We start from the raw sequence: 144,179 nt of genomic DNA, 5'->3' as shown, positions 1-144,179 counted from the left end.
GACTTTTCCCTATAATCTAACGATCTTGCTCGACCCGACTTTTGGAAAAGTCGGGTTTCACGAAACGAAACGCAACCCTAAAAAACCAAAAGTCGCTCAACTCTACTGAGAACCATCAGCAATGCCATATATTTTGATGGCTGCATTTTTAAGATGATGGACTTGAAATCTTCAAGTTGGATGAAATCGTGTTCACAGTTTATTGTTTTACCTTTGAAAAGATTGGATTTTGCACATGAAAGATTAGTGAAAAGAAAATATAGTAAAAGCTGGGAATAATAAAACAATGCAGATTAATTCCCTGACAGTGTGCGGAAACCAAAGACAATTTTAACCATTAGAAACACGTGGTCAACAAAATCTCTGCGTTTCTCAATATACAATCCATTCATCTCCTTCTACTCTTTAATCTCAGACCACTCCTTTCTCTTCAGTAAGTCAGTCAAGTTCTCTTGCTCATGGCTGTATCCTACAATAGATATTCATGCGAATTTAGGCCAAAATCTTTTCACAGGCTGTTCTCTGTGTTCACATGGCAAACACATCTGATAAAGTGAACCTATAATTGGCTGTGATGGCCGCAAATCCCCACACAGGTTCAAATCCTGTTCACAGTGCAGTGTTTTACTTGGTCAAAACTTTGGACCTTCTCGAAAAGAGTAAAATAATATATACAGTATATTATTAAAATGGGACAAGACATATGAAAATGGGACAACTAAATATATTTGAGTTGAAATCTGTCTCAAGAATGAAATTAACAAGTATGAAAACTTAAAGAAATATTACTAGATGTTTCCCATGATATTGATGACATCATTTGCAGATAATAGAAATCTATGTATTGATAGCTGGAAATCCTCTACACCAAATTTCTTTCAGCAATAAAATGTCAATTAAAGTATTTAAACTGGTTCCAAAAAGACAACTGAGAACCATTAGCAATGCCATATATTTTGATGGCTGCATTTTTGAGACGATGGACTTGAAATCTTCATGTTGGATGAAATCGTGTTCACAGTTTATTGTTTTACCTTTGAAAAGATTGGATTTTGCACATGAAAGATTAGTGAAAAGAAAATATAGTAAAAGCTGGGAATAATAAAACAATGCAGATTAATTCCCTGACAGTGTGCGGAAACCAAAGACAATTTTAACCATGAGAAATACGTGGTCAACAAAATCTCTGCGTTTCTCAATATACAATCCATTCATCTCCTTCTACTCTTTAATCTCAGACAAGATTAATTCCCTGGCAGTGCGCGGTGTCCAACCACAATTTTAAGCTTGAGAAACATGTGGTCAACAAAATCACTGCGTTTCTTAATATACAATCCATTTATCTCCTTCTAATCTTTGATCTCAGTCCACTTATTTCTCTTCAGTAAGTCAGTCTAGTTTTCATGCTCATGGCTGTGTAGTTCAGTAGAGATTCAGGTGAACTTAGACCAAAATCTTCTCACAGGCTCTTCCTCTGTGCTCACATGGCAAAAACATCTGATAGATTATTCAACAGTTGGCTGTGATGGCCGAGTGGTTAAGGCGTTGGACTCGAAATCCAATGGGGTATCCCCGCACAGGTTCAAATCCTGTTCACAGCGCAGCGTTTTACTTGGTCAAAACTTTGGACCTTCTCGAAAACAGTAAAATAATATATACAGTATATTATTAAAACGGGCCAAGTGATATGAAAATGGGACAACTCCAACATGTTTGACTCAAAATCTGCCTCAAGAATGAAATTAAGCAGTATGAAAACTTCAAGAAATATTACTCCATGTTTCCCATGATATTGATGACATCATTTGCAGATAATAGAAATCTATGTATTGGTTGCTGGAAATCCTCTACACCAAATTTCTTTCAGCAATAAAAAGTCAATGAAAGTATTTAAACTGGTTCCAAAAAGACAACTGAGAACCATCAGCAATGCCATATATTTTGATGGCTGCATTTTTAAGACGATGGACTTGAAATCTTCATGTTGGATGAAATCGTGTTCAGTGTATTGTATTAGTTTTGAAAAGATTGGATTTTGCTTATGAAAGATTAGTGAAAAGAAAATATAGTAAAAGCTGGGAATAATAAAAAAATGCAGATTAATTCCCTGGCAGTGCGCGGTGTCCAACCACAATTTTAAGCATGAGAAACATGTGGTCAACAAAATCACTGCGTTTCTTAATATACAATCCATTTATCTCCTTCTACTCTTTGATGTCAGACCACTTCTTTCTCTTCAGTAAGTCAGTCTAGTCTTCATGCTCATGGCTGTGTAGTTCAGTAGAGATTCAGGTGAACTTAGACCAAAATCTTCTCACAGGCTCTCCCTCTGTGCTCACATGGCAAAAACATCTGATAGTTTATTCAACAGTTGGCTGTGATGGCTGAGTGGTTAAGGCGTTGGTCTTGAAATCCAATGGGGTATACCCGCACAGGTTCAAATCTTGTTCACAGCGCAGTGTTTTACTTGATCAAAACTTTGGACCTTCTCGAAAAGAGTAAAATAATATATACAGTATATTATTAAAACGGGCCAAGTGATATGAAAATGGGACAACTCCAACATGTTTGACTCAAAATCTGCCTCAAGAATGAAATTAAGCAGTATGAAAACTTCAAGAAATATTACTCCATGTTTCCCATGATATTGATGACATCATTTGCAGATAATAGAAATCTATGTATTGGTTGCTGGAAATCCTCTACACCAAATTTCTTTCAGCAATAAAAAGTCAATGAAAGTATTTAAACTGGTTCCAAAAAGACAACTGAGAACCATCAGCAATGCCATATATTTTGATGGCTGCATTTTTAAGACGATGGACTTGAAATCTTCATGTTGGATGAAATCGTGTTCAGTGTATTGTATTAGTTTTGAAAAGATTGGATTTTGCTTATGAAAGATTAGTGAAAAGAAAATATAGTAAAAGTTGGGAATAATAAAAAAATGCAGATTAATTCCCTGGCAGTGCGCGGTGTCCAACCACAATTTTAAGCATGAGAAACATGTGGTCAACAAAATCACTGCGTTTCTTAATATACAATCCATTTATCTCCTTCTACTCTTTGATGTCAGACCACTTCTTTCTCTTCAGTAAGTCAGTCTAGTCTTCATGCTCATGGCTGTGTAGTTCAGTAGAGATTCAGGTGAACTTAGACCAAAATCTTCTCACAGGCTCTCCCTCTGTGCTCTCATGGCAAAAACATCTGATAGATTATTCAACAGTTGGCTGTGATGGCTGAGTGGTTAAGGCGTTGGTCTTGAAATCCAATGGGGTATCCCCGCACAGGTTCAAATCCTGTTCACAGCGCAGTGTTTTACTTAGTCAAAACTTTGGACCTTCTCGAAAAGAGTAAAATAATATATACAGTATATTATTAAAACGGGCCAAGTGATATGAAAATGGGACAACTCCAACATGTTTGACTCAAAATCTGCCTCAAGAATGAAATTAAGCAGTATGAAAACTTAAAGAAATATTACTCGATGCTTCCCATGATATTGATGACATCATTTGCAGATAATATAAATCTATGTATTGGTTGCTGGAAATCCTCTACACCAAATTTCTTTCAGCAATAAAAAGTCAATGAAAGTATTTAAACTGGTTCCAAAAAGACAACTGAGAACCATCAGCAATGCCATATATTTTGATGGCTGCATTTTTAAGACGATGGACTTGAAATCTTCATGTTGGATGAAATCGTGTTCACAGTTTATTGTTTTACCTTTGAAAAGATTGGATTTTGCACATGAAAGATTAGTGAAAAGAAAATATTGTAAAAGCTGGCAATAATAAAACAATGCAGATTAATTCCCTGACAGTGTGCGGAAACCAAAGACAATTTTAACCATGAGAACCACGTGGTCAACAAAATCTCTGCGTTTCTCAATATACAATCCATTCATCTCCTTCTACTCTTTAATCTCAGACCAATCCTTTCTCTTCAGTAAGTCAGTCAAGTTCTCTTGCTCATGGCTGTATCCTACAATAGATATTCTTGCGAATTTAGGCCAAAATCTTTTCACAGGCTGTTCTCTGTGTTCACATGGCAAACACATCAGATAAAGTGAGCCTATAATTGGCTGTGATGGCCGCAAATCCCCACACAGGTTCAAATCCTGTTCACAGTGCAGTGTTTTACTTGGTCAAAACTTTGGACCTTCTCGAAAAGAGTAAAATAATATATACAGTATATTATTAAAATGGGCCAAGACATATGAAAATGGGACAACTAAATATATTTGAGTCGAAATCTGTCTCAAGAATGAAATTAACAAGTATGAAAACTTAAAGAAATATTACTAGATGTTTCCCATGATATTGATGACATCATTTGCAGATAATAGAAATCTATGTATTGATAGCTGGAAATTCTCTACACCAAATTTCTTTCAGCAATAAAATGTCAATGAAAGTATTTAAACTGGTTCCAAAAAGACAACTGAGAACCATCAGCAATGCCATATATTTTGATGGCTGCATTTTTAAGACGATGGACTTGAAATCTTCATGTTGGATGAAATCATGTTCAGTGTATTGTATTAGTTTTGAAAAGATTGGATTTTGCTTATGAAAGATTAGTGAAAAGAAAATATAGTAAAAGTTGGGAATAATAAAAAAATGCAGATTAATTCCCTGGCAGTGCGCGGTGTCCAACCACAATTTTAAGCATGAGAAACATGTGGTCAATAGCGTTGAGCGACTTTTGCTTTTTTAGGGTCGCGTTTCGTTTCGTGAAACCTGACTTTTCCAAAAGTCGGGTCGAGCAAGATCGTCCGATTATAGGGAAAAGTCTGGGTCGTCCCGAAACACGAAACCCAATGTAAGTCAATGGGGAATAAAAGTCGGCAGTGAGAGGAGGACAGGAAACACACCTACAGTGCCCATTTGAATTCCAAAAGCATCAATTCTTCTTACTTAAGCTTGTCAACCTTAATTAACTTCATAATACAAGTTACGCACTGAAAAATGGGGGTTATTTGGCTAAATTTGTGGGGGGGGAGGGCTGGCTGCAGGTTTTCATGTGCCCTGGGCGAAAGAGCGCCCCTTTAACACATACCACAACTCATCATGCTCCGATACGGCAGAGAAATAGCGGTATAGTACAATGAAAAATACCTCACTTTTTACATCTCATGACGAGGCCCATCTGTTTCTCCATACAAAATCATTGGTCCCATATAATGTTTGAAACAGTATATGATGAGCTCCACATAATGCTACAGTATATGTTGGTCCCCATGGATGAAGCTCCACTGTCTTATGGGCCCAAATAATGCTCCAAACATAATGGGCCCCATTTCTACTGCTCTAGTGTATAATGGGCCCTGTAAATGCTGCTCCAGTGTCTGATGTCCACCTTTGGAATGTTCCAGTGTATGGTGGGCCCCATCTATCATTCTCCAGAGTATAGTGCTCCCCAAAAATTGCTGTCCCAACATAGAAAACAATCAAATAAGTCTCCTCGCTAGGGAATCCCTGTACTTGTCTGGACAGGTGTTGTAGCTTGCTTAACAGCTCGCCAGCCATTCTCATGCCCAGTATGGATTGCACGTGATTGCACAAAGGTTAGAAAGGGTACCGTATCACTGGATAACATGTATGGATAGCGTACACATTCAAAATATATGTCTATACAGCATGAGGCAGGCTCAGACGGTGTTAGGCCCAGTATGGATTGCACGTCATTGCACAAAGGTTAGAAGGGGTACCGTATCCCCGGATAACATGTATGGATAGCGTACACATTCAAAATATATGTCTATACAGCATGAGGCAAGCTCAGACGGTGTTAGGCCCAGTATGGATTGCACATCATTGCACAAAGGTTAGAAGGGGTACCGTATCCCCGGATAACATGTATGGATAGCGTACACATTCAAAATATATGTCTATACAGCATGAGGCAGGCTCAGATGGTGTTAGGCCCAGTATGGATTGCACGTCATTGCACAAAGGTTAGAAGGGGTACCGTATCCCCGGATAACATGTATGGATAGCGTACACATTCAAAATATATGTCTATACAGCATGAGGCAGGCTCAGATGGTGTTAGGCCCAGTATGGATTGCACGTCATTGCACAAAGGTTAGAAGGGGTACCGTATCCCCGGATAACATGTATGGATAGCGTACACATTCAAAATATATGTCTATACAGCATGAGGCAGGCTCAGACGGTGTTAGGCCCAGTATGGATTGCACATCATTGCACAAAGGTTAGAAGGGGTACCGTATCCCCGGATAACATGTATGGATAGTGTACACATTCAAAATATATGTCTATACAGCATGAGGCAGGCTCAGACGGTGTTAGGCCCAGTATGGATTGCACGTCATTGCACAAAGGTTAGAAGGGGTACCGTATCCCCGGATAACATGTATGGATAGCATACACATTCAAAATATATGTCTATACAGCATGAGGCAGGCTCAGACGGTGTTAGGCCCAGTATGGATTGCACGTCATTGCACAAAGGTTAGAAGGGGTACCGTATCCCCGGATAACATGTATGGATAGCGTACACATTCAAAATATATGTCTATACAGCATGAGGCAGGCTCAGACGGTGTTAGGCCCAGTATGGATTGCACGTCATTGCACAAAGGTTAGAAAGGGTACCGTATCCCTGGATAACATGTATGGATAGCGTACACATTCAAAATATATGTCTATACAGCATGAGGCAGGCTCAGACGGTGTTAGGCCCAGTATGGATTGCACGTCATTGCACAAAGGTTAGAAGGGGTACCGTATCCCCGGATAACATGTATGGATAGCGTACACATTCAAAATATATGTCTATACAGCATGAGGCAGGCTCAGACGGTGTTAGGCCCAGTATGGATTGCACGTCATTGCACAAAGGTTAGAAGGGGTACCGTATCCCCGGATAACATGTATGGATAGCGTACACATTCAAAATATATGTCTATACAGCATGAGGCAGGCTCAGACGGTGTTAGGCCCAGTATGGATTGCACGTCATTGCACAAAGGTTAGAAGGGGTACCGTATCCCCGGATAACATGTATGGATAGCGTACACATTCAAAATATATGTCTATACAGCATGAGGCAGGCTCAGACGGTGTTAGGCCCAGTATGGATTGCACGTCATTTGCACAAAGGTTAGAAAGGGTACCGTATCCCCGGATAACATGTATGGATAGCGTACACATTCAAAATATATGTCTCAGGAGGCAGGCTCAGACGGTGTCAGGCACAGTATGGATTTGATGGCCCAGAGTACACAGCGGAGGAGCAGGGAGAGGTAAAGATTGCAAATGCTGGGGCACTGGCCAAGCAAAGGGGGCCCACTCGTGGGCGTCGGTACTGGCACTGTGCCCCTCATAGTACAGCGGTGTGTCTGACGGCGGGTGTGCACCACCACCGTCAGAGACACTTGATTGCACTATGAGGGACCCTGTGCCAGTGCCCGCGCCCAAGAGTCGGCCTACCCACCTGTCCAGGGCAACGGCACTCGCACGGTGTCGTGCGCTAGGTGGTGACCCCGGCCATGGGGGGAGGCAGCACAGTTAGGGAGTTTTAGAAAGTGGCATATGTTGATGTTGGACATTCAACTGATGCAAAAGGCGAAATAGGTGAAGTCCCAGGAAGAGGTGGACCAAAGCAAGCCATTTTTCTGTCACCCTATGTGTCATCAGGGGAAGGTGGGACAAAATCCTTGGAAACCCATGCATGGTTCATTTTAATGAAGGTTAGATCATCCGCATTTTGGGTTGACAGACGGGTCCTTTTTTCTGTCAGGATTGATCCAGCTGCACTGAAGACTCTTTCCGATAGCACACTTGCAGCTGGGCAAGCGAGCTCCTGTAAGGCATATTGGGCCAATTCAGGCCAGGTGTCCAGTTTAGCGGCCCAATAGTCAAAGGGGAATGACCTGTGTGGGAGAACATCGATATGGGAGGAAAAGTAGTTTGTAACCATAGTTGACAACTGCTGTCTCCTGTCACTTTCCATCGATGCAGTATTACCAGTTGTGTGAGCGGTATTTGAAAAATCAGTCCACAACATTGTCATGAAACCCCTGTCTCCAATGCCACTTCTGCTGTGTGCACCATGAACACCTCTGCCAAGCTGCCCCCGGCCCATACGGCTCGTGTGAGAACCATCACCGCTGCTGTGTGCTGGGAATGCCTCAAGCAACCGATTTACCAGAGTTGCTTGTTTATTAGCCAATATTAGGTCAAGGTTCTCCTGTGGCATGATGTTTTGTAATTTGCCTTTATAGCGTGGATCCAGGATGCTGGCCAACCAGTAGTCGTCATCGTTCATCATTTTGGCAATGCGGGGGTCCCTTTTTAGGATCCGCAAGGCATAATCTGACATGTGGGCCAATGTTCCCGGGGTCAATGATGCACTGCGAGTGCTGGGTGGAGGAGCACTTTCTGGCAAATCCACATCCCTCCAGTCACGCACAAACCCTGTACCAGACCTTGCCACGCCAACATTTTCACTTGCCCCACGAGATGCATCCTCCTCCCCTAAGTAATCATCCCCATCATCCTCCTCCTCCTCCTCCTCTTCTTCCTCCACCTCGTCCAGGAGAGGTCCCTGAGCAGACAATGGCTGAATGTCATCAAGGATTCCCTCCTCCACTTCCTCCTCATCAACATTGGCTGCAGACGCCTGCTCCTTAAGGTGCGTCAAAGTTTGCATGAGCAGACGCATAAGTGGGATGCTCATGCTTAGGATGGCGTCGTCTGCGCTTACCAGCCGTGTGCATTCCTCAAAACACTGAAGGACTTTACAAAGGTCTTTCAGCTTCGACCACTGCACGCCTTTCAACTCCATGTCTGCTCTCAAAGTGCCTGGCCGTGTATCCTCCCACAAATGCATTATGGCCTGCCTCTGCTCGCACAGCCGCTCCACCATGTGCAGGGTGGAGTTCCACCTTGTTGCAATGTCGATAATGAGGCGGTGGTTGGGAAGGTGGAGCAATCGCTGCAGCTTCTGCATACGAACGGAGTGTACAGGCGACTGGCGGATGTGCGCGCACAGTCTTCGCACCTTCTGGAGCAGGGCTGTTAACTCCGGATAATTTTTGAGGAAGCACTGCACCACCAGGTTCAAGGTGTGAGCCAAGCAAGGTATGTGGCTGAGTTTTGAAAGGGCTATGGCTGCCACAAAATTATGGCCGTTATCACTAACTACCTTGCCTGCCTCAAGATGTACACTGCCCAGCCATGACTCAGTTTGTCGCTTCAAGTACTCGGCCAGCACCTCGGCGGTGTGTCTGTCGCCCAAACACATCATCTGCAACACAGTCTGCTGACGCTTTCCACTAGCTGCTCGATAGGGGGACACATCGTGTGCAACAGTGGCAGCTGCAGATGGAGTGCTCGTACGACTGCGCTCTGTGGACGAGCTGTCACTTCTGGAGGAGGAGGAGGAGGGTCGAACGCCTACAGCCAACTGTTTCCTATACCGTGGTCTAGGCAGCACTGTCCCACCACCGCTGTCCCCTGTGGACCCTGCATCCACCACATTAACCCAGTGCGCAGTGATGGACACGTAATGGCCCTGGCCATGCCGACTGGACCATGCATCAGTTGTGAGGTGCACCTTTCCGCTCACTGACTGCTTGAGTGCATGGACAATGCGGTCTTTCACATGATGGTGGAGGGCTGGGATGGCTTTGCGAGAGAAGAAGTGGCGACTGGGTAGGTTATAGCGTGGTACTGCATAGGCCATGAGTTCGCGGAAAGCTGTGCTTTCCACCAACCGAAAGGGCATCATCTCAAACGAGATTAGTTTGGCAATGTGGGCGTTCAAACCCAGTGTATGCGGATGAGAGACTGAGTACTTTCTTGACCTCCTCATAGTGTCTGGGAGGGTGAGCTGGACTTGAGAGCTGCATATGGTGGAAGTAGCGGTGGACAGGGCGGACTGAGAGAGGGTTGATGATGGTGATGGAGTTGGTGTTCTTTCTGATGGCCTAGAATCAGTCTTTCGTTGATATAACAGTGGGATTCCCTGACTGCTGTGGCCTTGCAACGACACCTCAACATTTGCTGCTGTGCTAACCGGTGGGCTTACAGTGGGGGAAACAATGTAGCGTTGCTGACTACCTTCGTTGTGATCAGTTGCACATGTGGCACTTGAGGTTTGGTGTTGTGTCCACGCTTGCAAGTGCATGCTGGTTAAATGTCTAAGCATGCAACTGGTATTCAAATTTTTCAGATTTTTCCCTCGGCTAAAGGTCTTTGAGCACTTCTTACAGATAACCTTGGCCTGATCATGAGGATTTTGGTCAAAAAAGTGCCACACTGCACTCTTCCTACTTTGGCAGACATTTTGTGGCCTAGCACGCTGTGATCTTTTGACCCTCTGGACAAGCTGTCCAGCAACTCTTTTGATGTTTGGAACCTGTCTTTGGAGTGCTCCGTGCCTGCCAGATAACAGCTGTTGCGATGTCGATGTCTGCTGTGGATGCTCCTCATCTGAGCTATTGGAAGCAGCACCCTCTTCCCCCAATGGATGCCAATCTGGGTCAACAACTGGGTCATCCATCACCTCCTCTTCTATGTCATGTGCACCTTTCTCTGTGTCACCGTGTATGGTGGTATAGTGTGCGGGAAGGGGCACCTGAGTCTCATCAGGGTCAAAATCTGGCTCTGTACACTGCGAAGACAATGTAGTGCTCTGAGTGAATGTACCAGCAGAATCATCCATCAGCGGCTGTGCATCAGTGCACTCCATGTCAGATTCATCTTGGCCTGGGTAATTCACCATTTGACTTGATAATCCAGGCATGGTATGTGAAAACAGCTCCATGGAGTAATCAGTAGTATGGCCTGCGTCATCCTTCAATCTTGGTTGGGGTGAAGGACACAAGGAAAGGTGTGGTTCATGAACATGAGCCTCCAATGACAACTCAGTGCTTTTACTTTTTACAACTGAAGAAGTGGAGGCGATAGAGCTGGAGGCTGAGTCAGCAATGTAAGACAAAACTTTTTCCTGATGCTCTGCCTTTAAAAGCGGTTTGCCAACTCCTAGAAAATTAAGCGTTCGAGGCCTTATGTAGCCAGACGATGACGCAGGGTCAGCACCTCCTGCATTCGGTCCTATTTTGCTCTTGCCACTACCATCAGATCCACCACCAACACCATCATTACCAGCTGCCAACCCCCGCCCAATTCCACGGCCTCTTCCACCAGCCTTCCTCATTTTTGGTAGAAATGTAGACAAAATCCAACAAACTATATAGTAATGTAAAACAAGGTACAAGGTGTCTATAGGACAGGGGAGTTTTAGAATTTCTGCACACACTTGTGGACAGTGGACACTTGTGGATTGTGTGCGGCCCACTGATATCTGAGCGCTATGTGACACGCTCGATGGCACAGCTGCCTGTGACCAAAGTGACGAGAGGATAATGGAGATTTTGAATCTCTGCGTACACTTGTGGACAGTGGACACTTGTGGATTGTGTGCGGCCCACTGATATCTGAGCGCTATGTGACACGCTCGATGGCACAGCTGCCTGTGACCAAAGTGACGAGAGGATAATGGAGATTTTGAATCTCTGCGTACACTTGTGGACAGTGGACACTTGTGGATTGTGTGCGGCCCACTGATATCTGAGCGCTATGTGACACGCTCGATGGCACAGCTGCCTGTGACCAAAGTGACGAGAGGATAATGGAGATTTTGAATCTCTGCGTACACTTTTGGACACTGGACACTTGTGGATTGTGTGCGGCCCACTGATATCTGAGCGCTATGTGACACGCTCGATGGCACAGCTGCCTGTGACCAAAGTGACGAGAGGATAATGGAGATTTTGAATCTCTGCGTACACTTGTGGACAGTGGACACTTGTGGATTGTGTGCGGCCCACTGATATCTGAGCGCTATGTGACACGCTCGATGGCACAGCTGCCTGTGACCAAAGTGACGAGAGGATAATGGAGATTTTGAATCTCTGCGTACACTTTTGGACACTGGACACTTGTGGATTGTGTGCGGCCCACTGATATCTGAGCGCTATGTGACACGCTCGATGGCACAGCTGCCTGTGACCAAAGTGACGAGAGGATAATGGAGATTTTGAATCTCTGCGTACACTTGTGGACAGTGGACACTTGTGAATTGTGTGCGGCCCACTGATATCTGAGCGCTATGTGACACGCTCGATGGCACACCTGCCTGTGACCAAAGTGACGAGAGGATAATGGAGATTTTGAATCTCTGCATACACTTTTGGACACTGGACACTTGTGGATTGTGTGCGGCCCACTGATATCTGAGCGCTATGTGACACGCTCGATGGCACAGCTGCCTGTGACCAAAGTGACGAGAGGATAATGGAGATTTTGAATCTCTGCGTACACTTGTGGACAGTGGACACTTGTGGATTGTGTGCGGCCCACTGATATCTGAGCGCTATGTGACACGCTCGATGGCACAGCTGCCTGTGACCAAAGTGACGAGAGGATAATGGAGATTTTGAATCTCTGCATACACTTTTGGACACTGGACACTTGTGGATTGTGTGCGGCCCACTGATATCTGAGTGCTATGTGACACGCTCGATGGCACAGCTGCCTGTGACCAAAGTGATGAGAGGATAATGGAGATTTTGAATCTCTGCGTACACTTTTGGACACTGGACACTTGTGGATTGTGTGTGGCCCACTGATATCTGAGCGCTATGTGACACGCTCGATGGCACAGCTGCCTGTGATCAAAGTGACGAGAGAATAATGGAGATTTTGAATCTCTGCGTACACTTTTGGACAGTGGACACATGTGGATTGTGTGCGGCCCACTGATATCTGAGCGCTACGTGACACGCTCGATGGCACAGCTGCCTGTGACCAAAGTGACAAGAGGATAATGGAGATTTTGAATCTCTGCGTACACTTTTGGACACTGGACACTTGTGGATTGTGTGCGGCCCACTGATATCTGAGCGCTATGTGACACGCTCGATGGCACAGCTGCCTGTGACCAAAGTGACGAGAGGATAATGGAGATTTTGAATCTCTGCGTACACTTTTGGACACTGGACACTTGTGGATTGTGTGCGGCCCACTGATATCTGAGCGCTATGTGACACGCTCGATGGCACAGCTGCCTGTGACCAAAGTGACGAGAGGATAATGGAGATTTTGAATCTCTGCGTACACTTTTGGACACTGGACACTTGTGGATTGTGTGCGGCCCACTGATATCTGAGCGCTATGTGACACGCTCGATGGCACAGCTGCCTGTGACCAAAGTGACGAGAGGATAATGGAGATTTTGAATCTCTGCATACACTTTTGGACACTGGACACTTGTGGATTGTGTGCGGCCCACTGATATCTGAGCGCTATGTGACACGCTCGATGGCACAGCTGCCTGTGACCAAAGTGACGAGAGGATAATGGAGATTTTGAATCTCTGCGTACACTTTTGGACACTGGACACTTGTGGATTGTGTGCGGCCCACTGATATCTGAGCGCTATGTGACACGCTCGATGGCACAGCTGCCTGTGACCAAAGTGACGAGAGGATAAGGGAGATTGGATTGCTTTTAAAAAAGCAGTTTGCGTAGCAGTGGGTAAACAGCAATGCCAGCGTGTCAGGAAGCCTTAAAAGGCAGCCCAACAACCAACACCACTGATACACCACAATATAGCCTCCCCTTGCACTGCACACACATTGACTTGTGTGTTGTGCAGGCCAAATCGCTAGCAGCAGAAGCAGTTTTTTTGTCTTCTTCCCTGCCTAACGCTCTCCCTACAGAATCAGCAGCAACCTCTCCCTATACTAAGATCGGCAGAAGTAAGATAGCGGTCGGCGTGCACGCCATTTTATACCCCCTGTGACGCCCACCAAAGCAAGCCAATCACTTGCATGCCCTTCTGAAAGATGGTGGTGACCCGTTCCTATGTCATCACGTTGCCCACAGTGTCCGTGGATCCTGATTGGCTGAAAAAGAGCGCAAAACAAACTTTTGAAACGCGACTTTGGTGCGTAAGTCGCCGACCTCGTGGCCGACCTAATCCTAGGGTCGTGTCTCGTTTCATGAAACCCGACTTTGCCAAAAGTCGGCGACTTTTGAATTTTTTCGACCCGTTTCGCTCAACTCTAGTGGTCAACAAAATCACTGCGTTTCTTAATATACAATCCATTTATCTCCTTCTACTCTTTGATCTCAGACCACTTCTTTCTCTTCAGTAAGTCAGTCTAGTCTTCATGCTCATGGCTGTGTAGTTCAGTAGAGATTCAGGTGAACTTAGACCAAAATCTTCTCACAGGCTCTCCCTCTGTGCTCACATGGCAAAAACATCTGATAAATTCATCAACAGTTGGCTGTGATGGCAGAGTGGTTAAGGCGTTGGAAGCGAAATCCAATGGGGTATCCCTGCATAGGTTCAAATCCTCTTCACAGCGCAGTGTTTTACTTGGTCAAAACTTTGGACCTTCTCGAAAAGAGTAAAATGATATATACAGTATATTATTAAAACGGGCAAAGTGATATGAAAATGAGACAACTTCAACATGTTTGACTCAAAATCTGCCTCAAGAATGAAATAAAGCAGTATGAAAACTTTAAGAAATATTAATCGATGTTTCCCATGATATTGATGACATCATTTGCAGATAATAGAAATCTATGTTTTGATAACTGGAAATCCTCTACACCAAATTTCTTTCAGCAATAAAAAGTCAATGAAAGTATTTAAACTGGTTCCAAAAAGACAACTGAGAACCATCAGCAATGTCATATATTTTGATGGCTGCATTTTTAAGACGATGGACTTGAAATCTTCATGTTGGATGAAATCGTGTTCACAGTTTATTGTTTTACCTTTGAAAAGATTGGATTTTGCACATGAAAGATTAGTGAAAAGAAAATATAGTAAAAGCTGGGAATAATAAAACAATGCAGATTAATTCCCTGACAGTGTGCGGAAACCAAAGACAATTTTAACCATGAGAAACATGTGGTCAACAAAATCTCTGCATTTCTCAATATACAATCCATTCATCTCCTTCTACTCTTTAATCTCAGACCACTCCTTTCTCTTCAGTAAGTCAGTCAAGTTCTCTTGCTCATGGCTGTATCCTACAATAGATATTCTTGCGAATTTAGGCCAAAATCTTTTCACAGGCTGTTCTCTGTGTTCACATGGCAAACACATCTGATAAAGTGAGCCTATAATTGGCTGTGATGGCCGCAAATCCCCACACAGGTTCAAATCCTGTTCACAGTGCAGTGTTTTACTTGGTCAAAACTTTGGACCATCTCGAAAAGAGTAAAATAATATATACAGTATATTATTAAAACGGGCCAAGTGATATGAAAATGGGACAGCTCCAACATGTTTGACTCAAAATCTGCCTCAAGAATGAAATTAAGCAGTATGAAAACTTCAAGAAATATTACTCGATGTTTCCCATGATATTGATGACATCATTTGCAGATAATAGAAATCTATGTATTGGTTGCTGGAAATCCTCTACACCAAATTTCTTTCAGCAATAAAAAGTCAATGAAAGTATTTAAACTGGTTCCAAAAAGACAACTGAGGACCATCAGCAATGCCATATATTTTGATGGCTGCATCTTTAAGACGATGGACTTGAAATCTTCATGTTGGATGAAATCGTGTTCACAGTTTATTGTTTTACATTTGAAAAGATTGGATTTTGCACATGAAAGATTAGTGAAAAGAAAATATAGTAAAAGCTAGGAATAATAAAACAATGCAGATTAATTCCCTGACAGTGTGCGGAAACCAAAGACAATTTTAACCATGAGAAACATGTGGTCAACAAAATCTCTGCGTTTCTCAATATACAATCCATTCATCTCCTTCTACTCTTTGATCTCAGACCACTCCTTTCTCTTCAGTAAGTCAGTCAAGTTCATTTGCTCATGGCTGTATCCAACAATAGATATTCATGCGAACTTAGGCCAAAATCTTTTCACATGCTCTTCTCTGTGGTCACATGGCAAACACATCTGTTAAAGTGAGCCTATAATTGGCTGTGATGGCCATAAATCCCCACACAGGTTCAAAACCTGTTCACAGTGTAGTGTTTTACTTGGTCAAAACTTTGGACCTTCTCGAAAAGAGTAAAATAATATATACAGTATGTTATTAAAATGGGCCAAGACATTTGAAAATGGGACAACTAAATATGTTTGAGTCAAAATCTGTCTCAAGAATGAAATTAACAAGTATGAAAACTTAAAGAAATATTACTAGATGTTTCCCATGATATTGATGACATCATTTGCAGATAATAGAAATCTATGTATTGATAGCTGGAAATCCTCTACACCAAATTTCTTTCAGCAATAAAATGTCAATTAAAGTATTTAAACTGGTTCCAAAAAGACAACTGAGAACCATCAGCAATGCCATATATTTTGATGGCTGCATTTTTAAGACGATGGACTTGAAATCTTCATGTTGGATGAAATCGTGTTCACAGTTTCTTGTTTTACCTTTGAAAAGATTGGATTTTGCACATGAAAGATTAGTGAAAAGAAAATATAGTAAAAGCTGGGGGCGTGGCCTGGATCTCACACAGGGAGGACGTGTCTTATGGCAGCTCCCGCTTCCAGCCACAAAACTACCTTATTTGGCCCGGATGAAAGTGGCTAAAACTAATTTTAGTGTGCCCCGGGCTTGGAGAAGAAGGTGAGGGGTGGTAGGGAGAAGAGAGGGGCTGCTGCTCTCCGCCGTGACACCGGAGCGCAGAGCGGCCTCGTGGAGGGTGCTGCAGCGCTGGAGAGAGATGGGCGCCATCTTTACATCCCCCTGAGCACAAGGCCTGGAAACCGGACCGCAGGAGGCCCTCGATAGAGGCGTGAGACCGCGAACAAGGAGCGGTCTCGCCCGTTAGAGCAAACGGCGGTGAGAGGGAACCCCAGGTGATCTGTCTCTGGGGCCTGCGGGGAGCACTATCGTTACGTGCGGTGGAGGAGGGTGCTGGCTCTGGGCCAGACGAGGTGTTGACGGCCCCCTATTTTTACTGAGACATTTCCCAGGGTCTGAGTTGTTTTTGGATCGGGGGATATCGCTCTCCCCACATAGAGGTGCTGCTGTCTACAGATTTATGCGACATTGGTGAGGAGGACATTGTGTCTTTTCTACAGTGCCGTGGTGGGGATTTGACGTTACCCTGTCCCTACCGGCTCCAGCAGATCCCCACGGATGTTTCCATATATTAACCCCTCACCCTCCAAGTTGCATGGGGCTATTTTCATATAGAAAAATGCACTACTAGACTTTTCTGGACGCACGGGTGGTAAATTAAAGGCGCGCTTTAATTAAGCAAAATGGTCAAAACTAACAAAGAGCGTGCAAAACCGTTGGCTGCACAGGCGTATAGAAGCAAACAGGGTGAAATGGATAAATTTTTGAAAAATAAATCTGCTTCGTCTAAGCCTAATGCTAAAAGGCTCCCTGCAGAGGTTGTGGAGGAGGAGCATGTCGAGGACTCAGACTCCAGTGATGATGCTTCAGGCAGCGATGTCACTCAATCAGATTCTGGGAAACTTTCTAGATCGTTTTTTAAAAAATTATTAGCACAAGCTATAAAACCATTAGTTAATGAGATATCTGGCATGAGAGCGGATTTGCTACACATTGGTAATAGAGTGGAGTCTTTGGAGTCCTCTCAGTCCTCTATCATTAGCCACTCCAATGCCATGAGAGAGCATCTGGACTACCACAGAACACAGCTTAACAACTCTTTTCTGGCTCTCGAGGATCAGGAAAATTGGAGTCGCAGGAAGAACATACGGATAAAAGGCTTGCCTGAAAGTGTTTCCACAGAAATATTAGAAAAATCTACGAAGGAGATCTTTGCCCTCTTAATCCCACAAGAAACATGTGATCGAATTATAATAGAGAGGGTGCATAGATCACTTAGACCAAAGCCGAAGCCAATGGAACCTCCGAGGGATGTGATTTGCGGCCTATTGAGCTATTTGGATACCAATGCTATTTTGTCTGCCTCAAGAGACATTAAAAATCTTTCTTATGAGGGATCTGCTATTCATCTTTATCAGGACGTTGCACCGTCAACCCTTGCAAAAAAAAGAGTCCTAAGGCCCCTCCTGGAGGTGTTACGCTCACGTAAAATCTTATATAAATGGCTGTTTCCGTTTGGTATATCTATACAAGGAGATGGTAGGCAAATAATGGTTCGGACCCCTGAAGATTTACCCAAAATATGGGATGCTTTTGGCATTGCCCCTATGGATATTCCTTCCTGGCTACCTCTGGACATGGATCATCGCACACCTCCCCCTGTCCATGCTTTTACTGGAGGGCAGGGTGACTGGGTCCTAGGAAAGAAACGCTCGACTCCTAAAAGAGGGAAATCTGGAACGGAAAAGGAGATACCCCCCTGAGCTTTCTTGTGCTTCTCTCGGTTGCATTTTTCCAATACTGGAGCCGGACCCCTCGGTCCATTCGGACATGTTCTATCTTATTTTAGCTTGCTAAGTTTGACATTTACTCATGTGTTGATATCATTCAATTGCCGTATAAGTTAACATGTGCCACTTGTGTGTCGGAAATGTTATTTCCTGCTCTGTTATGGGAGGTATGTTTGACCCCCTACCTCTGCTACAGGCAGGTAGTTGGTTCTTGTTATATTTCTCTTGTTTTATCTTAATAATTTTTAGGGTTTTTGTTATTTTTTTATCTCTTTGTTTTTTTTTAATTTCGGTGGTTTGATGACAGAGGAATCTTTGTTATTACTTCCTTTACCAAACTATGGGTGATAAGGTGAACTTCGCCACTATGACAGTGGCTTCGTATAATGTAAAGGGCTTGCGATCCCCAAGTAAGAGAAGCCAAGTAATTAATCTTTTGCATTCAAAGAAGTCTAGTATAGTTTTCCTGCAGGAGACACATTTTAAAAAAGGGAGAGTCCCAGATATGTCTAGATCTCGCTACCCGACCTGGTATCACAGTACGGGTGGTTCAGCGTCGGGTGGAGTGAGTATTGCTATAAAGAAAAATGTTCCCTTTATTTTGAGTGATTGTTTATCGGATTCAGAAGGCAGGTACATTATAATTAAGGGCTTTTTGGCCAACACTAAGATTACCCTGTGTAATTTATATGCCCCAAATAGGAACCAGATAGGTTGGCTGTGTAAAACAATGAATGTTCTAGAACTTTTTACTGAGGGTCTGTTGTTGGTGGGAGGGGATTTTAATGTATCTTTGAACCCAATTTTAGATACTTCAACGGGCAGGTCGGCTCTTTCTCAAAGGGCGCTGAGAAGATTACACCTTTCATTACAAAAATTGCATCTGATAGACCCTTGGAGAACACTTTTTCCTTCGGGCAGAGATTACACTTTTTATTCCCATCCGAATAATAGCTATCACAGAATTGATTACCTATTGATACAAACAGCTAATCTCCAATTAGTTAAAAAAGCTAATATAGATATCATCTCTCTCTCAGACCACGCTCCCATTTTCCTTGACATAGAGATAAAAACTCTACCACGGCCGGCTGGGTCATGGTCACTGAATGAGACACTGTTGGACTCGGATTCCCACATTGAAAAACTGACAAACACTCTTGACTTCTTTTTTCAAAATAATTTGCACTCAGGCCCGCCCTTGCCTATGGTATGGGAATCACATAAAGCAGTAATGAGAGGGGAATTTATAGCCCTAGGCTCCTATTTGAAAAAAGAGCGAACAAAAAAGGTTGTGTCTATTCTACATCAAATAAGCTCCTACGAGAGACTACATAAGAGATCTCAGGTAAATAAAACATTATCTGAACTGACAGATCTGAGAACCTCATTAAAAAACCTTTTAAACATTCAATCAGCAAAAATCTACATGAGAAGTAAGCAGAATTTTTATCTTCATGGCAATAAAAGTAGTAAGCTTATGACATCCCTACTTAAGAAACAAAAAGAAAAGACGTTTATTAGACAACTCAGAGCTTTGGATGGCTCTTCAATTCTCGGGACTGCAGATATTGCCAGGGAGTTTAAAACCTTTTATGAAAATTTATACAATTTAAATACACCGGATAGCATGCAGGAGCCAGTCACAGCCTTGGCAAAAATAAAAGAATTCTTGACCTCACTACATCTCCCTAAAATAACTCTTGAAGGCCAGTCCTTGCTGACTGCTCCAGTAAACCCCAAAGAAATTTTAGACACTCTTTCTACTATTCCGAACGGAAAGGCACCGGGTCCAGATGGTCTTCCCATTATCTATTATAAAAAGTTTATAAAAACACTGTTACCTCGCCTAGTGTCTTTGTTTAATTCCTATCTGGAACGCCAGCTCCCCCCTAGACAATCCTTAGAGGCATACATTACAGTCCTCCCTAAGGAGGGTAAAGACCCCAACCTGTGCGCTAGCTACAGACCAATATCACTGCTTAATGCAGATATTAAGATGTGGGCTAAAATATTAGCGGGCAGATTAAGCAATTTCTTACCTAAGCAAATTCATGCAGATCAAGAAGGTTTTGTAAGAGGCAGGGAAGGGAAGGACAATTCTACTAAAGTCATTCAGTCTATAATGTTTGCTAAGACTCGGGGTATACCTTTGATGCTTCTGTCGACGGATGCTGAGAAGGCTTTCGACAGAGTGAGCTGGAGGTTCATGGAACAAGTAATGCTTAGGTTTGGCTTCCCCCCCAATATATAACAGCGGTCCTCTCGCTTTATTCCCAACCGACGGCCAAAATCAGAGTTAACGGCACCCTGTCAGATAGTTTTGGGATTAATAACGGGACTAGACAGGGTTGTCCCTTGTCGCCATCTTTGTTCATTTTAGTTGTAGAAACTTTGATACAAAGCATCAGACAAGACCAACGTATAGAGGGGTTGTCGGTGGGTCGAAGGTCACTTAAAACTCTAGCTTTCGCAGATGATCTGCTTTTCCTTATCTCCAATCCATCCCGGGCATTCCCAATTATCCTTCAGGCCTTTCATCATTTTGGTCTCCTTTCTAATTTCAAAATTAATTTATCAAAATCTGAAGTGCTAAGCGTTGGTCTCCCTCACTCTCAGACCTCCACTATTCGTACGCAGATTCCATTTTCTTGGGCTACTAATTCTATTAGATATTTGGGAATAACGATAACTAGAGATCCCGCCAACCTATTCCACAATAATTACATTCCTTTAATTCAAAAGGTCAAAAGCCTGATGCAGAAGTATAGCCTACCCACTTTATCCTGGATGGGTCGTATTAATGTGTTTAAGGCATATATAATGCCTATTATACTATATACCATGAACATGGTTCCGATTCGGATTCCCCTGACATTTTTTGGAACATTAAAATCCCTTATTGGAAAATTTATTTGGAAATCTAAAAGGGCTAGGTTGCCATATAAGTTTCTTTCTCGCCCTATCTCTTCTGGAGGATTGGGGGTCCCAGACCTTTTTTTATACTATAAGGCTATTCATCTCAGTAGATGGTTAAAGGTGGTGTCCTGTGCTGGAAGGGAGGAGGGGGATAGTGTTGACTGGGCTTTATTGGGCCCGAGGGGTTTGCCGTATCTTTGGACTAAGGCTAAACCGCCGGCCTCTCTTAGGTTGGATGACGTAACTACAACTACATTGCGTATTAAAAGATTGGTAATGGGAGAGTTCCCGGAAGATACCTTCCCCTCAATATTGACACCGATCGGCTCAATTCCCTATTTGTTAGAGCTAGATTTTCAAGACCCATACAATTTATGGTCCAACATCCCTGGAGAAACGCTGAATAGTTTTTTATGGTAAAGGCATCTTGCGGGAGGGGTCTTGGCCACAGGGCGTGTCGACTCAACCAACAAATTTTCTCCAAAAACAAAACATCAGACGTACACTTTTACAGTTCAGACGGAGATTCCCGTCTAAATCTAATTGATCTTGGTTAGATATTATGGTTAAACTTCCATCCCCATGGCTAAAAATTATATCTCGCATTTACTCGCATCTCATCTCTCCGACTGTACATTCTAAACCCTCGTTTATACACTCTTGGGAAATGGAACTTAATACCACGTTTACAGAAGACCAAATATCTAAAATGCTGTCAAATGCCAGGGGTTTTTCTAGATGTGTACTTCTGCAGGAGAATTCTTATAAAATATTAACTAGGTGGCATTTAACTCCAGCTAAATTATTCCAGTTGGGCCTCGCGGATAATGATGAATGTTGGCGATGCCTCAATTCTAGAGGACATCATTCACATATATTCTGGGACTGCCCTAGATTGCGGGTGTTTTGGGAGGGAGTTGAACTAGTTCTCAGAAAATTAAAACTAATAAAGGTTGATCTTAGAGCCACGGAGGCTCTCCTTTCATGCCCGTCTAAAGATTTTTTACCAAAAAAACATGGGCTTCTTCCACTGATGTTGAGTGCGGCGAGACAGTTGATAGCTGTCCATTGGAAGGATGCAGCTCCTCCCACGTTAGGAGAATGGTATACCAAAATAAATCAGATCTCTCGCTTAGAGGAGCTGTCTAGCTGGGAAATTTATAATCATAAAGCTTATGTGTTGACTTGGGCCCCTTGGAATAGGTATTTAGAAGACAATCCTCTTTAAAGGCATTTTAGAGTTTCTCAAGTTTAACTGAATTAGACGGCTTCTGTTCTGGGGTTTTTAGCCTCACTGCCCCAAACTAGATAGCCCAATTGTAATGTAGTGCGATGTGTTATTTTCCAAAGTGCACCCATTTAATGATTGTGCTTCTGTTGTCGACCACATGATGTTGATGTTAATGTTGTTGATACTGTATATGTATGTGTACCCTTTTTCCCTTTCCCTTTCTTTTTCCCTTTTCTCCCCTACCTATTTTTCCCTCATTTTTTCCTTCCTTCTCGCCTGAAACCAACCCTTGCTTAACATTTCGCTAACTGTACCTGAGAATTGGTGTTGGTTTTAATGGTGATGTGTAAAATTCCAAAATAAAGAATTTACAAAAAAAGAAAACATAGTAAAAGCTGGGAAAAATAAAACAATGCAGATTAATTCCCTGACAGTGTGCGGAAACCAAAGACAATTTTAACCATTAGAAACACGTGTTCAACAAAATCTCTGCGTTTCTCAATATACAATCCATTCATCTCCTTCTACTCTTTAATCTCAGACCACTCCTTTCTCTTCAGTAAGTCAGTCAAGTTCTCTTGCTCATGGCTGTATCCTACAATAGATATTCATGCGAATTTAGGCCAAAATCTTTTCACAGGCTGTTCTCTGTGTTCACATGGCTAACACATCTGATAAAGTGAGCCTATAATTGGCTGTGATGGCCGCAAATCCCCACACAGGTTCAAATCCTGTTCACAGTGCAGTGTTTTACTTGGTCAAAACTTTGGACCTTCTCGAAAAGAGTAAAATAATATATACAGTATATTATTAAAACGGGCCAAGTGATATGAAAATGGGACAACTTAACATGTTTGACTCGAAATCTGCCTCAAGAATGAGATTTAGCAGTATGAAAACGCCAAGAAATATTACTCGATGTTTCCCATGATATTGATGACATCATTTGCAGATAATAGAAATCTATGTATTGGTTGCTGGAAATCCTCTACACCAAATTTCTTTCAGCAATAAAAAGTCAATGAAAGTATTTAAACTGGTTCCAAAAAGACAACTGAGAACCATCAGCAATGCCATATATTTTGATGGCTGCATTTTTAAGACGATGGACTTGAAATCTTCATGTTGGATGAAATCGTGTTCACAGTTTATTGTTTTACCTTTGAAAAGATTGGATTTTGCACATGAAAGATTAGTGAAAAGAAAATATAGTAGACGCTGGGAATAATAAAACAATGCAGATTAATTCCCTGACAGTGTGTGGAAACCAAAGACTATTTTAACCATGAGAAACATGTGGTCAACAAAATCTCTGCGTTTCTCAATATACAATCCATTCATCTCCTTCTACTCTTTGATCTCAGACCACTCCTTTCTCTTCAGTAAGTCAGTCAAGTTCTCTTGCTCATGGCTGTATCCTAAATAGATATTCATGCGAACTTAGGCCAAAATCTTCTCACAGGCTGTTCTCTGTGTTCACATGGCAAACACATCTGATAAAGTGAGCCTATAATTGGCTGTGATGGCCGCAAATCCCCACACAGGTTCAAATCCTGATCACAGTGCAATGTTTTACTTGGTCAAAACTTTGGACCTTCTCAAAAACAGTAAAATAATATATACAGTATATTATTAAAATGGGCCAAGACATATGAAAATGGGACAATTAAATATATTTGAGTCGAAATCTGTCTCAAGAATGAAATTAACAAGTATGAAAACTTAAAGAAATATTACTAGATGTTTCCCATGATATTGATGACATCATTTGCAGATAATAGAAATCTATGTATTGATAGCTGGAAATCCTCTACACCAAATTTCTTTCAGCAATAAAATGTCAATTAAAGTATTTAAACTGGTTCCAAAAAGACAACTGAGAACCATCAGCAATGCCATATATGTTGATGGCTGCATTTTTAAGACGATGGACTTGAAATCTTCATGTTGGATGAAATCATGTTCAGTTTATTGTATTAGTTTTGAAAAGATTGGATTTTGCTTATGAAAGATTAGTGAAAAGAAAATATAGTAAAAGTTGGGAATAATAAAATAATACAGATTAATTCCCTGGCAGTGCGCGGTGTCCAACCACAATTTTAAGCATGAGAAATATGTGGTCAACAAAATCACTGCGTTTCTTAATATACAATCCATTTATCTCCTTCTACTCTTTGATCTCAGACCACTTCTTTCTCTTCAGTAAGTCAGTCTAGTTTTCATGCTCATGGCTTTGTAGTTCAGTAGAGATTCAGGTGAACTTAGACCAAAATCTTCTCACAGGCTCTCCCTCTGTGCTCACATGGCAAAAACATCTGATAGATTATGCAACAGTTGGCTGTGATGGACGAGTGGTTAAGGTGTTGGACTTGAAATCAAATGGGTTTTCACCGCACAGGTTCAAATCCTGTTCACAGCGCAGTGTTTTACTTGGTCAAAACTTTGGACCTTCTCGAAAAGAGTAAAATAATATATACAGTATATTATTAAAACGGGCCAAGTGATATGAAAATGAGACAACTCCAACATGTTTGACTCAAAATCTGCCTCAAGAATGAAATTAAGCAGTATGAAAACTTCAAGAAATATTACTCGATGTTTCCCATGATATTGATGACATCATTTGCAGATAATAGAAATCTATGTATTGGTTGCTGGACATCCTCTACACCAAATTTCTTTCAGCAATAAAAAGTCAATGAAAGTTTTTAAACTGGTTCCAAAAAGACAACTGAGAACCATCAGCAATGCCATATATTTTGATGGCTGCATTTTTAAGACGATGGACTTGAAATCTTCATGTTGTATGAAATCGTGTTTACAGTTTATTGTTTTACCTTTGAAAAGATTGGATTTTGCACATGAAAGATTAGTGAAAAGAAAATATAGTAAAAGCTGGGAATAATAAAACAATGCAGATTAATTCTCTGACAGTGTGCGGAAACCAAAGACAATTTTAACCATGAGAAACACGTGGTCAACAAAATCTCTGCGTTTCTCAATATACAATCCATTCATCTCCTTCTACTCTTTAATCTCAGACCACTCCTTTCTCTTCAGTAAGTCAGTCAAGTGCTCTTGCTCATGGCTGTGTCCTACAATAGATATTCTTGCGAATTTAGGACAAAATCTTTTCACAGGATGTTCTCTGTGTTCACATGGCAAACACATCTGATAAAGTGAGCCTATAATTGGCTGTGATGGCCGCAAATCCTGACACAGATTCAAATCCTGTTCACAGTGCAGTGTTTTACTTGGTCAAAACTTTGGACCTTCTCGAAAAGAGTAAAATAATATATATAGTATATTATTAAAATGGGCCAAGACATATGAAAATGGGACAACTAAATATGTTTGAGTCGAAATCTGTCTCAAGATTAAAATTAACAAGTATGAAAACTTAAAAAAATATTACTAGATGTTTCCCATGATATTGATGACATCATTTGCAGATAATAGAAATCTATGTATTGATAGCTGGAAACACCAAATTTCTTTCAGCAATAAAATGTCAATTAAAGTATTTAAACTGGTTCCAAAAAGACAACTGAGAACCATTAGCAATGCCATATATTTTGATGGCTGCATTTTTAAGACGATGGACTTGAAATCTTCATGTTGGATGAAATCATGTTCAGTTTATTGTATTAGTTTTGAAAAGATTGGATTTTGCTTATGAAAGATTAGTGAAAAGAAAATATAGTAAAAGTTGGGAATAATAAAAAAATGCAGATTAATTCCCTGGCAGTGAGCGGTGTCCAACCACAATTTTAAGCATGAGAAACATGTGGTCAACAAAATCACTGCGTTTCTTAATATACAATCCATTTATCTCCTTCTACTCTTTGATCTCAGACCACTTCTTTCTCTTCAGTAAGTCAGTCTAGTTTTCATGCTCATGGCTGTGTAGTTCAGTAGAGATTCAGGTGAACTTAGACCAAAATCTTCTCACAGGCTTTCCCTCTGTGCTCACATGGCAAAAACATCTGATAGATTATTCAACAGTTGGCTGTGATGGCCGACTGGTTAAGGCGTTGGACTTGAAAACCAATGGGGTATCCCTGCACAGGTTCAAATCCTGTTCACAGCGCAGTGTTTTACTTGGTCAAAACTTTGGACCTTCTGGAAAAGAGTAAAATAATATATACAGTATATTATTAAAACGGGCCAAGTGATATGAAAATGGGACAACTTAACATGTTTGACTCGAAATCTGCCTCAAGAATGAGATTTAGCAGTATGAAAACTCCAAGAAATATTACTCGATGTTTCCCATGATATTGATGACATCATTTGCAGATAATAGAAATCTATGTATTGGTTGCTGGAAATCCTCTACACCAAATTTCTTTCAGCAATAAAAAGTCAATGAAAGTATTTAAACTGGTTCCAAAAAGACAACTGATAACCATCAGCAATGCCATTTATTTTGATGGCTGCATTTTTAAGACAATGGACTTGAAATCTTCATGTTGGATGAAATCGTGTTCACAGTTTATTGTTTTACCTTTGAAAAGATTGGATTTTGCACATGAAAGATTAGTGAAAAGAAAATATAGTAAAAGCTGGGAATAATAAAACAATACAGATTAATTCCCTGACAGTGTGCGGAAACCAAAGACAATTTTAACCATGAGAAACACGTGGTCAACAAAATCTCTGCATTTCTCAATATACAATCCACTCATCTCCTTCTACTCTTTAATCTCAGACCACTCCTTTCTATTCAGTAAGTCAGTCAAGTTCTCTTGCTCATGGCTGTATCCTACAATAGATATTCATGCGAATTTAGGCCAAAATCTTTTCACAGGCTGTTCTCTGTGTTCACATGGCAAACACATCTGATAAGGTGAGCCTATAATTGGCTGTGATGGCCGCAAATCCCCACACAGGTTCAAATCCTGTTCACAGTGCAGTGTTTTACTTGGTCAAAACTTTGGACCTTATCGAAAAGAGTAAAATAATATATACAGTATATTATTAAAATGGGCCAAGACATATGAAAATGGGACAATTAAATATATTTGAGTCGAAATCTGTCTCAAGAATGAAATTAACAAGTATGAAAACTTAAAGAAATATTACTAGATGTTTCCCATGATATTGATGACATCATTTGCAGATAATAGAAATCTATGTATTGATAGCTGGAAATCCTCTACACCAAATTTCTTTCAGCAATAAAATGTAAATTAAAGTATTTAAACTGGTTCCAAAAAGACAACTGAGAACCATCAGCAATGCCATATATTTTGATGGCTGCATTTTTAATACGATGGACTTGAAATCTTCATGTTGGATGAAATCATGTTCAGTTTATTGTATTAGTTTTGAAAAGATTGGATTTTGCTTATGAAAGATTAGTGAAAAGAAAATATAGTAAAAGTTGGGAATAATAAAAAAATGCAGATTAATTCCCTGGCAGTGCGCGGTGTCCAACCACAATTTTAAGCATGAGAAACATGTGGTCAACAAAATCACTGCGTTTCTTAATATACAATCCATTTATCTCCTTCTACTCTTTGATCTCAGACCACTTCTTTCTCTTCAGTAAGTCAGTCTAGTTTTCATGCTCATGGCTTTGTAGTTCAGTAGAGATTCAGGTGAACTTAGACCAAAATCTTCTCACAGGCTCTCCCTCTGTCCTCACATGGCAAAAACATCTAATGAGTTATTCAACAGTTGGCTGTGATGGTCGAGTGGTTAAGGCGTTCGACTCGAAATCCAATGGGGTATCACTGCACAGGTTCAAATCCTGTTCACAGCGTAGTGTTTTACTTGGTCAAAACTTTGGACCTTCTCGAAAAGAGTAAAATAATATATACAGTATATTATTAAAACGGGCCAAGTGATATGAAAATGGGACAACTTAACATGTTTGACTCGAAATCTGCCTCAAGAATGAGATTTAGCAGTATGAAAACTCCAAGAAATATTACTCGATGTTTCCCATGATATTGATGACATCATTTGCAGATAATAGAAATCCATGTATTGGTTGCTGGAAATCCTCTACACCAAATTTCTTTCAGCAATAAAAAGTCAATGAAAGTATTTAAACTGGTTCCAAAAAGACAACTGAGAACCATCAGCAATGCCATATATTTTGATGGCTGCATTTTTAAGACGATGGACTTGAAATCTTCGTGTTGGATGAAATCGTGTTCACAGTTTATTGTTTTACCTTTGCAAAGATTGGATTTTGCACATGAAAGATTAGTGAAAAGAAAATATAGTAGACGCTGGGAATAATAAAACAATGCAGATTAATTCCCTGACAGTGTGTGGAAACCAAAGACAATTTTAACCATGAGAAACATGTGGTCAACAAAATCTCTGCGTTTCTCAATATATAATCCATTCATCTCCTTCTACTCTTTGATCTCAGACCACTCCTTTCTCTTCAGTAAGTCAGTCAAGTTCTCTTGCTCATGGCTGTATCCTAAATAGATATTCATGCGAACTTAGGCCAAAATCTTCTCACAGGCTCTTCTCTGTGTTCACATGGCAAACACATCTGATAAAGTGAGCCTATAATAGGCTGTCATGGCTGCAAATCCACACACAGGTTCAAATCCTCATCACAGTGCAATGTTTTACTTGGTCAAAACTTTGGACCTTGTCGAAAAGAGTAAAATAATATATACAGTATATTATTAAAATGGGCCAAGACATATGAAAATGGGACAACTAAATATGTTTGAGTCGAAATCTGTCTCAAGAATGAAATTAACAAGTATGAAAACTTAAAGAAATATTACTAGATGTTTCCCATGATATTGATGACATCATTTGCAGATAATAGAAATCTATGTATTGATAGCTGGAAATCCTCTACACCAAATATCTTTCAGCAATAAAATGTCAATTAAAGTATTTAAACTGGTTCCAAAAAGACAACTGAGAACCATCAGCAATGCCATATATTTTGATGGCTGCATTTTTAAGACGATGGACTTGAAATCTTCATGTTGGATGAAATCATGTTCACTTTATTGTTTTACCTTTGAAAAGATTGGATTTTGCACATGAAAGATTAGTGAAAAGAAAATATAGTAAAAGCTGGGAATAATAAAACAATACAGATTAATTCCCTGACAGTGTGCGGAAACCAAAGACAATTTTAACCATGAGAAACACGTGGTCAACAAAATCTCTGCGTTTCTCAATATACAATCCACTCATCTCCTTCTACTCTTTAATCTCAGACCACTCCTTTCTATTCAGTAAGTCAGTCAAGTTCTCTTGCTCATGGCTGTATCCTACAATAGATATTCATGCGAATTTAGGCCAAAATCTTTTCACAGGCTGTTCTCTGTGTTCACATGGCAAACACATCTGATATGGTGAGCCTATAATTGGCTGTGATGGCCGCAAATCCCCACACAGGTTCAAATCCTGTTCACAGTGCAGTGTTTTACTTGTTCAAAACTTTGGACCTTCTCGAAAAGAGTAAAATAATATATACAGTATATTATTAAAATGGGCCAAGACATATGAAAATGGGACAATTAAATATATTTGAGTCGCAATCTGTCTCAAGAATGAAATTAACAAGTATGAAAACTTAAAGAAATATTACTAGATGTTTCCCATGATATTGATGACATCATTTGCAGATAATAGAAATCTATGTATTGATAGCTGGAAATCCTCTACACCAAATTTCTTTCAGCAATAAAATGTCAATTAAAGTATTTAAACTGGTTCCAAAAAGACAACTGAGAACCATCAGCAATGCCATATATTTTGATGGCTGCATTTTTAAGACGATGGACTTGAAATCTTCATGTTGGATGAAATCATGTTCAGTTTATTGTATTAGTTTTGAAAAGATTGGATTTTGCTTATGAAAGATTAGTGAAAAGAAAATATAGTAAAAGTAGGGAATAATAAAAAAAAGCATATTAATTCCCTGGCAGTGCGCGGTGTCCAACCACAATTTTAAGCATGAGAAACATGTGGTCAACAAAATCACTATTTTGATGGCTGCATTTTTAAGACCATGGACTTGAAATCTTCATGTTGGATGAAATCGTGTTCACAGTTTATTGTTTTACCTTTGAAAAGATTGGATTTTGCTCATGAAAGATTAGTGAAAAGAAAATATAGTAGACGCTGGGAATAATAAAACAATGCAGATTAATTCCCTGACAGTGTGTGGAAACCAAAGACAATTTTAACCATGAGAAACATGTGGTCAACAAAATCTCTGCATTTCTCAATATACAATCCATTCATCTCCTTCTACTCTTTGATCTCAGACCACTCGTTTCTCTTCAGTAAGTCAGTCAAGTTCTCTTGCTCATGGCTGTATCCTAAATAGATATTCATGCGAACTTAGGCCAAAATCTTCTCACAGGCTGTTCTCTGTGTTCACATGGCAAACACATCTGATAAAGTGAGCCTATAATTGGCTGTGATGGCCGCAAATCCCCACACATGTTCAAATCCTGATCACAGTGCAATGATTTACTTGGTCAAAACTTTGGACCTTCTCGAAAAGAGTAAAATAATATATACAGTATATTATTAAAATGGGCCAAGACATATGAAAATGGGACAACTAAATATGTTTGAGTCGAAATCTGTCTCAAGAATGAAATTAACAAGTATGAAAACTTAAAGAAATATTACTAGATGTTTCCCATGATATTGATGACATCATTTGCAGATAATAGAAATCTATGTATTGATAGCTGGAAATCCTCTACACCAAATATCTTTCAGCAATAAAATGTCAATTAAAGTATTTAAACTGGTTCCAAAAAGACAACTGAGAACCATCAGCAATGCCATATATTTTGATGGCTGCATTTTTAAGACGATGGACTTGAAATCTTCATGTTGGATGAAATCATGTTCAGTTTATTGTATTAGTTTTGAAAAGATTGGATTTTGCTTATCAAAGATTAGTGAAAAGAAAATATAGTAAAAGTTGGGAATAATAAAAAAAATGCAGATTAATTCCCTGGCAGTGCGCGGTGTCCAACCACAATTTTAACGATGAGAAACATGTGGTCAACAAAATCACTGCGTTTCTTATTATACAATCCATTTATCTCCTTCTACTCATTGATCTCAGACCACTTCTTTCTCTTCAGTAAGTCAGTCTAGTTTTCATGCTCATGGCTTTGTAGTTCAGTAGAGATTCAGGTGAACTTAGACCAAAATCTTCTCACAGGCTCTCCCTCTGTGCTCACATGGCAAAAACATCTGATAGATTATGCAACAGTTGGCTGTGATGGACGAGTGGTTAAGGTGTTGGACTTGAAATCCAATGGGGTATCCCCGCACAGGTTCAAATCCTGTTCACAGCTTAGTATTTTACTTGGTCAAAACTTTGGACCTTCTCTAAAAGAGTAAAATAATATATACAGTATATTATTAAAAAGGGCCAAGTGATATGAAAATGGGACAACTTAACATGTTTGACTCGAAATCTGCCTCAAGAATGAGATTTAGCAGTATGAAAACTCCAAGAAATATTACTCGATGTCTCCCATGATATTGATGACATCATTTGCAGATAATAGAAATCTATGTATTGGTTGCTGGAAATCCTCTACACCAAATTTCTTTCAGCAATAAAAAGTCAATGAAAGTATTTAAACTGGTTCCAAAAAGACAACTGAGAACCATCAGCAATGCCATATATTTTGATGGCTGCATTTTTAAGACGATGGACTTGAAATCTTCATGTTGGATGAAATCGTGTTCACAGTTTATTGTTTTACCTTTGAAAAGATTGGATTTTGCACATGAAAGATTAGTGAAAAGAAAATATAGTAAAAGCTGGGAATAATAAAACAATACAGATTAATTCCCTGACAGTGTGCGGAAACCAAAGACGATTTTAACCATGAGAAACACGTGGTCAACAAAATCTCTGCGTTTCTCAATATACAATCCACTCATCTCCTTCTACTTTTTAATCTCAGACCACTCCTTTCTATTCAGTAAGTCAGTCAAGTTCTCTTGCTCATGGCTGTATCCTACAATAGATATTCATGCGAATTTAGGCCAAAATCTTTTCACAGGCTGTTCTCTGTGTTCACATGGCAAACACATCTGATAAGGTGAGCCTATAATTGGCTGTGATGGTCGCAAATCCCCACACAGGTTCAAATCCTGTTCACAGTGCAGTGTTTTACTTGGTCAAAACTTTGGACCTTCTCGAAAAGAGTAAAATAATATATACAGTATATTATTAAAATGGGCCAAGACATATGAAAATGGGACAATTAAATATATTTGAGTCGAAATCTGTCTCAAGAATGAAATTAACAAGTATGAAAACTTAAAGAAATACTACTAGATGTTTCCCATGATATTGATGACATCATTTGCAGATAATAGAAATCTATGTATTGATAGCTGGAAATCCTCTACACCAAATTTCTTTCAGCAATAAAATGTCAATTAAAGTATTTAAACTGGTTCCAAAAAGACAACTGAGAACCATCAGCAATGCCATATATTTTGATGGCTGCATTTTTAAGACGATGGACTTGAATCTTGATGTTGGATGAAATCATGTTCAGTTTATTGTATCAGTTTTGAAAAGATTGCATTTTGCTTATGAAAGATTAGTGAAAAGAAAATATAGTAAAAGTTGGGAATAATAAAAAAAATGCAGATTAATTCCCTGGCAGTGCGCCGTGTCCAACCACAATTTTAAGCATGAGAAACATGTGGTCAACAAAATCACTATTTTGATGGCTGCATTTTTAAGACGATGGACTTGAAATCTTCATGTTGGATGAAATCGTGTTCACAGTTTATTGTTTTACCTTTGAAAAGATTGGATTTTGCACATGAAAGATTAGTGAAAAGAAAATATAGTAGACGCTGGGAATAATAAAACAATGCAGATTAATTCCCTGACAGTGTGTGGAAACCAAAGACAATTTTAACCATGAGAAACATGTGGTCAACAAAATCTCTGCGTTTCTCAATATACAATCCATTCATTCAATCCAATCCAATATACAATCCATTCTACTCTTTGATCTCAGACCACTCCTTTCTCTTCAGTAAGTCAGTCAAGTTCTCTTGCTCATGGCTGTATCCTAAATAGATATTCATGCGAACTTAGGCCAAAATCTTCTCACAGGCTGTTCTCTGTGTTCACATGGCAAACACATCTGATAAAGTGAGCCTATAATTGGCTGTGATGGCCGCAAATCCCCACACACGTTCAAATCCTGATCACAGTGCAATGTTTTACTTGGTCAAAACTTTGGACCTTCTCGAAAAGAGTAAAATAATATATACAGTATATTATTAAAATGGGCCAAGACATATGAAAATGGGACAACTAAATATGTTTGAGTCGAAATCTGTCTCAAGAATGAAATTAACAAGTATGAAAACTTAAAGAAATATTACTAGATGTTTCCCATGATATTGATGACATCATTTGCAGATAATAGAAATCTATGTATTGATAGCTGGAAATCCTCTACACCAAATATCTTTCAGCAATAAAATGTCAATTAAAGTATTTAAACTGGTTCCAAAAAGACAACTGAGAACCATCAGCAATGCCATATATTTTGATGGCTGCATTTTTAAGACGATGGACTTGAAATCTTCATGTTGGATGAAATAATGTTCAGTTTATTGTATTAGTTTTGAAAAGATTGGATTTTGCTTATGAAAGATTAGTGAAAAGAAAATGTAGTAAAAGTTGGGAATAATAAAAAAAATGCAGATTAATTCCCTGGCAGTGCACGGTGTCCAACCACAATTTTAAGCATGAGAAACATGTGGTCAACAAAATCACTGTGTTTCTTAATATACAATCCATTTATCTCCTTCTACTCTTTGATCTCAGACCACTTCTTTCTCTTCAGTAAGTCAGTCTGGTTTTCATGCTCATGGCTTTGTAGTTCAGTAGAGATTCAGGTGAACTTAGACCAAAATCTTCTCACAGGCTCTCCCTCTGTGCTCACATGGCAAAAACATCTGATAGATTATTCAACAGTTGGCTGTGATGGCCGAGTGGTTAAGGCGTTGGACTCGAAATCCAATGGGGTATCCCCGCACAGGTTCAAATCCTGTTCACAGCGCAGTGTTTTACTTGGTCAAAACTTTGGACCTTCTCGAAAAGAGTAAAATTATATATACAGTATATTATTAAAACGGGCCAAGTGATATGAAAATGGGACAACTAAATATGTTTGAGTCGAAATCTGTCTCAAGAATGAAATTAACAAGTATGAAAACTTAAAGAAATATTACTAGATGTTTCCCATGATATTGATGACATCATTTGCAGATAATAGAAATCTATGTATTGATAGCTGGAAATCCTCTACACCAAATATCTTTCAGCAATAAAATGTCAATTAAAGTATTTAAACTGGTTCCAAAAAGACAACTGAGAACCATCAGCAATGCCATATATTTTGATGGCTGCATTTTTAAGACGATGGACTTGAAATCTTCATGTTGGATGAAATCATGTTCAGTTTATTGTATTAGTTTTGAAAAGATTGGATTTTGCTTATCAAAGATTAGTGAAAAGAAAATATAGTAAAAGTTGGGAATAATAAAAAAAATGCAGATTAATTCCCTGGCAGTGCGCGGTGTCCAACCACAATTTTAACGATGAGAAACATGTGGTCAACAAAATCACTGCGTTTCTTATTATACAATCCATTTATCTCCTTCTACTCATTGATCTCAGACCACTTCTTTCTCTTCAGTAAGTCAGTCTAGTTTTCATGCTCATGGCTTTGTAGTTCAGTAGAGATTCAGGTGAACTTAGACCAAAATCTTCTCACAGGCTCTCCCTCTGTGCTCACATGGCAAAAACATCTGATAGATTATGCAACAGTTGGCTGTGATGGACGAGTGGTTAAGGTGTTGGACTTGAAATCCAATGGGGTATCCCCGCACAGGTTCAAATCCTGTTCACAGCTTAGTATTTTACTTGGTCAAAACTTTGGACCTTCTCTAAAAGAGTAAAATAATATATACAGTATATTATTAAAACGGGCCAAGTGATATGAAAATGGGACAACTTAACATGTTTTACTCGAAATCTGCCTCAAGAATGAGATTTAGCAGTATGAAAACTCCAAGAAATATTACTCGATGTCTCCCATGATATTGATGACATCATTTGCAGATAATAGAAATCTATGTATTGGTTGCTGGAAATCCTCTACACCAAATTTCTTTCAGCAATAAAAAGTCAATGAAAGTATTTAAACTGGTTCCAAAAAGACAACTGAGAACCATCAGCAATGCCATATATTTTGATGGCTGCATTTTTAAGACGATGGACTTGAAATCTTCATGTTGGATGAAATCGTGTTCACAGTTTATTGTTTTACCTTTGAAAAGATTGGATTTTGCACATGAAAGATTAGTGAAAAGAAAATATAGTAAAAGCTGGGAATAATAAAACAATACAGATTAATTCCCTGACAGTGTGCGGAAACCAAAGACGATTTTAACCATGAGAAACACGTGGTCAACAAAATCTCTGCGTTTCTCAATATACAATCCACTCATCTCCTTCTACTTTTTAATCTCAGACCACTCCTTTCTATTCAGTAAGTCAGTCAAGTTCTCTTGCTCATGGCTGTATCCTACAATAGATATTCATGCGAATTTAGGCCAAAATCTTTTCACAGGCTGTTCTCTGTGTTCACATGGCAAACACATCTGATAAGGTGAGCCTATAATTGGCTGTGATGGTCGCAAATCCCCACACAGGTTCAAATCCTGTTCACAGTGCAGTGTTTTACTTGGTCAAAACTTTGGACCTTCTCGAAAAGAGTAAAATAATATATACAGTATATTATTAAAATGGGCCAAGACATATGAAAATGGGACAATTAAATATATTTGAGTCGAAATCTGTCTCAAGAATGAAATTAACAAGTATGAAAACTTAAAGAAATACTACTAGATGTTTCCCATGATATTGATGACATCATTTGCAGATAATAGAAATCTATGTATTGATAGCTGGAAATCCTCTACACCAAATTTCTTTCAGCAATAAAATGTCAATTAAAGTATTTAAACTGGTTCCAAAAAGACAACTGAGAACCATCAGCAATGCCATATATTTTGATGGCTGCATTTTTAAGACGATGGACTTGAATCTTGATGTTGGATGAAATCATGTTCAGTTTATTGTATCAGTTTTGAAAAGATTGCATTTTGCTTATGAAAGATTAGTGAAAAGAAAATATAGTAAAAGTTGGGAATAATAAAAAAAATGCAGATTAATTCCCTGGCAGTGCGCCGTGTCCAACCACAATTTTAAGCATGAGAAACATGTGGTCAACAAAATCACTATTTTGATGGCTGCATTTTTAAGACGATGGACTTGAAATCTTCATGTTGGATGAAATCGTGTTCACAGTTTATTGTTTTACCTTTGAAAAGATTGGATTTTGCACATGAAAGATTAGTGAAAAGAAAATATAGTAGACGCTGGGAATAATAAAACAATGCAGATTAATTCCCTGACAGTGTGTGGAAACCAAAGACAATTTTAACCATGAGAAACATGTGGTCAACAAAATCTCTGCGTTTCTCAATATACAATCCATTCATTCAATCCAATCCAATATACAATCCATTCTACTCTTTGATCTCAGACCACTCCTTTCTCTTCAGTAAGTCAGTCAAGTTCTCTTGCTCATGGCTGTATCCTAAATAGATATTCATGCGAACTTAGGCCAAAATCTTCTCACAGGCTGTTCTCTGTGTTCACATGGCAAACACATCTGATAAAGTGAGCCTATAATTGGCTGTGATGGCCGCAAATCCCCACACACGTTCAAATCCTGATCACAGTGCAATGTTTTACTTGGTCAAAACTTTGGACCTTCTCGAAAAGAGTAAAATAATATATACAGTATATTATTAAAATGGGCCAAGACATATGAAAATGGGACAACTAAATATGTTTGAGTCGAAATCTGTCTCAAGAATGAAATTAACAAGTATGAAAACTTAAAGAAATATTACTAGATGTTTCCCATGATATTGATGACATCATTTGCAGATAATAGAAATCTATGTATTGATAGCTGGAAATCCTCTACACCAAATATCTTTCAGCAATAAAATGTCAATTAAAGTATTTAAACTGGTTCCAAAAAGACAACTGAGAACCATCAGCAATGCCATATATTTTGATGGCTGCATTTTTAAGACGATGGACTTGAAATCTTCATGTTGGATGAAATCATGTTCAGTTTATTGTATTAGTTTTGAAAAGATTGGATTTTGCTTATCAAAGATTAGTGAAAAGAAAATATAGTAAAAGTTGGGAATAATAAAAAAAATGCAGATTAATTCCCTGGCAGTGCGCGGTGTCCAACCACAATTTTAACGATGAGAAACATGTGGTCAACAAAATCACTGCGTTTCTTATTATACAATCCATTTATCTCCTTCTACTCATTGATCTCAGACCACTTCTTTCTCTTCAGTAAGTCAGTCTAGTTTTCATGCTCATGGCTTTGTAGTTCAGTAGAGATTCAGGTGAACTTAGACCAAAATCTTCTCACAGGCTCTCCCTCTGTGCTCACATGGCAAAAACATCTGATAGATTATGCAACAGTTGGCTGTGATGGACGAGTGGTTAAGGTGTTGGACTTGAAATCCAATGGGGTATCCCCGCACAGGTTCAAATCCTGTTCACAGCTTAGTATTTTACTTGGTCAAAACTTTGGACCTTCTCTAAAAGAGTAAAATAATATATACAGTATATTATTAAAACGGGCCAAGTGATATGAAAATGGGACAACTTAACATGTTTTACTCGAAATCTGCCTCAAGAATGAGATTTAGCAGTATGAAAACTCCAAGAAATATTACTCGATGTCTCCCATGATATTGATGACATCATTTGCAGATAATAGAAATCTATGTATTGGTTGCTGGAAATCCTCTACACCAAATTTCTTTCAGCAATAAAAAGTCAATGAAAGTATTTAAACTGGTTCCAAAAAGACAACTGAGAACCATCAGCAATGCCATATATTTTGATGGCTGCATTTTTAAGACGATGGACTTGAAATCTTCATGTTGGATGAAATCGTGTTCACAGTTTATTGTTTTACCTTTGAAAAGATTGGATTTTGCACATGAAAGATTAGTGAAAAGAAAATATAGTAAAAGCTGGGAATAATAAAACAATACAGATTAATTCCCTGACAGTGTGCGGAAACCAAAGACGATTTTAACCATGAGAAACACGTGGTCAACAAAATCTCTGCGTTTCTCAATATACAATCCACTCATCTCCTTCTACTTTTTAATCTCAGACCACTCCTTTCTATTCAGTAAGTCAGTCAAGTTCTCTTGCTCATGGCTGTATCCTACAATAGATATTCATGCGAATTTAGGCCAAAATCTTTTCACAGGCTGTTCTCTGTGTTCACATGGCAAACACATCTGATAAGGTGAGCCTATAATTGGCTGTGATGGTCGCAAATCCCCACACAGGTTCAAATCCTGTTCACAGTGCAGTGTTTTACTTGGTCAAAACTTTGGACCTTCTCGAAAAGAGTAAAATAATATATACAGTATATTATTAAAATGGGCCAAGACATATGAAAATGGGACAATTAAATATATTTGAGTCGAAATCTGTCTCAAGAATGAAATTAACAAGTATGAAAACTTAAAGAAATACTACTAGATGTTTCCCATGATATTGATGACATCATTTGCAGATAATAGAAATCTATGTATTGATAGCTGGAAATCCTCTACACCAAATTTCTTTCAGCAATAAAATGTCAATTAAAGTATTTAAACTGGTTCCAAAAAGACAACTGAGAACCATCAGCAATGCCATATATTTTGATGGCTGCATTTTTAAGACGATGGACTTGAATCTTGATGTTGGATGAAATCATGTTCAGTTTATTGTATCAGTTTTGAAAAGATTGCATTTTGCTTATGAAAGATTAGTGAAAAGAAAATATAGTAAAAGTTGGGAATAATAAAAAAAATGCAGATTAATTCCCTGGCAGTGCGCCGTGTCCAACCACAATTTTAAGCATGAGAAACATGTGGTCAACAAAATCACTATTTTGATGGCTGCATTTTTAAGACGATGGACTTGAAATCTTCATGTTGGATGAAATCGTGTTCACAGTTTATTGTTTTACCTTTGAAAAGATTGGATTTTGCACATGAAAGATTAGTGAAAAGAAAATATAGTAGACGCTGGGAATAATAAAACAATGCAGATTAATTCCCTGACAGTGTGTGGAAACCAAAGACAATTTTAACCATGAGAAACATGTGGTCAACAAAATCTCTGCGTTTCTCAATATACAATCCATTCATTCAATCCAATCCAATATACAATCCATTCTACTCTTTGATCTCAGACCACTCCTTTCTCTTCAGTAAGTCAGTCAAGTTCTCTTGCTCATGGCTGTATCCTAAATAGATATTCATGCGAACTTAGGCCAAAATCTTCTCACAGGCTGTTCTCTGTGTTCACATGGCAAACACATCTGATAAAGTGAGCCTATAATTGGCTGTGATGGCCGCAAATCCCCACACACGTTCAAATCCTGATCACAGTGCAATGTTTTACTTGGTCAAAACTTTGGACCTTCTCGAAAAGAGTAAAATAATATATACAGTATATTATTAAAATGGGCCAAGACATATGAAAATGGGACAACTAAATATGTTTGAGTCGAAATCTGTCTCAAGAATGAAATTAACAAGTATGAAAACTTAAAGAAATATTACTAGATGTTTCCCATGATATTGATGACATCATTTGCAGATAATAGAAATCTATGTATTGATAGCTGGAAATCCTCTACACCAAATATCTTTCAGCAATAAAATGTCAATTAAAGTATTTAAACTGGTTCCAAAAAGACAACTGAGAACCATCAGCAATGCCATATATTTTGATGGCTGCATTTTTAAGATGATGGACTTGAAATCTTCATGTTGGATGAAATAATGTTCAGTTTATTGTATTAGTTTTGAAAAGATTGGATTTTGCTTATGAAAGATTAGTGAAAAGAAAATGTAGTAAAAGTTGGGAATAATAAAAAAAATGCAGATTAATTCCCTGGCAGTGCACGGTGTCCAACCACAATTTTAAGCATGAGAAACATGTGGTCAACAAAATCACTGTGTTTCTTAATATACAATCCATTTATCTCCTTCTACTCTTTGATCTCAGACCACTTCTTTCTCTTCAGTAAGTCAGTCTGGTTTTCATGCTCATGGCTTTGTAGTTCAGTAGAGATTCAGGTGAACTTAGACCAAAATCTTCTCACAGGCTCTCCCTCTGTGCTCACATGGCAAAAACATCTGATAGATTATTCAACAGTTGGCTGTGATGGCCGAGTGGTTAAGGCGTTGGACTCGAAATCCAATGGGGTATCCCCGCACAGGTTCAAATCCTGTTCACAGCGCTGTGTTTTACTTGGTCAAAACTTTGGACCTTCTCGAAAAGAGTAAAATAATATATACAGTATATTATTAAAACGGGCCAAGTGATATGAAAAAGGGACAAATTAACATGTTTGACTTGAAATCTGCCTCAAGAATGAGATTTAGCAGTATGAAAACGCCAAGAAATATTACTCGATGTTTCCAATGATATTGATGACATCATTTGCAGATAATATAAATCTATGTATTGGTTGCTGGAAATCCTCTACACCAAATTTCTTTCAGCAATAAAAAGTCAATGAAAGTATTTAAACTGGTTCCAAAAAGACAACTGAGAACCATCAGCAATGCCATATATTTTGATGGCTGCATTTTTAAGACGATGGACTTGAAATCTTCATGTTGGATGAAATCGTGTTCACAGTTTATTGTTTTACCTTTGAAAAGATTGGATTTTGCACATGAAAGATTAGTGAAAAGAAAATATAGTAAAAGCTGGGAATAATAAAACAATACAGATTAATTCCCTGACAGTGTGCGGAAACCAAAGACGATTTTAACCATGAGAAACACGTGGTCAACAAAATCTCTGCGTTTCTCAATATACAATCCACTCATCTCCTTCTACTTTTTAATCTCAGACCACTCCTTTCTATTCAGTAAGTCAGTCAAGTTCTCTTGCTCATGGCTGTATCCTACAATAGATATTCATGCGAATTTAGGCCAAAATCTTTTCACAGGCTGTTCTCTGTGTTCACATGGCAAACACATCTGATAAGGTGAGCCTATAATTGGCTGTGATGGCCGCAAATCCCCACACAGGTTCAAATCCTGTTCACAGTGCAGTGTTTTACTTGGTCAAAACTTTGGACCTTCTCGAAAAGAGTAAAATAATATATACAGTATATTATTAAAATGGGCCAAGACATATGAAAATGGGACAATTAAATATATTTGAGTCGAAATCTGTCTCAAGAATGAAATTAACAAGTATGAAAACTTAAAGAAATACTACTAGATGTTTCCCATGATATTGATGACATCATTTGCAGATAATAGAAATCTATGTATTGATAGCTGGAAATCCTCTACACCAAATTTCTTTCAGCAATAAAATGTCAATTAAAGTATTTAAACTGGTTCCAAAAAGACAACTGAGAACCATCAGCAATGCCATATATTTTGATGGCTGCATTTTTAAGACGATGGACTTGAATCTTGATGTTGGATGAAATCATGTTCAGTTTATTGTATCAGTTTTGAAAAGATTGCATTTTGCTTATGAAAGATTAGTGAAAAGAAAATATAGTAAAAGTTGGGAATAATAAAAAAAATGCAGATTAATTCCCTGGCAGTGCGCCGTGTCCAACCACAATTTTAAGCATGAGAAACATGTGGTCAACAAAATCACTATTTTGATGGCTGCATTTTTAAGACGATGGACTTGAAATCTTCATGTTGGATGAAATCGTGTTCACAGTTTATTGTTTTACCTTTGAAAAGATTGGATTTTGCACATGAAAGATTAGTGAAAAGAAAATATAGTAGACGCTGGGAATAATAAAACAATGCAGATTAATTCCCTGACAGTGTGTGGAAACCAAAGACAATTTTAACCATGAGAAACATGTGGTCAACAAAATCTCTGCGTTTCTCAATATACAATCCATTCATTCAATCCAATCCAATATACAATCCATTCTACTCTTTGATCTCAGACCACTCCTTTCTCTTCAGTAAGTCAGTCAAGTTCTCTTGCTCATGGCTGTATCCTAAATAGATATTCATGCGAACTTAGGCCAAAATCTTCTCACAGGCTGTTCTCTGTGTTCACATGGCAAACACATCTGATAAAGTGAGCCTATAATTGGCTGTGATGGCCGCAAATCCCCACACACGTTCAAATCCTGATCACAGTGCAATGTTTTACTTGGTCAAAACTTTGGACCTTCTCGAAAAGAGTAAAATAATATATACAGTATATTATTAAAATGGGCCAAGACATATGAAAATGGGACAACTAAATATGTTTGAGTCGAAATCTGTCTCAAGAATGAAATTAACAAGTATGAAAACTTAAAGAAATATTACTAGATGTTTCCCATGATATTGATGACATCATTTGCAGATAATAGAAATCTATGTATTGATAGCTGGAAATCCTCTACACCAAATATCTTTCAGCAATAAAATGTCAATTAAAGTATTTAAACTGGTTCCAAAAAGACAACTGAGAACCATCAGCAATGCCATATATTTTGATGGCTGCATTTTTAAGATGATGGACTTGAAATCTTCATGTTGGATGAAATAATGTTCAGTTTATTGTATTAGTTTTGAAAAGATTGGATTTTGCTTATGAAAGATTAGTGAAAAGAAAATGTAGTAAAAGTTGGGAATAATAAAAAAAATGCAGATTAATTCCCTGGCAGTGCACGGTGTCCAACCACAATTTTAAGCATGAGAAACATGTGGTCAACAAAATCACTGTGTTTCTTAATATACAATCCATTTATCTCCTTCTACTCTTTGATCTCAGACCACTTCTTTCTCTTCAGTAAGTCAGTCTGGTTTTCATGCTCATGGCTTTGTAGTTCAGTAGAGATTCAGGTGAACTTAGACCAAAATCTTCTCACAGGCTCTCCCTCTGTGCTCACATGGCAAAAACATCTGATAGATTATTCAACAGTTGGCTGTGATGGCCGAGTGGTTAAGGCGTTGGACTCGAAATCCAATGGGGTATCCCCGCAAAGGTTCAAATCCTGTTCACAGCGCTGTGTTTTACTTGGTCAAAACTTTGGACCTTCTCGAAAAGAGTAAAATAATATATACAGTATATTATTAAAACGGGCCAAGTGATATGAAAAAGGGACAAATTAACATGTTTGACTTGAAATCTGCCTCAAGAATGAGATTTAGCAGTATGAAAACGCCAAGAAATATTACTCGATGTTTCCAATGATATTGATGACATCATTTGCAGATAATATAAATCTATGTATTGGTTGCTGGAAATCCTCTACACCAAATTTCTTTCAGCAATAAAAAGTCAATGAAAGTATTTAAACTGGTTCCAAAAAGACAACTGAGAACCATCAGCAATGCCATATATTTTGATGGCTGCATTTTTAAGACGATGGACTTGAAATCTTCATGTTGGATGAAATCGTGTTCACAGTTTATTGTTTTACCTTTGAAAAGATTGGATTTTGCACATGAAAGATTAGTGAAAAGAAAATATAGTAAAAGCTGGGAATAATAAAACAATACAGATTAATTCCCTGACAGTGTGCGGAAACCAAAGACGATTTTAACCATGAGAAACACGTGGTCAACAAAATCTCTGCGTTTCTCAATATACAATCCACTCATCTCCTTCTACTTTTTAATCTCAGACCACTCCTTTCTATTCAGTAAGTCAGTCAAGTTCTCTTGCTCATGGCTGTATCCTACAATAGATATTCATGCGAATTTAGGCCAAAATCTTTTCACAGGCTGTTCTCTGTGTTCACATGGCAAACACATCTGATAAGGTGAGCCTATAATTGGCTGTGATGGCCGCAAATCCCCACACAGGTTCAAATCCTGTTCACAGTGCAGTGTTTTACTTGGTCAAAACTTTGGACCTTCTCGAAAAGAGTAAAATAATATATACAGTATATTATTAAAATGGGCCAAGACATATGAAAATGGGACAATTAAATATATTTGAGTCGAAATCTGTCTCAAGAATGAAATTAACAAGTATGAAAACTTAAAGAAATATTACTAGATGTTTCCCATGATATTGATGACATCATTTGCAGATAATAGAAATCTATGTATTGATAGCTGGAAATCCTCTACACCAAATATCTTTCAGCAATAAAATGTCAATTAAAGTATTTAAACTGGTTCCAAAAAGACAACTGAGAACCATCAGCAATGCCATATATTTTGATGGCTGCATTTTTAAGACGATGGACTTGAAATCTTCATGTTGGATGAAATCATGTTCAGTTTATTGTATTAGTTTTGAAAAGATTGGATTTTGCTTATCAAAGATTAGTGAAAAGAAAATATAGTAAAAGTTGGGAATAATAAAAAAAATGCAGATTAATTCCCTGGCAGTGCGCGGTGTCCAACCACAATTTTAACGATGAGAAACATGTGGTCAACAAAATCACTGCGTTTCTTATTATACAATCCATTTATCTCCTTCTACTCATTGATCTCAGACCACTTCTTTCTCTTCAGTAAGTCAGTCTAGTTTTCATGCTCATGGCTTTGTAGTTCAGTAGAGATTCAGGTGAACTTAGACCAAAATCTTCTCACAGGCTCTCCCTCTGTGCTCACATGGCAAAAACATCTGATAGATTATGCAACAGTTGGCTGTGATGGACGAGTGGTTAAGGTGTTGGACTTGAAATCCAATGGGGTATCCCCGCACAGGTTCAAATCCTGTTCACAGCTTAGTATTTTACTTGGTCAAAACTTTGGACCTTCTCTAAAAGAGTAAAATAATATATACAGTATATTATTAAAACGGGCCAAGTGATATGAAAATGGGACAACTTAACATGTTTGACTCGAAATCTGCCTCAAGAATGAGATTTAGCAGTATGAAAACTCCAAGAAATATTACTCGATGTCTCCCATGATATTGATGACATCATTTGCAGATAATAGAAATCTATGTATTGGTTGCTGGAAATCCTCTACACCAAATTTCTTTCAGCAATAAAAAGTCAATGAAAGTATTTAAACTGGTTCCAAAAAGACAACTGAGAACCATCAGCAATGCCATATATTTTGATGGCTGCATTTTTAAGACGATGGACTTGAAATCTTCATGTTGGATGAAATCGTGTTCACAGTTTATTGTTTTACCTTTGAAAAGATTGGATTTTGCACATGAAAGATTAGTGAAAAGAAAATATAGTAAAAGCTGGGAATAATAAAACAATACAGATTAATTCCCTGACAGTGTGCGGAAACCAAAGACGATTTTAACCATGAGAAACACGTGGTCAACAAAATCTCTGCGTTTCTCAATATACAATCCACTCATCTCCTTCTACTTTTTAATCTCAGACCACTCCTTTCTATTCAGTAAGTCAGTCAAGTTCTCTTGCTCATGGCTGTATCCTACAATAGATATTCATGCGAATTTAGGCCAAAATCTTTTCACAGGCTGTTCTCTGTGTTCACATGGCAAACACATCTGATAAGGTGAGCCTATAATTGGCTGTGATGGTCGCAAATCCCCACACAGGTTCAAATCCTGTTCACAGTGCAGTGTTTTACTTGGTCAAAACTTTGGACCTTCTCGAAAAGAGTAAAATAATATATACAGTATATTATTAAAATGGGCCAAGACATATGAAAATGGGACAATTAAATATATTTGAGTCGAAATCTGTCTCAAGAATGAAATTAACAAGTATGAAAACTTAAAGAAATACTACTAGATGTTTCCCATGATATTGATGACATCATTTGCAGATAATAGAAATCTATGTATTGATAGCTGGAAATCCTCTACACCAAATTTCTTTCAGCAATAAAATGTCAATTAAAGTATTTAAACTGGTTCCAAAAAGACAACTGAGAACCATCAGCAATGCCATATATTTTGATGGCTGCATTTTTAAGACGATGGACTTGAATCTTGATGTTGGATGAAATCATGTTCAGTTTATTGTATCAGTTTTGAAAAGATTGCATTTTGCTTATGAAAGATTAGTGAAAAGAAAATATAGTAAAAGTTGGGAATAATAAAAAAAATGCAGATTAATTCCCTGGCAGTGCGCCGTGTCCAACCACAATTTTAAGCATGAGAAACATGTGGTCAACAAAATCACTATTTTGATGGCTGCATTTTTAAGACGATGGACTTGAAATCTTCATGTTGGATGAAATCGTGTTCACAGTTTATTGTTTTACCTTTGAAAAGATTGGATTTTGCACATGAAAGATTAGTGAAAAGAAAATATAGTAGACGCTGGGAATAATAAAACAATGCAGATTAATTCCCTGACAGTGTGTGGAAACCAAAGACAATTTTAACCATGAGAAACATGTGGTCAACAAAATCTCTGCGTTTCTCAATATACAATCCATTCATTCAATCCAATCCAATATACAATCCATTCTACTCTTTGATCTCAGACCACTCCTTTCTCTTCAGTAAGTCAGTCAAGTTCTCTTGCTCATGGCTGTATCCTAAATAGATATTCATGCGAACTTAGGCCAAAATCTTCTCACAGGCTGTTCTCTGTGTTCACATGGCAAACACATCTGATAAAGTGAGCCTATAATTGGCTGTGATGGCCGCAAATCCCCACACACGTTCAAATCCTGATCACAGTGCAATGTTTTACTTGGTCAAAACTTTGGACCTTCTCGAAAAGAGTAAAATAATATATACAGTATATTATTAAAATGGGCCAAGACATATGAAAATGGGACAACTAAATATGTTTGAGTCGAAATCTGTCTCAAGAATGAAATTAACAAGTATGAAAACTTAAAGAAATATTACTAGATGTTTCCCATGATATTGATGACATCATTTGCAGATAATAGAAATCTATGTATTGATAGCTGGAAATCCTCTACACCAAATATCTTTCAGCAATAAAATGTCAATTAAAGTATTTAAACTGGTTCCAAAAAGACAACTGAGAACCATCAGCAATGCCATATATTTTGATGGCTGCATTTTTAAGACGATGGACTTGAAATCTTCATGTTGGATGAAATAATGTTCAGTTTATTGTATTAGTTTTGAAAAGATTGGATTTTGCTTATGAAAGATTAGTGAAAAGAAAATGTAGTAAAAGTTGGGAATAATAAAAAAAATGCAGATTAATTCCCTGGCAGTGCACGGTGTCCAACCACAATTTTAAGCATGAGAAACATGTGGTCAACAAAATCACTGTGTTTCTTAATATACAATCCATTTATCTCCTTCTACTCTTTGATCTCAGACCACTTCTTTCTCTTCAGTAAGTCAGTCTAGTTTTCATGCTCATGGCTTTGTAGTTCAGTAGAGATTCAGGTGAACTTAGACCAAAATCTTCTCACAGGCTCTCCCTCTGTGCTCACATGGCAAAAACATCTGATAGATTATTCAACAGTTGGCTGTGATGGCCGAGTGGTTAAGGTGTTGGACTCGAAATCCAATGGGGTATCCCCGCACAGGTTCAAATCCTGTTCACAGCGCTGTGTTTTACTTGGTCAAAACTTTGGACCTTCTCGAAAAGAGTAAAATAATATATACAGTATATTATTAAAACGGGCCAAGTGATATGAAAAAGGGACAAATTAACATGTTTGACTTGAAATCTGCCTCAAGAATGAGATTTAGCAGTATGAAAACGCCAAGAAATATTACTCGATGTTTCCAATGATATTGATGACATCATTTGCAGATAATATAAATCTATGTATTGGTTGCTGGAAATCCTCTACACCAAATTTCTTTCAGCAATAAAAAGTCAATGAAAGTATTTAAACTGGTTCCAAAAAGACAACTGAGAACCATCAGCAATGCCATATATTTTGATGGCTGCATTTTTAAGACGATGGACTTGAAATCTTCATGTTGGATGAAATCGTGTTCACAGTTTATTGTTTTACCTTTGAAAAGATTGGATTTTGCACATGAAAGATTAGTGAAAAGAAAATATAGTAAAAGCTGGGAATAATAAAACAATACAGATTAATTCCCTGACAGTGTGCGGAAACCAAAGACGATTTTAACCATGAGAAACACGTGGTCAACAAAATCTCTGCGTTTCTCAATATACAATCCACTCATCTCCTTCTACTTTTTAATCTCAGACCACTCCTTTCTATTCAGTAAGTCAGTCAAGTTCTCTTGCTCATGGCTGTATCCTACAATAGATATTCATGCGAATTTAGGCCAAAATCTTTTCACAGGCTGTTCTCTGTGTTCACATGGCAAACACATCTGATAAGGTGAGCCTATAATTGGCTGTGATGGCCGCAAATCCCCACACAGGTTCAAATCCTGTTCACAGTGCAGTGTTTTACTTGGTCAAAACTTTGGACCTTCTCGAAAAGAGTAAAATAATATATACAGTATATTATTAAAATGGGCCAAGACATATGAAAATGGGACAATTAAATATATTTGAGTCGAAATCTGTCTCAAGAATGAAATTAACAAGTATGAAAACTTAAAGAAATATTACTAGATGTTTCCCATGATATTGATGACATCATTTGCAGATAATAGAAATCTATGTATTGATAGCTGGAAATCCTCTACACCAAATTTCTTTCAGCAATAAAATGTCAATTAAAGTATTTAAACTGGTTCCAAAAAGACAACTGAGAACCATCAGCAATGCCATATATTTTGATGGCTGCATTTTTAAGACGATGGACTTGAATCTTGATGTTGGATGAAATCATGTTCAGTTTATTGTATCAGTTTTGAAAAGATTGCATTTTGCTTATGAAAGATTAGTGAAAAGAAAATATAGTAAAAGGTGGGAATAATAAAAAAAATGCAGATTAATTCCCTGGCAGTGCGCGGTGTCCAACCACAATTTTAAGCATGAGAAACATGTGGTCAACAAAATCACTATTTTGATGGCTGCATTTTTAAGACGATGGACTTGAAATCTTCATGTTGGATGAAATCGTGTTCACAGTTTATTGTTTTACCTTTGAAAAGATTGGATTTTGCACATGAAAGATTAGTGAAAAGAAAATATAGTAGACGCTGGGAATAATAAAACAATGCAGATTAATTCCCTGACAGTGTGTGGAAACCAAAGACAATTTTAACCATGAGAAACATGTGGTCAACAAAATCTCTGCGTTTCTCAATATACAATCCATTCATTCAATCCAATCCAATATACAATCCATTCTACTCTTTGATCTCAGACCACTCCTTTCTCTTCAGTAAGTCAGTCAAGTTCTCTTGCTCATGGCTGTATCCTAAATAGATATTCATGCGAACTTAGGCCAAAATCTTCTCACAGGCTGTTCTCTGTGTTCACATGGCAAACACATCTGATAAAGTGAGCCTATAATTGGCTGTGATGGCCGCAAATCCCCACACACGTTCAAATCCTGATCACAGTGCAATGTTTTACTTGGTCAAAACTTTGGACCTTCTCGAAAAGAGTAAAATAATATATACAGTATATTATTAAAATGGGCCAAGACATATGAAAATGGGACAACTAAATATGTTTGAGTCGAAATCTGTCTCAAGAATGAAATTAACAAGTATGAAAACTTAAAGAAATATTACTAGATGTTTCCCATGATATTGATGACATCATTTGCAGATAATAGAAATCTATGTATTGATAGCTGGAAATCCTCTACACCAAATATCTTTCAGCAATAAAATGTCAATTAAAGTATTTAAACTGGTTCCAAAAAGACAACTGAGAACCATCAGCAATGCCATATATTTTGATGGCTGCATTTTTAAGACGATGGACTTGAAATCTTCATGTTGGATGAAATAATGTTCAGTTTATTGTATTAGTTTTGAAAAGATTGGATTTTGCTTATGAAAGATTAGTGAAAAGAAAATGTAGTAAAAGTTGGGAATAATAAAAAAAATGCAGATTAATTCCCTGGCAGTGCACGGTGTCCAACCACAATTTTAAGCATGAGAAACATGTGGTCAACAAAATCACTGTGTTTCTTAATATACAATCCATTTATCTCCTTCTACTCTTTGATCTCAGACCACTTCTTTCTCTTCAGTAAGTAAGTCTAGTTTTCATGCTCATGGCTTTGTAGTTCAGTAGAGATTCAGGTGAACTTAGACCAAAATCTTCTCACAGGCTCTCCCTCTGTGCTCACATGGCAAGAACATCTGATAGATTATTCAACAGTTGGCTGTGATGGCCGAGTGGTTAAGGCGTTGGACTCGAAATCCAATGGGGTATCCCCGCACAGGTTCAAATCCTGTTCACAGCGCTGTGTTTTACTTGGTCAAAACTTTGGACCTTCTCGAAAAGAGTAAAATAATATATACAGTATATTATTAAAACGGGCCAAGTGATATGAAAATGGGACAAATTAACATGTTTGACTCGAAATCTGCCTCAAGAATGAGATTTAGCAGTATGAAAACGCCAAGAAATATTACTCGATGTTTCCCATGATATTGATGAGATCATTTGCAGATAATAGAAATCTATGTATTGGTTGCTGGAAATCCTCTACACCAAATTTCTTTCAGCAATAAAAAGTCAATGAAAGTATTTAAACTGGTTCCAAAATGACAACTGAGAACCATCAGCAATGCCATATATTTTGATGGCTGCATTTTTAAGACGATGGACTTGAAATCTTCATGTTGGATGAAATCGTGTTCACAGTTTATTGTTTTACCTTTGAAAAGATAGGATTTTGCACATGAAAGATTAGTGAAAAGAAAATATAGTAAAAGCTGGGAATAATAAAACAATACAGATTAATTCCCTGACAGTGTGCGGAAACCAAAGACAATTTTAACCATGAGAAACACGTGGTCAACAAAATCTCTGCGTTTCTCAATATACAATCCATTCATCTCCTTCTACTCTTTAATCTCAGACCACTCCTTTCTATTCAGTAAGTCAGTCAAGTTCTCTTGCTCATGGCTGTATCCTACAATAGATATTCATGGGAATTTAGGCCAAAATCTTTTCACAGGCTGTTCTCTGTGTTCACATGGCAAACACATCTGATAAGGTGAGTCTATAATTGGCTGTGATGTCCGCAAATCCCCACTCAGGTTCAAATCCTGTTCACAGTGCAGTATTTTACTTGGTCAAAACTTTTTACCTTCTCGAAAAGAGTAAAATAATATATACAGTATATTATTAAAATGGGCCAAGACATATGAAAATGGGACAACTAAATATATTTGAGTCGAAATCTGTCTCAAGAATGAAATCAACAAGTATGAAAACTTAAAGAAATATTACTAGATGTTTCCCATGATATTGATGACATCATTTGCAGATAATAGAAATCTATGTATTGATAGCTGGAAATCCTCTACACCAAATTTCTTTCAGCAATAAAATGTCAATTAAAGTATTTAAACTGGTTCCAAAAAGACAACTGAGAACCATCAGCAATGCCATATATTTTGATGGCTGCATTTTTAAGACGATGGACTTGAAATCTTCATGTTGGATGAAATAATGTTCAGTTTATTGTATTAGTTTTGAAAATATTGGATTTTGCTTATGAAAGATTAGTGAAAAGAAAATATAGTAAAAGTTGGGAATAATAAAAAAAATGCAGATTAATTCCCTGGCAGTGCGCTTTGTCCAACCACAATTTTAAGCATGAGAAACATGTGGTCAACAAAATCACTGTGTTTCTTAATATACAATCCATTTATCTCCTTCTACTCTTTGATCTCAGACCACTTCTTTCTCTTCAGTAAGTCAGTCTAGTTTTCATGCTCATGGTTTTGTAGTTCAGTAGAGATTCAGGTGAACTTAGACCAAAATCTTCTCACAGGCTCTCCCTCTGTGCTCACATGGCAAAAACATCTGATAGATTATTCAACAGTTGGCTGTGATGGCCGAGTGGTTAAGGCGTTGGACTCGAAATCCAATGGGGTATCCCCGCACAGGTTCAAATCCTGTTCACAGCGCTGTGTTTTACTTGGTCAAAACTTTGGACCTTCTCGAAAAGAGTAAAATAATATATACAGTATATTATTAAAACGGGCCAAGTGATATGAAAATGGGACAAATTAACATGTTTGACTTGAAATCTGCCTCAAGAATGAGATTTAGCAGTATGAAAACGCCAAGAAATATTACTCGATGTTTCCAATGATATTGATGACATCATTTGCAGATAGTATAAATCTATGTATTGGTTGCTGGAAATCCTCTACACCAAATTTCTTTCAGCAATAAAAAGTCAATGAAAGTATTTAAACTGGTTCCAAAAAGACAACTGAGAACCATCAGCAATGCCATATATTTTGATGGCTGCATTTTTAAGACGATGGACTTGAAATCTTCATGTTGGATGAAATCGTGTTCACAGTTTATTGTTTTACCTTTGAAAAGATAGGATTTTGCACATGAAAGATTAGTGAAAAGAAAATATAGTAAAAGCTGGGAATAATAAAACAATACAGATTAATTCCCTGACAGTGTGCGGAAACCAAAGACAATTTTAACCATGAGAAACACGTGGTCAACAAAATCTCTGCGTTTCTCAATATACAATCCATTCATCTCCTTCTACTCTTTAATCTCAGACCACTCCTTTCTATTCAGTAAGTCAGTCAAGTTCTCTTGCTCATGGCTGTATCCTACAGTAGATATCGATGCGAATTTAGGCCAAAATCTTTTCACAGGCTGTTCTCTGTGTTCACATGGCAAACACATCTGATAATGTGAGCCTATAATTGGCTGTGATGGCCGCAAATCCCCACTCAGGTTCAAATCCTGTTCACAGTGCAATATTTTACTTGGTCAAAACTTTGGACCTTATCGAAAAGAGTAAAATAATATATACAGTATATTATTAAAATGGGCCAAGACATATGAAAATGGGACAACTAAATATATTTGTGTCGAAACCTGTCTCAAGAATGAAATCAACAAGTATGAAAACTTAAAGAAATATTACTAGATGTTTCCCATGATATTGATGACATCATTTGCAGATAATAGAAATCTATGTATTGATAGCTGGAAATCCTCTACACCAAATTTCTTTCAGCAATAAAATGTCAATTAAAGTATTTAAACTGGTTCCAAAAAGACAACTGAGAACCATCAGCAATGCCATATATTTTGATGGCTGCATTTTTAAGACGATGGACTTGAAATCTTCATGTTGGATGAAATCGTGTTCACAGTTTAATGTTTTACCTTTGAAAAGATAGGATTTTGCACATGAAAGATTAGTGAAAAGAAAATATAGTAAAAGCTGGGAATAATAAAACAATACAGATTAATTCCCTGACAGTGTGCGGAAACCAAAGACAATTTTAACCATGAGAAACACGTGGTCAACAAAATCTCTGCGTTTCTCAATATACAATCCATTCATCTCCTTCTACTCTTTGATCTCAGACCACTTCTTTCTCTTCAGTAAGTCAGTCTAGTTTTCATGCTCATGGCTTTGTAGTTCAGTAGAGATTCAGGTGAACTTAGACCAAAATCTTCTCACTGGCTCTCCCTCTTTGCTCACATGCAAAAACATCTGATAAATTATACAACAGATGGCTGTGATGGCCGAGTGGTTAAGGCGTTGGACTTGAAATCCAATGCACAGGTTCAAATCCTGTTCACAGCGCAGTGTTTTACTTGGTCAAAACTTTGGACCTTCTTGAAAAGAGTAAAATAATATATACAGTATATTATTAAAACGGGCCAAGTGATATGAAAATGGGACAACTTAACATGTTTGACTCGAAATCTGCCTCAAGAATGAGATTTATCAGTATGAAAACTCCAAGAAATATTACTCGATGTTTCCCATGATATTGATGACATCATTTGCAGATAATAGAAATCTATGTATTGGTTGCTGGAAATCCCCTACACCAAATTTTTTTCAGCAATAAAAAGTCAATGAAAGTCTTTAAACTGGTTCCAAAAAGACAACTGAGAACCATCAGCAATGCCATATATTTTGATGGCTGCATTTTTAAGACGATGGACTTGAAATCTTCATGTTGGATGAAATCGTGTTCACAGTTTATTGTTTTACCTTTGAAAAGATTGGATTTTGCAAATGAAAGATTAGTGAAAAGAAAATATAGTAGAAGCAGGGAATAATAAAACAATGCAGATTAATTCTCTGACAGTGTGCGGAAACCAAAGACAATTTTAACCATGAGAAACACGTGGTCAACAAAATCTCTGCGTTTCTCAATATACAATTCATTCATCTCCTTCTACTCTTTAATCTCAGACCACTACTTTCTCTTCAGTAAGTCAGTCAAGTTCTCTTGCTCATGGATGTATCCTACAATAGATATTCATGTGAATTTAGGCCAAAATGTTTTCACAGGCTGTTCTCTGTGTTCACATGGCAAACACATCTGATAAAGTGAGCCTATAATTGGCTGTGATGGCCGCAAATCCACACACAGGTTCAAATCCTGTTCACAGTGCAGTGTTTTACTTGGTCAAAACTTTGGACCTTCTCGAAAAGAGTAAAATAATATATACAGTATATTATTAAAATGGGCCAAGACATATGAAAATGGGACAACTAAATATATTTGAGTTGAAATCTGTCTCAAGAATGAAATTAACAAGTATGAAAACTTAAAGAAATATTACTAGATGTTTCCCATGATATTGATGACATCATTTGCAGATAATAGAAATCTATGTATTGATAGCTGGAAATCCTCTACACCAAATTTCTTTCAGCAATAAAATGTCAATTAAAGTATTTAAACTGGTTCCAAAAAGACAGCTGAGAACCATCAGCAATGCCATATATTTTGATGGCTGCATTTTTAAGACGATGGACTTGAAATCTTCATGTTGGATGAAATCATGTTCAGTTTATTGTATTAGTTTTGAAAAGATTGGATTTTGCTTATGAAAGATTAGTGAAAAGAAAATATAGTAAAAGTTGGGAATAATAAAAAAAATGCAGATTAATTCCCTGGCAGTGCGCGGTGTCCAACCAAAATTTTAAGCATGAGAAACATGTGGTCAACAAAATCACTGCGTTTCTTAATATACAATCCATTTATCTCCTTCTACTCTTTGATCTCAGACCACTTCTTTCTCTTCAGTAAGTCAGTCTAGTTTTCATGCTCATGGCTTTGTAGTTCAGTAGAGATTCAGGTGAACTTAGACCAAAATCTTCTCACAGGCTCTCCCTCTGTGCTCACATGGCAAAAACATCTGATAGATTATTCAACAGTTGGCTGTGATGGCCGAGTGGTTAAGGCGTTGGACTCGAAATCCAATGGGGTATCCCCGCACAGGTTCAAATCCTGTTCACAGTGCAGTGTTTTACTTGGTCAAAACTTTGGACCTTCTCGAAAAGAGTAAAATAATATATACAGTATATTATTAAAACGGGCCAAGTGATATGAAAATGGGACAACTCCAAATGTTTGACTCAAAATCTGCCTCAAGAATGAAATTAAGCAGTATGAAAACTTCAAGAAATATTACTCCATGTTTCCCATGATATTGATGACATCATTTGCAGATAATAGAAATCTATGTATTGGTTGCTGGAAATCCTCTACACCAAATTTCTTTCAGCAATAAAAAGACAATGAAAGTATTTAAACTGGATCCAAAAAGACAACTGGGAACCATCAGCAATGCCATATATTTTGATGGCTGCATTTTTAAGACGATGGACTTGAAATCTTCATGTTGGATGAAATCGTGTTCACAATTTCTTGTTTTACCTTTGAAATGATTGGATTTTGCACATGAAAGATTAGTGAAAAGAAAATATAGTAAAGGCTGGGAATAATAAAACAATACAGATTAATTCCCTGACAGTGTGCGGAAACCAAAGACAATTTTAACCATGAGAAACATGTTGTCAACAAAATCTCTGCGTTACCAATGATATTGGTGACATCATTTGCAGATAATAGAAATCTATGTATCGGTTGCTGGAAATCCTCTACACCAAATTTCTTTCAGCAATAAAAAGACAATGAAAGTATTTAAACTGGTTCCAAAAAACAACTGGGAACCATCAGCAATGCCATATATTTTGATGGCTGCATTTTTAAGATGATGGACTTGAAATCTTCATGTTGGATGAAATCGTGTTCACAGTTTATTGTTTTACCTTTGAAAAGATTGGATTTTGCACATGAAAGATTAGTGAAAAGAAAATATAGTAAAAGCTGGGAATAATAAAACAATACAGATTAATTCTCTGACAGTGTGCGGAAACCAAAGACAATTTTAACCATGAGAAACACGTGGTCAACAAAATCTCTGCGTTTCTCAATATACAATCCATTCATCTCCTTCTACTCTTTAATCTCAGACCACTCCTTTCTCTTCAGTAAGTCAGTCAAGTTCTCTTGCTCATGGCTGTATCCTACAATAGATATTCATGCGAATTTAGGCCAAAATCTTTTCACAGGCTGTTCTCTGTGTTCACATGGCAAACACATCTGATAAGGTTAGCCTATAATTGGCTGTGATGGCCGCAAATCCCCGCACAGGTTCAAATCCTGTTCACAGTGCAGTGTTTTACTTGGTCAAAACTTTTGACCTTCTCGAAAAGAGTAAAATAATATATACAGTATATTATTAAAATGGGCCAAGACATATGAAAATGGGACAACTAAATATATTTGAGTCGAAATCTGTCTCAAGAATGAAATTAACAAGTATGAAATCTTAAAGAAATATTACTAGATGTTTCCCATGATATTGATGACATCATTTGCAGATAATAGAAATCTATGTATTGATAGCTGGAAATCCTCTACACCAAATTTCTTTCAGCAATAAAATGTCAATTAAAGTATTTAAACTGGTTCCAAATAGACAACTGAGAACCATCAGCAATGCCATATATTTTGATGGCTGCATTTTTAAGACGATGGACTTGAAATCTTCATGTTGGATGAAATCATGTTCAGTTTATTGTATTAGTTTTGAAAAGATTGGATTTTGCTTATGAAAGATTATTGAAAGGAAAATATAGTAAAAGTTGGGAATAATAAAAAAATGCAGATTAATTCCCTGACAGTGCGCGGTGTCCAACCACAATTTTAAGCATGAGAAACATGTGGTCAACAAAATCACTGCGTTTCTTAATATACAATCCATTTATCTCCTTCTACTCTTTGATCTCAGACCACTTCTTTCTCTTCAGTAAGTCAGTCTACGTTTTCATGCTCATGGCTGTGTAGTTCAGTAGAGATTCAGGTGAACTTAGACCAAAATCTTCTCACTGGATCTCCCTCTGTGCGCACATGGCAAAAACATCTGATAGATTATTCAACAGTTGGCTGTGATGGCCTAGTGGTTAAGGTGTTCGTCTTGAAATCCAATGGGGTATCCCCGCAAAGGTTCAAATCCTGTTCACAGCGCAGTGTTTTACTTGGTCAAAACTTTGGACCTTCTCGAAAAGAGTAAAATAATATATACAGTATATTATTAAAATGGGCCAAGTGATATGAAAATGGGACAACTTAACATGTTTGACTCGAAATCTGCCTCAAGAATGATATTTAGCAGTATGAAAACTCCAAGAAATATTACTCGATGTTTCCCATGGTATTGATGACATCATTTGCAGATAATAGAAATCTATGTATTGGTTGCTGGAAATCCCCTACACCAAATTTCTTTCAGCAATAAAAAGTCAATGAAAGTATTTAAACTGGTTCCAAAAAGACAACTGAGAACCATCAGCAATGCCATATATTTTGATGGCTACATTTTTAAGACGATGGACTTGAAATCTACATGTTGGATGAAATCGTGTTCACAGTTTATTGTTTTACCTTTGAAAAGATTGGAATTTGCACATGAAAGATTAGTGAAAAGAAAATATAGTAAAAGCTGGGAATAATAAAACAATGCAGATTAATTCCCTGACAGTGTGCGGAAACCAAAGACAATTTTAACCATGAGAAACACGTGGTCAACAAAATCTCTGCGTTTCTCAATATACAATCCATTCATCTCCTTCTACTCTTTAATCTCAGACCACTCCTTTCTCTTCAGTAAGTCAGTCAAGTTCTCTTGCTCATGGCTGTATCATACAATAGATATTCATGCGAATTTAGGCCAAAATCTTTTCACAGGCTGTTCTCTGTGTTCACATGGCAAACACATCTGATAAGGTGAGCCTATAATTGGCTGTGATGGCCGCAAATCCCCACACAGGTTCAAATCCTGTTAACAGTGCAGTATTTTACTTGGTCAAAACTTTGGACCTTCTCGAAAAGAGTAAATTAATATATACAGTATATTATTAAAATGGTCCAAGACATATGAAAATGGGACAACTAAATATATTTGAGTCGAAATCTGTCTCAAGAATGAAATCAACAAGTATGAAAACTTAAAGAAATATTACTAGATGTTTCCCATGATATTGATTACATCATTTGCAGATAATAGAAATCTATGTATTGATAGCTGGAAATCCTCTACACCAGATTTCTTTCAGCAATAAAATGTCAATTAAATTATTTAAACTGGTTCCAAAAAGACAACTGAGAACCATCAGCAATGACATATATTTTGATGGCTGCATTTTTAAGACGATGGACTTGAAATCTTCATGTTGGATGAAATCATGTTCAGTTTATTGTATTAGTTTTGAAAATATTGGATTTTGCTTATGAAAGATTAGTGAAAAGAAAATATAGTAAAAGTTGGGAATAATAAAAAAAATGCAGATTAATTCCCTGGCAGTGCGCGGTGTCCAACCACAATTTTAAGCATGAGAAACATGTGGTCAACAAAATCACTGCGTTTCTTAATATACAATCCATTTATCTCCTTCTACTCTTTGATCTCAGACCACTTCTTTCTCTTCAGTAAGTCAGTCTAGTTTTCATGCTCATGGCTGTATCCTACAATAGATATTCATGCGAATTTAGGCCAAAATCTTTTCACAGGCTGTTCTCTGTGTTCACATGGCAAACACATATGATAAGGTGAGCCTATAATTGGCTGTGATGGCCGCAAATCCCCACACAGGTTCAAATCCTGTTCACAGTGCAGTATTTTACTTGGTCAAAACTTTTTACCTTCTCGAAAAGAGTAAAATAATATATACAGTATATTATTAAAATGGGCCAAGACATATGAAAATGGGACAACTAAATATATTTGAGTCGAAATCTGTCTCAAGAATGAAATCAACAAGTATGAAAACTTAAAGAAATATTACTAGATGTTTCCCATGATATTGATGACATCATTTGCAGATAATAGAAATCTATGTATTGAAAGCTGGAAATCCTCTACACCAAATTTCTTTCAGCAATAAAATGTCAATTAAAGTATTTAAACTGGTTCCAAAAAGACAACAGAGAACAATCAGCAATGCCATATATTTTGATGGCTGCATTTTTAAGACGATGGACTTGAAATCTTCATGTTGGATGAAATAATGTTCAGTTTATTGTATTAGTTTTGAAAAGATTGGATTTTGCTTATGAAAGATTAGTGAAAAGATAATATAGTAAAAGTTGGGAATAATAAAAAAATGCAGATTAATTCCCTGGCAGTGCGCGGTGTCCAACCACAATTTTAAGCATGAGAAACATGTGGTCAACAAAATCACTGCATTTCTTAATATACAATCCATTTATCTCCTTCTACTCTTTGATCTCAGACCACTTCTTTCTCTTCAGTAAGTCAGTCTAGTTTTCATGCTCATGGCTTTGTAGTTCAGTAGAGATTCAGGTGAACTTAGACCAAAATCTTCTCACAGGCTCTCCCTCTGTGCTCACATGGCAAAAACATCTGATAGATTATTCAACCGTTGGCAGTGATGGCAGAGTGGTTAAGGCGTTGGACTCGAAATCCAATGGGGTATCCCCACACAGGTTCATATCCTGCTCACTGCGCAGTGTTTTACTTGGTCAAAACTTTGGACCTTCTCGAAAAGAGTAAAATAATATATACAGTATATTATTAAAATGGGCAAAGTGATATGAAAATGGGACAACTCCAAATGTTTGACTCAAAATCTGCCTCAAGAATGAAATTAAGCAATATGAAAACTTCAAGAAATTACTCCATGTTTCCCATGATATTGATGACATCATTTGCAGATAAAAGAAATCTATGTATTGGTTGCTGGAAATCCTCTACACCAAGTTTCTTTCAGCAATAAAAAGTCAATGAAAGTATTTAAACTGGTTCCAAAAAGACAACTGAGAACCATCAGCAATGCCATATATTTTGATGGCTGCATTTTTAAGACGATGGACTTGAAATCTTCATGTTGGATGAAATCGTGTTCACAGTTTCTTGTTTTACCTTTGAAATGATTGGATTTTGCACATGAAAGATTAGTGAAAAGAAAATATAGTAAAGGCTGGGAATAATAAAACAATACAGATTAATTCCCTGACAGTGTGCGGAAACCAAAGACAATTTTAACCATGAGAAACATGTGGTCAACAAAATCTCTGCGTTACCAATGATATTGGTGACATCATTTGCAGATAATAGAAATCTATGTATCGGTTGCTGGAAATCCTCTACACCAAATTTCTTTCAGCAATAAAAAGACAATGAAAGTATTTAAACTGGTTCCAAAAAGACAACTGAGAACCATCAGCAATGCCATATATTTTGATGGCTGCATTTTTAAGACGATGGACTTGAAATCTTCATGTTGGATGAAATCGTGTTCACAGTTTATTGTTTTACCTTTGAAAAGATTGGATTTTGCACATGAAAGATTAGTGAAAAGAAAATATAGTAAAAGCTGGGAATAATAAAACAATACAGATTAATTCTCTGACAGTGTGCGGAAACCAAAGACAATTTTAACCATGAGAAACACGTGGTCAACAAAATCTCTGCGTTTCTCAATATACAATCCATTCATCTCCTTCTACTCTTTAATCTCAGACCACTCCTTTCTCTTCAGTAAGTCAGTCAAGTTCTCTTGCTCATGGCTGTATCCTACAATAGATATTCATGCGAATTTAGGACAAAATCTTTTCACAGGCTGTTCTCTGTGTTCACATGGCAAACACATCTGATAAGGTTAGCCTATAATTGGCTGTGATGGCCGCAAATCCCCACACAGGTTCAAATCCTGTTCACAGTGCAGTGTTTTACTTGGTCAAAACTTTTGACCTTCTCGAAAAGAGTAAAATAATATATACAGTATATTATTAAAATGGGCCAAGACATATGAAAATGGGACAACTAAATATATTTGAGTCGAAATCTGTCTCAAGAATGAAATTAACAAGTATGAAATCTTAAAGAAATATTACTAGATGTTTCCCATGATATTGATGACATCATTTGCAGATAATAGAAATCTATGTATTGATAGCTGGAAATCCTCTACACCAAATTTCTTTCAGCAATAAAATGTCAATTAAAGTATTTAAACTGGTTCCAAAAAGACAACTGAGAACCATCAGCAATGCCATATATTTTGATGGCTGCATTTTTAAGACGATGGACATGAAATCTTCATGTTGGATGAAATCATGTTCAGTTTATTGTATTAGTTTTGAAAAGATTGGATTTTGCTTATCAAAGATTAGTGAAAAGAAAATATAGTAAAAGTTGGGAATAATAAAAAAAATGCAGATTAATTCCCTGGCAGTGCACGGTGTCCAACCACAATTTTTACCATGAGAAACATGTGGTCATCAAAATCACTGTGTTTCTTAATATACAATCCATTTATCTCCTTCTACTCTTTGATCTCAGACCACTTCTTTCTCTTCAGTAAGTCAGTCTAGTTTTCATGCTCATGGCTTTGTAGTTCAGTAGAGATTCAGGTGAACTTAGACCAAAATCTTCTCACAGGCTCTCCCTCTGTGCTCACATGGCAAAAACATCTGATAGATTATTCAACAGTTGGCTGTGATGGCCGAGTGTTTAAGGTGTTGGACTTGAAATCCAATGGGGTATCCCCGCACAGGTTCAAATCCTGTTCACAGTGCACTGTTTTACTTGGTCAAAACTTTGGACCTTCTCGAAAAGAGTAAAATAATATATACAGTATATTATTAAAACGGGCCAAGTGATATGAAAATGGGACAACTTAACATGTTTGACTCAAAATCTGCCTCAAGAATGAGATTTAGCAGTATGAAAACTCCAAGAAATATTACTCGATGTTTCCCATGATATTGATGACATCATTTGCAGATAATAGAAATCTATGTATTGGTTGCTGGAAATCCTCTACACCAAATTTCTTTCAGCAATAAAAAGTCAATGAAAGTATTTAAACTGGTTCCAAAAAGACAACTGATAACCATCAGCAAAGCCATATATTTTGATGGCTGCATTTTTAAGACGATGGACTTGAAATCTTCATGTTGGATGAAATCGTGTTCACAGTTTATTGTTTTACCTTTGAAAAGATTGGATTTTGCACATGAAATATTAGTGAAAAGAAAATATATTAAAAGCTGGGAATAATAAAACAATACAGATTAATTCCCTGACAGTGTGCGGAAACCAAAGACAATTTTAACCATGAGAAACACGTGGTCAACAAAATCTCTGCGTTTCTCAATATACAATCCACTCATCTCCTTCTACTCTTTAATCTCAGACCACTCCTTTCTATTCAGTAAGTCAGTCAAGTTCTCTTGCTCATGGCTGTATCCTACAATAGATATTCATGCGAATTTAGGCCAAAATCTTTTCACAGGCTGTTCTCTGTGTTCACATGGCAAACACATCTGATAAGGTGAGCCTATAATTGGCTGTGATGGCCGCAAATCCCCACACAGGTTCAAATCCTGTTCACTGTGCAGTGTTTTACTTGGTCAAAACTTTGGACCTTCTCGAAAAGAGTAAAATAATATATACAGTATATTATTAAAATGGGCCAAGACATATGAAAATGGGACAATTAAATATATTTGAGTCGAAATCTGTCTCAAGAATGAAATTAACAAGTATGAAAACTTAAAGAAATATTACTAGATGTTTCCCATGATATTGATGACATCATTTGCAGATAATAGAAATCTATGTATTGATAGCTGGAAATCCTCTACACCAAATTTCTTTCAGCAATAAAATGTCAATTAAAGTATTTAAACTGGTTCCAAAAAGACAACTGAGAACCATCAGCAATGCCATATATTTTGATGGCTGCATTTTTAAGACAATGGACTTGAAATCTTGATGTTGGATGAAATCATGTTCAGTTATTGTATCAGTTTTGAAAAGATTGGATTTTGCTTATGAAAGAATAGTGAAAAGAAAATATAGTAAAAGTTGGGAATAATAAAAAAAATGCAGATTAATTCCCTGGCAGTGCGCGGTGTCCAACCACAATTTTAAGCATGAGAAACATGTGGTCAACAAAATCACTATCTTGATGACTGCATTTTTAAGACGATGGACTTGAAATCTTCATGTTGGATGAAATCGTGTTCACAGTTTATTGTTTTACCTTTGAAAAGATTGGATTTTGCACATGAAAGATTAGTGAAAAGAAAATATAGTAGACGCTGGGAATAATAAAACAATGCAGATTAATTCCCTGACAGTGTGTGGAAACCAAAGACAATTTTAACCATGAGAAACATGTGGTCAACAAAATCTCTGTGTTTCTCAATATACAATCCATTCATCTCCTTCTACTCTTTGATCTCAGACCACTCCTTTCTCTTCAGTAAGTCAGTCAAGTTCTCTTGCTCATGGCTGTATCCTAAATAGATATTCATGCGAACTAAAGGGGGTTTTACACTAAGCGAGATCGCTAGTGATATCGCTCAAGCGACACCGATATTGTGACGCGACAGTGATCACGCTAGCGATCTCGTTAAGTGTGAAAGGTAGCAGCGACCGGACCCCCCGTCGGCTATCGCTGATCGTGCTCGAATGTGCAGGTACATTTTTCCATCACTGACGTCCCGCTGTTCAGTAATTATCGTTGTGTTTGAAGCTTTAAAAACGATGAGCGACGTCAATAACGACGCATGGCTCAGCGACACAGGCGTGACTTACCGGCCACGCCTCCTCTTCCCTATTGGTCTTTACAGCGCTGACAATGTGCGAAATGTATCTGACAAAAAAGCTATAAAAGACAACGCTGGAACGCCTCAGGTATTTGAAAAAAACCAACGATGATGATTCTTCAAGAGGGTTGCTGAAGGACGAATAGCGAAATCTAACCAAAAATGCACTTTTGTCTCTAGGGAGAAAAATGCTGGTTTAGAAGCTAACCACGGCGCTCCAGAGATTTAAACTGTAACGCTATTACGTCCTCTTTAATGACGCCGCCGGCCAATGACAGCGCAGCGGTGACCACCAATCGGCGCATTGGGGGGCGTTGTAAATTAAACGCTGAAGCACGCCCACCGAGGTCTGAATCGTTTTTTGTTTAGTAATGTGAAAGGTACTCAACGAGCAACGAGGTCGCTATGCAGATCGCTGATCTCTCTAGAGTCGTTGACGAGAGTGGACTGTTTGAAAGCTATCTAGCGATCACGTAACGACACAACAGCGATCTATGCCTGGTCGGATCGCTATCGTTATCGCTGGTGCGTTGCTTAGTGTAAAAGGCCCTTTAGGCCAAAATCTTCTCACAGGCTGTTCTCTGTATTCACATGGCAAACACATCTGATAAAGTGAGCCTATAATTGGCTGTGATGGCCGCAAATCCCCACACAGGTTCAAATCCTGATCACAGTGCAATGTTTTACTTTGTCAAAACTTTGGACCTTCTCGGAAAGAGTAAAATAATATATACAGTATATTATTAAAATGGGCCAAGACATATGAAAATGGGACAACTAAATATGTTTGAGTCGAAATCTGTCTCAAGAATTAAATTAACAAGTATGAAAACTTAAAGAAATATTACTAGATGTTTCCCATGATATTGATGACATCATTTGCAGATAATAGAAATCTATGTATTGATAGCTGGAAATCCTCTACACCAAATATCTTTCAGCAATAAAATGTCAATTAAAGTATTTAAACTGGTTCCAAAAAGACAACTGAGAACCATCAGCAATGCCATATATTTTGATGGCTGCATTTTTAAGACGATGGACTTGAAATCTTCATGTTGGATGAAATCGTGTTCACAGTTTATTGTTTTACCTTTGAAAAGATTGGATTTTGCACATGAAAGATTAGTGAAAAGAAAATATAGTAAAAGCTGGGAATAATAAAACAATATAGATTAATTCCCTGACAGTGTGCGGAAACCAAAGACAATTTTAACCAGAAACACGTGGTCAACAAAATCTCTGCGTTTCTCAATATACAATCCATTCATCTCCTTCTACTCTTTAATCTCAGACCACTCCTTTCTATTCAGTAAGTCAGTCAAGTTCTCTTGCTCATGGCTGTACCCTACAATAGATATTCATGCGAATTTAGGCCAAAATCTTTTCACAGGCTGTTCTCTGTGTTCACATGGCAAACACATCTGATAAGGTGAGCCTATAATTGGCTGTGATGGCCGCAAATCCCCACACAGGTTCAAATCCTGTTCACAGTGCAGTATTTTACTTGGTCAAATCTTTGAACCTTCTCGAAAAGAGTAAAATAATATATACAGTATATTATTAAAATGGGCCAAGACATATGAAAATGGGACAACTAAATATATTTGAGTCGAAATCTGTCTCAAGAATGAAATTAACAAGTATGAAAGCTTAAAGAAATATTACTAGATGTTTCCCATGATATTGATTACATCATTTGCAGATAATAGAAATCTATGTATTGATAGCTGGAAATCCTCTACACCAAATTTCTTTCAGCAATAAAATGTCAATTAAAGTATTTAAACTTTAGCGAATCCTGCTTTGAGCAGGGGGTTGGACCAGATGGCCCAGGAGGTCCCTTCCAACTCTACGATTCTATGATTCTATGATTCTATGATTCTATGATTCTAAACTGGTTCCAAAAAGACAACTGAGAACCATCAGCAATGCCATATATTTTGATGGCTGCATTTTTAAGACGATGGACTTGAAATCTTCATGTTGGATGAAATCATGTTCAGTTTATTGTATTAGTTTTGAAAAGATTGGATTTTGCTTATGAAAGATTAGTGAAAAGAAAATATAGTAAAAGTTGGGAATAATAAAAAAAATGCAGATTAATTCCCTGGCAGTGCGCGGTGTCCAACCACAATTTTAAGCATGAGAAACATGTGGTCAACAAAATCACTATTTTGATGGCTGCATTTTTAAGACGATGGACTTGAAATCTTCATGTTGGATGAAATTGTGTTCACAGTTTATTGTTTTAGCTTTGAAAAGATTGGATTTTGCACATGAAAGATTAGTGAAAAGAAAATATAGTAGACGCTGGGAATAATAAAACAATGCAGATTAATTCCCTGACAGTGTGTGGAAACCAAAGACAATTTTAACCATGAGAAACATGTGGTCAACAAAATCTCTGCGTTTCTCAATATACAATCCATTCATCTCCTTCTACTCTTTGATCTCAGACCACTCCTTTCTCTTAAGTAAGTCAGTCAAGTTCTCTTGCTCATGGCTGTATCCTAAATAGATATTCATGCGAACTTAGGCCAAAATCTTCTCACAGGCTGTTCTCTGTGTTCACATGGCAAACACATCTGATAAAGTGAGCCTATAATTGGCTGTGATGGCTGCAAATCCCCACACAGGTTCAAATCCTCATCACAGTGCAATGTTTTACTTGGTCAAAACTTTGGACCTTCTCGAAAAGAGTAAAATAATATATACAGTATATTATTAAAATGGGCCAAGACATATGAAAATGCGACAACTAAATATGTTTGAGTCGAAATCTGTCTCAAGAATGAAATTAACAAGTATGAAAACTTAAAGAAATATTACTAGATGTTTCCCATGATATTGATGACATCATTTGCAGATAATAGAAATCTATGTATTGATAGCTGGAAATCCTCTACACCAAATATCTTTCAGCAATAAAATGTCAATTGAAGTATTTAAACTGGTTCCAAAAAGACAACTGAGAACCATCAGCAATGCCATATATTTTGATGGCTGCATTTTTAAGACGATGGACTTGAAATCTTCATGTTGGATGAAATCATGTTCAGTTTATTGTATTAGTTTTGAAAAGATTGGATTTTGCTTATCAAAGATTAGTGAAAAGAAAATATAGTAAAAGTTGGGAATAATAAAAAAAATGCAGATTAATTCCCTGGCAGTGCGCGGTGTCCAACCACAATTTTAAGCATGAGAAACATGTGGTCAACAAAATCACTGCGTTTCTTAATATACAATCCATTTATCTCCTTCTACTCTTTGATCTCAGACCACTTCTTTCTCTTCAGTAAGTCAGTCTAGTTTTCATGCTCATGGCTTTGTAGTTCAGTAGAGTTTCAGGTGAACTTAGACCAAAATCTTCTCACAGGCTCTCCCTCTGTGCTCACATGGCAAAAACATCTGATAGCTTATGCAACAGTTGGCTGTGATGGCCGAGTGGTTAAGGTGTTGGACTTGAAATCCAATGGGGTATCCCCGCAAAGGTTCAAATCCTGTTCACAGCACAGTGTTTTACTTGGTCAAAACTTTGGACCTTCTCGAAAAGAGTAAAATAATATATACAGTATATTATTAAAACGGGCCAAGTGATATGAAAATGGGACAACTTAACATGTTTGACTCGAAATCTGCCTCAAGAATGAGATTTAGCAGTATGAAAACTCCAAGAAATATTACTCCATGATATTGATGACATCATTTGCAGATAATAGAAATCTATGTATTGGTTGCTGGAATTCCTCTACACCAAATTTCTTTCAGCAATAAAAAGTCAATGAAAGTATTTAAACTGGTTCCAAAAAGACAACTGAGAACCATCAGCAATTCCATATATTTTGATGGCTGCATTTTTAAGACGATGGACTTGAAATCTTCATGTTGAATGAAATCGTGTTCACAGTTTATTGTTTTACCTTTGAAAAGATTGGATTTTGCACATGAAAGATTAGTGAAAAGAAAATATAGTAAAAGCTGGGAATAATAAAACAATACAGATTAATTCCCTGACAGTGTGCGGAAACCAAAGACAATTTTAACCATGAGAAACACGTGGTCAACAAAATCTCTGCGTTTCTCAATATACAATCCATTCATCTCCTTCTACTCTTTGATCTCAGACCACTCCTTTCTCTTCAGTAAGTCAGTCAAGTTCTCTTGCTCATGGCTGTATCCTAAATAGATATTCATGCGAACTTAGGCCAAAATCTTCTCACAGGCTGTTCTCTGTGTTCACATGGCAAACACATCTGATAAAGTGAGCCTATAATTGTCTGTGATGGCCGCAAATCCCCACACAGGTTCAAATCCTGATCACAGTGCAATGTTTTACTTGGTCAAAACTTTGGACCTTCTCGAAAAGAGTAAAATAATATATACAGTATATTATTAAAACGGGCCAAGTGATATGAAAATGGGACAACTTAACATGTTTGACTCGAAATCTGCCTCAAGAATGAGATTTAGCAGTATGAAAACGCCAAGAAATTTTACTCGATGTTTCCCATGATATTGACTACATCATTTGCAGATAATAGAAATCTATGTATTGGTTGCTGGAAATCCTCTACACCAAATTTCTTTCAGCAATAAAAAGTCAATGAAAGTATTTAAACTGGTTCCAAAAAGACAACTGAGAACCATCAGCAATGCCATATATTTTGATGGCTGCATTTTTAAGACGATGGACTTGAAATCTTCATGTTGGAAGAAATCGTGTTCACAGTTTATTGTTTTACCTTTGAAAAGATTGGATTTTGCACATGAAAGATTAGTGAAAAGAAAATATAGTAAAAGCTGGGAATAATAAAACAATACAGATTAATTCCCTGACAGTGTGCAGAAACCAAAGACAATTTTAACCATGAGAAACACGTGGTCAACAAAATCTCTGCGTTTCTCAATATACAATCCATTCATCTCCTTCTACTCTTTAATCTCAGACCACTCCTTTCTATTCAGTAAGTCAGCCAAGTTCTCTTGCTCATGGCTGTATCCTACAATATATATTCATGCGAATTTATGCCAAAATCTTTTCACAGGCTGTTCTCTGTGTTCACATGGCAAACACATCTGATAAGGTGAGCCTATAATTGGCTGTGATGGCCGCAAATCCCCACACAGGTTCAAATCCTGTTCACAGTGCAGTGTTTTACTTGTTCAAAACTTTGGACCTTCTCGAACAGAGTAAAATAATATATACAGTATATTATTAAAATGGGCCAAGACATATGAAAATGGGACAATTAAATTTATTTGAGTCGAAATCTGTCTCAAGAATGAAATTAACAAGTATGAAAACTTAAAGAAATATTACTAGATGTTTTCCATGATATTGATGACATCATTTGCAGATAATAGAAATCTATGTATTGATAGCTGGAAATCCTCTACACCAAATTTCTTTCAGCAATAAAATGTCAATTAAAGTATTTAAACTGGTTCCAAAAAGACAAATGAGAACCATCAGCAATGCCATATATTTTGATGGCTGCATTTTTAAGACGATGGACTTGAAATCTTCATGTTGGATGAAATCATGTTCAGTTTATTGTATTAGTTTTGAAAAGATTGGATTTTGCTTATGAAAGATTAGTGAAAAGAAAATATAGTAAAAGTTGGGAATAATAAAAAAAATGCAGATTAATTCCCTGGCAGTGCGCGGTGTCCAACCACAATTTTAAGCATGAGAAACATGTGGTCAACAAAATCACTATTTTGATGGCTGCATTTTTAAGACGATGGACTTGAAATCTTCATGTTGGATGAAATCGTGTTCACAGTTTATTGTTTTACCTTTGAAAAGATTGGATTTTGCACATGAAAGATTAGTGAAAAGAAAATATAGTAGACGCTGGGAATAATAAAACAATGCAGATTAATTCCCTGACAGTGTGTGGAAACCAAAGACAATTTTAACCATGAGAAACATGTGGTCAACAAAATCTCTGCGTTTCTCAATATACAATCCATTCATCTCCTTCTACTCTTTAATCTCAGACCACTCCTTTCTATTCAGTAAGTCAGTCAAGTTCTCTTGCTCATGGCTGTATCCTACAATAAATATTCATGCGAACTTAGGCCAAAATCTTCTCACAGGCTGTTGTATGTGTTCACATGGCAAACACATCTGATAAGGTGAGCCTATAATTGGCTGTGATGGCCGCAAATCCCCACACAGGTTCAAATCCTGTTCACAGTGCAGTATTTTACTTGGTCAAATCTTTGGACCTTCTCGAAAAAAGTAAAATAATATATACAGTATATTATTAAAATGGGCCAAGACATATGAAAATGGGACAACTAAATATATTTGAGTCGAAATCTGTCTCAAGAATGAAATTAACAAGTATGAAAGCTTAAAGAAATATTACTAGATGTTTCCCATGATATTGATTACATCATTTGCAGATAATAGAAATCTATGTATTAATAGCTGGAAATCCTCTACACCAAATTTCTTTCAGCAATAAAATGTCAATTAAAGTATTTAAACTGGTTCCAAAAAGACAACTGAGAACCATCAGCAATGCCATATATTTTGATGGCTGCATTTTTAAGACGATGGACTTGAAATCTTCATGTTGGATGAAATCATGTTCAGTTTATTGTATTAGTTTTGAAAAGATTGGATTTTGCTTATGAAAGATTAGTGAAAAGAAAATATAGTAAAAGTTGGGAATAATGAAAAAAATGCAGATTAATTCCCTGGCAGTGCGCGGTGTCCAACCACAATTTTAAGCATGAGAAACATGTGGTCAACAAAATCACTGCGTTTCTTAATATACAATCCATTTATCTCCTTCTACTCTTTGATCTCAGACCACTTCTTTCTCTTCAGTAAGTCAGTCTAGTTTTCATGCTCATGGCTTTGTAGTTCAGTAGAGATTCAGGTGAACTTAGACCAAAATCTTCTCACAGGCTCTCCCTCTGTGCTCACATGGCAAAAACATCTGATAGATTATTCAACAGTTGGCTGTGATGGCCAAGTGGTTAAGGCGTTGGACGCAAAATCCAATGGGGTATCCCCGCACAGGTTCAAATCCTGTTCACAGCGCAGTGTTTTACTTGGTCAAAACTTTGGACCTTCTCGAAAAGAGTAAAATAATATATACAGTATATTATTAAAACGGGCCAAGTGATATGAAAATGGGACAACTTAACATGTTTGAATCGAAATCTGCCTCAAGAATGAGATTTAGTAGTATGAAAACGCCAAGAAATATTACTCGATGTTTCCCATGATATTGATGACATCATTTGCAGATAATAGAAATCTATGTATTGGTTGCTGGAAATCCTCTACACCAAATTTCTTTCAGCAATAAAAAGTCAATGAAAGTATTTAAACTGGTTCCAAAAAGACAACTGAGAACCATCAGCAATGCCATATATTTTGATGGCTGCATTTTTAAGACGATGGACTTGAAATCTTCATGTTGGATGAAATCGTGTTCACAGTTTATTGTTTTACCTTTGAAAAGATTGGATTTTGCACATGAAAGATAAGTGAAAAGAAAATATAGTAAAAGCTGGGAATAATAAAACAATACAGATTAATTCCCTGACAGTGTGCGGAAACCAAAGACAATTTTAACCATGAGAAACATGTGGTCAACAAAATCTCTGCGTTTCTCAATATACAATCCATTCATCTCCTTCTACTCTTTAATATCAGACCACTCCTTTCTATTCAGTAAGTCAGTCAAGTTCTCTTGCTCATGGCTGTATCCTACAATAGATATTCATGTGAATTTAGGCCAAAATCTTTTCACAGGCTGTTCTCTGTGTTCACATGGCAAACACATCTGATAAGGTGAGCCTATAATTGGCTGTGAAGGCCGCAAATCCCCACACAGGTTCAAATCCTGTTCACAGTGCAGTATTTTACTTGGTCAAATCTTTGGACCTTCTCGAAAAGAGTAAAATAATATATACAGTATATTATTAAAATGGGCCAAGACATATGAAAATGGGACAACTAAATATATTTGAGTCGAAATCTGTCTCAAGAATGAAATTAACAAGTATGAAAGCTTAAAGAAATATTACTAGATGTTTCCCATGATATTGATTACATCATTTGCAGATAATAGAAATCTATGTATTGATAGCTGGAAATCCTCTACACCAAATTTCTTTCAGCAATAAAATGTCAATTAAAGTATTTAAACTGGTTCCAAAAAGACAACTGAGAACCATCAGCAATGCCATATATTTTGATGGCTGCATTTTTAAGACGATGGACTTGAAATATTCATGTTGGATGAAATCATGTTCAGTTTATTGTATTAGTCTTGAAAAGATTGGATTTTGCTTATGAAAGATTAGTGAAAAGAAAATATAGTAAAAGTTGGGAATAATAAAAAAAATGCAGATTAATTCCCTGGCAGTGCGCGGTGTCCAACCACAATTTTAAGCATGAGAAACATGTGGTCAACAAAATCACTGCGTTTCTTAATATACAATCCATTTATCTTCTTCTACTCTTTGATCTCAGACCACTTCTTTCTCTTCAGTAAGTCAGTCTAGTTTTCATGCTCATGGCTTTGTAGTTCAGTAGAGATTCAGGTGAACTTAGACCAAAATCTTCTCACAGGCTCTCCCTCTGTGCTCTCATGGTAAAAACATCTGATAGATTATTCAACAGTTGGCTGTGATGGCCGAGTGGTTAAGGCGTTGGACTCGAAATCCAATGGGGTATCCCCGCACAGGTTCAAATCCTGTTCACAGCGCAGTGTTTTACTTGGTCAAAACTTTGGACCTTCTCGAAAAGAGTAAAATAATATATACAGTATATTATTAAAACGGGCCAAGTGATATGAAAATGGGACAACTTAACATGTTTGAATCGAAATCTGCCTCAAGAATGAGATTTAGTAGTATGAAAACGCCAAGAAATATTACTCGATGTTTCCCATGATATTGATGACATCATTTGCAGATAATAGAAATCTATGTATTGGTTGCTGGAAATCCTCTACACCAAATTTCTTTCAGCAATAAAAAGTCAATGAAAGTATTTAAACTGGTTCCAAAAAGACAACTGAGAACCATCAGCAATGCCATATATTTTGATGGCTGCATTTTTAAGACGATGGACTTGAAATCTTCATGTTGGATGAAATCGTGTTCACAGTTTATTGTTTTACCTTTGAAAAGATTGGATTTTGCACATGAAAGATAAGTGAAAAGAAAATATAGTAAAAGCTGGGAATAATAAAACAATACAGATTAATTCCCTGACAGTGTGCGGAAACCAAAGACAATTTTAACCATGAGAAACATGTGGTCAACAAAATCTCTGCGTTTCTCAATATACAATCCATTCATCTCCTTCTACTCTTTAATATCAGACCACTCCTTTCTATTCAGTAAGTCAGTCAAGTTCTCTTGCTCATGGCTGTATCCTACAATAGATATTCATGTGAATTTAGGCCAAAATCTTTTCACAGGCTGTTCTCTGTGTTCACATGGCAAACACATCTGATAAGGTGAGCCTATAATTGGCTGTGAAGGCCGCAAATCCCCACACAGGTTCAAATCCTGTTCACAGTGCAGTATTTTACTTGGTCAAATCTTTGGACCTTCTCGAAAAGAGTAAAATAATATATACAGTATATTATTAAAATGGGCCAAGACATATGAAAATGGGACAACTAAATATATTTGAGTCGAAATCTGTCTCAAGAATGAAATTAACAAGTATGAAAGCTTAAAGAAATATTACTAGATGTTTCCCATGATATTGATTACATCATTTGCAGATAATAGAAATCTATGTATTGATAGCTGGAAATCCTCTACACCAAATTTCTTTCAGCAATAAAATGTCAATTAAAGTATTTAACCTGGTTCCAAAAAGACAACTGAGAACCATCAGCAATGCCATATATTTTGATGGCTGCATTTTTAAGACGATGGACTTGAAATATTCATGTTGGATGAAATCATGTTCAGTTTATTGTATTAGTCTTGAAAAGATTGGATTTTGCTTATGAAAGATTAGTGAAAAGAAAATATAGTAAAAGTTGGGAATAATAAAAAAAATGCAGATTAATTCCCTGGCAGTGCGCGGTGTCCAACCACAATTTTAAGCATGAGAAACATGTGGTCAACAAAATCACTGCGTTTCTTAATATACAATCCATTTATCTTCTTCTACTCTTTGATCTCAGACCACTTCTTTCTCTTCAGTAAGTCAGTCTAGTTTTCATGCTCATGGCTTTGTAGTTCAGTAGAGATTCAGGTGAACTTAGACCAAAATCTTCTCACAGGCTCTCCCTCTGTGCTCTCATGGTAAAAACATCTGATAGATTATTCAACAGTTGGCTGTGATGGCCGAGTGGTTAAGGCGTTGGACTCGAAATCCAATGGGGTATCCCTGCACAGGTTCAAATCCTGTTCACAGCGCAGTGTTTTACTTGGTCAAAACTTTGGACCTTCTCGAAAAGAGTAAAATAATATAAACAGTATATTATTAAAACGGGCCAAGTGATATGAAAATGGGACAACTTAACATGTTTGACTCGAAATCTGCCTCAAGAATGAGATTTAGCAGTATGAAAACGCCAAGAAATATTACTCGATGTTTCCCATGATATTGATGACATCATTTGCAGATAATAGAAATCTATGTATTGGTTGCTGGAAATCCTCTACACCAAATTTCTTTCAGCAATAAAAAGTCAATGAAAGTATTTAAACTGGTTCCAAAAAGACAACTGAGAACCATCAGCCATGCCATATATTTTGATGGCTGCATTTTTAAGACGATGGACTTGAAATCTTCATGTTGGATGAAATCGTGTTCACAGTTTATTGTTTTAACTTTGAAAAGATTGGATTTTGCACATGAAAGATTAGTGAAAAGAAAATATAGTAAAAGCTGGGAATAATAAAACAATACAGATTAATTCCCTGACAGTGTGTGGAAACCAAAGACAATTTTAACCATGAGAAACACGTGGTCAACAAAATCTCTGCGTTTCTCAATATACAATCCATTCATCTCCTTCTACTCTTTAATCTCAGACCACTCCTTTCTATTCAGTAAGTCAGTCAAGTTCTCTTGCTCATGGCTGTATCTTACAATAGATATTCATGCGAATTTAGGCCAAAATCTTTTCACAGGCTGTTCTCTGTGTTCACATGGCAAACACATCTGATAAGGTGAGCCTATAATTGGCTGTGATGGCCGCAAATCCCCACACAGGTTCAAATCCTGTTCACAGTGCAGTATTTTACTTGGTCAAATCTTTGGACCTTCTCGAAAAGAGTAAAATAATATATACAGTATATTATTAAAATGGGCCAAGACATATGAAAATGGGACAACTAAATATATTTGAGTCGAAATCTGTCTCAAGAATGAAATTAACAAGTATGAAAACTTAAAGAAATATTACTAGATGTTTCCCATGATATTGATGACATCATTTGCAGATAATAGAAATCTATGTATTGATAGCTGAAATCCTCTACACCAAATTTCTTTTCAGCAATAAAATGTCAATTAAAGTATTTAATCTGGTTCCAAAAAGACAGCTGAGAACCATCAGCAATGCCATATATTTTGATGGCTGCATTTTTAAGACGATGGACTTGAAATCTTTATGTTGGATGAAATCATGTTCAGTTTATTGTATTAGTTTTGAAAAGATTGGATTTTGCTTATGATAGATTAGTGAAAAGAAAATATAGTAAAAGTTGGGAATAATAAAAAAAATGCAGATTAATTCCCTGGCAGTGCGCGGTGTCCAACCACAATTTTAAGCATGAGAAACATGTGGTCAACAAAATCACTGCGTTTCTTAATATACAATCCATTTATCTCTTTCTACTCTTTGATCTCAGACCACTTCTTTCTCTTCAGTAAGTCAGTCTAGTTTTCATGCTCATGGCTGTATCCTACAATAGATATTCATGCGAATTTAGGCCAAAATCTTTTCACAGGCTGTTCTCTGTGTTCACATGGCAAACACATCTGATAAGGTGAGCCTATAATTGGCTGTCATGGCCGCAAATCCCCACACAGGTTCAAATCCTGTTCACAGTGCAGTATTTTACTTGGTCAAAACTTTGGACCTTCTCGAAAAGAGTAAAATAATATATACAGTATATTATTAAAATGGGCCAAGACATATGAAAATGGGACAACTAAATATATTTGAGTCGAAATCTGTCTCAAGAATGAAATCAACAAGTATGAAAACTTAAAGAAATATTACTAGATGTTTCCCATGATATTGATGACATCATTTGCAGATAATAGAAATCTATGTATTGGTTGCTGGAAATCCTCTACACCAAATTTCTTTCAGCAATAAAATGTCAATTAAAGTATTTAAACTGGTTCCAAAATGACAACTGAGAACCATCAGCAATGCCATATATTTTGATGGCTGCATTTTTAAGACGATGGACTTGAAATCTTCATGTTGGATGACATCATGTTCAGTTTATTGTATTAGTTTTGAAAAGATTGTATTTTGCTTATGAAAGATTAGTGAAAAGAAAATATAGTAAAAGTTGGGAATAATAAAAAAAATGCAGATTAATTCCCTGGCAGTGCGCGGTGTCCAACCACAATTTTAAGCATGAGAAACATGTGGTCAACAAAATCACTGCGTTTCTTAATATACAATCCATTTATCTCCTTCTACTCTTTGATCTCAGACCACTTCTTTCTCTTCAGTTAGTCAGTTTAGTTTTCATGCTCATGGCTTTGTAGTTCAGTAGAGATTCAGGTGAACTTAGACCAAAATCTTCTCACAGGCTCTCCCTCTGTGCTCACATGGCAAAAACATCTGATAGATTATGCAACAGTTGGCTGTGATGGCCGAGTGGTTAAGGTGTTGGACTTGAAATCCAATGGGGTATCCCCGCACAGGTTCAAATCCTGTTCACAGCGCAGAGTTTTACTTGGTCAAAACTTTGGACCTTCTCGAAAAGAGTAAAATAATATATACAGTATATTATTAAAACGGGCCAAGTGATATGAAAATGGGACAACTTAACATGTTTGACTCGAAATCTGCCTCAAGAATGAGTTTTAGCAGTATGAAAACTCCAAGAAATATTACTCGATGTTTCCCATGATATTGATGACATCATTTGCAGTTAATAGAAATCTATGTATTGGTTGCTGGAAATCCTCTACACCAAATTTCTTTCAGCAATAAAAAGTCAATGAAAGTATTTAAACTGGTTCCAAAAAGACAACTGAGAACCATCAGCAATGCCATATATTTTGATGGCTGCATTTTTAAGACGATGGACTTGAAATCTTCATGTTGGATGAAATCGTGTTCACAGTTTATTGTTTTACCTTTGAAAAGTTTGGATTTTGCACATGAAAGATTAGTGAAAAGAAAATATAGTAAAAGCTGGGAATCATAAAACAATACAGATTAATTCCCTGACAGTGTGCGGAAACCAAAGACAATTTTAACCATGAGAAACACGTGGTCAACAAAATCTCTGCGTTTCTCAATATACAATCCACACATCTCCTTCTACTCTTTAATCTCAGACCACTCCTTTCTATTCAGTAAGTCAGTTCAGTTCTCTTGCTCATGGCTGTATCCTACAATAGATATTCATGTGAATTTAGGCCATAATCTTTTCACAGGCTGTTCTCTGTGTTCACATGGCAAACACATCTGATAAGGTGAGCCTATAATTGGCTGTGATGGCCGCAAATCCCCACACAGGTTCAAATCCTGTTCACAGTGCAGTATTTTACTTGGTCAAATCTTTGGACCTTCTCGAAAAGAGTAAAATAATATATACAGTATATTATTAAAATGGGCCAAGACATGTGAATATGGGACAACTAAATATATTTGAGTCGAAATCTGTCTCAAGAATGAAATTAACAAGTATGAAAGCTTAAAGAAATATTACTAGATGTTTCCCATGATATTGATGACATCATTTGCAGATAATAGAAATCTATGTATTGATAGCTGGAAATCCTCTACACCAAATTTCTTTCAGCAATAAAATGTCAATTAAAGTATTTAAACTGGTTCCAAAAAGACAACTGAGAACCATCAGCAATGCCACATATTTTGATGGCTGCATTTTTAAGACGATGGACTTGAAATCTTCATGTTGGATGAAATCATGTTCAGTTTATTGTATTAGTTTTGAAAAGATTGGATTTTGCTTATGAAAGATTAGTGAAAAGAAAATATAGTAAAAGTTGGGAATAATAAAAAAATGCAGATTAATTCCCTGGCAGTGCGCGGTGTCCAACCACAATTTTAAGCATGAGAAACATGTGGTCAACAAAATCACTGCGTTTCTTAATATACAATCCATTTATCTCCTTCTACTCTTTGATCTCAGACCACTTCTTTCTCTTCAGTAAGTCAGTCTAGTTTTCATGCTCATGGCTGTGTAGTTCAGTAGAGATTCAGGTGAACTTAGACCAAAATCTTCTCACAGGCTTTCCCTCTGTGCTCACATGGCAAAAACATCTGATAGATTTTTCAACAGTTGGCTGTGATGGCCGAGTGGTTAAGGCGTTGGACTTGAAATCCAGTGGGGTATCCCCGCACAGGTTCAAATCCTGTTCACAGCACAGTGTTTTACTTGGTCAAAACTTTGGACCTTCTCGAAAAGAGTAAAATAATATATACAGTATATTATTAAAACGGGCCAAGTGATATGAAAATGGGACATCTCCAACATGTTTGCCTCAAGAATGAAATTAAGCAGTATGAAAACTTCACGAAATATTACTCGATGTTTCCCATGATATTGATGACATCATTTGCAGATAATAGAAATCTATGTATTGGTTGCTGTTAATCCTCTACACCAAATTTCTTTCAGCAATAAAAAGTCAATGAAAGTATTTAAACTGGTTCCAAAAAGACAACTGAGAACCATCAGCAATGCCATATATTTTGATGGCTGCATTTTTAAGACGATGGACTTGAAATCTTCATGTTGGATGAAATCGTGTTCACAGTTTATTGTTTTACCTTTGAAAAGATTGGATTTTGCACATGAAAGATTAGTGAAAAGAAAATGTAGTAAAAGCTGGGAATAATAAAACAATGCAGATTAATTCCCTGACAGTGTGCGGAAACCAAAGACAATTTTAACCATTAGAAACACGTGGTCAACAAAATCTCTGCGTTTCTCAATATACAATCCATTCATCTCCTTCTACTCTTTAACACTAGAACTACTGAGGTAGTCATTTTGACTACTTCGCACTATGTATTTCTCCTCTGTGACTACATTTTTTGGAATTCCGGCTTGAGACTCGGTGACTTTTCCTCAAATAGGATGTTAAAAAAGATTTTGTGGCAATAAATAATTTAGGTGCAAAAATTGCCCATTTATTTCAACATTCACCTATAACTACTAAAAGGTAGTCTTTTTGACTACCTGCTATATTTTGCTGTCCTTTTGTCACTAAAAGTTGCTGTAAAGTTTTGTGCATAATTTTTTCACTGTATCTTATTTACCCTGATGTTCAAATAGATTTAGTTCAATTCAGATGACAAACTTTTCACATTTTCATCGTGTTACCTGGTTAGATTATGACTGGGGAATACCGTTATGCAAAGCGATAATGTCTAGGGACCGTTTTGTAGAAATTATGCATTACCTCAGATTTGATGAGAAGTCCAATCGATCGCAGAGACTGCAAACCGGCAAATTTGCTCTCTTTTCTATTGTGTGGGACAGGTTTATTGCCAATTGCATTGCTTGTTACAAACCTGGCCCATACATTACGGTTGATGAACAACTTTTCCAAGCAAAACCAGGTGTCCTTTCACACAGTATACACCTTCCAAGCCAGATAAATATGGCCATAAATTTTGGCTAGCTGTAGATAAGGATAGTAAATATGTTGTAAATGGCTTCCCTTATCTGGGTAAAGATGATTCACGCCGTGCTGATGACCGTTTAGCTGACCACGTAGTCATGAAACTATTGCAGCCGTTTTTGAAAAAAGGTCGAAATGTAACCACCGATAATTATTTTACATCAGTAAAACTTGCCAAACAGCTAAAAAGCCAGGGAACGACTATCGTGGGAACGCTAAATAAGATAAGACGAGAAGTGCCTAAAGAAATAAAAACAATGAAAGAAAAGTTGTACAGCACTAAAGTCTATAAAAATGAGGATAATTTTACACTTACCGTGTATCAAGGTAAGCCAACCAAAAATGTGATAATTCTGATTTCCGTCCATCCCGATGTTCTTGTTGCTTCTGAATCTCCAAAAAATCTCCAGAAACTGTAAAGTTTTATAATGAAACAAAATATGGAGTAGATGTAGTAGATCAGATGGCACGCAAATACAGCACAAGAACAGGTACTAGGAGACGGCCTGTTCACGCATTTGAAAATACCTTAGACTTAGCGGGTATAAATGCTTGGATATTATACAAGAAGATGACCACCTGACAAATGTCACACAAGGCATTTTTGCAAAAGCTTGTCACAGAGTTGAGTGGTCCGTATGTTGTATCTAGGGGAAAGGGTGGCATGTCTCAAGTTGCTACATCTTCAGATGTGATGTCTCAAAAAAAACTTTGCCAGATAAAAGCAAAATGCAAAAATAAATCGATCTGTTGGAAATTGTATGACTTGCCATAAGTCTTTGTGTGGGCAATGTACCGCTGTAATTGAAAGACGATGCCTGAAATGCGAATCAACAAATGTTTAGAAAGTTACCGGTTGTACTTCATAATAACGGTTGGTCGTTTTTATTGAGATTCTGCGCCATATTTTCATTTTTCTTCTCCTTCACTTACATTTTCTCTGCTTGTTGTTCTTGAGTTGTTGTTTATATGTGTGCACTTTAATAATAAATTATTTTAAAACGTCTATTATTGTTTTGCTTACTTTACTTTTGTTATTTCCTGTAGAAAAATATGAAAAAAAATAAATGAAAAAAACATTCCAAAGCATTACTGTTGGATCTCACAATAATAATACATTAAAAAAATATAATTAATAAATAACCACAAATGAAACTCTAATAACGAAAACAAGTCAGTAGTCAAAATGACTACATTCAGTAGTTCTAGTAGGTGTCACGAGTACAGTACTTCTAGTGTTAATCTCAGACCACTCCTTTCTCTTCAGTAAGTCAGTCAAGTTCTCTTGCTCATGGCTGTATCCTACAATAGATATTCATGCGAATTTAGGCCAAAATCTTTTCACAGGCTGTTCTCTGTGTTCACATGGCAAACACATCTGATAAAGTGAGCCTATAATTGGCTGTGATGGCCGCAAATCCCCACACAGGTTCAAATCCTGTTCACAGTGCAGTGTTTTACTTGGTCAAAACTTTGGACTTTCTCGAAAAGAGTAAAATAATATATACAGTATATTATTAAAATGGGACAAGACATATGAAAATGGGACTACTAAATATATTTGAGTCGAAATCTGTCTCAAGAATGAAATTAACAAGTATGAAAACTTAAAGAAATATTACTAGATGTTTCCCATGATATTGATGACATCATTTGCAGATAATAGAAATCTATGTATTGATAGCTGGAAATCCTCTACACCAAATTTCTTTCAGCAATAAAATGTCAATTAAAGTATTTAAACTGGTTCCAAAAAGACAACTGAGAACCATCAGCAATGCCATATATTTTGATGGCTGCATTTTTAAGACGATGGACTTGAAATCTTCTTGTTGGATGAAATCATGTTCAGTTTATTGTATTAGTTTTGAAAAGATTGGATTTTGCTTATGAAAGATTAGTGAAAAGAAAATATAGTAAAAGTTGGGAATAAAAAAAAAAATGCAGGTTAATTCCCTGGCAGTGCGCGGTGTCCAACCACAATTTTAACCATGAGAAACATGTGGTCAACAAAATCACTGCGTTTCTTAATATACAATCCATTTATCTCCTTCTACTCTTTGATCTCAGACCACTTCTTTCTCTTCAGTAAGTCAGTCTAGTTTTCATGCTCATGGCTTTGTAGTTAAGTAGAGATTCAGGTGAACTTAGACCAAAATCTTCTCACAGGCTCTCCCTCTGTGCTCACATGGCAAAAACATCTGATAGATTAGTCAACAGTTGGCTGTGATGGCCGAGTGGTTAAGGCGTTGGACTCGAAATCCAATGGGGTATCCCTGCACAGCTTCAAATCCTGTTCACAGCGCAGTGTTTTACTTGGTCAAAACTTTGGACCTTCTCGAAAAGAGTAAAATAATATATACAGTATATTATTAAAACGGGCAAAGTGATATGAAAATGGGACAAAATCTGCCTCAAGAATGAAATAAAGCAGTATGAAAACTTCAAGAAATATTACTCGATGTTTCCCATGATATTGATGACATCATTTGCAGATAATAGAAATCTATGTTTTGATAACTGGAAATCCTCTACACCAAATTTCTTTCAGCAATAAAAAGTCAATGAAAGTATTTAAACTGGTTCCAAAAAGACAACTGAGAACCATCAGCAATTTCATATATTTTGATGGCTGCATTTTTAAGACGATGGACTTGAAATCTTCATGTTGGATGAAATCGTGTTCACAGTTTATTGTTTTACCTTTGAAAAGATTGGATTTTGCACATGAAAGATTAGTGAAAAGAAAATATAGTAAAAGCTGGGAATAATAAAACAATGCAGATTAATTCCCTGACAGTGTGCGGAAACCAAAGACAATTTTAACCATGAGAAACATGTGGTCAACAAAATCTCTGCGTTTCTCAATATACAATCCATTCATCTCCTTCTACTCTTTAATCTCAGACCACTCCTTTCTCTTCAGTAAGTCAGTCAAGTTCATTTGCTCATGGCTGTATCCTACAATAGATATTCATGCGAACTTAGGCCAAAATCTTTTCACAGGCTCTTCTCTGTGTTCACATGGCAAACACATCTGTTAAAGTGAGCCTATAATTGGCTGTGATGGCCGCAAATCCCCACACAGGTTCAAAACCTGTTCACAGTGTAGTGTTTTACTTGGTCAAAACTTTGGACCTTCTCGAAAAGAGTAAAATAATATATACAGTATGTTATTAAAATGGGCCAAGACATTTGAAAATGGGACAACTAAATATGTTTGAGTCGAAATCTGTCTCAAGAATGAAATTAACGATTATGAAAACTTAAAGAAATATTACTAGATGTTTCCCATGATATTGATGACATCATTTGCAGATAATAGAAATCTATGTATTGATAGCTGGAAATCCTCTACACCAAATTTCTTTCAGCAATAAAATGTCAATTAAAGTATTTAAACTTGTTCCAAAAAGACAACTGAGAACCATCAGCAATGCCATATATTTTGATGGCTGCATTTTTAAGACGATGGACTTGAAATCTTCATGTTGGATGAAATCGTGTTCACAGTTTCTTGTTTTACCTTTGAAAAGATTGGATTTTACACATGAAAGATTAGTGAAAAGAAAATATAGTAAAAGCTGGGGGCGTGGCCTGGATCTCACACAGGGAGGACGTGTCTTATAGCAGCTCCCGCTTCCAGCCACAAAACTACCTTATTTGGCCCGAACGAAAGTGGCTAAAACTAATTTTGGTGTGCCCCGGGCTTGGAGGAGAAGGTGAGGGGTGGTAGGGAGAAGAGAGGGGCTGCTGCTCTCCGCCGTGACACCGGAGCGCAGAGCGGCCTCGTGGAGGGTGCTGCAGCACTGGAGAGAGATGGGCGCCATCTTTACATCCCCCTGAGCACAAGGCCTGGAAACCGGACTGCAGGAGGCCCTCGATAGAGGCGTGAGACCGCGGAACAAGGAGCGGTCTCGCCCGTTAGAGCAAACGGCGGTGAGAGGGAACCCCCGGTGATCTGTCTCTGGGGCCTGCGGGGAGCACTATCGTTACGTGCGGTGGAGGAGGGTGCTGGCTCTGGGCCAGACGAGGTGTTGACGGCCCCCTATTTTTACTGAGACATTTCCCAGGGTCTGAGTTGTTTTTGGATCGGGGGATATCGCTCTCCCCACATAGAGGTGCTGCTGTCTACAGATTTATGCGACATTGGTGAGGAGGACATTGTGTCTTTTCTGCAGCGCCGTGGTGGGGATTTGACGTTACCCTGTCCCTACCGGCTCCAGCAGATCCCCACGGATGTTTCCATATATTAACCCCTCGCCCTCCAAGTTGCATGGGGCTATTTTCATATAGAAAAATGCACTACTAGACTTTTCTGGATGCACGGGTGGTAAATTAAAGGCGCGCTTTAATTAAGCAAAATGGTCAAAACTAACAAAGAGCGTGCAAAACCGTTGGCTGCACAGGCGTATAGAAGCAAACAGGGTGAAATGGATAAATTTTTGAAAAATAAATCTGCTTCATCTAAGCCTAATGCTAAAAGGCTCCCTGCAGAGGTTGTGGAGGAGGAGCATGTCGAGGACTCAGACTCCAGTGATGATGCTTCAGGCAGCGATGTCACTCAATCAGATTCTGGGAAACTTTCTAGATCGTTTTTTAAAAACTTATTAGCACAAGCTATAAAACCATTAGTTAATGAGATATCTGGCATGAGAGCGGATTTGCTACACATTGGTAATAGAGTGGAGTCTTTGGAGTCCTCTCAGTCCTCTATCATTAGCCACTCCAATGCCATGAGAGAGCATCTGGACTACCACAGAACACAGCTTAACAACTCTTTTCTGGCTCTCGAGGATCAGGAAAATTGGAGTCGCAGGAAGAACATACGGATAAAAGGCTTGCCTGAAAGTGTTTCCACAGAAATATTAGAAAAATCTACAAAGGAGATCTTTGCCCTCTTAATCCCACAAGAAACATGTGATCGAATTATAATAGAGAGGGTGCATAGATCACTTAGACCAAAGCCGAAGCCAATGGAACCTCCGAGGGATGTGATTTGCGGCCTATTGAGCTATTTGGATACCAATGCTATTTTGTCTGCCTCAAGAGACATTAAAAATCTTTCTTATGAGGGATCTGCTATTCATCTTTATCAGGACGTTGCACCGTCAACCCTTGCAAAAAGAAGAGTCCTAAGGCCCCTCCTGGAGGTGTTGCGCTCATGTAAAATCTTATATAAATGGCTGTTTCCGTTTGGTATATCTATACAAGGAGATGGTAGGCAAATAATGGTTCGGACCCCTGAAGATTTACCCAAAATATGGGACGCTTTTGGCATTGCCCCTATGGATATTCCTTCCTGGCTACCTCTGGACATGGATCATCGCACACCTCTCCCTGTCCATGCTTTTACTGGAGGGCAGGGTGACTGGGTCCTAGGAAAGAAACGCTCGACTCCTAAAAGAGGGAAATCTGGAATGGAAAAGGAGATACCCCCCTGAGCTTTCTTGTGCTTCTCTCGGTTGCATTTTTCCAATACTGGAGCCGGACCCCTCGATCCATTCGGACATGTTCTATCTTATTTTAGCTTGCTAAGTTTGACATTTACTCATGTGTTGTTATCATTCAATTGCCGTATAAGTTAACATGTGCCACTTGTGTGTCAGAAATGTTATTTCCTGCTCTGTTATGGGAGGTATGTTTGACCACCTACCTCTGCTACAGGCAGGTAGTTGGTTCTTGTTATATTTCTCTTGTTTTATCTTAATAATTTTTAGGGTTTTTGTTATTTTTTTTATCTCTTTGTTTTTTTTTAATTTCGGTGGTTTGATGACAGAGGAATCTTTGTTATTACTTCCTTTACCAAACTATGGGTGATAAGGTGAACTTCGCCACTATGACAGTGGCTTCGTATAATGTAAAGGGCTTGCGATCCCCAAGTAAGAGAAGCCAAGTAATGAATCTTTTGCATTCAAAGAAGTCTAGTATAGTTTTCCTGCAGGAGACACATTTTAAAAAAGGGAGAGTCCCAGATATGTCTAGATCTCGCTACCCGACCTGGTATCACAGTACGGGTGGTTCAGCGTCGGGTGGAGTGAGTATTGCTATAAAGAAAAATGTTCCCTTTATTTTGAGTGATTGTTTATCGGATTCAGAAGGCAGGTACATTATAATTAAGGGCTTTTTGGCCAACACTAAGATTACCCTGTGTAATTTATATGCCCCAAATAGGAACCAGATAGGTTGGCTGTGTAAAACAATGAATGTTCTAGAACTTTTTACTGAGGGTCTGTTGTTGGTGGAAGGGGATTTTAATGTATCTTTGAACCCAATTTTAGATACTTCAACGGGCAGGTTGGCTCAAAGGGCGCTGAGAAGATTACACCTTTCATTACAAAAATTGCATCTGATAGACCCTTGGAGAACACTTTTTCCTTCGGGCAGAGATTACACTTTTTATTCCCATCCGAATAATAGCTATCACAGAATTGATTACCTATTGATACAAACAGCTAATCTCCAATTAGTTAAAAAAGCTAATATAGATATCATCTCTCTCTCAGACCACGCTCCCATTTTCCTTGACATAGAGATAAAAACTCTACCACGGCCGGCTGGGTCATGGTCACTGAATGAGACACTGTTGGACTCGGATTCCCACATTGAAAAACTGACAAACACTCTTGACTTCTTTTTTCAAAATAATTTGCACTCAGGCCCGCCCTTGCCTATGGTATGGGAATCACATAAAGCAGTAATGAGAGGGGAATTTATAGCCCTAGGCTCCTATTTGAAAAAAGAGCAAACAAAAAAGGTTGTGTCTATTCTACATCAAATAAGCTCCTACGAGAGACTACATAAGAGATCTCAGGTAAATAAAACATTATCTGAACTGACAGATCTGAGAACCTCATTGAAAAACCTTTTAAACATTCAATCAGCAAAAATCTACATGAGAAGTAAGCAGAAGTTTTATCTTCATGGCAATAAAAGTAGTAAGCTTATGACATCCCTACTTAAGAAACAAAAAGAAAAGACGTTTCTTAGACAACTCAGAGCTTTGGATGGCTCCTCAATTCTCGGGACTGCAGATATTGCCAGGGAGTTTAAAACCTTTTATGAAAATTTATACAATTTAAATACACCGGATAGCATGCAGGAGCCAGCCACAGCCTTGGCAAAAATAAAAGAATTCTTGACCTCACTGCATCTCCCTAAAATAACTCTTGAAGGCCAGTCCTTGCTGACTGCTCCAGTTAGCCCCAAAGAAATTTTAGACACTCTTTCTACTATTCCGAACGGAAAGGCACCGGGTCCAGATGGTCTTCCCATTATCTATTATAAAAAGTTTATAAAAACACTGTTACCTCGCCTAGTGTCTTTGTTTAATTCCTATCTGGAAGGCCAGCTCCCCCCTAGACAATCCTTAGAGGCATACATTACAGTCCTCCCTAAGGAGGGTAAAGACCCCAACCTGTGCGCTAGCTACAGACCAATATCACTGCTTAATGCAGATATTAAGATGTGGGCTAAAATATTAGCGGGCAGATTAAGCAATTTCTTACCTAAGCTAATTCATGCAGATCAAGTAGGTTTTGTAAGAGGCAGGGAAGGGAAGGACAATTCTACTAAAGTCATTCAGTCTATAATGTTTGCTAAGACTCGGGGTATACCTTTGATGCTTCTGTCGACGGATGCTGAGAAGGCTTTCGACAGAGTGAGCTGGAGGTTCATGGAACAAGTAATGCTTAGGTTTGGCTTCCCCCAATATATAACAGCGGTCCTCTCGCTTTATTCCCAACCGACGGCCAAAGTCAGAGTTAACGGCACCCTGTCAGATAGTTTTGGGATTAATAACGGGACTAGACAGGGTTGTCCCTTGTCGCCATCTTTGTTCATTTTAGTTGTAGAAACTTTGATACAAAGCATCAGACAAGACCAACGTATAGAGGGGTTGTCGGTGGGTCGAAGGTCACTTAAAACTCTAGCTTTCACAGATGATCTGCTTTTCCTTATCTCCAATCCATCCCGGGCATTCCCAATTATCCTTCAGGCCTTTCATCATTTTGGTCTCCTTTCTAATTTCAAAATTAATTTATCAAAATCTGAAGTGCTAAGCGTTGGTCTCCCTCACTCTCAGACCTCCACTATTCGTACGCAGATTCCATTTTCTTGGGCTACTAATTCTATTAGATATTTGGGAATAACGATAACTAGAGATCCCGCCAACCTATTCCACAATAATTACATTCCTTTAATTCAAAAGGTCAAAAGCCTGATGCAGAAGTATAGCCTACCCACTTTATCCTGGATGGGTCGTATTAAAGTGTTTAAGGCATATATAATGCCTATTATACTATATACCATGAACATGGTTCCGATTTGGATTCCCCTGACTTTTTTGGAACATTAAAATCCCTTATTGGAAAATTTATTTGGAAATCTAAAAGGGCTAGGTTGCCATATAAGTTTCTTTCTCGCCCTATCTCTTCTGGAGGATTGGGGGTCCCAGACCTTTTTTTATACTATAAGGCTATTCATCTCAGTAGATGGTTAAAGGTGGTGTCCTGTGCTGGAAGGGAGGAGGGGGATAGTGTTGACTGGGCTTTATTGGGCCCGAGGGGTTTGCCGTATCTTTGGACTAAGGCTAAACTGCCGGCCTCTCTTAGGTTGGATGACGTAACTACAACTACATTGCGTATTAAAAGATTGGTAATGGGAGAGTTCCCGGAAGATACCTTCCCCTCAATATTGACACCGATCGGCTCAATTCCCTATTTGTTAGAGCTAGATTTTCAAGACCCATACAATTTATGGTCCAACATCCCTGGAGAAACGTTGAATAGTTTTTATGGTAAAGGCATCTTGCGGGAGGGGTCTTGGCCACAGGGCATGTCGACTCAACCAACAAATTTTCTCCAAAAACAACACATCAGATGTACACTTTTACAGTTCAGATGGAGATTCCCGTCTAAATCTAATTGGTCTTGGTTAGATATTATGGTTAAACTTCCATCCCCACGGCTAAAAATTATATCTCGCATTTACTCGCATCTCATCTCTCCGACTGTACATTCTAAACCCTCCTTTATACACTCTTGGGAAATGGAACTTAATACCACGTTTACAGAAGACCAAATATCTAAAATGCTGTCAAATGCCAGGGGTTTTTCTAGATGTGTACTTCTGCAGGAGAATTCTTATAAAATATTAACTAGGTGGCATTTAACTCCAGCTAAATTATTCCAGTTGGGCCTTGCGGATAATGATGAATGTTGGCGATGCCTCAATTCTAGAGGACATCATTCACATATATTCTGGGGCTGCCCTAGATTGCGGGTGTTTTGGGAGGGAGTTGAACTAGTTCTCAGAAAATTAAAACTAATAAAGGTTGATCTTAGAGCCACGGAGGCTCTCCTTTCATGCCCGTCTAAAGATTTTTTACCAAAAAAACATGGGCTTCTTCCACTGATGTTGAGTGCGGCGAGACAGTTGATAGCTGTCCATTGGAAGGATGCAGCTCCTCCCACGTTAGGAGAATGGTATACCAAAATAAATCAGATCTCTCGCTTAGAGGAGCTGTCTAGCTGGGAAATTTATAATCATAAAGCTTATGTGTTGACTTGGGCCCCATGGAATAGGTATTTAGAAGACAATCCTCTTTAAAGGCATTTTAGAGTTTCTCAAGTTTAACTGAATTAGACGGCTTCTGTTCTGGGGTTTTTAGCCTCACTGCCCCAAACTAGATAGCCCAATTGTAATGTAGTGCGATGTGTTATTTTCCAAAGTGCACCCATTTAATGATTGTGCTTCTGTTGTCGACCACATGATGTTGATGTTAATGTTGTTGATACTGTATATGTATGTGTACCCTTTTTCCCTTTCCCTTTCTTTCTCCCTTTTCTCCCCTACCTATTTTTCCCTCATTTTTTCCTTCCTTCTCGCCTGAAACCAACCCTTGCTTAACATTTCGCTAACTGTACCTGAGAATTGGTGTTGGTTTTAATGGTGATGTGTAAAATTCCAAAATAAAGAATTTACAAAAAAAGAAAACATAGTAAAAGCTGGGAAAAATAAAACAATGCAGATTAATTCAATGACAGTGTGCGGAAACCAAAGACAATTTTAACCATTAGAAACACGTGTTCAACAAAATCTCTGCGTTTCTCAATATACAATCCATTCATCTCCTTCTACTCTTTAATCTCAGACCACTCCTTTCTCTTCAGTAAGTCAGTCAAGTTCTCTTGCTCATGGCTGTATCCTACAATAGATATTCATGCGAATTTAGGACAAAATCTTTTCACAGGCTGTTCTCTGTTTTCACGTGGCTAACACATCTGATAAAGTGAGCCTATAATTGGCTGTGATGGCCGCAAATCCCCGCACAGGTTCAAATCCTGTTCACAGCGCAGTGTTTTACTTGGTCAAAACTTTGGACCTTCTCGAAAAGAGTAAAATAATATATACAGTATATTATTAAAACGGGCCAAGTGATATGAAAATGGGACAACTTAACATGTTTGACTCGAAATCTGCCTCAAGAATGAGATTTAGCAGTATGAAAACTCCAAGAAATATTACTCGATGTTTCCCATGATATTGATGACATCATTTGCAGATAATAGAAATCTATGTATTGGTTGCTGGAAATCCTCTACACCAAATTTCTTTCAGCAATAAAAAGTCAATGAAAGTTTTTAAACTGGTTCCAAAAAGACAACTGAGAACCATCAGCAATGCCATATATTTTGATGGCTGCATTTTTAAGACGATGGACTTGAAATCTTCATGTTGGATGAAATCGTGTTCACAGTTTATTGTTTTACCTTTGAAAAGATTGGATTTTGCACATGAAAGATTAGTAAAAAGAAAATATAGTAAAAGCTGGGAATAATAAAACAATACAGATTAATTCCCTGACAGTGTGCGGAAACCAAAGACAATTTTAACCATGAGAAACACGTGGTCAACAAAATCTCTGCATTTCTCAATATACAATCCACTCATCTCCTTCTACTCTTTAATCTCAGACCACTCCTTTCTATTCAGTAAGTCAGTCAAGTTCTCTTGCTCATGGCTGTATCCTACAATAGATATTCATGCGAATTTAGGCCAAAATCTTTTCACAGGCTGTTCTCTGTGTTCACATGGCAAACACATCTGATAAGGTGAGCCTATAATTGGCTGTGATGGCCGCAAATCCCCACACAGGTTCAAATCCTGTTCACAGTGCAGTGTTTTACTTGGTCAAAACTTTGGACCTTCTCGAAAAGAGTAAAATAATATATACAGTATATTATTAAAATGGGCCAAGACATATGAAAATGGGACAATTAAATATATTTGAGTCGAAATCTGTCTCAAGAATGAAATTAACAAGTATGAAAACTTAAAGAAATATTACTAGATGTTTCCCATGATATTGATGACATCATTTGCAGATAATAGAAATCTATGTATTGATAGCTGGAAATCCTCTACACCAAATTTCTTTCAGCAATAAAATGTCAATTAAAGTATTTAAACTGGTTCCAAAAAGACAACTGAGAACCATCAGCAATGCCATATATTTTGATGGCTGCATTTTTAAGACGATGGACTTGAAATCTTCATGTTGGATGAAATCATGTTCAGTTTATTGTATTAGTTTTGAAAAGATTGGATTTTGCTTATGAAAGATTAGTGAAAAGAAAATATAGTAAAAGTTGGGAATAATAAAAAAAATGCAGATTAATTCCCTGGCAGTGCGTGGTGTCCAACAACAATTTTAAGCATCAGAAACACGTGGTCAACAAAATCACTGCGTTTCTTAATATACAATCCATTTATCTCCTTCTACTCTTTGATCTCAGACCACTTCTTTCTCTTCAGTAAGTCAGTCTAGTTTTCATGCTCATGGCTTTGTAGTTCAGTAGAGATTCAGGTGAACTTAGACCAAAATCTTCTCACAGGCTCTCCCTCTGTCCTCACATGGCAAAAACATCTGATAAATTATTCAACAGTTGTCTGTGATGGCCGAGTGGTTAAGGCGTTGGACTCGAAATCCAATTGGGTATCCCCACACAGGTTCAAATCGTGTTCACAGCGCAGTGTTTTACTTCGTCAAAACTTTGGACCTTCTCGAAAAGAGTAAAATAATATATACAGTATATTATTAAAACGGGCCAAGTGATATGAAAATGGGACAACTAAACATGTTTGACTCGAAATCTGCCTCAAGAATGAGATTTAGCAGTATGAAAACTCCAAGAAATATTACTCGATGTTTCCCATGATATTGATGACATCATTTGCAGATAATAGAAATCTATGTATTGGTTGCTGGAAATCCTCTACACCAAATTTCTTTCAGCAATAAAAAGTCAATGAAAGTATTTAAACTGGTTCCAAAAAGACAACTGAGAACCATCAGCAATGCCATATATTTTGATGGCTGCATTTTTAAGACGATGAACTTGAAATCTTCATGTTGGATGAAATCGTGTTCACAGTTTATTGTTTTACCTTTGAAAAGATTGGATTTTGCACATGAAAGATTAGTGAAAAGAAAATATAGTAAAAGCTGGGAATAATAAAACAATACAGATTAATTCCCTGACAGTGTGCGGAAACCAAAGACAATTTTAACCATGAGAAACACGTGGTCAACAAAATCTCTGCATTTCTCAATATACAATCCACTCATCTCCTTCTACTCTTTAATCTCAGACCACTCCTTTCTATTCAGTAAGTCAGTCAAGTTCTCTTGCTCATGGCTGTATCCTACAATAGATATTCATGCGAATTTAGGCCAAAATCTTTTCACAGGCTGTTCTCTGTGTTCACATGGCAAACACATCTGATAAGGTGAGCCTATAATTGGCTGTGATGGCCGCAAATCCCCACACAGGTTCAAATCCTGTTCACAGTGCAGTGTTTTACTTGGTCAAAACTTTGGACCTTCTCTAAAAGAGTAAAATAATATATACAGTATATTATTAAAACGGGCCAAGTGATATGAAAATGAGACAACTTAACATGTTTGACTCGAAATCTGCCTCAAGAATGAGATTTAGCAGTATGAAAACTCAAAGAAATATTACTCGATGTCTCCCATGATATTGATGACATCATTTGCAGATAATAGAAATCTATGTATTGGTTGCTGGAAATCCCCTACACCAAATTTTTTTCAGCAATAAAAAGTCAATGAAAGTATTTAAACTGGTTCCAAAAAGACAACTGAGAACCATCAGCAATGCCATATATTTTGATGGCTGCATTTTTAAGACGATGGACTTGAAATCTTGATGTTGGATGAATTCGTGTTCACAGTTTATTGTTTTACCTTTGAAAAGATTGGATTTTGCACATGAAAGATTAGTGAAAAGAAAATATAGTAGATGCTGGGAATAATAAAACAATGCAGATTAATTCCCTGACAGTGTGTGGAAACCAAAGACAATTTTAACCATGAGAAACACGTGGTCAACAAAATCTCTGCCTTTCTCAATATACAATCCATTCATCTCCTTCTACTCTTTGATCTCAGACCACTCCTTTCTCTTCAGTAAGTCAGTCAAGTTCTCTTGCTCATGGCTGTATCCTAAATAGATATTCATGCGAACTTAGGCCAAAATCTTCTCACAGGCTGTTGTCTGTGTTCACATGGCAAACACATCTGATAAAGTGAGCCTATAATTGGCTGTGATGGCTGCAAATCCCCACACAGGTTCAAATCCTCATCACAGTGCAATGTTTTACTTGGTCAAAACTTTGGACCTTCTCGAAAAGAGTAAAATAATATATACAGTATATTATTAAAACGGGCCAAGTGATATGAAAATGGGACAACTTAACATGTTTGACTCGAAATCTGCCTCAAGAATGAGATTTAGCAGTATGAAAACTCCAAGAAATATTACTCGATGTTTCCCATGATATTGATGACATCATTTGCAGATAATAGAAATCTATGTATTGGTTGCTGGAAATCCTCTACACCAAATTTCTTTCAGCAATAAAAAGTCAATGAAAGTATTTAAACTGGTTCCAAAAAGACAACTGAGAACCATCAGCAATGCCATATATTTTGATGGCTGCATTTTTAAGACGATGGACTTGAAATCTTCATGTTGGATGAAATCATGTTCAGTTTATTGTATTAGTTTTGAAAAGATTGGATTTTGCTTATCACAGATTAGTGAAAAGAAAATATAGTAAAAGTTGTGAATAATAAAAAAAATGCAGATTAATTCCCTGGCAGTGCGCGGTGTCCAACCACAATTTTAACCATGAGAAACATGTGGTCAACAAAATCACTGCGTTTCTTAATATACAATCCATTTATCTCCTTCTACTCTTTGATCTCAGACCACTTCTTTCTCTTCAGTAAGTCAGTCTAGTTTTCATGCTCATGGCTTTGTAGTTCAGTAGATATTCAGGTGAACTTAGACCAAAATCTTCTCACAGGCTCTCCCTCTGTGCTCACATGGCAAAAACATCTGATAGTTTATTCAACAGTTGGCTGTGATGGCAGAGTGGTTAAGGTGTTGGACTTGAAATCCAATGAGGTATCCCCACACAGGTTCAAATCCTGTCCACAGTGCAGTGTTTTACTAGGTCAAAACTTTGGACCTTCTCGAAAAGAGTAAAATAATATATACAGTATATTATTAAAACGGGCCAAGTGATATGAAAATGGGACAACTTAACATGTTTGACTCGAAATCTGCCTCAAGAATGAGATTTAGCAGTATGAAAACTCCAAGAAATATTACTCGATGTTTCCCATGATATTGATGACATCATTTGCAGATAATAGAAATCTATGTATTGGTTGCTGGAAATCCTCTACACCAAATTTCTTTCAGCAATAAAAAGTCAATGAAAGTATTTAAACTGGTTCCAAAAAGACAACTGAGAACCATCAGCAATGCCATATATTTTGATGGCTGCATTTTTAAGACGATGGACTTGAAATCTTCATGTTGGATGAAATCGTGTTCACAGTTTATTGTTTTACCTTTGAAAAGATTGGATTTTGCACATGAAAGATTAGTGAAAAGAAAATATAGTAGACGCTGGGAATAATAAAACAATGCAGATTAATTCCCTGACAGTGTGTGGAAACCAAAGACAATTTTAACCATTAGAAACATGTGGTCAACAAAATCTCTGCGTTTCTCAATATACAATCCATTCATCTCCTTCTACTCTTTGATCTCAGACCACTCCTTTCTCTTCAGTAAGTCAGTCAAGTTCTCTTGCTCATGGCTGTATCCTACAATAGATATTCATGCGAACTTAGGCCAAAATCTTCTCACAGGCTGTTCTCTGTGTTCACATGGCAAACACATCTGATAAAGTGAGCCTATAATAGGCTGTGATGGCTGCAAATCCACACACAGGTTCAAATCCTCATCACAGTGCAATGTTTTACTTGGTCAAAACTTTGGACCTTCTCGAAAAGAGTAAAATAATATATACAGTATATTATTAAAATGGGCCAAGACATATGAAAATGGGACAACTAAATATGTTTGAGTCGAAATCTGTCTCAAGAATGAAATTAACAAGTATGAAAACTTAAAGAAATATTACTAGATGTTTTCCATGATATTGATGACATCATTTGCAGATAATAGAAATCTATGTATTGATAGCTGGAAATCCTCTACACCAAATATCTTTCAGCAATAAAATATCAATTAAAGTATTTAAACTGGTTCCAAAAAGACAACTGAGAACCATCAGCAATGCCATATATTTTGATGGCTGCATTTTTAAGACGATGGAATTGAAATCTTCATGTTGGATGAAATCATGTTCAGTTTATTGTTTTAGTTTTGAAAAGATTGGATTTTGCTTATCACAGATTAGTGAAAAGAAAATATAGTAAAAGTTGGGAATAATAAAAAAAATGCAGATTAATTCCCTGGCAGTGCGCGGTGTCCAACCACAATTTTAACCATGAGAAACATGTGGTCAACAAAATCACTGCGTTTCTTAATATACAATCCATTTATCTCCTTCTACTCTTTGATCTCAGACCACTTCTTTCTCTTCAGTAAGTCAGTCTAGTTTTCATGCTCATGGCTTTGTAGTTCAGTAGAGATTCAGGTGAACTTAGACCAAAATCTTCTCACAGGCTCTCCCTCTGTGCTCACATGGCAAAAACATCTGATAGTTTATTCAATATTTGGCTGTGATGGCCGAGTGGTTAAGGTGTTGGACTTGAAATCCAATGGGGTATCCCCGCACAGGTTCAAATCCTGTCCACAGTGCACTGTTTTACTAGGTCAAAACTTTGGACCTTCTCGAAAAGAGTAAAATAATATATACAGTATATTATTAAAACGGGCCAAGTGATATGAAAATGGGACAACTTAACATGTTTGACTCAAAATATGCGTCAAGAATGAGATTTAGCAGTATGAAAACTCCAAGAAATATTACTCGATCCTCTACACCAAATTTCTTTCAGCAATAAAAAGTCAATGAAAGTATTTAAACTGGTTCCAAAAAGACAACTGATAACCATCAGCAATGCCATATATTTTGATGGCTGCATTTTTAAGATGATGGACTTGAAATCTTCATGTTGGATGAAATCGTGTTCACAGTTTATTGTTTTACCTTTGAAAAGATTGGATTTTGCACATGAAAGATTAGTGAAAAGAAAATATAGTAAAAGCTGGGAATAATAAAACAATACAGATTAATTCCGTGACAGTGTGCGGAAACCAAAGACAATTTTAACCATGAGAAACACGTGGTCAACAAAATCTCTGCGTTTCTCAATATACAATCCACTCATCTCCTTCTACTCTTTAATCTCAGACCACTCCTTTCTATTCAGTAAGTCAGTCAAGTTCTCTTGCTCATGGCTGTATCCTACAATAGATATTCATGCGAATTTAGGCCAAAATCTTTTCACAGGCTGTTCTCTGTGTTCACATGGCAAACACATCTGATAAGGTGAGCCTATAATTGGCTGTGATGGCCGCAAATCCCCACACAGGTTCAAATCCTGTTCACAGTGCAGTGTTTTACTTGTTCAAAACTTTGGACCTTCTCGAAAAGAGTAAAATAATATATACAGTATATTATTAAAATGGGCCAAGACATATGAAAATGGGACAATTAAATATATTTGAGTCGAAATCTGTCTCAAGAATGAAATTAACAAGTATGAAAACTTAAAGAAATATTACTAGATGTTTCCCATGATATTGATGACATCATTTGCAGATAATAGAAATCTATGTATTGATAGCTGGAAATCCTCTACACCAAATTTCTTTCAGCAATAAAATGTCAATTAAAGTATTTAAACTGGTTCCAAAAAGACAACTGAGAACCATCAGCAATGCCATATATTTTGATGGCTGCATTTTTAAGACGATGGACTTGAAATCTTCATGTTGGATGAAATCATGTTCAGTTTATTGTATTAGTTTTGAAAAGATTGGATTTTGCTTATGAAAGATTAGTGAAAAGAAAATATAGTAAAAGTAGGGAATAATAAAAAAAAGCAGATTAATTCCCTGGCAGTGCGCGGTGTCCAACCACAATTTTAAGCATGAGAAACATGTGGTCAACAAAATCACTATTTTGATGGCTGCATTTTTAAGACGATGGACTTGAAATCTTCATGTTGGATGAAATCGTGTTCACAGTTTATTGTTTTACCTTTGAAAAGATTGGATTTTGCACATGAAAGATTAGTGAAAAGAAAATATAGTAGACGCTGGGAATAATAAAACAATGCAGATTAATTCCCTGACAGTGTGTGGAAACCAAAGACAATTTTAACCATGAGAAACATGTGGTCAACAAAATCTCTGCATTTCTCAATATACAATCCATTCATCTCCTTCTACTCTTTGATCTCAGACCACTCGTTTCTCTTCAGTAAGTCAGTCAAGTTCTCTTGCTCATGGCTGTATCCTAAATAGATATTCATGCGAACTTAGGCCAAAATCTTCTCACAGGCTGTTCTCTGTGTTCACATGGCAAACACATCTGATAAAGTGAGCCTATAATTGGCTGTGATGGCCGCAAATCCCCACACATGTTCAAATCCTGATCACAGTGCAATGATTTACTTGGTCAAAACTTTGGACCTTCTCGAAAAGAGTAAAATAATATATACAGTATATTATTAAAATGGGACAAGACATATGAAAATGGGACAACTAAATATGTTTGAGTCGAAATCTGTCTCAAGAATGAAATTAACAAGTATGAAAACTTAAAGAAATATTACTAGATGTTTCCCATGATATTGATGACATCATTTGCAGATAATAGAAATCTATGTATTGATAGCTGGAAATCCTCTACAACAAATATCTTTCAGCAATAAAATGTCAATTAAAGTATTTAAACTGGTTCCAAAAAGACAACTGAGAACCATCAGCAATGCCATATATTTTGATGGCTGCATTTTTAAGACGATGGACTTGAAATCTTCATGTTGGATGAAATCATGTTCAGTTTATTGTATTAGTTTTGAAAAGATTGGATTTTGCTTATGAAAGATTAGTGAAAAGAAAATATAGTAAAAGTTGGGAATAATAAAAAAAATGCAGATTAATTCCCTGGCAGTGCGTGGTGTCCAACAACAATTTTAAGCATCAGAAACACGTGGTCAACAAAATCACTGCGTTTCTTAATATACAATCCATTTATCTCCTTCTACTCTTTGATCTCAGACCACTTCTTTCTCTTCAGTAAGTCAGTCTAGTTTTCATGCTCATGGCTTTGTAGTTCAGTAGAGATTCAGGTGAACTTAGACCAAAATCTTCTCACAGGCTCTCCCTCTGTCCTCACATGGCAAAAACATCTGATAAATTATTCAACAGTTGTCTGTGATGGCCGAGTGGTTAAGGCGTTGGACTCGAAATCCAATTGGGTATCCCCACACAGGTTCAAATCGTGTTCACAGCGCAGTGTTTTACTTCGTCAAAACTTTGGACCTTCTCGAAAAGAGTAAAATAATATATACAGTATATTATTAAAACGGGCCAAGTGATATGAAAATGGGACAACTAAACATGTTTGACTCGAAATCTGCCTCAAGAATGAGATTTAGCAGTATGAAAACTCCAAGAAATATTACTCGATGTTTCCCATGATATTGATGACATCATTTGCAGATAATAGAAATCTATGTATTGGTTGCTGGAAATCCTCTACACCAAATTTCTTTCAGCAATAAAAAGTCAATGAAAGTATTTAAACTGGTTCCAAAAAGACAACTGAGAACCATCAGCAATGCCATATATTTTGATGGCTGCATTTTTAAGACGATGAACTTGAAATCTTCATGTTGGATGAAATCGTGTTCACAGTTTATTGTTTTACCTTTGAAAAGATTGGATTTTGCACATGAAAGATTAGTGAAAAGAAAATATAGTAAAAGCTGGGAATAATAAAACAATACAGATTAATTCCCTGACAGTGTGCGGAAACCAAAGACAATTTTAACCATGAGAAACACGTGGTCAACAAAATCTCTGCATTTCTCAATATACAATCCACTCATCTCCTTCTACTCTTTAATCTCAGACCACTCCTTTCTATTCAGTAAGTCAGTCAAGTTCTCTTGCTCATGGCTGTATCCTACAATAGATATTCATGCGAATTTAGGCCAAAATCTTTTCACAGGCTGTTCTCTGTGTTCACATGGCAAACACATCTGATAAGGTGAGCCTATAATTGGCTGTGATGGCCGCAAATCCCCACACAGGTTCAAATCCTGTTCACAGTGCAGTGTTTTACTTGGTCAAAACTTTGGACCTTCTCTAAAAGAGTAAAATAATATATACAGTATATTATTAAAACGGGCCAAGTGATATGAAAATGAGACAACTTAACATGTTTGACTCGAAATCTGCCTCAAGAATGAGATTTAGCAGTATGAAAACTCAAAGAAATATTACTCGATGTCTCCCATGATATTGATGACATCATTTGCAGATAATAGAAATCTATGTATTGGTTGCTGGAAATCCCCTACACCAAATTTTTTTCAGCAATAAAAAGTCAATGAAAGTATTTAAACTGGTTCCAAAAAGACAACTGAGAACCATCAGCAATGCCATATATTTTGATGGCTGCATTTTTAAGACGATGGACTTGAAATCTTGATGTTGGATGAATTCGTGTTCACAGTTTATTGTTTTACCTTTGAAAAGATTGGATTTTGCACATGAAAGATTAGTGAAAAGAAAATATAGTAGATGCTGGGAATAATAAAACAATGCAGATTAATTCCCTGACAGTGTGTGGAAACCAAAGACAATTTTAACCATGAGAAACACGTGGTCAACAAAATCTCTGCCTTTCTCAATATACAATCCATTCATCTCCTTCTACTCTTTGATCTCAGACCACTCCTTTCTCTTCAGTAAGTCAGTCAAGTTCTCTTGCTCATGGCTGTATCCTAAATAGATATTCATGCGAACTTAGGCCAAAATCTTCTCACAGGCTGTTGTCTGTGTTCACATGGCAAACACATCTGATAAAGTGAGCCTATAATTGGCTGTGATGGCTGCAAATCCCCACACAGGTTCAAATCCTCATCACAGTGCAATGTTTTACTTGGTCAAAACTTTGGACCTTCTCGAAAAGAGTAAAATAATATATACAGTATATTATTAAAACGGGCCAAGTGATATGAAAATGGGACAACTTAACATGTTTGACTCGAAATCTGCCTCAAGAATGAGATTTAGCAGTATGAAAACTCCAAGAAATATTACTCGATGTTTCCCATGATATTGATGACATCATTTGCAGATAATAGAAATCTATGTATTGGTTGCTGGAAATCCTCTACACCAAATTTCTTTCAGCAATAAAAAGTCAATGAAAGTATTTAAACTGGTTCCAAAAAGACAACTGAGAACCATCAGCAATGCCATATATTTTGATGGCTGCATTTTTAAGACGATGGACTTGAAATCTTCATGTTGGATGAAATCATGTTCAGTTTATTGTATTAGTTTTGAAAAGATTGGATTTTGCTTATCACAGATTAGTGAAAAGAAAATATAGTAAAAGTTGTGAATAATAAAAAAAATGCAGATTAATTCCCTGGCAGTGCGCGGTGTCCAACCACAATTTTAACCATGAGAAACATGTGGTCAACAAAATCACTGCGTTTCTTAATATACAATCCATTTATCTCCTTCTACTCTTTGATCTCAGACCACTTCTTTCTCTTCAGTAAGTCAGTCTAGTTTTCATGCTCATGGCTTTGTAGTTCAGTAGATATTCAGGTGAACTTAGACCAAAATCTTCTCACAGGCTCTCCCTCTGTGCTCACATGGCAAAAACATCTGATAGTTTATTCAACAGTTGGCTGTGATGGCAGAGTGGTTAAGGTGTTGGACTTGAAATCCAATGAGGTATCCCCACACAGGTTCAAATCCTGTCCACAGTGCAGTGTTTTACTAGGTCAAAACTTTGGACCTTCTCGAAAAGAGTAAAATAATATATACAGTATATTATTAAAACGGGCCAAGTGATATGAAAATGGGACAACTTAACATGTTTGACTCGAAATCTGCCTCAAGAATGAGATTTAGCAGTATGAAAACTCCAAGAAATATTACTCGATGTTTCCCATGATATTGATGACATCATTTGCAGATAATAGAAATCTATGTATTGGTTGCTGGAAATCCTCTACACCAAATTTCTTTCAGCAATAAAAAGTCAATGAAAGTATTTAAACTGGTTCCAAAAAGACAACTGAGAACCATCAGCAATGCCATATATTTTGATGGCTGCATTTTTAAGACGATGGACTTGAAATCTTCATGTTGGATGAAATCGTGTTCACAGTTTATTGTTTTACCTTTGAAAAGATTGGATTTTGCACATGAAAGATTAGTGAAAAGAAAATATAGTAGACGCTGGGAATAATAAAACAATGCAGATTAATTCCCTGACAGTGTGTGGAAACCAAAGACAATTTTAACCATTAGAAACATGTGGTCAACAAAATCTCTGCGTTTCTCAATATACAATCCATTCATCTCCTTCTACTCTTTGATCTCAGACCACTCCTTTCTCTTCAGTAAGTCAGTCAAGTTCTCTTGCTCATGGCTGTATCCTACAATAGATATTCATGCGAACTTAGGCCAAAATCTTCTCACAGGCTGTTCTCTGTGTTCACATGGCAAACACATCTGATAAAGTGAGCCTATAATAGGCTGTGATGGCTGCAAATCCACACACAGGTTCAAATCCTCATCACAGTGCAATGTTTTACTTGGTCAAAACTTTGGACCTTCTCGAAAAGAGTAAAATAATATATACAGTATATTATTAAAATGGGCCAAGACATATGAAAATGGGACAACTAAATATGTTTGAGTCGAAATCTGTCTCAAGAATGAAATTAACAAGTATGAAAACTTAAAGAAATATTACTAGATGTTTTCCATGATATTGATGACATCATTTGCAGATAATAGAAATCTATGTATTGATAGCTGGAAATCCTCTACACCAAATATCTTTCAGCAATAAAATATCAATTAAAGTATTTAAACTGGTTCCAAAAAGACAACTGAGAACCATCAGCAATGCCATATATTTTGATGGCTGCATTTTTAAGACGATGGAATTGAAATCTTCATGTTGGATGAAATCATGTTCAGTTTATTGTTTTAGTTTTGAAAAGATTGGATTTTGCTTATCACAGATTAGTGAAAAGAAAATATAGTAAAAGTTGGGAATAATAAAAAAAATGCAGATTAATTCCCTGGCAGTGCGCGGTGTCCAACCACAATTTTAACCATGAGAAACATGTGGTCAACAAAATCACTGCGTTTCTTAATATACAATCCATTTATCTCCTTCTACTCTTTGATCTCAGACCACTTCTTTCTCTTCAGTAAGTCAGTCTAGTTTTCATGCTCATGGCTTTGTAGTTCAGTAGAGATTCAGGTGAACTTAGACCAAAATCTTCTCACAGGCTCTCCCTCTGTGCTCACATGGCAAAAACATCTGATAGTTTATTCAACATTTGGCTGTGATGGCCGAGTGGTTAAGGTGTTGGACTTGAAATCCAATGGGGTATCCCCGCACAGGTTCAAATCCTGTCCACAGTGCACTGTTTTACTAGGTCAAAACTTTGGACCTTCTCGAAAAGAGTAAAATAATATATACAGTATATTATTAAAACGGGCCAAGTGATATGAAAATGGGACAACTTAACATGTTTGACTCAAAATATGCGTCAAGAATGAGATTTAGCAGTATGAAAACTCCAAGAAATATTACTCGATCCTCTACACCAAATTTCTTTCAGCAATAAAAAGTCAATGAAAGTATTTAAACTGGTTCCAAAAAGACAACTGATAACCATCAGCAATGCCATATATTTTGATGGCTGCATTTTTAAGATGATGGACTTGAAATCTTCATGTTGGATGAAATCGTGTTCACAGTTTATTGTTTTACCTTTGAAAAGATTGGATTTTGCACATGAAAGATTAGTGAAAAGAAAATATAGTAAAAGCTGGGAATAATAAAACAATACAGATTAATTCCGTGACAGTGTGCGGAAACCAAAGACAATTTTAACCATGAGAAACACGTGGTCAACAAAATCTCTGCGTTTCTCAATATACAATCCACTCATCTCCTTCTACTCTTTAATCTCAGACCACTCCTTTCTATTCAGTAAGTCAGTCAAGTTCTCTTGCTCATGGCTGTATCCTACAATAGATATTCATGCGAATTTAGGCCAAAATCTTTTCACAGGCTGTTCTCTGTGTTCACATGGCAAACACATCTGATAAGGTGAGCCTATAATTGGCTGTGATGGCCGCAAATCCCCACACAGGTTCAAATCCTGTTCACAGTGCAGTGTTTTACTTGTTCAAAACTTTGGACCTTCTCGAAAAGAGTAAAATAATATATACAGTATATTATTAAAATGGGCCAAGACATATGAAAATGGGACAATTAAATATATTTGAGTCGAAATCTGTCTCAAGAATGAAATTAACAAGTATGAAAACTTAAAGAAATATTACTAGATGTTTCCCATGATATTGATGACATCATTTGCAGATAATAGAAATCTATGTATTGATAGCTGGAAATCCTCTACACCAAATTTCTTTCAGCAATAAAATGTCAATTAAAGTATTTAAACTGGTTCCAAAAAGACAACTGAGAACCATCAGCAATGCCATATATTTTGATGGCTGCATTTTTAAGACGATGGACTTGAAATCTTCATGTTGGATGAAATCATGTTCAGTTTATTGTATTAGTTTTGAAAAGATTGGATTTTGCTTATGAAAGATTAGTGAAAAGAAAATATAGTAAAAGTAGGGAATAATAAAAAAAAGCAGATTAATTCCCTGGCAGTGCGCGGTGTCCAACCACAATTTTAAGCATGAGAAACATGTGGTCAACAAAATCACTATTTTGATGGCTGCATTTTTAAGACGATGGACTTGAAATCTTCATGTTGGATGAAATCGTGTTCACAGTTTATTGTTTTACCTTTGAAAAGATTGGATTTTGCACATGAAAGATTAGTGAAAAGAAAATATAGTAGACGCTGGGAATAATAAAACAATGCAGATTAATTCCCTGACAGTGTGTGGAAACCAAAGACAATTTTAACCATGAGAAACATGTGGTCAACAAAATCTCTGCATTTCTCAATATACAATCCATTCATCTCCTTCTACTCTTTGATCTCAGACCACTCGTTTCTCTTCAGTAAGTCAGTCAAGTTCTCTTGCTCATGGCTGTATCCTAAATAGATATTCATGCGAACTTAGGCCAAAATCTTCTCACAGGCTGTTCTCTGTGTTCACATGGCAAACACATCTGATAAAGTGAGCCTATAATTGGCTGTGATGGCCGCAAATCCCCACACATGTTCAAATCCTGATCACAGTGCAATGATTTACTTGGTCAAAACTTTGGACCTTCTCGAAAAGAGTAAAATAATATATACAGTATATTATTAAAATGGGACAAGACATATGAAAATGGGACAACTAAATATGTTTGAGTCGAAATCTGTCTCAAGAATGAAATTAACAAGTATGAAAACTTAAAGAAATATTACTAGATGTTTCCCATGATATTGATGACATCATTTGCAGATAATAGAAATCTATGTATTGATAGCTGGAAATCCTCTACAACAAATATCTTTCAGCAATAAAATGTCAATTAAAGTATTTAAACTGGTTCCAAAAAGACAACTGAGAACCATCAGCAATGCCATATATTTTGATGGCTGCATTTTTAAGACGATGGACTTGAAATCTTCATGTTGGATGAAATCATGTTCAGTTTATTGTATTAGTTTTGAAAAGATTGGATTTTGCTTATCAAAGATTAGTGAAAAGAAAATATAGTAAAAGTTGGGAATAATAAAAAAAATGCAGATTAATTCCCTGGCAGTGCGCGGTGTCCAACCACAATTTTAACCATGAGAAACATGTGGTCAACAAAATCACTGCGTTTCTTATTATACAATCCATTTATCTCCTTCTACTCTTTGATCTCAGACCACTTCTTTCTCTTCAGTAAGTCAGTCTAGTTTTCATGCTCATGGCTTTGTAGTTCAGTAGACATTCAGGTGAACTTAGACCAAAATCTTCTCACAGGCTCTCCCTCTGTGCTCACATGGCAAAAACATCTGATAGATTATGCAACAGTTGGCTGTGATGGCCGAGTGGTTAAGGTGTTGGACTTCAAATCCGATGGGGTATCCCCGCACAGGTTCAAATCCTGTTCACAGCACAGTGTTTTACTTGGTCAAAACTTTGGACCTTCTCTAAAAGAGTAAAATAATATATACAGTATATTATTAAAACGGGCCAAGTGATATGAAAATGAGACAACTTAACATGTTTGACTCGAAATCTGCCTCAAGAATGAGATTTAGCAGTATGAAAACTCAAAGAAATATTACTCGATGTCTCCCATGATATTGATGACATCATTTGCAGATAATAGAAATCTATGTATTGGTTGCTGGAAATCCCCTACACCAAATTTTTTTCAGCAATAAAAAGTCAATGAAAGTATTTAAACTGGTTCCAAAAAGACAACTGAGAACCATCAGCAATGCCATATATTTTGATGGCTGCATTTTTAAGACGATGGACTTGAAATCTTCATGTTGGATGAAATCGTGTTCACAGTTTATTGTTTTACCTTTGAAAAGATTGGATTTTGCAAATGAAAGATTAGTGAAAAGAAAATATAGTAGAAGCTGGGAATAATAAAACAATGCAGATTAATTCTCTGACAGTGTGCGGAAACCAAAGACAATTTTAACCATGAGAAACACGTGGTCAACAAAATCTCTGCGTTTCTCAATATACAATCCATTCATCTCCTTCTACTCTTTAATCTCAGACCACTACTTTCTCTTCAGTAAGTCAGTCAAGTTCTCTTGCTCATGGCTGTATCCTAAATAGATATTCATGCGAACTTAGGCCAAAATCTTCTCACAGGCTGTTCTCTGTGTTCACATGGCAAACACATCTGATAAAGTGAGCCTATAATTGGCTGTGATGGCCGCAAATCCCCACACATGTTCAAATCCTGATCACAGTGCAATGATTTACTTGGTCAAAACTTTGGACCTTCTCGAAAAGAGTAAAATAATATATACAGTATATTATTAAAATGGGACAAGACATATGAAAATGGGACAACTAAATATGTTTGAGTCGAAATCTGTCTCAAGAATGAAATTAACAAGTATGAAAACTTAAAGAAATATTACTAGATGTTTCCCATGATATTGATGACATCATTTGCAGATAATAGAAATCTATGTATTGATAGCTGGAAATCCTCTACACCAAATTTCTTTCAGCAATAAAATGTCAATTAAAGTATTTAAACTGGTTCCAAAAAGACAACTGAGAACCATCAGCAATGCCATATATTTTGATGGCTGCATTTTTAAGACGATGGACTTGAATCTTGATGTTGGATGAAATCATGTTCAGTTTATTGTATCAGTTTTGAAAAGATTGCATTTTGCTTATGAAAGATTAGTGAAAAGAAAATATAGTAAAAGTTGGGAATAATAAAAAAATGCAGATTAATTCCCTGGCAGTGCGCGGTGTCCAACCACAATTTTAAGCATGAGAAACATGTGGTCAACAAAATCACTATTTTGATGGCTGCATTTTTAAGACGATGGACTTGAAATCTTCATGTTGGATGAAATCGTGTTCACAGTTTATTGTTTTACCTTTGAAAAGATTGGATTTTGCACATGAAAGATTAGTGAAAAGAAAATATAGTAGACGCTGGGAATAATAAAACAATGCAGATTAATTCCCTGACAGTGTGTGGAAACCAAAGACAATTTTAACCATGAGAAACATGTGGTCAACAAAATCTCTGCGTTTCTCAATATACAATCCATTCATCTCCTTCTACTCTTTGATCTCAGACCACTCCTTTCTCTTCAGTAAGTCAGTCAAGTTCTCTTGCTCATGGCTGTATCCTAAATAGATATTCATGCGAACTTAGGCCAAAATCTTCTCACAGGCTGTTGTATGTGTTCACATGGCAAACACATCTGATAAAGTGAGCCTATAATTGGCTGTGATGGCCGCAAATCCCCACACACGTTCAAATCCTGATCAAAGTGCAATGTTTTACTTGGTCAAAACTTTGGACCTTCTCGAAAAGAGTAAAATAATATATACAGTATATTATTAAAATGGGCCAAGACATATGAAAATGGGACAACTAAATATATTTGAGTCGAAATCTGTCTCAAGAATGAAATTAACAAGTATGAAAACTTAAAGAAATATTACTAGATGTTTCCCATGATATTGATGACATCATTTGCAGATAATAGAAATCTATGTACTGATAGCTGGAAATCCTCTACACCAAATTTCTTTCAGCAATAAAATGTCAATTGAAGTTTTTAAACTGGTTCCAAAAAGACAACTGAGAACCATCAGCAATGCCATATATTTTGATGGCTGCATTTTTAAGACGATGGACTTGAAATCTTCATGTTGGATGAAATCGTGTTCACAGTTTATTGTTTTACCTTTGAAAAGATTGGATTTTGCACATGAAAGATTAGTGAAAAGAAAATATAGTAAAGGCTGGGAATAATAAAAAAATGCAGATTAATTCCCTGGCAGTGCGCGGTGTCCAACCACAATTTTAAGCAGGAGAAACATGTGGTCAACAAAATCACTGCGATTCTTAATATACATTCCATTTATCTCCTTCTATTCTTTGATCTCAGACCACTTCTTTCTCTTCAGTAAGTCAGTCTAGTTTTCATGCTCATGGCTTTGTAGTTCAGTAGAGATTCAGGTGAACTTAGACCAAAATCTTCTCACAGGCTCTCCCTCTGTGCTCACATGGCAAAAACATCTGATAAATTATTCAACAGTTGGCTGTGATGGCCGAGTGGTTAAGGTGTTGGACTTGAAATCCAGTGGGGTATCCCCGCACAGGTTCAAATCCTGTTCACAGCGCAGTGTTTTACTTGGTCAAAACTTTGGACCCTCTCGAAAAGAGTAAAATGATATATACAGTATATTATTAAAACGGGCCAAGTGATATGAAAATGGGACAACTCCAACATGTTTTACTCAAAAGCTGCCTCAAGAATGAAATTAAGCAGTATGAAAACTTCAAGAAATATTACTCCATTTTTCCCATGATATTGTTGACATCATTTGCAGATAATAGAAATCTATGTACTGGTTGCTGGAAATTCTCTACACCAAATTTCTTTCAGCAATAAAAGTTCAATGAAAGTATTTAAACTGATTCCAAAAAGACAACTGAGAACAATGCCATATATTTTGATGGCTGCATTTTTAAGACGATGGACTTGAAATCTTCATGTTGGATGAAATCGTGTTCACAGTTTATTGTTTTACCTTTGAAAAGATTGGATTTTGCACATGAAAGATTAGTGAAAAGAAAATATAGTAAAAGCTGGGAATAATAAAACAATGCAGATTAATTCCCTGACAGTGTGCGGAAACCAAAGACAATTTTAACCATGAGAAACACGTGGTCAACAAAATCTCTGCGTTTCTCAATATACAATCCATTCATCTCCTTCTACTCTTTAATCTCAGACCACTCCTTTCTCTTCAGTAAGTCAGTCAAGTTCTCTTGCTCATGGCTGTATCCTACAATAGATATTCATGCGAATTTAGGCCAAAATCTTTTCACAGGCTGTTCTCTGTGTTCACATGGCAAACACATCTGATAAAGTGAGCCTTTAATTGGCTGTCATGGCCGCAAATCCCCACACAGGTTCAAATCCTGTTCACAGTGCAGTGTTTTACTTGGTCAAAACTTTGGACCTTCTCGAAAAGAGTAAAATAATATATACAGTATATTATTAAAATGGGACAAGACATATGAAAATGGGACAACTAAATATATTTGAGTCGAAATCTGTCTCAAGAATGAAATTAACAAGTATGAAAACTTCAAGAAATATTACTAGATGTTTCCCATGATATTGATGACATCATTTGCAGATAATAGAAATCTATGTATTGATAGCTGGAAATCCTCTACACCAAATTTCTTTCAGCAATAAAATGTCAATTAAAGTATTTAAACTGGTTCCAAAAAGACAACTGAGAAACATCAGCAATGCCATATATTTTGATGGCTGCATTTTTAAGACGATGGCTTGAAATCTTCATGTTGGATGAAATCGTGTTCACAATTTATTGTTTTACCTTTGAAAAGATTGGATTTTGCACATGAAAAATTAGTGAAAAGAAAATATAGTAAAAGCTGGGAATAATAAAACAATGCAGATTAATTCCCTGACAGTGTGCGGAAACCAAAGACAATTTTAACCATGAGAAACACGTGGTCAACAAAATCTCTGCGTTTCTCAATATACAATCCATTCATCTCCTTCTACTCTATAATCTCAGACCAGATTAATTCTCTGGCAGTGCGCGGTGTCCAACCACAATTTTAAGCATGAGAAACATGTGGTCAACAAAATCACTGCGTTTCTTAATATACAATCCATTTATCTCCTTCTACTCTTTGATCTCAGACCACTTCTTTCTCTTCAGTAAGTCAGTCTAGTTTTCATGCTCATGGCTGTGTAGTTCAGTAGAGATTCAGGTGAACTTAGACCAAAATCTTCTCACAGGGTCTCCCTCTGTGCTCACATGGCAAAAACATCTAATAGATTATTCAATAGTTGGCTGAGATGGCCGAGTGGTTAAGGCGGTGGACTCGAATTCCCATGGGGTATCCCCGCACAGGTTCAATTCCTGTTCACAGCGTGGTGTTTTACTTGGTCAAAACTTTGGACCTTCTCTAAAAGAGTAAAATAATATATACAGTATATTATTAAAACGGGCCAAGTGATATGAAAATGGGACAGCTCCAACATGTTTGACTCAAAATCTTCCTCAAGAATGAAATTAAGCAGTATGAAAACTTCAAGAAATATTACTTGTTGTTTCCCATGATATTGATGACATCATTTGCAGATAATAGAAATCTATGTATTGGTTGCTGGAAATCCTCTACACCAAATTTCTTTCAGCAATAAAAAGTCAATGAAAGTATTTAAACTGGTTCCAAAAAGACAACTGAGAACCATCAGCAATTCCATATATTTTGATGGCTGCATTTTTAAGACGATGGACTTGAAATCTTCATGTTGGATGAAATCGTGTTCACAGTTTATTGTTTTACCTTTGAAAAGATTGGATTTTGCACATGAAAGATTAGTGAAAAGAAAATATAGTAGAAGCTGGGAATAATAAAGCAATGCAGATTAATTCCCTGACAGTGTGCGGAAACCAAAGACAATTTTAACCATGAGAAACACGTGGTCAACAAAATCTCTGCGTTTCTCAATATACAATCCATTCATCTCCTTCTACTCTTTGATCTCAGACCACTCCTTTCTCTTCAGTAAGTCAGTCAAGTTATCTTGCTCATGGCTGTATCCTACAATAGATATTCATGCGAATTTAGGCCAAAATCTTTTCACAGGCTGTTCTCTGTGTTCACATGGCAAACACATCTGATAAAGTGAGCCTATAATTGGCTGTGATGGCAGCAAATCCCCAAACAGGTTCAAATCCTGTTCACAGTGCAGTGTTTTACTTGGTCAAAACTTTGGAACTTCTCGAAAAGAGTAAAATAATATATACAATATATTATTAAAATGGGCCAAGACATATGAAAATGCGACAACTAAATATATTTGAGTCAAAATCTGTCTCAAGAATGAAATTAACAAGTATGAAAACTTAAAGAAATATTACTATATGTTTCCCATGATATTGATGACATCATTTGCAGATAATAGAAATCTATGTATTGATAGCTGGAAATCTTCTACACCAAATTTCTTTCAGCAATAAAATGTCAATTAAAGTATTTAAACTGGTTCCAAAAAGACAACTGAGAACCATCAGCAATGCCATATATTTTGATGGCTGCATTTTTAAGACGATGGACTTGAAATCTTCATGTTGGATGAAATCATGTTCAGTTTGTTGTATTGGTTTTGAAAAGATTGGATTTTGCTTATGAAAGATTAGTGAAAAGAAAGTATAGTAAAAGTTGGGAATAATAAAAAAATGCAGATTAATTCCCTGGCAGTGCGTGGTGTCCAACCACAATTTTAAGCATGAGAAACATGTGGTCAACAAAATCACTGCGTTTCTTAATATACAATCCATATATCTCCTTCTACTCTTTGATCTCAGACCACTTCTTTCTCTTCAGTAAGTCAGTCTAGTTTTCATGCTCATGGCTGTGTAGTTCAGTAGAGATTCAGGTGAACTTAGACCAAAATCTTCTCACAGGCTCTCCCTCTGTGCTCACATGGCAAAAACATCTGATAGCTTATTCAACAGTTGGCTGTGATGGCAGAGTGGTGTAGGTGTTGGACTCGAAATCCAATGGGGTATACCTGCCCAGGTTCAAACCCTGTTCACAGTGCAGTGTTTTACTTGGTCAAACCTTTGGACCTTCTCGAAAAGAGTGAAATAATATATACAGTATATTATTAAAACTGGCAAAGTGATATGAAAATGGGAGAACTCCAACATGTTTGACTCAAAATCTGCCTCAAGAATGAAATTAAGCAGTATGAAAACTTCAAGAAATATTACTCGATGTTTCCCATGATATTGGTGACATCATTTGCAGATAATAGAAATCTATGTATTGGTTGCTGGAAATCCTCTACACCAAATTTCTTTCAGCAATAAAAAGTCAATGAAAGTATTTAAACTGGTTCCAAAAAGACAACTGAGAACCATCAGCAATGCCATATATTTTGATGGCTGCATTTTAAAGACGATGGACTTGAAATCTTCATGTTGGATGAAATGGTGTTCACAGTTTATTGTTTTACCTTTGAAAAGATTGGATTTTGCACAAGAAAGATTAGTGAAAAGAAAATATTGTAAAAGCTGGGAATAATAAAACAATGCAGATTAATTCCCTGACAGTGTGCGGAAACCAAAGACAATTTTAACCATGAGAAACACGTGGTCAACAAAATCTCTGCGTTTCTCAATATACAATCCATTCATCTCCTTCTACTCTTTAATCTCAGATCACTCCTTTCTCTTCAGTAAGTCAGTCAAGTTCTCTTGCTCATGGCTGTATCCTACAATAGATATTCTTGTGAATTTAGGCCAAAATCTTTTCACAGGCTGTTCTCTGTGTTCACATGGCAAACACATCTGATAAAGTGAGCCTATAATTGGCTGTGATGGCCGCAAATCCCCACACAGGTTCAAATCCTGTTCACAGTGCAGTGTTTTACTTGGTCAAAACTTTGGACCTTCTCGAAAAGAGTAAAATAATATATACAGTATATTATTAAAATGGGCCAAGACATATGAAAATGGGACAACTAAATATATTTGAGTCGAAATCTGTCTCAAGAATGAAATTAACAAGTATGAAAACTTAAAGAAATATTACTAGATGTTTCCCATGATATTGATGACATCATTTGCAGATAATAGAAATCTATGTATTGATAGCTGGAAATCCTCTACACCAAATTTCTTTCAGCAATAAAATGTCAATTAAAGTATTTAAACTGGTTCCAAAAAGACAACTGAGAACCATCAGCAATGCCATATATTTTGATGGCTGCATTTTTAAGACGATGGACTTGAAATCTTCATGTTGGATGAAATCATGTTCAGTTTATTGTATTAGTTTTGAAAAGATTGGATTTTGCTTATCACAGATTAGTGAAAAGAAAATATAGTAAAAGTTGGGAATAATAAAAAAAATGCAGATTAATTCCCTGGCAGTGCGCGGTGTCCAACCACAATTTTAACCATGAGAAACATGTGGTCAACAAAATCACTGCGTTTCTTAATATACAATCCATTTATCTCCTTCTACTCTTTGATCTCAGACCACTTCTTTCTCTTCAGTAAGTCAGTCTAGTTTTCATGCTCATGGCTTTGTAGTTCAGTAGAGATTCAGGTGAACTTAGACCAAAATCTTCTCACAGGCTCTCCCTCTGTGCTCACATGGCAAAAACATCTGATAGATTACTCAACAGTTGGCTGTGCTGGCCGACTGGTTAAGGCGTTGGACTTGAAATCCAATGGGGTATCCCCGCACAGGTTCAAATCCTGTTCACAGTGCACTGTTTTACTTGGTCAAAACTTTGGACCTTCTCGAAAAGAGTAAAATAATATATACAGTATATTATTAAAACGGGCCAAGTGATAGGAAAATGGGACAACTTAACATGTTTGACTCGAAATCTTCCTCAAGAATGAGATTTAGCAGTATGAAAACTCCAAGAAATATTACTCGATGTTTCCCATGATATTGATGACATCATTTGCAGATAATAGAAATCTATGTATTGATAGCTGGAAATCCTCTACACCAAATTTCTTTCAGCAATAAAAAGTCAATGAAAGTATTTAAACTGGTTCCAAAAAGACAACTGAGAACCATCAGCAATGCCATATATTTTGATGGCTGCATTTTTAAGACGATGGACTTGAAATCTTAATGTTAGATGAAATCGTGTTCACAGTTTATTGTTTTACCTTTGAAAAGATTGGATTTTGCACATGAAAGATTAGTGAAAAGAAAATATAGTAAAAGCTGGGAATAATAAAACAATACAGATTAATTCCCTGACAGTGTGCGGAAACCAAAGACAATTTTAACTATGAGAAACACGTGGTCAACAAAATCTCTGCGTTTCTCAATATACAATCCACTCATCTCCTTCTACTCTTTAATCTCAGACCACTCCTTTCTATTCAGTAAGTCAGTCAAGTTCTCTTGCTCATGGCTGTATCCTACAATAGATATTCATGCGAATTTAGGCCAAAATCTTTTCACAGGCTGTTCTCTGTGTTCACATGGCAAACACATCTGATAAGGTGAGCCTATAATTGGCTGTGATGGCCGTAAATCCCCACACAGGTTCAAATCCTGTTCACTGTGCAGTGTTTTACTTGGTCAAAACTTTGGACCTTCTCGAAAAGAGTAAAATAATATATACAGTATATTATTAAAATGGGCCAAGACATATGAAAATGGGACAAATAAATATATTTGAGTCGAAATCTGTCTCAAGAATGAAATTAACAAGTATGAAAACTTAAAGAAATATTACTAGATGTTTCCCATGATATTGATGACATCATTTGCAGATAATAGAAATCTATGTATTGATAGCTGGAAATCCTCTACACCAAATTTCTTTCAGCAATAAAATGTCAATTAAAGTATTTAAACTGGTTCCAAAAAGACAACTGAGAACCATCAGCAATGCCATATATTTTGATGGCTGCATTTTTAAGACAATGGACTTGAAATCTTGATGTTGGATGAAATCATGTTCAGTTTATTGTATCAGTTTTGAAAAGATTGGATTTTGCTTATGAAAGAATAGTGAAAAGAAAATATAGTAAAACTTGGGAATAATAAAAAAAATGCAGATTAATTCCCTGGCAGTGCGCGGTGTCCAACCACAATTTTAAGCATGAGAAACATGTGGTCAACAAAATCACTATCTTGATGACTGCATTTTTAAGACGATGGACTTGAAATCTTCATGTTGGATGAAATCGTGTTCACAGTTTATTGTTTTACCTTTGAAAAGATTGGATTTTGCACATGAAAGATTAGTGAAAAGAAAATATAGTAGACGCTGGGAATAATAAAACAATGCAGATTAATTCCCTGACAGTGTGTGGAAACCAAAGACAATTTTAACCATGAGAAACATGTGGTCAACAAAATCTCTGTGTTTCTCAATATACAATCCATTCATCTCCTTCTACTCTTTGATCTCAGACCACTCCTTTCTCTTCAGTAAGTCAGTCAAGTTCTCTTGCTCATGGCTGTATCCTAAATAGATATTCATGCGAACTAAAGGGGGTTTTACACTAAGCGAGATCGCTAGTGATATCGCTCAAGCGACACCGATATTGTGACGCGACAGTGATCACGCTAGCGATCTCGTTAAGTGTGAAAGGTAGCAGCGACCGGACCCCCCGTCGGCTATCGCTGATCATGCTCGAATGTGCAGGTACATTTTTCCATCACTGACGTCCCGCTGTTCAGTAATTATCGTTGTGTTTGAAGCTTTAAAAACGATGAGCGACGTCAATAATGACGCATGGCTCAGCGACACAGGCGTGACTTACCGGCCACGCCTCCTCTTCCCTATTGGTCTTTACAGCGCTGACAATGTGCGAAATGTATCTGACAAAAAAGCTATAAAAGACAACGCTGGAACGCCTCAGGTATTTGAAAAAAACCAACGATGATGATTCTTCAAGAGGGTTGCTGAAGGACGAATAGCGAAATCTAACCAAAAATGCACTTTTGTCTCTAGGGAGAAAAATGCTGGTTTAGAAGCTAACCATGGCGCTCCAGAGATTTAAACTGTAACGCTATTACGTCCTCTTTAATGACGCCGCCGGCCAATGACAGCGCAGCGGTGACCACCAATCGGCGCTTTGGGGGGCGTTGTAAATTAAACGCTGAAGCATGCCCACCGAGGTCTGAATCGTTTGTGGTTTAGTAATGTGAAAGGTACTCAACGAGCAACAAGGTCGCTATGCAGATCGCTGATCTCTCTAGAGTCGTTGACGAGAGTGGACTGTTTGAAAGCTATCTAGCGATCACGTAACGACACAACAGCGATCTATGCCTGGTCGGATCGCTATTGTTATCGCTGGTGCGTTGCTTAGTGTAAAAGGCCCTTTAGGCCAAAATCTTCTCACAGGCTGTTCTCTGTATTCACATGGCAAACACATCTGATAAAGTGAGCCTATAATTGGCTGTGATGGCCACAAATCCCCACACAGGTTCAAATCCTGATCACAGTGCAATGTTTTACTTGGTCAAAACTTTGGACCTTCTCGAAAAGAGTAAAATAATATATACAGTATATTATTAAAATGGGCCAAGACATATGAAAATGGGACAACTAAATATGTTTGAGTCGAAATCTGTCTCAAGAATGAAATTAAGCAGTATGAAAACTTCAAGAAATATTACTCGATGTTTCCCATGATATTGATGACATCATTTGCAGATAATAGAAATCTATGTATTGATAGCTGGAAATCCTCTACACCAAATTTATTTCAGCAATAAAATGTCAATTAAAGTATTTAAACTGGTTCCAAAAAGACAACTGAGAACCATCAGCAATGCCATATATTTTGATGGCTGCATTTTTAAGACGATGGACTTGAAATCTTCATGTTGGATGAAATAATGTTCAGTTTATTGTATTAGTTTTGAAAAGATTGGATTTTGCTTATGAAAGATTAGTGAAAAGAAAATATAGTAAAAGTTGGGAATAATAAAAAAAATGCAGATTAATTCCCTGGCAGTGCGCGGTGTCCAACCACAATTTTAAGCATGAGAAACATGTGGTCAACAAAATCACTATTTTGATGGCTGCATTTTTAAGACGATGGAATTGAAATCTTCATGTTGGATGAAATCGTGTTCACAGTTTATTGTTTTACCTTTGAAAAGATTGGATTTTGCACATGAAAGATTAGTGAAAAGAAAATATAGTAAAAGCTGGGAATAATACAGATTAATTCCCTGACAGTGTGCGGAAACCAAAGACAATTTTAACCATGAGAAACACGTGGTCAACAAAATCTCTGCGTTTCTCAATATACAATCCATTCATCTCCTTCTACTCTTTAATCTCAGACCACTCCTTTCTATTCAGTAAGTCAGTCAAGTTCTCTTGCTCATGGCTGTATCCTACAATAGATATTCATGCGAATTTAGGCCACAATCTTTTCACAGGCTGTTCTCTGTGTTCACATGGCAAACACATCTGATAAGGTGAGCCTATAATTGGCTGTGATGGCCGCAAATCCCCACACAGGTTCAAATCCTGTTCACTGTGCAGTATTTTACTTGGTCAAATCTTTGGACCTTCTCGAAAAGAGTAAAATAATATATACAGTATATTATTAAAATGGGCCAAGCCATATGAAAATGGAACAACTAAATATATTTGAGTCGAAATCTGTCTCAAGAATGAAATTAACAAGTATGAAGACTTAAAGAAATATTACTAGATGTTTCCCATGATATTGATTACATCATTTGCAGATAATAGAAATCTATGTATTGATAGCTGGAAATCCTCTACACCAAATTTCTTTCAGCAATAAAATGTCAATTAAAGTATTTAACCTGGTTCCAAAAAGACAACTGAGAACCATCAGCAATGCCATATATTTTGATGGCTGCATTTTTAAGACGATGGACTTGAAATCTTGATGTTGGATGAAATCATGTTCAGTTTATTGTATCAGTTTTGAAAAGATTGGATTTTGCTTATGAAAGAATAGTGAAAAGAAAATATAGTAAAAGTTGGGAATAATAAAAAAAATGCAGATTAATTCCCTGGCAGTGCGCGGTGTCCAACCACAATTTTAAGCATGAGAAACATGTGGTCAACAAAATCACTATATTGATGGCTGCATTTTTAAGACGATGGACTTGAAATCTTCATGTTGCATGAAATCGTGTTCACAGTTTATTGTTTTACCTTTGAAAAGATTGGATTTTGCACATGAAAGATTAGTGAAAAGAAAATATAGTAGACGCTGGGAATAATAAAACAATGCAGATTAATTCCCTGACAGTGTGTGGAAACCAAAGACAATTTTAACCATGAGAAACATGTGGTCAACAAAATCTCTGCGTTTCTCAATATACAATCCATTCATCTCCTTCTACTCTTTGATCTCAGACCACTCCTTTCTCTTCAGTAAGTCAGTCAAGTTCTCTTGCTCATGGCTGTATCCTAAATAGATATTCATGCGAACTTAGGCCAAAATCTTCTCACAGGCTGTTCTCTGTGTTTACATGGCAAACACATCTGATAAAGTGAGCCTATAATTGGCTGTGATGGCCGCAAATCCCCACACAGGTTCAAATCCTGATCACAGTGCAATGTTTTACTTGGTCAAAACTTTGGACCTTCTCGAAAAGAGTAAAATAATATATACAGTATATTATTAAAATGGGCCAAGACATATGAAAATGGGACAACTAAATATGTTTGAGTCGAAATCTGTCTCAAGAATTAAATTAACAAGTATGAAAACTTAAAGAAATATTACTCGATGTTTCCCATGATATTGATGACATCATTTGCAGATAATAGAAATCTATGTATTGATAGCTGGAAATCCTCTACACCAAATTTCTTTCAGCAATAAAATGTCAATTAAAGTATTTAAACTGGTTCCAAAAAGACAGCTGAGAACCATCAGCAATGCCATAAATTTTGATGGCTGCATTTTTAAGACGATGGACTTGAAATCTTCATGTTGGATGAAATCATGTTCAGTTTATTGTATTAGTTTTGAAAAGATTGGATTTTGCTTATGAAAGATTAGTGAAAAGAAAATATAGTAAAAGTTGGGAATAATAAAAAAAATGCAGATTAATTCCCTGGCAGTGCGCGGTGTCCAACCACAATTTTAAGCATGAGAAACATGTGGTCAACAAAATCACTATTTTAATGGCTGCATTTTTAAGACGATGGACTTGAAATCTTCATGTTGGATGAAATCGTGTTCACAGTTTATTGTTTTACCTTTGAAAAGATTGGATTTTGCACATGAAAGATTAGTGAAAAGAAAATATAGTAGACGCTGGGAATAATAAAACAATGCAGATTAATTCCCTGACAGTGTGTGGAAACCAAAGACAATTTTAACCATGAGAAACATGTGGTCAACAAAATCTCTGTGTTTCTCAATATACAATCCATTCATCTCCTTCTACTCTTTAATCTCAGACCACTCCTTTCTATTCAGTAAGTCAGTCAAGTTCTCTTGCTCATGGCTGTATCCTACAATAGATATTCATGCGAATTTAGGCCAAAATCTTTTCACAGGCTGTTCTCTGTGTTCACATGGCAAACACATCTGATAAGGTGAGCCTATAATTGGCTGAGATGGCCGCAAATCCCCACACAGGTTCAAATCCTGTTCACAGTGCAGTATTTTACTTGGTCAAAACTTTGGACCTTCTCGAAAAGAGTAAAATAATATATACAGTATATTATTAAAATGGGCCAAGACATATGAAAATGGGACAATTAAATATATTTGAGTCGAAATCTGTCTCAAGAATGAAATTAACAAGTATGAAAGCTTAAAGAAATATTACTAGATGTTTCCCATGATATTGATTACATCATTTGCAGATAATAGAAATCTATGTATTAATAGCTGGAAATCCTCTACACCAAATTTCTTTCAGCAATAAAATGTCAATTAAAGTATTTAAACTGGTTCCAAAAAGATAACTGAGAACCATCAGCAATGCCATATATTTTGATGGCTGCATTTTTAAGACGATGAACTTGAAATCTTCATGTTGGATGAAATCATGTTCAGTTTATTGTATTAGTTTTGAAAAGATTGGATTTTGCTTATGAAAGATTAGTGAAAAGAAAATATAGTAAAAGTTGGGAATAATAAAATGCAGATTAATTCCCTGGCAGTGCGCGGTGTCCAACCACAATTTTAAGCATAAGAAACATGTGGTCAACAAAATCACTGCGTTTCTTAATATACAATCCATTTATCTCCTTCTACTCTTTGATCTCAGACCAATTCTTTCTCTTCAGTAAGTCAGTCTAGTTTTCATGCTCATGGCTTTGTAGTTCAGTAGAGATTCAGGTGAACTTAGAGCAAAATCTTCTCACAGGCTCTCCCGCTGTGCTCACATGGCAAAAACATCTGATAGATTATTCAACAGTTGGCTGTGATGGCCAAGTGGTTAAGGCGTTGGACTCGAAATCCAATGGGGTATCCCCGCACAGGTTCAAATCCTGTTCACAGCGCAGTGTTTTACTTGGTCAAAACTTTGGACCTTCTCGAAAAGAGTAAAATAATATATACAGTATATTATTAAAACGGGCCAAGTGATATGAAAATGGGACAACTTAACATGTTTGAATCGAAATCTGCCTCAAGAATGAGATTAAGTAGTATGAAAACGCCAAGAAATATTACTCGATGTTTCCCATGATATTGATGACATCATTTGCAGATAATAGAAATCTATGTATTGGTTGCTGGAAATCCTCTACACCAAATTTCTTTCAGCAATAAAAAGTCAATGAAAGTATTTAAACTGGTTCCAAAAAGACAACTGAGAACCATCAGCAATGCCATATATTTTGATGGCTGCATTTTTAAGACGATGGACTTGAAATCTTCATGTTGGATGAAACGTGTTCACAGTTTATTGTTTTACCTTTGAAAAGATTGGATTTTGCACATGAAAGATAAGTGAAAAGAAAATATAGTAAAAGCTGGGAATAATAAAACAATACAGATTAATTCCCTGACAGTGTGCGGAAACCAAAGACAATTTTAACCATGAGAAACATGTGGTCAACAAAATCTCTGCGTTTCTCAATATACAATCCATTCATCTCCTTCTACTCTTTAATCTCAGACCACTCCTTTCTATTCAGTAAGTCAGTCAAGTTCTCTTGCTCATGGCTGTATCCTACAATAGATATTCATGTGAATTTAGGCCAAAATCTTTTCACAGGCTGTTCTCTGTGTTCACATGGCAAACACATCTGATAAGGTGAGCCTATAATTGGCTGTGATGGCCGCAAATCCCCACACAGGTTCAAATCCTGTTCACAGTGCAGTATTTTACTTGGTCAAATCTTTGGACCTTCTCGAAAAGAGTAAAATAATATATACAGTATATTATTAAAATGGCCAAGACATATGAAAATGGGACAACTAAATATATTTGACTCGAAATCTGTCTCAAGAATGAAATTAACAAGTATGAAAACTTAAAGAAATATTACTAGATGTTTCCCATGATATTGATGACATCATTTGCAGACAATAGAAATTTATGTATTGATAGCTGGAAATCCTCTACACCAAATTTCTTTCAGCAATAAAATGTCAATTAAAGTATTTAAACTGGTTCCAAAAAGACAACTGAGAACCATCAGCAATGCCATATATTTTGATGGCTGCATTTTTAAGACGATGGACTTGAAATCTTCATGTTGGATGAAATCATGTTCAGTTTATTGTATTAGTTTTGAAAAGATTGGATTTTGCTTATCAAAGATTAGTGAAAAGAAAATATAGTAAAAGTTGGGAATAATAAAAAAAATGCAGATTAATTCCCTGGCAGTGCGCGGTGTCCAACCACAATTTTAAGCATGAGAAACATGTGGTCAACAAAATCACTGCGTTTCTTAATATACAATCCATTTATCTCCTTCTACTCTTTGATCTCAGACCACTTCTTTCTCTTCAGTAAGTCAGTCTAGTTTTCATGCTCATGGCTTTGTAGTTCAGTAGAGATTCAGGTGAACTTAGAGCAAAATCTTCTCACAGGCTCTCCCTCTGTGCTCACATGGCAAAAACATCTGATAGATTATTCAACAGTTGGCTGTGATGGCCGAGTGGTTAAGGCGTTGGACTCGAAATCCAATGGGGTATCCCCGCACAGGTGCAAATCCTGTTCACAGCGCAGTGTTTTACTTGGTCAAAACTTTGGACCTTCTCGAAAAGAGTAAAATAATATATACAGTATATTATTAAAACGGGCCAAGTGATATGAAAATGGGACAACTTAACATGTTTGAATCGAAATCTGCCTCAAGAATGAGATTTAGTAGTATGAAAACGCCAAGAAATATTACTCGATGTTTCCCATGATATTGATGACATCATTTGCAGATAATAGAAATCTATGTATTGGTTGCTGGAAATCCTCTACACCAAATTTCTTTCAGCAATAAAAAGTCAATGAAAGTATTTAAACTGGTTCCAAAAAGACAACTGAGAACCATCAGCAATGCCATATATTTTGATGGCTGCATTTTTAAGACGATGGACTTGAAATCTTCATGTTGGATGAAATCGTGTTCACAGTTTATTGTTTTACCTTTGAAAAGATTGGATTTTGCACATGAAAGATTAGTGAAAAGAAAATATAGTAAAAGCTGGGAATAATAAAACAATACAGATTAATTCCCTGACAGTGTGCGGAAACCAAAGACAATTTTAACCATGAGAAACACGTGGTCAACAAAATCTCTGCGTTTCTCAATATACAATCCATTCATCTCCTTCTACTCGTTAATCTCAGACCACTCCTTTCTATTCAGTAAGTCAGTCAAGTTCTCTTGCTCATGGCTGTATCCTACAATAGATATTCATGCGAATTTAGGCCAAAATCTTTTCACAGGCTGTTCTCTGTGTTCACATGGCAAACACATCTGATAAGGTGAGCCTATAATTGGCTTTGATGGCCGCAAATCCCCACACAGGTTCAAATCCTGTTCACAGTGCAGTATTTTACTTGGTCAAATCTTTGGACCTTCTCGAAAAGAGTAAAATAATATATACAGTATATTATTAAAATGGGCCAAGACATATGAAAATGGGACAACTAAATATATCTGAGTCGAAATCTGTCTCAAGAATGAAATTAACAAGTATGAAAGCTTAAAGAAATATTACTAGATGTTTCCCATGATATTGATGACATCATTTGCAGATAATAGAAATCTATGTATTGATAGCTGGAAATCCTCTACACCAAATTTCTTTCAGCAATAAAATGTCAATTAAAGTATTTAAACTGGTTCCAAAAAGACAACTGAGAACCATCAGCAATGCCATATATTTTGATGGCTGCATTTTTAAGACGATGGACTTGAAATCTTCATGTTGGATGAAATCATGTTCAGTTTATTGTATTAGTTTTGAAAAGATTGGATTTTGCTTATGAAAGATTAGTGAAAAGAAAATATAGTAAAAGTTGGGAATAATAAAAAAAATGCAGATTAATTCCCTGGCAGTGCGCGGTGTCCAACCACAATTTTAAGCATGAGAAACATGTGGTCAACAAAATCACTGCGTTTCTTAATATACAATCCATTTATCTCCTTCTACTCTTTGATCTCAGACCACTTCTTTCTCTTCAGTAAGTCAGTCTAGTTTTCATGCTCATGGCTTTGTAGTTCAGTAGAGATTCAGGTGAACTTAGTGCAAAATCTTCTCACAGGCTCTCCCTCTGTGCTCACATGGCAAAAACATCTGATAGATTATTCAACAGTTGGCTGTGATGGCCGAGTGGTTAAGGCATTGGACTTGAAAGCCAATGGGGTATCCCCGCACAGGTTCAAATCCTGTTCACAGCGCAGTGTTTTACTTGGTCAAAACTTTGGACCTTCTCGAAAAGAGTAAAATAATATATACAGTATATTATTAAAACGGGCCAAGTGATATGAAAATGGGACAACTTAACATGTTTGAATCGAAATCTGCCTCAAGAATGACATTTAGCAGTATGAAAACGCCAAGAAATATTACTAGATGTTTCCCATGATATTGATGACATCATTTGCAGATAATAGAAATCTATGTATTGATAGCTGGAAATCCTCTACACCAAATTTCTTTCAGCAATAAAATGTCAATTAAAGTATTTAAACTGGTTCCAAAAAGACAACTGAGAACCATCAGCAATGCCATATATTTTGATGGCTGCATTTTTAAGACGATGGACTTGAAATCTTCATGTTGGATGAAATCATGTTCAGTTTATTGTATTAGTTTTGAAAAGATTGGATTTTGCTTATGAAAGATTAGTGAAAAGAAAATATAGTAAAAGTTGGGAATAATAAAAAAAATGCAGATTAATTCCCTGGCAGTGCGCGGTGTCCATCCACAATTTTAAGCATGAGAAACATGTGGTCAACAAAATCACTGCGTTTCTTAATATACAATCCATTTATCTCCTTCTACTCTTTGATCTCAGACCACTTCTTTCTCTTCAGTAAGTCAGTCTAGTTTTCATGCTCATGGCTTTGTAGTTCAGTAGAGATTCAGGTGAACTTAGACCAAAATCTTCTCACAGGCTCTCCCTCTGTGCTCACATGGCAAAAACATCTGATAGTTTATTCAACAGTTGGCTGTGATGGCAGAGTGGTTAAGGCGTTCGACTCGAAATCCAATGGGGTATCCCCGCACAGGTTCAAATCCTGTTCACAGCGCAGTGTTTTACTTGTTCAAAACTTTGGACTTTCTCGAAAACAGTAAAATAATATATACAGTATATTATTAAAATGGGCCAAGACATATGAAAATGGGACAACTAAATATATTTGAGTCGAAATCTGTCTCAAGAATGAAATCAACAAGTATGAAAACTTAAAGAAATATTACTAGATGTTTCCCATGATATTGATGACATCATTTGCAGATAACAGAAATCTATGTATTGATAGCTGGAAATCCTCTACACCAAATTTCTTTCAGCAATAAAATGTCAATTAAAGTATTTAAACTGGTTCCAAAAAGACAACTGAGAACCATCAGCAATGCCATATATTTTGATGGCTGCATTTTTAAGACGATGGACTTGAAATCTTAATGTTGGATGAAATCATGTTCAGTTTATTGTATTAGTTTTGAAAAGATTGGATTTTGCTTATGAAAGATTAGTGAAAAGAAAATATAGTAAAAGTTGGGAATAATAAAAAAAATGCAGGTTAATTCCCTGGCAGTGCACGGTGTCCAACCACAATTTTAAGCATGAGAAACATGTGGTCAACAAAATCACTGCGTTTCTTAATATACAATCCATTTATCTCCTTCTACTCTTTGATCTCAGACCACTTCTTTCTCTTCAGTAAGTCAGTCTAGTTTTCATGCTCAAGGCTTTGTAGTTCAGTAGAGATTCAGGTGAACTTAGACCTAAATCTTCTCACAGGCTCTCCCTCTGTGCTCACATGGCAAAAACATCTGATAGATTATTCAACAGTTGGCTGTGATGGCCGAGTGGTTAAGGCGTTGGACTTGAAATCCAATGGGGTATCCCTGCACAGGTTCAAATCCTGTTCACAGCGCAGTGTTTTACTTGGTCAAAACTTTGGACCTTCTCGAAAAGAGTAAAATAATATATACAGTATATTATTAAAACGGGCCAAGTGATTTGAAAATGGGACAACTTAACATGTTTGACTCGAAATCTGCCTCAAGAATGAGATTTAGCAGTATGAAAACACCAAGAAATATTACTCGATGTTTCCCATGATATTGATGACATCATTTGCAGATAATAGAAATCTATGTATTGGTTGCTGGAAATCCTCTACACCAAATTTCTTTCAGCAATAAAAAGTCAATGAAAGTATTTAAACTGGTTCCAAAAAGACAACTGAGAACCATCAGCAATGCCATATATTTTGATGGCTGCATTTTTAAGACGATGGACTTGAAATCTTCATGTTGGATGAAATCGTGTTCACAGTTTATTGTTTTACCTTTGAAAAGATTGGATTTTGCACATGAAAGATTAGTGAAAAGAAAATATAGTAAAAGCTTTGAATAATAAAACAATACAGATTAATTCCCTGACAGTGTGCGGAAACCAAAGACAATTTTAACCATGAGAAACACGTGGTCAACAAAATCTCTGCGTTTCTCAATATACAATCCATTCATCTCCTTCTACTTTTTAATCTCAGACCACTCCTTTCTATTCAGTAAGTCAGTCAAGTTCTCTTGCTCATGGCTGTATCCTGCAATAGATATTCATGCGAATTTAGGCCAAAATCTTTTCACAGGCTGTTCTCTGTGTTCACATGGCAAACACATCTGATAAGGTGAGCCTATAATTGGCTGTGATGGCCGCAAATCCCCACACAGGTTCAAATCCTGTTCACAGTGCAGTATTTTACTTGGTCAAATCTTTGGACCTTCTCGAAAAGAGTAAAATAATATATACAGTATATTATTAAAATGGGCCAAGACATATGAAAATGGAACAACTAAATATATTTGAGTCGAAATCTGTCTCAAGAATGAAATTAACAAGTATGAAAACTTAAAGAAATATTACTAGATGTTTCCCATGATATTGATGACATCATTTGCAGATAATAGAAATCTATGTATTGATAGCTGGAAATCCTCTACACCAAATGTCTTTCAGCAATAAAATGTCAATTAAAGTATTTAAACTGGTTCCAAAAAGACAACTGAGAACCATCAGCAATGCCATATATTTGATGGCTGCATTTTTAAGACGATGGACTTGAAATCTTCATGTTGGATGAAATCATGTTCAGTTTATTGTATTAGTTTTGAAAAGATTGGATTTTGCTTATGAAAGATTAGTGAAAAGAAAATATAGTAAAAGTTGGGAATAATAAAAAAAATGCAGATTAATTCCCTGGCAGTGCGCGGTGTCCAACCACAATTTAAGCATGAGAAACATGTGGTCAACAAAATCACTGCGTTTCTTAATATACAATCCATTTATCTCCTTCTACTCTTTGATCTCAGACCACTTCTTTCTCTTCAGTAAGTCGGTCTAGTTTTCATGCTCATGGCTTTGTAGTTCAGTAGAGACTCAGGTGAACGTAGACCAAAATCTTCTCACAGGCTCTCCCTCTGTGCTCACATGGCAAAAACATCTGATAGATTATTCAACAGTTGGCTGTGATGGGCGAGTGGTTAAGGCGTTGGACTCGAAATCCATTGGGGTATCCCCGCACAGGTTCAAATCCTGTTCACAGCGCTTTGTTTTACTTGGTCAAAACTTTGGACCTTCTCGAAAAGAGTAAAATAATATATACAGTATATTATTAAAACGGGCCAAGTGATATGAAAATGGGACAACTTAACATGTTTGACTCGAAACCTGCCTCAAGAATGAGATTTAGCAGTATGAAAACGCCAAGAAATATTACTCGATGTTTCCCATGATATTGATGACATCATTTGCAGATAATAGAAATCTATGTATTGGTTGCTGGAAATCCTCTACACCAAATTTCTTTCAGCAATAAAAAGTCAATGAAAGTATTTTAACTGGTTCCAAAAAGACAACTGAGAACCATCAGCAATGCCATATATTTTGATGGCTGCATTTTTAAGACGATGGACTTGAAATCTTCATGTTGGATGAAATCGTGTTCACAGTTTATTGTTTTACCTTTGAAAAGATTGGATTTTGCACATGAAAGATTAGTGAAAAGAAAATATAGTAAAAGCTGGGAATAATAAAACAATACAGATTAATTCCCTGACAGTGTGCGGAAACCAAAGACAATTTTAACCATGAGAAACACGTGGTCAACAAAATCTCTGCGTTTCTCAATATACAATCCATTCATCTCCTTCTACTCTTTGATCTCAGACCACTCCTTTCTCTTCAGTAAGTCAGTCAAGTTCTCTTGCTCATGGCTGTATCCTAAATAGATATTCATGCGAACTTAGGCCAAAATCTTCTCACAGGCTGTTCTCTGTGTTCACATGGCAAACACATCTGATAAAGTGAGCCTATAATTGGCTGTGATGGCCGCAAATCCCCACACAGGTTCAAATCCTGATCACAGTGCAATGTTTTACTTGGTCAAAACTTTGGACCTTCTCGAAAAGAGTAAAATAATATATACAGTATATTATTAAAATGGGCCAAGACATATGAAAAAGGGACAACTAAATATGTTTGAGTCGAAATCTGTCTCAAGAATGAAATTAACAAGTATGAAAACTTAAAGAAATATTACTAGATGTTTCCCATGATATTGATGACATCATTTGCAGATAATAGAAATCTATGTATTGATAGCTGGAAATCCTCTACACCAAATATCTTTCAGCAATAAAATGTCAATTAAAGTATTTAAACTGGTTCCAAAAAGACAACTGAGAACCATCAGCAATGCCATATATTTTGATGGCTGCATTTTTAAGACGATGGACTTGATATCTTCATGTTGGATGAAATCATGTTCAGTTTATTGTATTAGTTTTGAAAAGATTGGATTTTGCTTATCAAAGATTAGTGAAAAGAAAATAGAGTAAAAGTTGGGAATAATAAAAAAAATGCAGATTAATTCCCTGGCAGTGCGCGGTGTCCAACCACAATTTTAACCATGAGAAACATGTGGTCAACAAAATCACTGCGTTTCTTAATATACAATCCATTTATCTCCTTCTACTCTTTGATCTCAGACCACTTCTTTCTCTTCAGTAAGTCAGTCTAGTTTTCATGCTCATGGCTTTGTAGTTCAGTAGAGATTCAGGTGAACTTAGACCAAAATCTTCTCACAGGTTCTCCCTCTGTGCTCACATGGCAAAAACATCTGATATATTATGCAACAGTTGGCTGTGATGGCCGAGTGGTTAAGGTGTTGGACTTGAAATCCAATGGGGTATCCCCGCACACGTTCAAATCCTGTTCACAGCGCAGTGTTTTACTTGGTCAAAACTTTGGACCTTCTCGAAAAAAGTAAAATAATATATACAGTATATTATTAAAACGGGCCAAGTGATATGAAAATGGGACAAGTTAACATGTTTGACTCGAAATCTGCCTCAAGAATGAGTTTTAGCAGTATGAAAACTCCAAGAAATATTACTCGATGTTTCCCATGATATTGATGACATCATTTGCAGTTAATAGAAATCTATGTATTGGTTGCTGGAAATCCTCTACACCAAATTTCTTTCAGCAATAAAAAGTCAATGAAAGTATTTAAACTGGTTCCAAAAAGACAACTGAGAACCATCAGCAATGCCATATATTTTGATGGCTGCATTTTTAAGACGATGGACTTGAAATCTTCATGTTGGATGAAATCGTGTTCACAGTTTATTGTTTTACCTTTGAAAAGATTGGATTTTGCACATGAAAGATTAGTGAAAAGAAAATATAGTAAAAGCTGGGAATCATAAAACAATACAGATTAATTCCCTGACAGTGTGCGGAAACCAAAGACAATTTTAACCATGAGAAACACGTGGTCAACAAAATCTCTGCGTTTCTCAATATACAATCCACTCATCTCCTTCTACTCTTTAATCTCAGACCACTCCTTTCTATTCAGTAAGTCAGTCAAGTTCTCTTGCTCATGGCTGTATCCTACAATAGATATTCATGCGAATTTAGGCCAAAATATTTTCACAGGCTGTTCTCTGTGTTCACATGGCAAACACATCTGATAAGGTGAGCCTATAATTGGCTGTGATGGCCGCAAATCCCCACACAGGTTCAAATCCTGTTCACAGTGCAGTATTTTACTTGGTCATATCTTTGGACCTTCTCGAAAAGAGTAAAATAATATATACAGTTTATTATTAAAATGGGCCAAGACATGTGAAAATGGGACAACTAAATATATTTGAGTCGAAATCTGTCTCAAGAATGAAATTAACAAGTATGAAAGCTTAAAGAAGTATTACTAGATGTTTCCCATGATATTGATTACATCATTTGCAGATAATAGAAATCTATGTATTGATAGCTGGAAATCCTCTACACCAAATTTCTTTCAGCAATAAAATGTCAATTAAAGTATTTAAACTGGTTTCAAAAAGACAACTGAGAACCATCAGCAATGCCATATATTTTGATGGCTGCATTTTTAAGACGATGGACTTGAAATCTTCATGTTGGATGAAATCATGTTCAGTTTATTGTATTAGTTTTGAAAAGATTGGATTTTGCTTATGAAAGATTAGTGCAAAGAAAATATAGTAAAAGTTGGGAATAATAAAAAAATGCAGATTAATTCCCTGGCAGTGCGCGGTGTCCAACCACAATTTTAAGCATGAGAAACATGTGGTCAACAAAATCACTGCGTTTCTTAATATACAATCCATTTATCTCCTTCTACTCTTTGATCTCAGACCACTTCTTTCTCTTCAGTAAGTCAGTCTAGTTTTCATGCTCATGGCTTTGTAGTTCAGTAGAGATTCAGGTGAACTTAGACCAAAATCTTCTCACAGGCTTTCCCTCTGTGCTCACATGGCAAAAACATCTGATAGATTATTCAACAGTTGGCTGTGATGGCCGAGTGGTTAAGGCGTTGGACTCGAAATCCAATGGGGTATCCCCGCACAGGTGCAAATCCTGTTCACAGCGCAGTGTTTTACTTGGTCAAAACTTTGGACCTTCTCGAAAAGAGTAAAATAATATATACAGTATATTATTAAAATGGGCCAAGACATATGAAAATGGGACAACTAAATATATTTGAGTCGAAATCTGTCTCAAGAATGAAATTAACAAGTATGAAAGCTTAAAGAAATATTACTAGATGTTTCCCATGATATTGATTACATCATTTGCAGATAATAGAAATCTATGTATTGATAGCTGGAAATCCTCTACACCAAATTTCTTTCAGCAATAAAATGTCAATTAAAGTATTTAAACTGGTTTCAAAAAGACAACTGAGAACCATCAGCAATGCCATATATTTTGATGGCTGCATTTTTAAGACGATGGACTTGAAATCTTCATGTTGGATGAAATCATGTTCAGTTTATTGTATTAGTCTTGAAAAGATTGGATTTTGCTTATGAAAGATTAGTGAAAAGAAAATATAGTAAAAGTTGGGAATAATAAAAAAAATGCAGATTAATTCCCTGGCAGTGCGCGGTGTCCAACCACAATTTTAAGCATGAGAAACATGTGGTCAACAAAATCACTGCGTTTCTTAATATACAATCCATTTATCTCCTTCTACTCTTTGATCTCAGACCACTTCTTTCTCTTCAGTAAGTAAGTCTAGTTTTCATGCTCATGGCTTTGTAGTTCAGTAGAGATTCAGGTGAACTTAGACCAAAATCTTCTCACAGGCTCTCCCTCTGTGCTCACATGGCAAAAACATCTGATAGATTGTTCAACAGTTGGCTGTGATGGCCGAGTGGTTAAGGCGTTGGACTCGAAATCCAATGGGGTATCCCCGCACAGGTTCAAATCCTGTTCACAGCGCTGTGTTTTACTTGGTCAAAACTTTGGACCTTCTCAAAAAGAGTAAAATAATATATACAGTATATTATTAAAACGGGCCAAGTGATATGAAAATGGGACAACTTAACATGTTTGACTCGAAACCTGCCTCAAGAATGAGATTTAGCAGTATGAAAACGCCAAGAAATATTACTCGGTGTTTCCCATGATATTGATGACATTATTTGCAGATAATAGAAATCTATGTATTGGTTGCTGGAAATCCTCTACACCAAATTTCTTTCAGCAATAAAAAGTCAATGAAAGTATTTAAACTGGTTCCAAAAAGACAACTGAGAACCATCAGCAATGCCATATATTTTGATGGCTGCATTTTTAAGACGATGGACTTGAAATCTTCATGTTGGATGAAATCGTGTTCACAGTTTATTGTTTTACCTTTGAAAAGATTGGATTTTGCACATGAAAGATTAGTGAAAAGAAAATATAGTAAAAGCTGGGAATAATAAAACAATACAGATTAATTCCCTGACAGTGTGCGGAAACCAAAGACAATTTTAACCATGAGAAACACGTGGTCATCAAAATCTCTGCGTTTCTCAATATACAATCCATTCATCTCCTTCTACTCTTTAATCTCAGACCACTCCTTTCTATTCAGTAAGTCAGTCAAGTTCTCTTGCTCATGGCTGTATCCTACAATAGATATTCATGCGAATTTAGGCCAAAATCTTTTCACAGGCTGTTCTCTGTGTTCACATGGCAAACACATCTGATAAGGTGAGCCTATAATTGGCTGTGATGGCCGCAAATCCCCACACAGGTTCAATTCCTGTTCACAGTGCAGTATTTTACTTGGTCAAATCTTTGGACCTTCTCGAAAAGAGTAAAATAATATATACAGTATATTATTAAAATGGGCCAAGACATATGAAAATGGGACAACTAAATATATTTGAGTCGAAATCTGTCTCAAGAATGAAATTAACAAGTATGAAAACTTAAAGAAATATTACTAGATGTTTCCCATGATATTGATGACATCATTTGCAGATAATAGAAATCTATGTATTGATAGCTGAAATCCTCTACACCAAATTTCTTTCAGCAATAAAATGTCAATTAAAGTATTTAAACTGGTTCCAAAAAGACAACTGAGAACCATCAGCAATGCCATATATTTTGATGGCTGCATTTTTAAGACGATGGACTTGAAATCTTCATGTTGGATGAAATCATGTTCAGTTTATTGTATTAGTTTTGAAAAGATTGGATTTTGCTTATGAAAGATTAGTGAAAAGAAAATATAGTAAAAGTTGGGAATAATAAAAAAAATGCAGATTAATTCCCTGGCAGTGCGCGGTGTCCAACCACAATTTTAAGCATGAGAAACATGTGGTCAACAAAATCACTGCGTCTCTTTATATACAATCCATTTATCTCCTTCTACTCTTTGATCTCAGACCACTTCTTTCTCTTTAGTAAGTCAGTCTAGTTTTCATGCTCATGGCTTTGTAGTTCAGTAGAGATTCAGGTGAACTTAGACCAAAATCTTCTCACAGGCTCTCCCTCTGTGCTCACATGGCAAAAACATCTGATAGATTATTCAACAGTTGGCTGTGATGGCTGAGTGGTTAAGGCGTTGGACTCGAAATCCAATGGGGTATCCACGCACAGGTGCAAATCCTGTTCACAGCGCTGTGTTTTACTTGGTCAAAACTTTGGACCTTCTCGAAAAGAGTAAAATAATATATACAGTATATTATTAAAACGGGCCAAGTGATATGAAAATGGGACAACTTAACATGTTTGACTCGAAACCTGCCTCAAGAATGAGATTTAGCAGTAGTAAAACGCCAAGAAATATTACTCGATGTTTCCCATGATATTGATGAAATCATTTGCAGATAATAGAAATCTATGTATTGGTTGCTGGAAATCCTCTACACCAAATTTCTTTCAGCAATAAAAAGTCAATTAAAGTATTTAAACTGGTTCCAAAAAGACAACTGAGAATCATCAGCAATGCCATATATTTTGATGGCTGCATTTTTAAGACGATGGACTTGAAATCTTCATGTTGGATGAAATCGTGTTCACAGTTTATTGTTTTACCTTTGAAAAGATTGGATTTTGCACATGAAAGATTAGTGAAAAGAAAATATAGTAAAAGCTGGGAATAATAAAACAATACAGATTAATTCCCTGACAGTGTGCGGAAACCAAAGACAATTTTAACCATGAGAAACACGTGGTCAACAAAATCTCTGCGTTTCTCAATATACAATCCATTCATCTCTTTCTACTCTTTAATCTCAGACCACTCCTTTCCTTTCAGTAAGTCAGTCAAGTTCTCTTGCTCATGGCTGTATCCTACAATAGATATTCATGCGAATTTAGGTCAAAATCTTTTCACAGGCTGTTCTCTGTGTTCACATGGCAAACACATCTGAAAAGGTGAGCCTATAATTGGCTGTGATGGCCGCAAATCCCCACACAGGTTCAAATCCTGTTCACAGTGCAGTATTTTACTTGGTCAAATCTTTGGACCTTCTCGAAAAGAGTAAAATAATATATACAGTATATTATTAAAATGGGCCAAGACATATGAAAATGGGATATCTAAATATATTTGAGTCGAAATCTGTCTCAAGAATGAAATCAACAAGTATGAAAACTTAAAGAAATATTACTAGATGTTTCCCATGATATTGATGACATCATTTGCAGATAATAGAAATCTATGTATTGATAGCTGGAAATCCTCTACACCAAATTTCTTTCAGCAATAAAATGTCAATTAAAGCATTTAAACTGGTTCCAAAAAGACAACTGAGAACCATTAGCAATGCCATATATTTTGATGGCTGCATTTTTAAGACGATGGACTTGAAATCTTCATGTTGGATGAAATCATGTTCAGTTTATTGTATTAGTTTTGAAAAGATTGGATTTTGCTTATGAAAGATTAGTGAAAAGAAAATATAGTAAAAGTTGGGAATAATAAAAAAAATGCAGATTAATTCCCTGGCAGTGCGCGGTGTCCAACCACAATTTTAAGCATGAGAAACATGTGGTCAACAAAATCACTGCGTTTCTTAATATACAATCCATTTATCTCCTTCTACTCTTTGATCTCAGACCACTTCTTTCTCTTCAGTAAGTCAGCCTAGTTTTCATGCTCATGGCTGTGTAGTTCAGTAGAGATTCAGGTGAACTTAGACCAAAATCTTCTCACAGGCTTTCCCTCTGTGCTCACATGGCAAAAACATCTGATAGATTATTCAACAGTTGGCTGTGATGGCCGACTGGTTAAGGCGTTGGACTTGAAATCCAATGGGGTATCCCCGCACAGGTTCAAATCCTGTTCACAGCGCAGTGTTTTACTTGGTCAAAACTTTGGACCTTCTGGAAAAGAGTAAAATAATATATACAGTATATTATTAAAACGCGCCTAGTGATATGAAAATGGGACAACTCCAACATGTTTGCCTCAAGAATGAAATTAAGCAGTATGAAAACTTCAAGAAATATTACTCGATGTTCCCCATGATATTGATGACATCATTTGCAGATAATAGAAATCTATGTATTGGTTGCTGGAAATCCTCTACACCAAATTTCTTTCAGCAATAAAAAGTCAATGAAAGTATTTAAACTGGTTCCAAAAAGACAACTGAGAACCATCAGCAATGCCATATATTTTGATGGCTGCATTTTTAAGACGATGGACTTGAAATCTTCATGTTGGATGAAATCGTGTTCACAGTTTATTGTTTTACCTTTGAAAAGATTGGATTTTGCACATGAAAGATTAGTGAAAAGAAAATGTAGTAAAAGCTGGGAATAATAAAACAATGCAGATTAATTCCCTGACAGTGTGCGGAAACCAAAGACAATTTTAACCATTAGAAACACGTGGTCAACAAAATCTCTGCGTTTCTCAATATACAATCCATTCATCTCCTTCTACTCTTTAACACTAGAACTACTGAGGTAGTCATTTTGACTACTTCGCACTATGTATTTCTCCTCTGTGACTACATTTTTTGGAATTCCGGCTTGAGACTCGGTGACTTTTCCTCAAATAGGATGTTAAAAAAGATTTTGTGGCAATAAATAATTTAGGTGCAAAAATTGCCCATTTATTTCAACATTCACCTATAACTACTAAAAGGTAGTCTTTTTGACTACCTGCTATATTTTGCTGTCCTTTTGTCACTAAAAGTTGCTGTAAAGTTTTGTTCATAATTTTTTCACTGTATCTTATTTACCCTGATGTTCATATAGATTTAGTTCAATTCAGATGTCAACTTTTCACATTTTCATCGTGTTACCTGGTTAGATTATGACTGGGGAATACCGTTATGCAAAGCGATAATGTCTAGGGACCGTTTTGTAGAAATTATGCATTACCTCAGATTTGATGAGAAGTCCAATCGATCGCAGAGACTGCAAACCGGCAAATTTGCTCTCTTTTCTATTGTGTGGGACAGGTTTATTGGCAATTGCATTGCTTGTTACAAACCTGGCCCATACATTACGGTTGATGAACAACTTTTCCAAGCAAAACCAGGTGTCCTTTCACACAGTATACACCTTCCAAGCCAGATAAATATGGCCATAAATTTTGGCTAGCTGTAGATAAGGATAGTAAATATGTTGTAAATGGCTTCCCTTATCTGGGTAAAGATGATTCACGCCGTGCTGATGACCGTTTAGCTGACCACGTAGTCATGAAACTATTGCAGCCGTTTTTGAAAAAAGGTCGAAATGTAACCACCGATAATTATTTTACATCAGTAAAACTTGCCAAACAGCTAAAAAGCCAGGGAACGACTATCGTGGGAATGCTAAATAAGATAAGACGAGAAGTGCCTAAAGAAATAAAAACAATGAAAGAAAAGTTGTACAGCACTAAAGTCTATAAAAATGAGGATAATTTTACACTTACCGTGTATCAAGGTAAGCCAACCAAAAATGTGATAATTCTGAGTTCCGTCCATCCCGATGTTCTTGTTGCTTCTGAATCTCCAAAAAATCTCCAGAAACTGTAAAGTTTTATAATGAAACAAAATATGGAGTAGATGTAGTATGTGACGGACTCAGCTCCTGCTGAGCCCATTTTTTGAGTGGACCCTCTGGGTCGTGGCACCCACCCACCGAGGGCGAGCTGACCTTGTGAGAATCCACCCCCTATACAGGGAGTGTCAGGGCCAAGACCAAGGGGGTGAGCCACCACGACTGCTGGGACCAGACGGCCGGCTCAGGGGACACTAGACGAGTGTCTGACGACAAGGACAAGCAGGAAGCAAGACGAGACTAGACGTAGGTGCAAGGTATCTTCATTAGAATAACACAAGATCACATACAGAGAAAACAAGCAAAACATGCAAGGTGCGCGCGTGGGCACGCCAAGGTCCATAACATGGTACGTGCCAGATGGCACGCCTAGGCACAGGTAATGGCAAGATGGCATCGGACTCCGGACTGCTGGCAAACCGACAGGGTCCAGGGATCAGGCTGCGGACGTCAGCTCCGGACATCAGGCCGTAGTCATCTGGTTCCGGACCTCTGGCAACGGTCGGCAGGTTCCGGGCATCCGGCAGGCAAACCAGGGTTCAGGCAAGGAGGCACGACAGATATCCAAGCAGGGTGCGTGTTTAGGGAACACGCCAAGGTCCAAGGCTAGGTGCGTGTGTAGGGGACACGCCAGGGTCCAAGGCTAGGTGCGTGTGTAGGGGACACACCAGGGTTCAAGACTAGGTGCAAGGCAAGGTGCGTGTGTAGGGGACACGCCAGGGTTCAAAGCGAGGTGCGTGTGTAGGGGACACGCCAAGGTTCGCAAACGAGACAGGGTGCGTGTGTAGCCACGCCAAAGCATAGAATAAGACAGTGCGTGTAGAGACACGCCAAGGTACAAGGTATAAGACAGAGTGCGTGTAGAGACACGCCAAGGCTCAAGGTACAAGACAGAGTGCGTGTAGAGACACGCCAAGGTACAAGACAGAGTGCGTGTAGAGACACGCCAAGGTACAAGACAGAGTGCATGTAGAGACACGCCAAGGCACAAGACAGAGTGCGTGTAGAGACATGCCAAGGCACAAGACAGAGTGCGTGTAGAGACACGCCAAGGCACAAGACAGAGTGCGTGTAGAGACACGCCAAGGCACAAGACAGAGTGCGTGTAGAGACACGCCAAGGCACAAGACAGAGTGCGTGTAGAGACACGCCAAGGCACAAGACAGAGTGAGTGTAGAGACACGCCAAGGCACAAGACAGAGTGCGTGTAGAGACACGCCAAGGTACAAGACAGAGTGCGTGTAGAGACACGCCAAGGCACAAGACAGAGTGCGTGTAGAGACACGCCAAGGCACAAGACAGAGTGCGTGTAGAGACACGCCAAGGCACAAGACAGAGTGCGTGTAGAGACACGCCAAGGCACAAGACAGGGTGCGTGTAGAGACACGCCAGGGTTCAGAGCAGGGCTGCGTGCTAGGAGCTACGCAGGGACGCACACCTCACTGGCCAATGCACACGGCTGTAACGCCAGCACGAGGCACGACTAAGGCACAGGAGGGGGCAAAGGAACCTTCGTGCTAGGAGCCACGCCAGGTTCAGGGCAGGGTGCGTGCTAGGAGCCACACCAGGGTTCAAGGCAGGGTGCATGCTAGGAGCCACGCCAGGGCACAAGGAAGGGCTGTGTGCTAGGAGCCACGCAGGGGGCACGCCACACTGGCCAGTACACACGGCTGTACACAAACACGTGGCACTTACCACAGCACAGGAGACGGCCAAGGGGAACCCACGCCGGGGTTCAATGCAAGGACAAGGCAGGGAACAAGGCAAGGAATACAGGCAGAAACAGAGCCAGGTCAGAGAGAGGACAGAGTCTAGCAGCGGAGCGTAGGCAGAAGCCCAGAGCCGAGCCAAGGGAAGACCTTGGGACTAGACAAAGAAACGAGCACTAAGGAGAGGAGAAATGGTGCGTGTGCCAGGGAGCACTACAGAGCACCATAGGAGAGAGCGAGGCAGAGCAAGCAAAGACTGAGACCATAGGGAGGAACACCAAGCAAGGAATAGCAAGGCAGAGAACACAGGGAGGACTACAAGTCAAAGCATAGCAAAAGCAAGACATAGCAAAACAGGCGAGGCAGAGAACACAGGAAGGACTACAAGTCAAAGCATAGCTAAGGCAAGACATAGCAAAACAGACTAAGACAAAGAACAGCAGAAGGACTACAAGGCAAAGCAAGGCAAAGACAAACATGGCACGAGAGACAACACAAGACATGGCACAAGACAAGAGGCGGAATTCGAGCACGGAGCGTGTGCAGAGACGCACTACAGAGCAAAGTGCAAGGGCACAGAATAGAGGGAGCAACCCCACAGACCCAGAGCCTTGCAGGGAAGCAACACAATAATCAGGCCCTGAGCATAGGAAGAGGCGGCCTGATATAGGGCATAGCACCTCCTCCTCCAGGTCAGGACCAGGGGAGAACTTCCGGGATTCTAGACATGACGAGATGATAGCAGAACCAGACAGTGCAGGATCTTAGGAAACGTCACATGATCAGGGTTTCAGACATGACGAGATGATCACCGAACCAACCAGTGCAGTATCCTAGGAAGAACAAATGATCCGGGATTCTAGACATGACGAGATGATTGCAGAACCAGACAGTGCAGGATCTTAAGAAACATCACATGATCAAGGACTCCAGACATGACGAGAAGATCACAGAAGGCAGAGCAGAAACGCAGGGATCCTGCAGCTCAGACATGAGGTGAGTCTGCACACAGCTCTAGCGAACATGCAGGACAGCAGACAAAACATGCGCATGCACATCGCTCCAGGAGTTCTTGAGACAAACAGACGTGGCAGACATGGCGGACGTGACATAGTAGATCAGATGGCACGCAAATACAGCACAAGAACAGGTACTAGGAGACGGCCTGTTCACGCATTTGAAAATACCTTAGACTTAGCGGGTATAAATGCTTGGATATTATACAAGAAGATGACCACCTGACAAATGTCACGCAAGGCATTTTTGCAAAAGCTTGTCACAGAGTTGAGTGGTCCGTATGTTGTATCTAGGGGAAAGGGTGGCATGTCTCAAGTTGCTACATCTTCAGATGTGATGTCTCAAAAAAAATTTTGCCAGATAAAAGCAAAATGCAAAAATAAATCGATCTGTTGGAAATTGTATGACTTGCCATAAGTCTTTGTGTGGGCAATGTACCGCTGTAATTGAAAGACGATGCCTGAAATGCGAATCAACAAATGTTTAGAAAGTTACCGGTTGTACTTCATAATAACGGTTGGTCGTTTTTATTGAGATTCTGCGCCATATTTTCATTTTTCTTCTCCTTCACTTACATTTTCTCTGCTTGTTGTTCTTGAGTTGTTGTTTATATGTGTGCACTTTAATAATAAATTATTTTAAAACATCTATTATTGTTTTGCTTAGTTTACTTTTGTTATTTCCTGTAGAAAAATATGAAAAAAAAAAATAAAAAAAACATTCCAAAGCATTACTGTTGGATCTCACAATAATAATACATTAAAAAAATATAATTAATAAATAACCACAAATGAAACTCTAATAACGAAAACAAGTCAGTAGTCAAAATGACTACATTCAGTAGTTCTAGTAGGTGTCACGAGTACAGTAGTTCTAGTGTTAATCTCAGACCACTCCTTTCTCTTCAGTAAGTCAGTCAAGTTCTCTTGCTCATGGCTGTATCCTACAATAGATATTCATGCGAATTTAGGCCAAAATCTTTTCACAGGCTGTTCTCTGTGTTCACATGGCAAACACATCTGATAAAGTGAGCCTATAATTGGCTGTGATGGCCGCAAATCCCCACACAGGTTCAAATCCTGTTCACAGTGCAGTGTTTTACTTGGTCAAAACTTTGGACTTTCTCGAAAAGAGTAAAATAATATATACAGTATATTATTAAAATGGGACAAGACATATGAAAATGGGACTACTAAATATATTTGAGTCGAAATCTGTCTCAAGAATGAAATTAACAAGTATGAAAACTTAAAGAAATATTACTAGATGTTTCCCATGATATTGATGACATCATTTGCAGATAATAGAAATCTATGTATTGATAGCTGGAAATCCTCTACACCAAATTTCTTTCAGCAATAAAATGTCAATTAAAGTATTTAAACTGGTTCCAAAAAGACAACTGAGAACCATCAGCAATGCCATATATTTTGATGGCTGCATTTTTAAGACGATGGACTTGAAATCTTCTTGTTGGATGAAATCATGTTCAGTTTATTGTATTAGTTTTGAAAAGATTGGATTTTGCTTATGAAAGATTAGTGAAAAGAAAATATAGTAAAAGTTGGGAATAAAAAAAAAAATGCAGGTTAATTCCCTGGCAGTGCGCGGTGTCCTACCACAATTTTAAGCATGAGAAACATGTGGTCAACAAAATCCCTGCGTTTCTTAATATACAATCCATTTATCTCCTTCTACTCTTTGATCTCAGACCACTTCTTTCTCTTCAGTAAGTCAGTCTAGTTTTCATGCTCATGGCTTTGTAGTTCAGTAGAGATTCAGGTGAACTTAGACCAAAATCTTCTCACAGGCTCTCCCTCTGTGCTCACATGGCAAAAACATCTGATAGATTAGTCAAAAGTTGGCTGTGATGGCCAAGTGGTTAAGGCGTTTGACTCGAAATCCAATGGGGTATCCCCGCACAGGTTCAAATCCTGTTCACAGCACAGTGTTTTACTTGGTCAAAACTTTGGACCTTCTCGAAAAGAGTAAAATGATATATACAGTATATTATTAAAACGGGCAAAGTGATATGAAAATGGGACAACTTCAACATGTTTGACTCAAACTCTGCCTCAAGAATGAAATAAAGCAGTATGAAAACTTCAAGAAATATTACTCAATGTTTCCCATGATATTGATGACATCATTTGCAGATAATAGAAATCTATGTTTTGATAACTGGAAATCCTCTACACCAAATTTCTTTCAGCAATAAAAAGTCAATGAAAGTATTTAAACTGGTTCCAAAAAGACAACTGAGAACCATCAGCAATGCCATATATTTTGATGGCTGCATTTTTAAGACGATGGACTTGAAATCTTCATGTTGGATGAAATCATGTTCAGTTTATCGTATTAGTTTTGAAAAGATTGGATTTTGCTTATGAAAGATTAGTGAAAAGAAAATATAGTAAAAGTTGGGAATAATAAAAAAATGCAGATTAATTCCCTGGCAGTGCGCGGTGTCCAACCACAATTTTAAGCATGAGAAACATGTGGTCAACAAAATCACTGCGTTTCTTAATATACAATCCATTTATCTCCTTCTACTCTTTGATCTCAGACCACTTCTTTCTCTTCAGTAAGTCAGTCTAGTTTTCATGCTCATGGCTGTGTAGTTCAGTAGAGATTCAGGTGAACTTAGACCAAAATCTTCTCACAGGCTTTCCCTCTGTGCTCACATGGCAAAAACATCTGATAGATTATTCAACAGTTGGCTGTGATGGCCGAGTGGTTAAGGCGTTGGACTTGAAATCCAATGGGGTATCCCCGCACAGGTTCAAATCCTGTTCACAGCGCAGTGTTTTACTTGGTCAAAACTTTGGACCTTCTCGAAAAGAGTAAAATAATATATACAGTATATTATTAAAACGGGCCAAGTGATATGAAAATGGGACAACTCCAACATGTTTGACTCAAAATCTGCCTCAAGAATGAAATTAAGCAGTATGAAAACTTCAAGAAATGTTACTACATGTTTCGCATGATATTGATGACATCATTTGCCCGTATTGGTTGCTGGAAATCCTCTACACCAAATTTCTTTCAGCAGTAAAAAGTCAATTAAAGTATTTAAACTGGTTCCAAAAACACAACTGAGAACCATCAGCAATGCCATATATTTTGATGGCTGCATTTTTAAGACGATGGACTTGAAATCTTCATGTTGAATGAAATCGTGTTCACAGTTTATTGTTTTACCTTTGAAAAGATTGGATTTTGCACATGAAAGATTAGTGAAAAGAAAATATAGCAGAAGCTGGGAATAATAAAACAATGCAGATTAATTCCCTGACAGTGTGCGGAAACCAAAGACAATTTTAACCATGAGAAACATGTGGTCAACAAAATCTCTGTGTTTCTCAATATACAATCCATTCATCTCCTTCTATTCTTTGATCTCAGACCACTCCTTTCTCTTCAGTAAGTCAGTCAAGTTCTCTTGCTCATGGCTGTATCCTACAATAGATATTAATGCGAACTTAGGCCAAAATCTTCTCACAGGCTGTTCTCTGTGTTCACATGGCAAACACATCTGATAAAGTGAGCCTATAATTGGCTGTGATGGCCGCAAATCTCCACACAGGTTCAAAACCTGTTCACAGTGCAGTGTTTTACTTGGTCAAAACTTTGGACCTTCTCGAAAAGAGTAAAATAATATATACAGTATATTATTAAAATGGGCCAAGACATATGAAAATGGGACAACTAAATATGTTTGAGTCGAAATCTGTCTCAAGATTGAAATTAACAAGTATGAAAACTTAAAAAAATATTACTAGATGTTTCCCATGATATTGATGACATCATTTGCAGATAATAGAAATCTATGTATTGATAGCTGGAAATCCTCTACACCAAATTTCTTTCAGCAATAAAATGTCAATTAAAGTATTTAAACTGGTTCCAAAAAGACAACTGAGAACCATCAGCAATGTCACATATTTTGGTGGCTGCATTTTTAAGACGATGGACTTGAAATCTTCATGTTGGATGAAATCGTGTTCACAGTTTATTGTTTTACCTTTGAAAGATTGGATTTTGCACATGAAAGATTAGTGAAAAGAAAATGTAGTAAAAGCTGGGAATAATAAAACAATGCAGATTGTTTTTGACAGTGTGCGGAAACCAAAGACAATTTTAACCATTAGAAACATGTGGTCAACAAAATCTCTGCGTTTCTCAATATACAATCCATTCATCTCCTTCTACTCTTTAACACTAGAACTACTGAGGTAGTCATTTTGACTACTTCGCACTATGTATTTCTCCTCTGTGACTACATTTTTTGGAATTCCGGCTTGAGACTCGGTGACTTTTCCTCAAATAGGATGTTAAAAAAGATTTTGTGGCAATAAATAATTTAGGTGCAAAAATTGCCCATTTATTTCAACATTCACCTATAACTACTAAAAGGTAGTCTTTTTGACTACCTGCTATATTTTGCTGTCCTTTTGTCACTAAAAGTTGCTGTAAAGTTTTGTGCATAATTTTTTCACTGTATCTTATTTACCCTGATGTTCATATAGATTTAGTTCAATTCAGATGTCAACTTTTCACATTTTCATCGTGTTACCTG

The 144,179-nt window shown here is 37.1% G+C and overlaps 52 non-coding genes across 52 annotated transcripts; all 52 read left to right on the top strand.

Moving 5' to 3' along the window:
- Positions 1–1,519: 1,519 nt before the first annotated feature.
- Positions 1,520–1,601, top strand: TRNAS-CGA (transfer RNA serine (anticodon CGA)). Its single transcript has one exon. It is a non-coding gene; the product is annotated as a tRNA-Ser (tRNA).
- A 773-nt stretch (positions 1,602–2,374) lies between these two features.
- TRNAS-UGA (transfer RNA serine (anticodon UGA)) lies at positions 2,375–2,456 on the top strand. Its single transcript has one exon. It is a non-coding gene; the product is annotated as a tRNA-Ser (tRNA).
- Positions 2,457–3,229: 773 nt separating this feature from the next.
- On the top strand, positions 3,230–3,311 carry TRNAS-UGA (transfer RNA serine (anticodon UGA)). The gene has a single exon. It is a non-coding gene; the product is annotated as a tRNA-Ser (tRNA).
- Positions 3,312–14,331: 11,020 nt separating this feature from the next.
- On the top strand, positions 14,332–14,413 carry TRNAS-CGA (transfer RNA serine (anticodon CGA)). Its single transcript has one exon. It is a non-coding gene; the product is annotated as a tRNA-Ser (tRNA).
- Positions 14,414–24,909: 10,496 nt separating this feature from the next.
- TRNAS-UGA (transfer RNA serine (anticodon UGA)) lies at positions 24,910–24,991 on the top strand. The gene has a single exon. It is a non-coding gene; the product is annotated as a tRNA-Ser (tRNA).
- Positions 24,992–26,580: 1,589 nt separating this feature from the next.
- Positions 26,581–26,662, top strand: TRNAS-UGA (transfer RNA serine (anticodon UGA)). The gene has a single exon. It is a non-coding gene; the product is annotated as a tRNA-Ser (tRNA).
- Positions 26,663–28,257: 1,595 nt separating this feature from the next.
- Positions 28,258–28,339, top strand: TRNAS-CGA (transfer RNA serine (anticodon CGA)). The gene has a single exon. It is a non-coding gene; the product is annotated as a tRNA-Ser (tRNA).
- A 3,471-nt stretch (positions 28,340–31,810) lies between these two features.
- Positions 31,811–31,892, top strand: TRNAS-UGA (transfer RNA serine (anticodon UGA)). Its single transcript has one exon. It is a non-coding gene; the product is annotated as a tRNA-Ser (tRNA).
- Positions 31,893–34,564: 2,672 nt separating this feature from the next.
- On the top strand, positions 34,565–34,646 carry TRNAS-CGA (transfer RNA serine (anticodon CGA)). Its single transcript has one exon. It is a non-coding gene; the product is annotated as a tRNA-Ser (tRNA).
- A 773-nt stretch (positions 34,647–35,419) lies between these two features.
- Positions 35,420–35,501, top strand: TRNAS-UGA (transfer RNA serine (anticodon UGA)). The gene has a single exon. It is a non-coding gene; the product is annotated as a tRNA-Ser (tRNA).
- Positions 35,502–38,173: 2,672 nt separating this feature from the next.
- On the top strand, positions 38,174–38,255 carry TRNAS-UGA (transfer RNA serine (anticodon UGA)). Its single transcript has one exon. It is a non-coding gene; the product is annotated as a tRNA-Ser (tRNA).
- A 2,672-nt stretch (positions 38,256–40,927) lies between these two features.
- TRNAS-CGA (transfer RNA serine (anticodon CGA)) lies at positions 40,928–41,009 on the top strand. Its single transcript has one exon. It is a non-coding gene; the product is annotated as a tRNA-Ser (tRNA).
- Positions 41,010–43,681: 2,672 nt separating this feature from the next.
- TRNAS-CGA (transfer RNA serine (anticodon CGA)) lies at positions 43,682–43,763 on the top strand. Its single transcript has one exon. It is a non-coding gene; the product is annotated as a tRNA-Ser (tRNA).
- Positions 43,764–45,359: 1,596 nt separating this feature from the next.
- TRNAS-UGA (transfer RNA serine (anticodon UGA)) lies at positions 45,360–45,441 on the top strand. The gene has a single exon. It is a non-coding gene; the product is annotated as a tRNA-Ser (tRNA).
- Positions 45,442–48,113: 2,672 nt separating this feature from the next.
- TRNAS-CGA (transfer RNA serine (anticodon CGA)) lies at positions 48,114–48,195 on the top strand. The gene has a single exon. It is a non-coding gene; the product is annotated as a tRNA-Ser (tRNA).
- A 2,672-nt stretch (positions 48,196–50,867) lies between these two features.
- Positions 50,868–50,949, top strand: TRNAS-CGA (transfer RNA serine (anticodon CGA)). The gene has a single exon. It is a non-coding gene; the product is annotated as a tRNA-Ser (tRNA).
- A 1,596-nt stretch (positions 50,950–52,545) lies between these two features.
- TRNAS-CGA (transfer RNA serine (anticodon CGA)) lies at positions 52,546–52,627 on the top strand. Its single transcript has one exon. It is a non-coding gene; the product is annotated as a tRNA-Ser (tRNA).
- Positions 52,628–54,223: 1,596 nt separating this feature from the next.
- TRNAS-UGA (transfer RNA serine (anticodon UGA)) lies at positions 54,224–54,294 on the top strand. Its single transcript has one exon. It is a non-coding gene; the product is annotated as a tRNA-Ser (tRNA).
- Positions 54,295–55,890: 1,596 nt separating this feature from the next.
- TRNAS-CGA (transfer RNA serine (anticodon CGA)) lies at positions 55,891–55,972 on the top strand. The gene has a single exon. It is a non-coding gene; the product is annotated as a tRNA-Ser (tRNA).
- Positions 55,973–57,963: 1,991 nt separating this feature from the next.
- TRNAS-UGA (transfer RNA serine (anticodon UGA)) lies at positions 57,964–58,045 on the top strand. Its single transcript has one exon. It is a non-coding gene; the product is annotated as a tRNA-Ser (tRNA).
- A 2,417-nt stretch (positions 58,046–60,462) lies between these two features.
- Positions 60,463–60,544, top strand: TRNAS-CGA (transfer RNA serine (anticodon CGA)). The gene has a single exon. It is a non-coding gene; the product is annotated as a tRNA-Ser (tRNA).
- A 1,990-nt stretch (positions 60,545–62,534) lies between these two features.
- Positions 62,535–62,616, top strand: TRNAS-UGA (transfer RNA serine (anticodon UGA)). The gene has a single exon. It is a non-coding gene; the product is annotated as a tRNA-Ser (tRNA).
- A 5,474-nt stretch (positions 62,617–68,090) lies between these two features.
- TRNAS-UGA (transfer RNA serine (anticodon UGA)) lies at positions 68,091–68,172 on the top strand. Its single transcript has one exon. It is a non-coding gene; the product is annotated as a tRNA-Ser (tRNA).
- A 3,466-nt stretch (positions 68,173–71,638) lies between these two features.
- On the top strand, positions 71,639–71,720 carry TRNAL-CAA (transfer RNA leucine (anticodon CAA)). Its single transcript has one exon. It is a non-coding gene; the product is annotated as a tRNA-Leu (tRNA).
- A 1,596-nt stretch (positions 71,721–73,316) lies between these two features.
- Positions 73,317–73,398, top strand: TRNAS-CGA (transfer RNA serine (anticodon CGA)). Its single transcript has one exon. It is a non-coding gene; the product is annotated as a tRNA-Ser (tRNA).
- Positions 73,399–74,994: 1,596 nt separating this feature from the next.
- Positions 74,995–75,076, top strand: TRNAS-CGA (transfer RNA serine (anticodon CGA)). The gene has a single exon. It is a non-coding gene; the product is annotated as a tRNA-Ser (tRNA).
- A 2,418-nt stretch (positions 75,077–77,494) lies between these two features.
- TRNAS-UGA (transfer RNA serine (anticodon UGA)) lies at positions 77,495–77,576 on the top strand. Its single transcript has one exon. It is a non-coding gene; the product is annotated as a tRNA-Ser (tRNA).
- Positions 77,577–79,171: 1,595 nt separating this feature from the next.
- Positions 79,172–79,253, top strand: TRNAS-UGA (transfer RNA serine (anticodon UGA)). Its single transcript has one exon. It is a non-coding gene; the product is annotated as a tRNA-Ser (tRNA).
- A 3,486-nt stretch (positions 79,254–82,739) lies between these two features.
- TRNAS-CGA (transfer RNA serine (anticodon CGA)) lies at positions 82,740–82,821 on the top strand. The gene has a single exon. It is a non-coding gene; the product is annotated as a tRNA-Ser (tRNA).
- Positions 82,822–92,467: 9,646 nt separating this feature from the next.
- On the top strand, positions 92,468–92,549 carry TRNAS-CGA (transfer RNA serine (anticodon CGA)). The gene has a single exon. It is a non-coding gene; the product is annotated as a tRNA-Ser (tRNA).
- A 2,418-nt stretch (positions 92,550–94,967) lies between these two features.
- On the top strand, positions 94,968–95,049 carry TRNAS-UGA (transfer RNA serine (anticodon UGA)). Its single transcript has one exon. It is a non-coding gene; the product is annotated as a tRNA-Ser (tRNA).
- A 1,596-nt stretch (positions 95,050–96,645) lies between these two features.
- Positions 96,646–96,727, top strand: TRNAS-UGA (transfer RNA serine (anticodon UGA)). Its single transcript has one exon. It is a non-coding gene; the product is annotated as a tRNA-Ser (tRNA).
- A 2,586-nt stretch (positions 96,728–99,313) lies between these two features.
- TRNAS-CGA (transfer RNA serine (anticodon CGA)) lies at positions 99,314–99,395 on the top strand. Its single transcript has one exon. It is a non-coding gene; the product is annotated as a tRNA-Ser (tRNA).
- A 2,418-nt stretch (positions 99,396–101,813) lies between these two features.
- On the top strand, positions 101,814–101,895 carry TRNAS-UGA (transfer RNA serine (anticodon UGA)). The gene has a single exon. It is a non-coding gene; the product is annotated as a tRNA-Ser (tRNA).
- A 1,596-nt stretch (positions 101,896–103,491) lies between these two features.
- On the top strand, positions 103,492–103,573 carry TRNAS-UGA (transfer RNA serine (anticodon UGA)). The gene has a single exon. It is a non-coding gene; the product is annotated as a tRNA-Ser (tRNA).
- A 5,318-nt stretch (positions 103,574–108,891) lies between these two features.
- TRNAS-UGA (transfer RNA serine (anticodon UGA)) lies at positions 108,892–108,973 on the top strand. The gene has a single exon. It is a non-coding gene; the product is annotated as a tRNA-Ser (tRNA).
- A 1,718-nt stretch (positions 108,974–110,691) lies between these two features.
- TRNAS-CGA (transfer RNA serine (anticodon CGA)) lies at positions 110,692–110,773 on the top strand. Its single transcript has one exon. It is a non-coding gene; the product is annotated as a tRNA-Ser (tRNA).
- A 1,596-nt stretch (positions 110,774–112,369) lies between these two features.
- Positions 112,370–112,451, top strand: TRNAS-CGA (transfer RNA serine (anticodon CGA)). Its single transcript has one exon. It is a non-coding gene; the product is annotated as a tRNA-Ser (tRNA).
- A 1,597-nt stretch (positions 112,452–114,048) lies between these two features.
- Positions 114,049–114,130, top strand: TRNAS-UGA (transfer RNA serine (anticodon UGA)). Its single transcript has one exon. It is a non-coding gene; the product is annotated as a tRNA-Ser (tRNA).
- Positions 114,131–120,779: 6,649 nt separating this feature from the next.
- TRNAS-CGA (transfer RNA serine (anticodon CGA)) lies at positions 120,780–120,861 on the top strand. The gene has a single exon. It is a non-coding gene; the product is annotated as a tRNA-Ser (tRNA).
- Positions 120,862–122,455: 1,594 nt separating this feature from the next.
- Positions 122,456–122,537, top strand: TRNAS-CGA (transfer RNA serine (anticodon CGA)). The gene has a single exon. It is a non-coding gene; the product is annotated as a tRNA-Ser (tRNA).
- A 1,596-nt stretch (positions 122,538–124,133) lies between these two features.
- Positions 124,134–124,215, top strand: TRNAS-UGA (transfer RNA serine (anticodon UGA)). The gene has a single exon. It is a non-coding gene; the product is annotated as a tRNA-Ser (tRNA).
- Positions 124,216–124,988: 773 nt separating this feature from the next.
- On the top strand, positions 124,989–125,070 carry TRNAS-CGA (transfer RNA serine (anticodon CGA)). Its single transcript has one exon. It is a non-coding gene; the product is annotated as a tRNA-Ser (tRNA).
- Positions 125,071–125,843: 773 nt separating this feature from the next.
- TRNAS-UGA (transfer RNA serine (anticodon UGA)) lies at positions 125,844–125,925 on the top strand. Its single transcript has one exon. It is a non-coding gene; the product is annotated as a tRNA-Ser (tRNA).
- Positions 125,926–127,519: 1,594 nt separating this feature from the next.
- TRNAS-CGA (transfer RNA serine (anticodon CGA)) lies at positions 127,520–127,601 on the top strand. The gene has a single exon. It is a non-coding gene; the product is annotated as a tRNA-Ser (tRNA).
- Positions 127,602–129,196: 1,595 nt separating this feature from the next.
- TRNAS-UGA (transfer RNA serine (anticodon UGA)) lies at positions 129,197–129,278 on the top strand. Its single transcript has one exon. It is a non-coding gene; the product is annotated as a tRNA-Ser (tRNA).
- Positions 129,279–130,873: 1,595 nt separating this feature from the next.
- Positions 130,874–130,955, top strand: TRNAS-CGA (transfer RNA serine (anticodon CGA)). Its single transcript has one exon. It is a non-coding gene; the product is annotated as a tRNA-Ser (tRNA).
- A 773-nt stretch (positions 130,956–131,728) lies between these two features.
- Positions 131,729–131,810, top strand: TRNAS-CGA (transfer RNA serine (anticodon CGA)). Its single transcript has one exon. It is a non-coding gene; the product is annotated as a tRNA-Ser (tRNA).
- Positions 131,811–133,405: 1,595 nt separating this feature from the next.
- TRNAS-CGA (transfer RNA serine (anticodon CGA)) lies at positions 133,406–133,487 on the top strand. The gene has a single exon. It is a non-coding gene; the product is annotated as a tRNA-Ser (tRNA).
- Positions 133,488–135,083: 1,596 nt separating this feature from the next.
- On the top strand, positions 135,084–135,165 carry TRNAS-UGA (transfer RNA serine (anticodon UGA)). Its single transcript has one exon. It is a non-coding gene; the product is annotated as a tRNA-Ser (tRNA).
- Positions 135,166–141,461: 6,296 nt separating this feature from the next.
- Positions 141,462–141,543, top strand: TRNAS-CGA (transfer RNA serine (anticodon CGA)). The gene has a single exon. It is a non-coding gene; the product is annotated as a tRNA-Ser (tRNA).
- A 773-nt stretch (positions 141,544–142,316) lies between these two features.
- Positions 142,317–142,398, top strand: TRNAS-UGA (transfer RNA serine (anticodon UGA)). Its single transcript has one exon. It is a non-coding gene; the product is annotated as a tRNA-Ser (tRNA).
- The last annotated feature ends 1,781 nt before the right edge of the window (positions 142,399–144,179 follow it).

The sequence above is a fragment of the Dendrobates tinctorius genome, unplaced genomic scaffold (genome assembly GCF_039654945.1).
Source record: "Dendrobates tinctorius isolate UK_male_01 unplaced genomic scaffold, ASM3965494v1 ptg000151l, whole genome shotgun sequence".
Classification (NCBI taxonomy): domain Eukaryota; kingdom Metazoa; phylum Chordata; class Amphibia; order Anura; family Dendrobatidae; genus Dendrobates; species Dendrobates tinctorius.
This window is presented reverse-complemented; position numbering and strand designations above follow the sequence as displayed.